The sequence below is a fragment of the Myodes glareolus genome, chromosome 2, assembly GCF_982192425.1.
Source record: "Myodes glareolus chromosome 2, mMyoGla1.1, whole genome shotgun sequence".
NCBI classification, from domain to species: Eukaryota; Metazoa; Chordata; class Mammalia; order Rodentia; family Cricetidae; genus Myodes; species Myodes glareolus.
The window spans coordinates 124,990,072-125,107,498 of NC_142027.1; the positions used below are offsets into that span (position 1 = coordinate 124,990,072).

General features: G+C 42.7%; 1 protein-coding gene and 1 long non-coding RNA gene across 7 annotated transcripts; one reads left to right on the forward strand and one right to left on the reverse strand.

The window, feature by feature from the left end:
• The first annotated feature begins 24,192 nt into the window (after nucleotides 1-24,192).
• Ift81 (intraflagellar transport 81) lies at nucleotides 24,193-97,137 on the forward strand. Of its 3 annotated transcripts, none has more exons than XM_048447358.3 (19): nucleotides 24,193-24,301; nucleotides 27,923-28,090; nucleotides 28,962-29,065; nucleotides 29,942-30,122; nucleotides 32,955-33,044; nucleotides 36,825-36,890; nucleotides 37,198-37,308; nucleotides 39,058-39,142; nucleotides 44,762-44,925; nucleotides 46,157-46,252; nucleotides 48,906-49,052; nucleotides 73,892-74,041; nucleotides 77,990-78,118; nucleotides 79,548-79,637; nucleotides 85,495-85,581; nucleotides 86,678-86,749; nucleotides 87,190-87,275; nucleotides 92,198-92,243; nucleotides 96,430-97,137. In XM_048447358.3, exons 2-19 carry the CDS (start codon nucleotides 27,947-27,949, stop codon nucleotides 96,610-96,612), a joined length of 2,031 nt encoding a protein of 676 aa, XP_048303315.1. In that variant the 5' UTR covers nucleotides 24,193-24,301; nucleotides 27,923-27,946; the 3' UTR covers nucleotides 96,613-97,137. The 3 variants fall into 3 exon arrangements, with proteins under 3 accessions (XP_048303315.1, XP_048303313.1, XP_048303317.1); XM_048447356.3 differs by lacking the exon at nucleotides 24,193-24,301 and adding an exon at nucleotides 24,336-24,571; XM_048447360.3 differs by lacking the exons at nucleotides 24,193-24,301; nucleotides 28,962-29,065 and having other exon boundaries at nucleotides 27,928-28,090.
• A 6,137-nt stretch (nucleotides 97,138-103,274) lies between these two features.
• Nucleotides 103,275-117,068, reverse strand: LOC125408786 (uncharacterized). Of its 4 annotated transcripts, none has more exons than XR_015737311.1 (4): nucleotides 116,396-117,068; nucleotides 114,863-115,248; nucleotides 113,639-113,793; nucleotides 103,275-103,633 (listed from the first exon to the last, which is right to left on the reverse strand). It is a non-coding gene; the product is annotated as an uncharacterized LOC125408786 (long non-coding RNA). The 4 variants fall into 4 exon arrangements; XR_014998319.2 differs by having other exon boundaries at nucleotides 103,275-103,671; XR_014998309.2 differs by lacking the exon at nucleotides 103,275-103,633 and adding an exon at nucleotides 112,959-113,160 and having other exon boundaries at nucleotides 116,396-117,067.
• Between the last annotated feature and the right edge of the window lie 359 nt (nucleotides 117,069-117,427).

A 117,427-nucleotide genomic window follows, 5' to 3' on the forward strand; every position in this document is an offset into this window, starting at 1 on the left:
AAGGTGTTTGCCATCAAGCTTGATGATCTGAGTTCAATCCCCAGGACCCAAATAATAGGAGAGAACTAACTCCATGTACACACACACACACACACACACACACACACACACACACACACACATGCAGGAATGGTCAAGTATACACACACACACATCCCAAAGATGAATGTAACAAAAATTTTAAATAGCAGATATACAAGGTTCCCATGAGGGCAGTAAAGTCTGATGGTTAGAACTAAAGGACTAGCTGCCTGATTTCCATTCCTGAGCTATATAATTGTATATAATCATCCAGGAACTGATGTGTGTGTGTGTGTGTGTGTGTGTGTGTGTATCATATATTATATATATTATACATATAATCAACTCTGTGGCTTTGGACAGTTCTGGTCATATCATTCATTCATTCATTCCTGGGAGCACAAAGAACTAGTGGGTATAGCAATGAATATGTGTTAAGTCCAAAATTGTCCACTCACTAAAGAATGGATCAAGAAAACATGATGCATCCGTATGATGAAAGAGTCATCAGCCATAAAAGGATAAAGAACAGATGTGTGCTGTAACTTGGATGAGCAAACAGAAACAGAAAAAAAGCTACATCTCATAATTCAATTTCCAGATGTGCCCAGAGCAGGCAAATCATTCTATATTTTCTTTACACCACCCACTGAATATCTCCCATGGGTATTCCACGGTCTTTCTTTTTTTGGTGTTCTATATTTTAGCCACCACCCCACCCCATGAATGCTGTTGTCCTAGTTAGGGTTTTATTGCTATGAAGAGACACCATGACCATGGCCAATCTTAAAAAGGAAAACATTTAACTGGGCTGGCTTACAGTTCAGAGGTTCAGTCCATTATCACCTTGGCAGGAAGTACGGTAGTGCACAAGCAGACACGGGAGAAATATCTGAAGGTTCTACATCCGGATCAGTAGGCAGCAGGAATAGCAAGAGACACTGGGTCTGTCTTGAGCATTTGCAACCTCAAAACCCACCCCCAGTGACACACTTCCCCCAGAAGGTCACACCTACCATAGCGCTACTTCCTGGTGGCTAAGCTTTCAAATCTGTGAGCCGACGGGGGCCAATCCTATTCGTGCCCCCAGAGCTGTTGTTCTCAGTAAGATTTCTAATACTTCTCAGTGGTCAGATTTGCTGAATGTATATGTATTCTTTATTTTGCTTGGCTCCTTGGACTCATTCAGCAACATGGTTACTTATTTTATACTTCAGGGAATAATTGCTCTGATTTCTATGACACCCCTGGTCACATGTTATCCCTCTGGGGCTCTTAACATTCCATGACTCTTGCCTCCTCACACATATCAGATTCAGTACTTCTATGTTTCTGTCAGTCAGCACAGGGCAGACTATGCAGCCATTACTTGGCTTCAAATAATGGTTCCTTTCTCGTCTGTGCTACGGACGCATCCAACGCTAATGAAGCAGCCTCATCTTAAACTTTTAAGTGAGAACTCTGGAGTTCTTGAAGCCGCAATTAAACACTGGCCTAGAAACAAAGCACTCACTGCTGCTTGTCAGGCATTGGTCAAAGTAATCACTTGGTCCCGCCCATCCGCTGGGAGCCGTGGAGCTCAGTGCTGCCCTGCGTCACTAAGAAGCCGCAGAACTATTTGTTGAATAGTTTTGATGACTACGGCACTCTGTCTGTCCCTCCATCCGTCTGTCCCTCTCTCCCTTCCTCCCTCCCCATATGTTATTTTAAGAATTACAAAAAACCGTCCGGCGGTGGTGGTGGCGCACGGCTTTAATCCCAGCACTTGGGAGGCAGAGGCAGGAGGATCTCTGTGAGTTCGAGGTCTGCCTGGTCTACAGAGCCATTTCCAGGACAGGCTCCAAAGCTACAGAGAAACCCTGTCTCAAAAAACCAAAATAAATAAATAAATAGATAGATAGATAGATAGATAGATAGATAGATAGATAGATAGATAAAAAGAATTACAAAAAGCCAAGGTCTGGAAAGATGATTCTACAGTTAAGAGCACTTGCTGCTTTTCCAGACAACACAATTTCAGTTCCCAAAAACCATGTTGGGTGGATTACCACTGTCTGTGACTCCAGCTGCAAGAGATCTGACCCTCTTCTGACCTCTGTAGGCACTCGCACGCACATTTGTGTACATACAGACACACGTAAGAATAAACCTTTAATTAAAGAAAATCACCAAAGCTTGGACCTGGGATGTGGCCCGGTGGTAGGGAGCTTACATAGCTTGTGTGAGTCCTTTGTTCTGTTCCCAGCAATGCTTTCTTATTTCTTTTCCAAAAAAGTTATTATTGTTTGTTTGTTTGTTTGTCTGTTTGTTTGTTTGTTTTGATTTTTTTGAGACACTTTTCTCTGTGTAGCCCTGGCTGTACTGGAACTCATTCTGTAGACCAGCCTGACTTCGAACTCACAGAGATGAGTTCCTGCCTCTGCCTCTGCCTCTGGAGTGCTGGGATTAAAGGTGTACATCACCAACCAGTTATAGGAGTTGATCTTAACGGGAGATATTCAGGCAAGGGAAAACTGCAGAAGGGGGAGTTAAGATGTTAGCATTGGAGCCTTCCAGAGAATACGCTAGCTAGAGAGGAACACGGCCATCGGTGATCTGTTTGTGAACTAGAAAGCCAGGTTGTGATGTAAACAGGGGATGTAGAAGTTGAAGGGCGACTTTCTTAGAAAAGTGTGTGTGGTGTGTGGGTGTGTGGGTGTGTGTGGGTGTGGGTGTGTGTGCGCGCGCGCGTGATGTGTAGGTGTCTACTTACAAGTTACTGAAGGCCCAGCTTCTTTAGGGGAAGCTAGGGGTTTTCTCTGAGAAACAGATTGACTGTGACGATAGCAGGAGTCTGCATCTCCCTGCAGCTATGAGTGTTGGAAATGCAGCCCGATTTCCTGAGAACTATTAGACCGGAAACTAAAATCTCCCTGTGCTGAGGCTGCTGTTTCAGTTCCACTCCTCTGGGCTACGTGGTTCTGTCTGTCTGTCTGTCTGTCTCTGTCTCTGTCTCTGTCTCTCTGTCTCTCTCTCTCTCTGTCTCTCGCTCTGTCTCTCTCTCTCTCTCTCTCACACACACACACACACACACACACACACACACATACACACACCCTCTGGGTTTTTATTCAAGTGTAAGTCCAGATCCACTGAATTCCAGGATCCCAGGAGAGTAATTCTGATTGGTTCTGCCACCTCTCCCTGATCCATCATCTATGCCTGTGGGCAGGGCCACAGGACCTTCCCAAAGAGGGAAATAAAAGATAGTTGTGCTGGGCGGCCAGCCCTGGTGGTGCCTTTAATCCCTTTGAGTTCGAGGCCAGCCTGGTCTACAAGAGCTAGTGCCAGGACAAGCTCCAAAACTACAGAGAAACCCTGTCTCAAAAAACAAAAAACAAAAAAAGAAAGAAAGAAAGGAAGAAAGGGAGGGAGGGAAGGAGGGAAGGAGGGAGGGAGGGAGGAAGGAAGGAAGGAAGGAAGGAAGGAAGAAAGAAAGAAAGAAAGAAAGAAAGAAAGAAAGAAAGAAAGACAGACAGACAGACAGGGGTGGGACAAGGTGGGAGTTGTGCTTCTCAGAATAGACCTGAGGCCAGGACATCCCAGGTACCCTCTTGAGTAGAACAGCTCTGTGGCCTGTCTAAGCCACCCTCCAGGGCAGTAAGGCTGCACGCCCACCAGCAGGGACTGGCCCTCAACTGCTTCTGCTTTCCCTCCCCCAACCTCTGCCCCACTTCTCCATTATCTTTCCTGTTGTCCTTCCCCAAGCAAACTACTGATTCTAAAACCCTTGCTGGTGTGTGACTTAAGAGTTTGGGAACCTCAGTGCAGCAACTAGTAAGGCCAACAGGGGGGACCTGAAGCAACCCGAGGACACCAGACCATGAGAAGGGAGGGAGGAGGAGCAGGAGGCACTGCGCTCCCAGAAGCCATAGGAAGAACTCGGCTCCAATGAGCCAGTGGTTATAGACCAAAAGAGCAGGGACAGAGCTTGGTCATTAAGCAGCACTAGCAAAGAGTGGGCAGACAAACTGTGGAACAGTGCAGGACCAAGGGCTGAGCAGGGTGGGAGTGGGAGCTATATGTAGAACCCAAGCACCCAGCATCTGGTGAGAAAGAACTTGCTTCAAGCAGAGTCTGGGAAGGACTGGCCAGCCTGGTGTGGAGGTGGCTGGAGATAGGGACTGTCGTCCTTGAACTCATCAGGTTCGAGGTGTTTAGCTGAAGGAAGTGAGGTGGGATCACCAGAAGCGAACTGGATCAGCTACACGAGACGGGTTTCTTTCTCTTTAGATGCTTGCGTTCGGCATCGTGGAGAAAACAACTGGTCGTGCTTTGCGATAGCTCAGCCAATGACGTCATCACCGATGCCCCCATCTCCCTGAGGAGCGCTGGATTCTTCTTCCTTAGTTCAGGGTCTTTGTTCCTGTCAACACTGACGTGGCTTCGCGTGGATGACGAGAACCTGTCCCTATCCCTCAGCTGTGTCTCTCAGCACAGTTCACTGTGGCTGCTGAAAACAGTGCCAAGCGGTACCTTCTCCTCTTTGTGGCTCCACGGCACCTGGAGAGGAATGTGCCCTCTTGGCCTTCGCTCCTTCTCATCCCCGAATTCAGATGAATTAGAGCCTACTACTCTGACGGCAGAGGCTAGGAGGAAACTCTGAATTTAAACATGCTTTTTCTTAAATAAATAAATACACTTTTCACTGAGCCCCAAGCCCCTCCCACATGCAGCTGTTTTTGAAAATAAAATAAAAACTTGAAGCATTCAGTTGCACAAGCCACATGTGTCTAGTGGATCCCCTTTTAGAGAGTGAAAGAGGTAGAAGGTTCTATGGGGCAGAGCAACCGCCTTCCTTCCGCCTTCCTTCCGCCTTGTCGGGAGGAAGAGGAGAGTGTAGTGATAGGTCAGTGATGAAGGGGAAGGCGGTCCCAGGTCAGGGAAACTAGGGGTCAGGGAGGCAGAGTAGCCTAGGGGAGGGGAAGACACAGGGCTGGGTGGCTGGATGGGAGAGCAGAAGATTTCGTTGTTGCTATGGTGAACGAGGGGAGAGAGCCAACAAGGAGAACAAGAATTCCAGGGTGGTGTTGACAACTGGAGCTCATGAATTTGTTTGGCAACAGTCTGGGTGACTGCACAAGGACAGTGCCACCCAGCCACCCCCTAGTGCTTGCCAACGGGTCAAGCGACCCTTAGGACTTGTAGCCATTGGTACCATCTGGGTGTTACGGGCATCTACGGTGGTTCCTGAAGCTGCGAGCACAGTCCCGGGAGCAGAAGGCTGTCTCTGCTTCTCTTTATACAGCCCTGGCTGTCCTGGAACCCCTGTGTAGACCAGGCTGGTCTCGAACTCACAGAGATCCACCTGCCTCTGCCTCCTGAGTACTGGGATTAAAGGTGTGTGCTGCCATGCCTGCTTTTTCATTTTATTTTGTGTTTGAGACAAGGTCTCAAGTACCTCAGCCTACCCTCAAACTCCCTATGAAACTGGGGATAACCTCAAATTTTTGACGCTCTAAGATCCCACCTCCCAAGCTCTGGAATTCTAGGCATGTGCCGCCACATTAAGCTTGACTTTATTTTTATTGGCACGTGTAGATGTAGGCCAGTGCACGTGTGTGGAGATCACAGGACAGCCTGTGGCAGCTGATTCTTTCCTTCTAGCCTGTGGGTCTGGGGAACAAATGCAGGTCATCAGACTTGGTAGCAAGCCTCTTTACCCACTGAGGATCTTGCCACCTCAAGCCATCTTGCCTTGAAAGTATACAGTTCAGTCACATTAAGTACATACTCTTTGTTATCAACCATTACCAACATCTGTTTTAGTCTATTACTGTTGTAATAGCAAAATACTTGGGATTAGCAATTTATAAAGTCCAAGGTCATGGTGCTGACATCTGCTTGACATCTCCTGAGGGCCTTCGGCTGCATCAAATCATGGTAGAGGGCATCACGTGGTCGAAAAGCAAGTGTACATCTTAGCTCTCTCCCTGACTCTTGTTATCAGCATCTTTCTATGTCTTCAAACTGACCTCGACTCCCAACTCTCCTGTCTCAGTCCAGTAAACGCTGAGATTACAAGTAGGAGCCACCATACCTAACTGTTTTGTGAAGACAAGGTCTCACTCTGTCATCTGCCTTGGCCTCACTATGTAGCCCAGGCTGGCTTTGAACTTGGGACAGTCCTGTCTCAGTTTCCTTAGTGCTGAGGTGACAGGTGTGAGCCAACACACCCAGCTCTGACCTTTAATTCCTTGTGGTATAAATAGTTCCTAGAGGAATTGCGGGACCATATGGTAATTCTATATTTAAGCTTCTGTGGACTGGTGGTGCTGTTTTTTGTTTAATCTACCAGAATATCCACACATGCCTGACAGCACCTCCTTTTTAACCCCAAACTGCACTCTCAGGGAAGGAAACACCCTTGTATTAGTGAGTCATCATTAAAACCGAGCTGAAAAGACATTGGTTTGATTCCAGTTGGGCATTCCACCTCATAGAACATAGGGGAAGACAACATAGAGTTATACTGGATAGATGACAGTTCAAGGTGGGAGGGGAGGGAGAGAATGAAAGAAAGAGGAAAGACGAGGAAGGAGATGTGATGTAAGGAGCCAGCAGCTTCCATCTTCCTGGAATAACCCCAACAGAGATTTGTGCCCAAGCAAGCCTGGCCTAATTGCGACTTCCCACCAAGTCCCATCCCCCATCATTTTTCCTTAGCATAATAATAAATCCTTATTGTGAGACATAGCCTTACTGTCAATTACTTACAATCAAACCACACCAACTCATTCTGTGTAGACAGACGGCACCTTTCTACCAGTGGCTTGACTTTCTTGGGCCTGTGCTGTGGGCCTTCATCAGAGAAGTCTCAAGACCAAAGGGAATGGGCTGGAGCTAGGAGTGAGTTCCCAGACCATGGTACTATAGGAAAAGGCAGGGTCAGCAGACAGGAAGCAAGATGAGAGCCAAGGAGCAAGTCAGGGAGCTAAGCTCAGGATTTTTTCAGTGGGGGGCCAGAGTAAGAAGGGGAGAGAACCCCTTGTTTCTGCCCCATGCTGAAGAGGGGAAGGCGTGGCTGCAGAGCCCAGGATTCAGGCTCTCCTGTCCAACTCATTGCTCTCACTAAAACTTTTCTTCTCACTGTCCATCCTATCAAGTCAAGTCGCTCCCTTGGTGCTTACACTCCCCCTTAACAGTCCCCCACTTAGCATCTACATGCCCCTGCCCCTTGCCTTCCCTTAAGCTCCACCCACCACGTCTCTGGTTAAGTGCAAACTGAATATTGGTACTTGTTCCCCTGAAATGCACATTTCCCATCTCAAATGTCCCTGGGGCTGCCATTCAGGAAAAAGGAGCTCTGATTGCCCGATTCTCATTAAGGGAACTGTGAGCTTGTTAAGAATAAGCACCATGCTTGAAGTACAATGAACCACAACTGTTAACATGATGATGATGATGATGATGATGATGATGATGGGGATGATGATGGTGGTGGGGATGATGGGGATGATGATGGTGGTGGGGATGATGGGGATGATGGGGATGATGAGGAAGATGGGGATGATGATGATGGTGGGGATGATGGGGATGATGATGGGGATGATGATGATGGTGGGGATGATGGGGATGATGATGATGGTGGGGATGATGGAGAAGATGGGGATGATGAAGAAGATGGGGATGATGAAGATGGTGGGGATGATGGAGAAGATGGGGATGATGATGATAGGGAAGATGGGGATGATGGGGATGATGATGATGGTGGGGATGATGGGGATGATGGGGATGATGATGATGGTGGGGATGATAGGGAAGATGGGGATGATGAGGATGATGAGGATGGTGGGGATGATGGGGATGATGGGGATGATGACAGGCTGTAAGTTCTTAGAAGACAAGGATAGTGACCACTCCATATCCAGGTTCAGAGCCACAATATTTAACTGTTTAATTGCTGCAAAGATTATTATTTTTTTCACATTGAATGCCTATGGTTGTTTGAATAAGAATGACCCTTTATAGGCTCATATATTTGAATGCTTAGTCACCAAGGAGTGGAACTCTTTGATAGGATTAGAAGGATTAGGTATGGCCTTGTTGGAGGAAGTGTGCCACTGGAGTGGGTTTTGAGGTTTCAAAAGTCCATGCCAGGTCCAGTCTCACTCACCCATCTCTGATTTTGGATCAGGATGTAGCTCTCAGCTCCTTCTCCAGCACCACACTGCCTGCCACCATCTCTGCCATGATGATCTAAGCCTCTGAAACTCTAAGTGGGCCTCTAATTAAATGCTTGCTTGCTTTCTTAATTTCTTTCTTTCTTTCTTTCTTTCTTTCTTTCTTTCTTTCTTTCTTTCTTTCTTTTTTCAAGACAGGGTTTCAATGTAGCTTTAGAGCCTATCTTGGAACTAGCTATTGTAGAACAGGCTAACCTCGAACTCAGAGATCCACCTGCCTCTGCCTCCCAAGTGCTGAGATTAAAGGCCTGCGCTACCACTTCCTGGAGCTTTCTTTTTTCAGTAGGACTTGACTTGGGCTGGGTGGTGGTGGTGCACGCCTTTAATCCCAGCACTTGGGAGACAGAGGCAGGCAGATCTCTGTGAGTTTGAGACCAGCCTGGTCTACAAGAGCTAGTTCCAGGACAGGCTCCAAAGCTACAGAGAAACCCTGTCTTGAAAAACAAAACAAAACAAAAAAAAAAGAGTTGATTTGGAATTGGAGGTCAGCCTGGTCTACAGAGCTAGTTCCAGGACAGCTAGGGCTGTTACACAGAGAAACCTTGTCTTGAAAAACAAACAAAAAAAGTTGACTTGGTCATACTGTCTCTTCACCACAGCAGCAGTGACAGAGACAACGCCCTGCCTCCCTTTCTAGCTTTATTCTGAAGTCAACGGCCCTTTGTGCCCTTAGCTGTGGCTCACTGGATCAAGAGCTCTAGCCAGGAGAGTCAGACTGTTGGCTAGCTAGTGGCTAGTCACGACTTCTTTATCAAGAATATGAATAAGGGAGTCAGAAGGATGACTCAGTGTTTCAGAGTACTGGCTCCATCTCTGGGTCATTGGGCACCGTGCTGCTCTAGGCAAGTTCCCTTTTGCAAGGACTTGAGTGCCTGTTTTCAATTCTTTGGAGGTTAAAAAAAAATTCTTAAGAGCAGAATTGTAGCACCATAATGTCACCAGCGCACAGCTGGTGTTCTAAAGACCTTCTGGCCATCAAACTTCATTGCAGTTTGTCCAGCAAATACCATTTTGAGTATTTAGGCATTCAAATCATATTAGTTTAAATTATATTTTTCTTCATTTGATTTATTTATATTATTTGATTCTTGGAGACAGGGTTTCTCTGTGTAACAATCCTGGCTGTCCTGGAACTCACTTTGTAGACCAGGCTGGCTTCAAACTCACAGAGGTCCACCTGCCTCTGACTCCCAAGTGCTAGGATTAAAGGCGTGTGCTGCCACCACCTGGCTTATTTATTCATTTTTGAGACAGGATCTCCCCATGTAGCTCTGGCTGTCCTGGAACTTGCTATATAGACCAGGCTGACTTTTCTTCATCTAAAGAGAATTACCACAGTATTCACAGGAGTGCATATGGCATGTGCATGTGTGCTGTGGTGTGCAAGTGAAGGTCAGAGAATAATGTGTGGGTGCCATTTCTCTGCTTCCACCATTGGGGACCTGGGAATTGAACTCAGGTCTTCAGGCTTGCTAGCATATGCCTTTCATCATTGAGCTATCTCAACCAGTTCTTGTATAATATTTTCAAGACAAGTCACCATAATGGTGTGCTTTGGTAGTACAATGTTTGCTCTAAGGTTGAACCCAAGTCTGGCATCTGTGTTTATTGAATGTTAGATCCCAGAAACGTGTTTTAACCTCTCTGAGCTTTGGTTTCTTAGCCTACCTTACAAAAGATCCCAGATAAATAGGCACCCAAAACTCAACAGACCTTAGGGCCTCCCTCCGGCCCATGGGCAGCTACCATGTGAGTACACTGAAAAGAATGTCAGTTGGTCTGGGGGCTTCCCTTTCTCTAAGAAAAGCAACTCCGAGAGATAGGGTTTATTTGGGTTCACAATTCCAAGTCCACTGCAGTAGAGAAAGTCAAGACATCGCGCTCAGGAAGCAGAGTGAGAAGAATGAATGTGCCCAGCTCCCTTTCTTTTTACATGGACTATGAGCCCAGCCCTGGAAATAGGTGCCACCCACAGCGGGAGAGTGTTCCCACGTCAGGGAGCCCAATCAAGAGAATCCCTCCCTCAACCCTCGGGGATGTGCGCAGATACATCTCTTCCAGGTGATTCTAGATTCTGACACATTAACACAGGCGGCAAAGGAGAGAGAGGGAGAGAGAGAGAGAGAGAGAGAGAGAGAGAGAGAGAGAGAGAGAGAGAGAGAGAGAGAGAGATCCCAGCTGTTTGGAAAGCCCTGAGAGCCTGAGAGGCCTATAATGTATAGGTTTCCGGTCCTTTACTCTCTCTTTACTCAGATCGGAGGAGTCAGTATTCCCGAGTCTACCGTCTGTCCAAGGATAGCTCTGTGACCTCAGACGAGCCCCTTCCCCTTTGATGTGTCTGTTGGCCAGCAGCCAGGGACATGACCAGCAGAGGGCAGCAGTGCACCAACATTCTCTATGGAGTCTGTGCTGCTTTTGTCTGACCGGGAAAACTGCTGAAATGCAATACGTCACTCTTTTCGAAGAAGGTTATTTTGCTCTCTGTGCACAGTTAGAACAAGGCCTTCCCACTGTGTACAGGTGAAAATGGTGAGTCTCCAACGCGTAAGAAATGTAACAAGGTTATGTATAAACAGTGGACTAACAGTTGGGGTCACAAGTGTCCTACATTTAGACCGTTGAGAGGTGTGACGGCTGTGTCTGGGCCATTGAACACTGATGACCTCTCACCCGCATTATGTTTCATGAAGGTCTTTCTGAGCCTCGATATGAGAGAATTCTCATCTTAATCCCCCAGTTTACAGTTGAGCAAACTGAGGCCTCTAAAAGTCATTTGGTTTGGCACTTGGCTTAATCTTATAGGTTATTGTAGAATCTCAGGAATAGGAGCCCAGTAACAATGCAGTCTAGGCGATCTGCAGTGTTGCTGTTTTTAAATTTAACTTTGCAGGTGTGCATACCTGTGTAAGTTGGTGTGCACTGTGTCTGTGTACCATGTCTGAGCGTGTGCCTGGGAATCCAGAGAGGATAAGATCCCCTGGAATTGTAGACGGTTGTGAATTGCCTGATGTGGGTGCTTGATATTGAACTTAGGTTGTCTGCAAGAACAGTAAGAACTTTTAACTACTTTCCAGACTGTTTGTTTTTAGTCGTGCATGTGAGTGTGTGTGTGTGAGTGTGTGTGTGAGTGTGTCCATTTATGCATGTGTGAGTACAGATGTCCTCAGAGGCCAGAAGAAGGCGTGGGATCCCCTAGAGCTGGAGTTATAGGCAGCAGCCACCCAGTGTGGGTACTGGGAACTGCTCTCAGGTCCTCTGTAAGAGGAGTAAGCGTATTTTACCCACTGAGTGGTCTCAGCCCCCTCTGCAGTTTTGATGCGGCGATGCGGGATGACTTCTAGTCCACGTTCTCAGTCCTGACTTCAGACAGGAAGGAGAGCTGCTTCTTTGGCTTAGCACCTGCACCAGGGGTTAGCCAACCTTCTAGAGCTGGAATGGCGTTTGATCAACAACGGTCCTCAAAGGCCCATCAGAGGAACCCCGCACCAGGTGCCGCTACCCACCCTCTGCTGCCCACTCGCTCTTGCTGATGGCTGTTTAGCCGGTTTGCATGTCCAATGTCTTCAACAGACGCTTGGGCTGGAGATGATATAATGGGAAAGCACAACTCAAATTAGCTTCAACATAAGGAACATGTAACTTGGATTTAACAAGCAAATTGCAAGATGGTGCAGGCAGACGTTCAGCAATTTTCAAGGGTCTCTAATTTCTTTTTTTAAATATGTATTTGTTCATGTATTTATTTATTATGTATACAATATTCTGTCTGTGTGTATGTCTGCAGGCCAGAAGAGGGCACCAGACCTCATTACAGATGGTTGTGACCCACCATGTGGTTGCCGGGAATTGAACTCAGGACCTTTGGAAGAGCAAGCAATGCTCTTAACCACTAAGCCATCTCTCCAGCCCCCTCTAATTTCTTATTACCGTCCCCTGCCTTCGTCTGAGCGTCCTTCCTTGCCAGGTCCTGGAACACAGGACTGCAAGACCCTGAGAACAGTGACTCTGAGCCACCTTTGGTCTCCATCGAAAAGAAACCGCCCTCCACCCATTTGCTCTCATTTCATTGGCTAGAAGTGAGTCACATGGCCTCACCTAACCCAATCCCAAAGTGGAGCAGTGAGATTGTCATAAAGGCTTAGACCAGGTTACCAATTTGAGACTTGGCTTTGTGGGAAGGTAATTAGCAGTGTCTGTGGTAATCCCCGGTGTAGTTACTCTAGCTCACAGGGAACAATATCCAGCTCTGACACTGTGGTGCCTGCCTTTCGGAGTGAGGAACTGCGAGGGAACCACGTCTGGGTCCTGGTCTGCTATGGCCCAGCCCGGGGTGTTTATACCACTTTACATCCTTTATGCTGTGGCCACTTCTGTCTCCTACTTACGGTGGAAAATATGACAAGGGAGGAAAAAAAGCACAATCCCGATTGCCCACGACCCCGCCCCTCAGACCGCGGCTACCTCCGGTTTTCCTCCCAACCCCGGACTAAAGTCCTAAAGACTGAAGTTCAAGTGCAGTGTCTCCCCAGACTTCCTTTCAGCCCCAGTGCTGCTGTGTGCGGCTCGGGTTCTCTATGTCCCGGGACTTCTCGAACAGTTTCGATGAGCCCATGGAGGTTGAATCCAGGAGGTTCAACTTGGACACCAAAATCTAGTTAAATGGAGGAAGGATAAAGGTTTAAAAAGGGTCTTGCCCAAAAGGAGGGCGGGCAAGCTTCAGTAACACCGCAAGTGGGGCAAACATCTTTTTTTTTTATGGGAGGAGGGGTCATCCAGCACTCAGTCCCCTTTTCTGGTAACAGCACCCAATTGTCCTTGAGAGGAGTCACTGTTAATCCTTTGTCCTTTCTTCTGGTTCCACTCTGTTCACTGAGCCGCAGTGATTTGTTCTCGGAAGGGTGGGCACATGACTAGATCAGGCCAATGAGGCTCAATTCCTGTTGTTAGGACAGTCCTGTTGGATTCGGTTGCTGAGTTTACCTTGCCCTGACGAACAGAGAGGAGGCTTAAAATAGAGCCAAGGGCATGGAGGTGTGGCTCAGTTAGTGGAGCGCCTGCCTAGCGTGCACAAGGCCTGGATTTGTCCCCTAGCATGCAATAAACCCGGTGTGGTGGTACATGCCTGTAATTCAGGCGCTTGGGATGTACAGAAAGGGGTACCGGAAGTTCAAGGTTGTGCTCAGCTACATAGCAAACTCAACACCTGCCCATATGAGGTCCTGCCTTAGAATGAAATAAAGCCAATATGGTAAGAGTAGACGTAAGAGACAGAGAGGAGACCACAACCAAGGGCAACTTTGCAGCTCCTCCACTTATGTTGAAATCCATGGCCTCTTTGGATTTTAAATTACATAAAGTCAATGGCCGTTTATTCTATATGTGTGTGGATTTTTTAAATAGGTGCTTGCTATGTAGCTCATTTGTCACTGAACTCATGAGCCTCTTGCCTCAGCCTGCTGAGTGCTGGGATTATATATGTGCCCTGATGACTAGTCAATTGCCTATCTTTGCATAAGCAAGTTTTAGTGAATTTCTGTCCTGCAGGTCGCAAGGTGCTCCGTAGATAAAAGTGCCTGCTGCACAGTTCCCTTAGCTCCACCCCCCCAAACCCTTAGCTCCACCCCCCAAACCCGCAGCGGGAGGACAGAGCCGACTCCCAAAAGCTAGGCTCTGGCCCCACACACATGTTGTGGCATGCGTGCTCCTGCACACAAACACATCACACACACGGTAATTATAAGTGAGCTAAACATTTCTGCCTCGCGCAACGAAAGCTCGAATCCATTTTGTTGCTAAAAGGAAAGGAGAAAATGTCGGGACTGGCGGGGGGGGGGGGGGGCTTCGCTGTGCCACACTGCCATCCAGTTTGTGATGTCGGTTAATTCAGCTCACCTCTCCCTACGCAAAGCTGTGAAGTAAAGATGATGGTCCCTTTTGGGGGAGGGGTGGGAGACGTGATTGACTTTGTAGCTGACAGTGCTTCATGGAAGCCATGAGAAGTGAGAATGTAAAGGGCTCTTCTGAAATGTCAGGATAATTTTAGCGATCCCAGAAGGGCTTAGACGGGTGGTGAATTGAGAGGTAAACACATATGCTGCGGGAGCTAAATGGCCTCGGAGAGGGATGAGGTGACGATAGGGAGAAGAGAGCTGGAGCTGGGCACGCTAGTGGCACATGCCTGGCACACGCCTTTAACCCCAGTACAGAGGCAGAGGCAGGTGGATCTCTGAGAGTTCAAGGCCAGCCTGGTCTACATAGGGAGTTCCAGGCTAACGAGAGCTACGTAATAGAGAAACCCTGTCTCAAAATCAAAAACAAAGAGGAAGGGAAGGTCCTGGGCTTTCTGATCTACCCTTTCCTTCCCTTTTTGATAGACAGGAAAGGCAAAGGACTATTACTGTAAGAAAATGGCAACAAACTGGAGACGTGGCTCAGTTGAAAGTGTACTTGTATAGCATAGAGGAGACCCTGGGTTCAGTCCCTAGCGCCATACAAACCAGATGTGTGGTGCATGCCTCTAAGCTCATTGCTTGAGAGGTAGAGGCAGGGAGATTAGAAGTGCAAGGCTATTCTCAGCTGCATATGGAGTTTGGTGGCAAGTGGGATGTATGAAGCCCTGTCTAAAAAAGGGTGGGAGGAAGCTGGGCAGACGGCTCAGTCAGGAAATTGCCTGTGATGCATGGATGGGGACCTGCATTCTTATCTTCAGGACCCACGTGAGAGCCTCGCCTGTAACCTCAGTGCTGGTGCAGGGGTGAGCGGAGCAGAGCAGCCTAGACAAATCATTGCGCTCCAGGCTCAGTGTGAGGCATAGCCCAGTTGGTAGAGTGCTTGCCTAGCATATGGGTTCAAGTCTCCGTACCACAAAAACAAAACTTTGAGAGCCAATTAGAATCTACCATACTCTTCAGAAAGGACTTCACAGAAGTTAGCATGGGCTTCTCCATCCCTCTGCCCTCCTGCCCATTTCACCCACTGCGCTGCTGATCTCTTGGTTCTGGGAGCCAAACCCAGGGCTGCCTGCACACACTCTGCTTGCCCTTGCCCCTCCTTCTTATGGTACCTTTTTGATCTCTTTCTCTTACGGGGACTGTAACCACTGAGCAATGCTAAATGACACGCTGGTTGTGTTTCCTCCTGAAATTCTGTTTCTGAGAGTACCGCTGCCTCTAAGTTCACACTAAGGCCAACCTTTGTCCCCCTTGGGGACCAACCATAGTGGCGTCCCTGTGCCAGCTCTTCTGCTGACAGACAGTTGATACCTTTACCTAGTGCCTTATGCAAGCACCCCTAGCAAGGAGGCCAATAGTCTTTGGCGAACATGACTGAGGCCCCAATCACCCTGCCCTCGCACTGCCCACGGCTCCATCCTTCTTGGTTTCCTGTGTTTGAGCACTTGGTCCCCAAGCTGGAACATCTAGGAGGAGGAGCATGACTTGAGGAAGTGTGTCAATGAAGGCAGGCCTTGAGATTTGACAGGCAGGCTCCCCTTCTATCCTCCCTCTTCCTGATTGCAGGTGCAATGTGACCAGCTGCCTTCCCTAAGTGGCTTCTCGCCGGGTATTTTGGTCACGGTGACAAGAAAAAGAAAGAATACAGCGTCCATCCCGTCACCGCTCACTTTCAAGTTTGCTCCTTCCTTAGGGTTTGCTTCTCAGGTGTTGGAAATGTCCAAAGCTCTTCAGGAAGTGAACTCATGGGGGTTTCATCCAAACTCATGACCATCTATTGCCAAGGAGACAGGGTTCCACTCCGCAGCAGTTAGGACCACAGGCTTAGGATAGGGCAAGCCAACTTTTTTCATGACTCTTCAAAAAAAGAGGTAGTTGCTACTGGCATCTAGCAGAGGTCTGAGATACTGCTGAATGTCAGTAGAGATACAGGCCTCTACAACAGACTTCCAGCCCAATGTCTACCACGGCAAGGTTGAAATGTCCTGTGTTAAGCAGAGATACTTGTGGGACCACTCAAAGAGCTGTCTGTAGAACCTGGGGATCAACAGTATATCATTTCTGCTGGCTTTCAACCTCCTGAGCCCACAGTGGCAGAGCCCAAATGACTCCCAACCAGTGTTCTGTGTCATCAGGGATGAAATGAGCACAGTGAAGTGAACAGGTATTAATTGTTGAAACATTAGTCAAGTCTTTCCAGCCCCTGGTGCAATGCCTGCAGCATAAATGAATCCTGGTGTTTGTTGAATGGTACCCACTAATTTATGTGCATTGAGGGAGTCACTGGAGACTCTTAAGAGACAGGCCTGGTCTTCTTGTGCTCTGCGACAAGGACTATGGTTCGTCAAATAAATGACTTCAAAAGATTGGGACCTCTGTTGCCAACCATGGAGCAGGGAGCCAGAAGCAAAGTCATGGGCAGTTTTGGGTGAAAGTCGCGCTCCATTTAGGCAAGAAAAAAAGAAAGAAAGAAAAAAAGAAAGAAAGAAAGAAAGAAAGAAAGAAAGAAAGAAAGAAAGAAAGAAAGCAAGCAAGCAAGCCAGGCTTTGTGCAGCCTCACTGTGGAACAAGAGCTGTTTTCTGGACCCAGAACCTGCTCTGTCCCATGTTTAATTTCTTCCATCTGTCTGGTATCTGACCTCTGCTGCCCTCCAAACCGTTGCCACATATTGTCTGCCTATGTTCCCATATAAGGCGATCTCTCTCTCTCCCTCCCCCTAGTCCTCTCCCTCTCTCCCTCTCTTTCTCAGGGTTGGTTAACAACACAGCTCGCTTCCTCCACCCTGCTCCCCCCCACCCCGCCTTCCCTGGCATCTTGTGCTGCCAGGACGGACGGCTGAGCGGGAAGGGGCAGGGGGCTGCCAAGGAATGCAGCAGGCTTATTTTTACTCAAGCTGCATTCTTCGCCTGCCCTGCAGGCCTCAGCCACTTGGGGATGTCACATGCCGATAAGCTGGGGGGGGGGGTGTGAGTGAGATCTGCAGCTCAGATCTACAACACCCCAGGTGTGAGCCATCGTCATGGAGTTGGGGTGGGGAGGAGGGGGCAGGCAGGGACACCGAGGTCATGGGATTCGCCTGTTCCAATTGCTCTGGCACCAGTTCCCAGAAGTTTGGTCTTTTTGAGAAGCAATGGCAGGCAGGGACTGAGATCTGTCACCACCGAGGCCCCCCTCTGGTACAAACTCAACACCTGCTAGGACATGGGGTGGATTTAGGTATCTGAGTGAACTGAAAAGCCTTGTGACCCTTTGTGACCTCGCTGTCACTTTCCTTCTCTATCAAAATAGTAACATCTGTTGGATACTGTTCCATTGTTCTAGAGAAACACAAGCTACTAGGCAGGGCTTTTAGTCTGTCTTGTTCCCCATCATGGCAGCGGCAGTTGTACTAGTGCCCGGCACACAGGAGGTGGTCGAATATGTGTAGAGCAACTCGGTGAAATAATACTTTTCAGTTTGCATCAGCCACGAAATGATAGCAGATTTGACCATAGCCTATTGCATGCCCACAGGCATCTGAGAGACACTAGTTAAGAGCCAGGTCAAAATATGACAGTGAACGAGGCAGAGAGGACTGGGGGAGGCTCGGTTGTTAGAATGCTTGCCTGTTCAGGATGTGTCCTTTGGGATGGATTCTGCCTTCTGCACAATGTCCTCCAGGCTCATCCACGGTGCAGCGTGTAACAGTGCTACATTTCTGTGTGTGTGTGTGTGTGCGTGTGCGTGCGTGTGTGTGTGTGTGTGTGTGTGTGTGTGTGTACAGATTGTGCAGGTTCATCCATGGTGCAGCACTATTTTATTTCTCTCTCTCTCTCTCTCTCTCTCTCTCTCTCTCTGTGTGTGTGTGTACACAAATGTGTGCAGGTTCATATGTGTGCCCATGGTAATGGAAGCCAGAGGTCAATGTCCAGTGTCTTTCTCAATGACTTTCCACCTTATCATTATTTTTAATATGGTCTCTCACTGAACCTGGTGCTCACTATTCTGACCTAGACTGACTAACCAATGAACTCCAAGTGTCCTCCTGACTTCTGCCTCCTGATGCTCCCTCACGTGCCTGGTATTTTCACATGGATTCTGAGGCTCTAAATCGGGTCCTCACGCCTGTACAACCAGCACTTTACTGACTGAGCCATCCCTCCAGCCCCTAAGTTCTTCGTTTTTTTTTTTTTTTTTTTTTTTAAGGCAGACTCACATTTTACTGCACCCAGACACCATGGTTTCTCTGTCCGTTTGTCAGCTAACCCATCGTTTGGTCCCATCATTCCATCTGTGACTCTATCAAAGGCCTTGACTTGACATCATCACTTCATGGGGCTAAGAAGGTCTCAGGCATGCGTGCTCTTGGCCTTCTCTCACCCGCTCCACCCTCCCTCCAACCTTTTCCTGCATGATTCTGAGCTTTCTGATGGCCCCAAAATGCAGCTCTATTGCTGGCTACCCTTAAATACTCCCCCTGAATTCTATAAATACACCAAACAGTCAGCTCAGGAAAAGAAGATGAGGAGAAAAAAAATCATCCAAAACAAAAATACACTTTTTCTTTCCCATCAATGGCAAAGGGTTTTTGATTCACATTCTCTGCTTTGACTCTGAGGTATGTGCTTGGATTATTTTTCAACCATTAGCTCCACATGGGTAGGAGACTAGACCACGAGGCTGTGTATAGCAACACACACCTGTAATCAACTGCTTGAGAAGAAGATCATGAGTTCAAGGTCAGCCTGGGTTTTGGGGTTCTATCTCCGAAAAGGAGGGGAAGCTTGGCAGGTAAAAGTGCTTGTCACACAGGCCTGATGACCTGGGTTCAGTTCCCAGAACCTACAAAAAGTTGGATGTGGTGGCTCTTATCTGTAGTCCCAGGACTCCTGCTTTGGGATGGGAGGGGGAGACAAGAGAGTTGCCCCAAAGTCCACAGGTCTAATAGCCCGGAGTATGAAAAAATAAGAGACACTGCCTCACAAGGTGGAAGGCAGGAACGGACTTCTCAGTGTTGGTGTCCGACCTCCACATGATGCACATATATGTATAAACATGAAATAATAACAATAAAAGAAAGAGTGAGAGATTGATGCTTAGAGAGCCCCCAGAGCCCCAGGAAGTCCCATAATGTGTTAATGTAGAGACCTTTGACCACCTACCTTAGTAGTCTGTGGCCCTTTCTTCTGTCTATTCTAAGCTGGTGTGAAGCAGTTTAGTGGACTGGTGAATATGGCTTTGGGACCGGATAGATTGGTGTCAGCCATTAGTGACATGATTGTGGGCTCTCCATTAGCTCAGCAGGACTCAATATCCTTCATCATAGAATGGCATGAGGGTGAACGACTGGCCTCGAAAAGCCTCTTTGCTCATCATTTGGTTTCAGAATTCAATCTATAGAGAACCAGTCTGCCTGTCCAGGTTCCCTTCTACAATCCATGGAGGATGAATTACATGGATATGAGAACCTTTACTCTTCGGTTACCTGTTGGGGTCAGCCTGTTGGGAGATCAGGCAGGAGATGAGTGGATGGGAGAAGACGATGGAGCTGGGACCGTCTGCCTACAGACATTGCTGGATTAGCAGCTCCCACTAGTCGCCTTCTGATCCTTAAACTTCCTGCTTTGGACTCGGGGACTCTGCGACACCTTTGTTGCCGGTCCCCTGTTGGGCCACTTAAATCCTGCTCAGACCTTTGTGTACAGTCCTGTGTTGTACTCTCCCCAGTTGCTCAGAGTGAGCTGTCTCTATATTGACTGGATGGCCGACTGACAGAAGTCCGTGACTCGGATCTGCCAGAATTACTTTATTTTGTATCCGCTGAAGTTTCTCTGTTAGGTTGGAAGGCAATGCAATCTCATGGTTGAGTGTCCTCCCGTTGGCACACACTCCGAGGGGTACCAGCTCCCGGAACTTTTCTGGCGTAATGAGGCTTTGGGGCATCACGTGATTGCTCACTCACTCATCACCCCACCCTGCAGCTCTCTTCTCATACAATGGCGCTGCTGCCTCTGTGTGACCGACTCCTTGTAAAGCCCAGGACAAAGAAAATGTCATTGACTGTTGGTGTGGCCTCCATAGAGTATGATCACCTCTTCTTGGGCTCTTCGGCTGGCCTGGGTATCTCAGAACACTTCTTGTGCCTGTTGATCCCTTTGAAGGAGGTGGCATCGTCGTCTGAGTCCTCTCCGCCCCCCCCCCCACCGCCTCCCTCCGCCCCCGCCCCACCGCAAAGACTTCACAGCTTATGCAGCAAATGCAGGTTTGCTTTGGAAGCGCAGCCTGCTGGTGACAATTGGGATTGCTTCTGGAGGAGGGGACATAGACCACATCACACATGTTAATAGCAGGGTCAGTTCTGACCCATTTGTATTTCTTGAGGCTGCTGATAAACAGGAAGCTCTCAGCAAGGGATGACTTGACGATGGCTTGAGCTCCTGGGAGAATGTCGGGCGAGGACTGTGTTTCAATCCGAACGGATAACCAAGGAGTCTATATAAATTGTAATAGAAATTTGGCTACTTTATATAGCCCATTAATCTTATTGGTGATTTTCAGAGTTTGAAAACTGTAGTCCATTTGGAAACACAAAATCCATTACCAGGAAAGCCTGAGAAAAATGTAGTACCAGGCATGCATTTAATTAGGCCTCTGGAATCTCATCCATTTAGCTGAATGTTTCACAGGATATTTATCTTTCTGCCTTTTAAGAAAGCACATCCTGCTACCAAATGTGCCCACAAGATCCAACTGCCAGATCAGAGAGAGCTTGGGGTATCTCCAAACCTCAATTCAGGATTCCATTTAAACCTAATGGCTTTCATCTCGACATAACCTAAATGTCAAGGGGGTTAAATGACAATTAATGGGTAATGAAATGACCCACTTGTGAGCACATTCCGGTGTCTGGGTCATTTTTCCCTATTTTCAAAGGATGAGATAATGTGGGCAGCGTGCAGAGCTACCCCAGATGGGACGGCATCTTGGAAACTGGTGTTCACTGAATGCTCGCTCAGGATCCAGAAATATCTCCTGGTCAGGATGATAGGTCTAAATTTAATACCCCAAACAGAAAATTAGCTTGGATTCCTTGGATTCTGCACAGGAAAGTTTTTGTTTGGAAGTTCTGAACTGAAAAGGGGCTGGGGACGCTGTGTTTGTGGCACCCCTCGGATGGCCGTGAGGACCTCTCCTGGCCCATAGCAGAGCCTGCACTAGAGACAGATGATTTGTTGGGAGGAAGCAAAGGAGCAAGTTCCCATTGATACAGACACTTCACACAACGAATACCCGTTTGTTTCTTTTTGTTTTTAATTATTTCACATTTATTTGTGGATTTATGTGTGTATGTATGCATGTATGAAGGTCATGTGTGTCCATGTGTGAAGGTCAGAGGACAAGTTTCAGGAGTCTGTTTCCCCACTTCTACTCTGAGGATTCTGGGAATCAAGCTCAGCTCATCAGGTGTGGCAGTGCCTTTACTACCAAGTCATCTTGCCCTACCCCCATTTTTTTTTTTAAAGATAATGTTACACCTAGCACAGGCTGACCTCAAACTTACTATGTAGCTAATGATGACTTAAAACTTCTGGTCCTCTTGTCTCTGCCCCCCCGACCCCCGTGCTGAGATAACAGGCATGTACTATCAGGTAAACATGTACCACATGGGTTTTATGCGGTATTGGGGATCAAACCCAGTGCTTTGTGCATGCTAGGCAAGCCCTAGACTAACAGAACCACATTCACAGCTTTTAAGATGTAGCAGTCTTTCTGGCCGCAACTGCCCTGTGTGGCTCCCATTGGCACAGCATGTTTCCCACTGCCAACAGGCCCAGCCCTTCCTTCTGGAGCCACCTCGCCCACTATTACTGCTGCTAGAAGGAAAGAACCGGAAGATTCAAGAATGGTTTGAAGTAGGTGTGGCGCACATACGTAAGGTGGAGGCAAGGCAGAGTCTGAGGCCATCCTGGGCCACACAGTGAGTTCCAGACAGGTCTGGCCTATATACTAAATACCTTGTTTCAAAAAAAAAAAACAAGCACACAGGATGGAGTGTGGCATGGTGGTGCACACATGTAATCCCAGCTACTCAGCATGCCGAAACAGGAAGACTGAAAATTCAAGACTAGCACAGGTGATTTAGCAAAATAAAATATGGCCAAAGAATTTTTTAAAAATTTAGAAAGGAAATTGTCTAGGAGCTGGAGAGATGGCTCAGCAGTTAAGAACACTTGCTGCTCTTCTAGAGAACCCAAGTTTGATTCCCATCACACAATCACACACACACACACACACACACACACATGTTACAACCATCTGTAACTCCACTTCCACGAGTCTGATACCCCTTATGGCCTCCACGGGCACTGCATGCACGTGGTGTACACATGCAGGCAAAAACACCTGTACACATAAACCGAACAAGAAAGTGAGAGTATGCAGCTCGTCTGACAGACTTTGTGCCAGCGAGAGTCTGCTCTGGGACCATTCTGAAACACGAGGCTGGCAGGATATAAGTATTTCACTGCTAGCAGCCCATTCAGAGCAAAGTGAAGAGGAGCCAGAGAGGTGGAGGGAGAAAGTCAAGCTGACAGCGAGTGCTTACATTAAGTCACACCTGAAGATAGTGTTATCCTTGAACTTCACAAGAACACAGTATCTAGTTTGCTTTTCTGTGACTGTGATGAAATACCACAACCAAAAACAAGCTGGAGAGGAAGGGGTTTGCTTGGTTTAGAGATCACAGTCCCTTGTTAGGAAGTAAAGGCAGGAGTTTAAGGCCGAGCTTGAAGCAGGAATCGCAAAGGGATTCTTCTTACTGGCTTGCTCCTTCTGGCCCACATGCCCAGGGATGGCCTTGCCCGCAGTGGGCTAGGCCCTCCTATACACAATAAATAATATAATAAAAATTAAAAGAAAGGGTGATGATGTACCTTCCTAGCATGCACAAGTTTAGCAGAAAGAGGTAGAGGATGAGGAGGAGGAGGAGTGGGAGAAGAGGAGGCAGAGGAAGGGAGGGGGTGACATAAAAGTGACAAGCTTTCAGAACTACTGTCACACAGGGTTAGAATCTATTAAAAATATCAAATACAGTTCAGTTAAAACGTGCCACTGGGAGATTACATGCAAGACTTGATCTGGCGTCTGGGGAGTGGGGTGGGAGGGGCTAGCTAGTTTCAGACAGAATCAGCAATTCTTGCCTGTTGTGAAATTGTTATCAGGAATGTCTTCCTAGGTGAGTCCCACAAAGATTTTATCTTAATGCGTCCCAGAGAGAATCCGGTTTCCCTTCGGTTTATCGACAGGCAGTGTGTCTCCATTCCTGTGGTACCACCAAGCAGCTTTACCAGCTGAGCCGTCTCACCAGATTCTTTTACTGGTCCTTACTATGGCTCTTTCGGGTGGAGGTTTGACAGTATGGCTCCTTCAGCCCTTCCTGTCCCCCAGTAAATGCGGGGCTTGTTATCTGGGCTTCATCATCACCGGAACATTTTGCTACATGTCTCTCAGTCCTGGCCTGTTTGCTGTCTGTCTTACCCACTCACTCCTACGGGGACAGAACTCCGCTGGGTCTTGCTCTCTATTGAATTCTCTAATTGCAGCAGTCAGCAGTATAGGGCATATAAGAAAGGTCTAATTTATCATTTGTTAGTTTTAGGTTGTGGTAAGTTTCTCCAAGAATGTCTGATCAACTAACCCAGTTTTCAGAGTAGGACTCCATTTGTCTGTCAGTCTGTCTGTCTCTCTCTCTCTCCATGCGTCTCTTAGCCCTGCTTCGAAGAAGTGGTCGCCTCAAGTTTGGTAAGTAAATAAATGTATGAAACAGCACACGCAAATAGCACAGGCTAAGTACTTTGTCAAGTGCGAACTGTAGAGGGTTCGCAATGGCGATTATCGCCCAGAGTGAGACTGGCAGCCCGGGACACCCTAGGCTTTCTGTAGTGAGTCAAACTCCAGGCAACAGGTCCAGCGTCCCAGCCCGAGGCCCCGCCCCCGGTGAGCGCCCTAAACCATGGGAAGTGACGTCACCGCATGGCAACCGTTGCCAAGGAGCGGTCTCTAGGAACCCGCTAGCTCCCGGGTGCCTCTCCAGGGGTGGGGAAGTGGTTTCGTGAGGAGAATTTGAGGTAACCCCGCCAACTCGCGGTCGGAAACTCGGCGAACCCCGAGTCTCCTCGAACTGCGCCCGCTCCCGGCCGGTGGCTGCGCCAAGGCCTGGTCGGGGGTCGGCCGCGTGGGGCCTGGCGGGAGTGGGGTCCCTGGAGCCCCTCGGCCCCGGACTCTGTTCCTGGGACTCGCGGGAACCAGTGGGCCTGCGCACGCCGCCCCAACTTGTGCCAGATAAAACGCACGTCCTGGTTTTAATTCTTGCCCCGGCCCCCTGGGTGCTGCTGTGGGTGAGTGCTGGTGAATTAGCGCGGCCAGTTGCGCTGGAAGAGGGATAGTAATTGCTTTTGCTAATTTTAGCGCGCAGCGCCCGCCGGGCACCGACAGCCTACCTGTTAAAGAACATCTTTGTCCTCTGAAAACTGGTGGGCGACCTCGGGTGCGGGAACCCCAACTGATTTCTTTCTTTAAAAAAGTTTTTTTGATTGCTATATATTAGTTATGCATAATGGGTGCCATTATGCTACCTTCATCTTCATACATGCATACAGTGTCTTTAGTTATGCATAATGGGTGCCATTATGCTACCTTCATCTTCATACATGCATACAGTGTCTTTTGATTATACCGCTCCGACTTCCCACTCCCCTGATTCGCTTTCCATTTCCCAACTCATCTCCCTTCGACTTTAATGATCTCCCCTTCTTTTTTGGTGGTCTAATGAGTTTAATTATGGTTTCTTTCAGGAGCATGGGTTACTTATCAGTGGCACACCATTGAAGAAAATATATATCCCTCCCTTAGCAACCATTACCTGCCTGTAAATAGTCATGAGCCCCCAGGACCCCGCTTTTCTTCTCTCTTTTTAGCAACATTTTATTCATTTATTCAGATACTTTTGTGTTTCTGAAAGAGAAAAAAAGACCTACTGATATTTTCAAAATTGTTTTAAGTTAAATATGTGTAGATATGAAGATGTGTATTAGTATATTTTTACAGCTGAAAATTTGAAGCTCTACAGTTTTAAAAAAAGATAATTACTTTTATTTATTTTTGGTTTGTGTTTTGAGACACGGCTTCTCTGTGTGGGTTTCTCAGTGTAGGCCTGGTTGTCCAGAAACTCACTCTGTAGACCAAGCTGGGCTCGAACTCAGAGATCTGCTTGCCTCTGCCTCCTAGCGTGAGATTAAAAGGGCAAACCACACTCCCTGGCTAAGATATTTTTATATAAGCTTAAAAGAAATCTTAAATTTAGAAGCTATACTGGTTATGTCATCCTTTTCTAACATTTTACTATTATATTTACTTATAATTCTATTATTGTGAAATAGTAATATCTTTAGTTTTTTAAATGTTTTCTAAATGTCAACTTCGCCCACCCAGTTAAGGAACCCATTTCATGCCAAGCTCGGTGGTTCTTGATTTTAACCCCAGCATTTAGGAGGTAGTCTTGGTCTACATAGTGGGCCTGGTAGCCCAGGCCACCTAGGCCTACACAGTGAGATCTTTCAAAAGGAAAAAAAAAATTTTTTTTTTTTTTTTAGAGCAAGATGCTCATGGCTTCACTTTATATCTTGAGTGAAATAGTATCTATTTCATAGTTTTAACTAAGGAAGCATTAAGATAACCTTTGCTTCCTTTGTCTCACTCATCTTTTCTAGTTTAATAGGGTCTTAAATAGCCCAGGCTGGCCTCAAACTCCGGCTCCTTCTCTCTCAGCCTCTGCAGTCCTGGGGTTACAGATGTTTAGCATCATATACAGGAGTAGCAGTTCAGCCTTAGGGTGGTTTTGACAAGGTCTCAAGTAGTCTAGGCTGCTTTGACCTCACTGAGTAGCCAAGGATCACCTTGTACTTCTTTTTGTTTTATTTTTTGAGACAGAGTTTCCCAGTAGCTATGGAGCCTGTCCTGGAACTCGTTCTGTAGACTGGACTGGCCTCCAACTCACAGAGATCCACCTGCCTCTGCCTCCTGAGTGCTGGGATTAAAGGTGTGCACCACCACCGCCCGGCCCACCTTGCACTTCTGATTGTCCTGTTTCCATGTGCAGCCACATCCAGGTTTATTCAGTGCTAGGAATTGAATTCAGGGCTTCCTACATTTTAGGCAACCCTCGACCAACTATGGCTACGTCCTCAGCCCAGTACATTTTAGTAAACAATTTGCCATGGTAAAGCCTTTTCAGCAGTTGAATCAGATACATAATTTTTAATTAAGAATTTAAAAAATAATCTAAAATATTTATTTTAGGTGTATGTTTTGCCTGCATGTATGTATGTGCACCACATGAATGCCTGATGCCTGTGATGTTCAGAAGAGGATGTTAGATTCCCTGGAAATGAAGTTAGGGATGGTTGTGAGCATCATGTGGGTGCTGGGAACAAAACCCTAGGTCCTCTACAAGAGCAACCAGTGCTCTTAACTGCTGAGTGCTCTCTACAGTCCCAGAAACTAAGTTTTTTGTTTGTTTGTTTGTTTAAGGTTATGGTCTTTCATAACGACCTTATTTCTTTTTGATTTAGGCTTCTGTGTTTTTTTTATTATTTTATTTGTTTTGCTTTTTTAGCTTGAGGCCTATGAACTAGTTCATTCAGTCTAGTAGAAGTCATTGTTTCCAGCTCAATGTGTATTAAAAATGGAATTAGATTCCTCATGGAAAGTACAGTTTTGCAAAGCAAGAAATAATGTATACCTAAGAAAGTAGAACAACATAAAAAGTAGCCTAAGGAAAGCCGAGTAGACCATATGTTGGGGCGGGGGGCAGACTCTGTTTCTTTGCTGCAGAACTTGAGGGTTTCCTGAGATAACTTGAACCTGGGCTTGGTGAGAGTCACACCTCCAAACAAGGGAAGCAGTCCTGCTAGGCAGAGAAAAGTAGGTGGGAGCAGGGAGCAGAGACTGGGCTGGCTTCAGAGTGAAAGGCCGAGCTAGATCATAAAGGCCGTGACATCTAAGAGGATCGGCCTTTATTCCATAGAAAAGAGAGCTTACAAGTGGGGTGAGAGGTGGCGGCCAGATGCTGGAGACGGTTTAGGAAAAAGGAAACCAGAGCCTGAGTTACCCAGAGTTGAGGTCTCCCAGGCTAACCCAGTAATAGAAATGGGTGGAGAGCGTTTGCTGGAGACCTGGACAGCACCAGAGGTGTCTGGGCTGTTCGCAGTGCGTGGGCCCTGCTTGCATTCTGTGGCTGAGGCTCCGGGTCGCCAGATCTGCTTGCCAAAAGGAACAAGATCTAGATTTTTACCATAAAAATCTGATATTTTAATGTGAGTTACCAATTTAAAACAAAAACTAAAATTCTGCCTGTAATTCTTTCTTTAATCCTGGGTAAAAACTGTGTAGCTGTACTGGAGAGGCTTTAATGTAAGTGGACTGTGTCCAGGTGACTGCTGCCAGAGCTGATGTGTGTACAAAAGCAGTCAATATTAAATGTTAACAGCATATATAGATTCCATAGGAAATTTCATAGTTTTGATTTTTTTCCAACAAACTGACCTTTTCCCCATATCTTATATGTTGTACAGACCTCCCTGTACCCCTCTGCCTACTTCCTATAAACTTAATTCTGATTCTCTCCCAACACTTTCTTTAGCTATCAAGATTGAGGAATCCCCCTCCTCTTTTTTCCCCCCACTTTTTAGTTTTAAGCTATAAAAGACTTAATCATGAGTGACCAAATCAAATTCATCGTGGATAGTCTCAATAAGGAGCCTTTTAAGAAGAACTATAATTTAATCACATTTGATTCTCTGGGACCAATGCAACTATTACAAGTTCTCAATGATGTTCTGGCTGAGATCGACCCCAAGGTAATTTTTCTCTTTATTTCCATTTTTATTAGTTTGTTTGCTTTGTTGTTGTTTTATAACACAGCCATGGTTGTCCTGGAACTCACTTTGTAGACCAGGCTGGCCTCACTGAGATCTGCCTGCCTCTGCCTCCTGAGTTCTGGGATTAAAAAAGTGGCTAAATTTTCTCCTTTGTAATGAAAAGTCTGTTAGGACAGCCTGCCTTTGCCTCTAACTATTGCGGGTCTGCAAAGCCCTCCTCAGGTTGTGTTTACCCTGCTTGTAAAGCACTAGATCTGTAGGTCTTCCTACTAACGCACATTTCAGTTGTCTACTAAAAATATGTTTGTTTGTTTTTTTACATTTTATTTATTTTGTGTCCTTGTGTGTGGGCATGTCCATGCTTATCAAACCCAAGAAAGAGGACAACTTTCAGGCATCAATTCTCTCCTTCTACCATGTAAGTCCCTGTGATCAAATTGGGGTTGCCAGGCTTGGTGGCAGACCCCTTTACCCATTAAGCCATTTCACTGGCCCCTCAATTTTCTATTCAAACCTTATTTAGACATTTCTCTACTTCTAAACACAAATAGCTTTGGTCCTGGAATAGAGATAATACATTCTATAAAAGGTTTTATTGCATTGCAGGTTAGTTCATGTCTTTTATTCACTTTTCTATTGGAGACTTTCTTTGAAGCATGACATTCTAAATGTGAATCCTGATCTGACTTGTGTGCTTCCTCACTTGGAATCTGAGCCCTGCACTTAATCTGCTTTATGAAGAGACCATTGTGCCTGTTAGCTCCATCAGAGCAAGCTTGTCAATGAGTTTAAATATTTTTCTTTGTTAAATATACAACAATGACATTTTTTCAATTTATTTATTTGTTAGCAAGATGTTGATATCAGAGAGGAGATGCCAGAGCAGACAGCCAAGCGAATGTTGAACCTTCTTGGTATCCTTAAATACAAACCTCCAGGAAATGCTACAGACATGTAAGAATCTGCTCATATATCATGTTTTCGTAAAGCCGTGCTTTAAAGCTCAAACCTCCAGATGCTATAGTTGGTCTTTTTAGGTAACCCTGGCTCTCCCTCTTCTGATTGCCTTAGGACATCACAGAATTTGAAAACCGTTTTAATCCTTCGAATGCTGTATTGTCACGTAGAAAGTCTTAAGTGTGTCAGTTCTTCTCCTCTGGCCAAAAAAGTCAGGCAAATACCATTTTGTGATTTATGCCATTCTAGATAAAACAACTCTGGGGCTGGAAAAAGGACTCAGTGGTTAATAATGTTTTCTGCTCCTTCAGAGGACCTGAGTTTAGTGGCTCACAACCATCTACAGCTCCAGCTCTAGGGTATCAAATTCCCTCTTCTGGCCTCTCAGGGCAGACACACACACACACACACACACACACACACACACACACACACACACACCCCTACCTGCACACACAGCATATACTTACACAAATATACACATACATATAAATAAAAATCTTAAGAAATCAAAACAACTTAAATGCTGCCTAGCCAGCATTAAGAATTAAGGTTTTACTTTGGAAACTAGCTCTTGTAGACCAGGCTGGCCTCAAACTCACAGAGATCCACCTGCCTCTACCTCCCAAGTGCTGGGGTTAAAGGCGCGAGCCACCACTGTCCAGCCAATTAATTTTTTTTCAACACAACTTCTTGGCTACTTTAGTAATATATTGAGGATTTAGTTTTCTGACTAATGTAGGACTGACTTTAGCCTTGTATCCATATTTTAAAGTAGTTCTATAAAGCAGTAAGGACCCTGTAAGTTACGCTGTGAATAAAGGCTGTCTTTTCCAGTTACGCTGACTGTATCCGTGGTGTGTTTCTTCTTAGGAGTACCTTTCGTCAGGGTTTGGTGATTGGAAGTAAACCTGTAATTTACCCAGTGCTCCACTGGCTTCTTCAGAGGAGTAATGAACTAAAGAAAAGGGCATATTTAGCTCGTTTTTTAATAAAACTGGAGGTGCCAAGTGAATTTCTACAAGATGAAACTGTGGCCGACACCAATAAGCAGGTAATACAGTGGGCAAAGCTGCTTGGCCTCAGTGTCACTCTCTCTAACTGTCACCAGAGAAAATGGTGTCAGCTGATGGTGACTTTCACACACAAATACTGTTTGGTGATAGGACCAAATGGATAGGAAATGGATGTTCAAGAGCTTTCTGTACAAAGTAGTTCTGGGTAGATGGACTCCTGGGCTGGAGACTGCAGAGCACTGTGCTGATCAGCAAGGTAATTATGCAGTTTGCCATCCAAATGAGAGAGAAGCTGGCTATCATGATAATACACCAGGATAAATGATAGACATTCACTGCCTCCGGTTAGTTGGAACTTGTGAGCCCTGCAGCTGATTCAGGCTTTCAATTCTTTCTGGATGGAGAGAGTGGATATTTGCAGAACATTTTTCTCACCAACATTGGCTTCTGGCCTTGGATCTTTCTTTAAGCTCTTGACTACTGAGGTCTGATTCCTGGGTCCTCTTGTCTCAAAGTACCTGGCTGACCACAGACTGCAGAAACAGAGAAACCAGGCTAGATTTCAAGGAATTTTAGTTTTTTATACTTAGACTGATTTTTGGGATCAGTTTGTTTTGAAGTTTGTCATTCTGTCTATGAGGTCCATGGAGACAGGTGTATCTGTCTTTGTTTTCTTCCAGAATTTAGTATAGTGACTTCTGTATGTTGGTTGCTTAGTATTTGGGCTGAATCAAAACAACCAAATATCTTTATTTTTCATCTATGTATTGTTATAGCTGTCACTAAAAGTAAATATTGGTCTCTTAAAGCCACGGCTGTATGTACATAGGTCCAATGCCATAGTAAGCATTTATGTGATAAAACAGGGATGTGTAAGTGTGGAGTATTTCTCTTCCCTCCTCACTTCCTTCATAAGTGGGTTCATATGTATTGCATAGATCACTAGCAGTGGTTTTAAAAGATTGCATTTTGGATATCTGTTTGATATGTTTTTGGTAATGTCAATAATTCCTTTAGAGAAAGTTTATTAATAGTATCTCTTAATATACTTAGCTAATTAAGAGGATAAAAGACAATAAAGATGTTGTTTTTGAAGCAAGTCTGAGAGGTATGTGTATTTAAAAAGAGCACATTTAGCAAAGAAATTAATAAAAATGATGCCAGGTGGTGGTGGCACACATATTTAATCCTAGTACTCAGGAGCAGAGGCAGATGGATCTCTGCGAGTCTGAGGCCAGCCTGGTCTACAGAGCAAGTTCCGGAACATCCAAGGCTGTTAAACAGAGAAATAGTATTTCAAAAAACCAGTTTGTGATATATATATCACAAACACACACACATACACATGTATATATGTGTTTGTATACATATAGAGGGGGAGGGAGAGAAAGAATGTTGTCTTTCTAAATGAAAAGTTTTAGAATGAATGATTTGTAGATTTATAGAATATGAGCAGTCAAAAATATTAATTTTCTGATGTTATTTTTTAAAAAATAGTGTGTATGACTGTGATGCTAGAGATTGAAACAGGGTCTTTTTTTAAAAAGTAATTATTTTTATTTTATGTGCATTGGTGTTTTACTTGCAAGTATGTCTGTTTGAGGGTGTCAGATCTTGGAGTTACAGACAGTTGTTAGCTGCCATGTGGGTGCTGGGAATTGAACCCGGGTCCTCTGAAAGAGTAGTTAGTAGTGCTCTTAACCACCCAGCCATCTCTCAAACACCTGAACCTAGGGGTCTTATGCATTTAGGTACATGTTCTACCACTGAGCTATACTTTCAGACCATAGACTACTGCTCATTTAAAAATTAGGGTAACAGCTATGGTATTTCTCATTAATCTAACTACTGTTTATTACACACCTGTGAGGATTATGTCCTATAGTAAGCCCTGGGGTTGCGAAGGTATTCATAACAAATGCATTCTAGCCCTCCTAGCTATTGATTGCTGTTTCCTGGAGGGAGGCAGACAAGTAACTACTCTGTTATGACATGATCTCTACTCTGATAGACAAGGGGCCAAAGCAGGCTTCACTGAGAACAGTGGTAGCTAGCTGTGCTCGAACTGTTGGGGGTGAATCTGTTATTCAGGTTAGCAGGGATGGCGTTACAAGTGTTCTCAGATGGAATAGGATAGGTAACCTGCAGGAGGGAGCCAGGGCTGTTCCAGGAACAACATAGCGAGAGTTGAGATCGTGAGGAAGAAAATAGCCAGAAATGAAGCCAGAGAAGTATTTAGTGAGGAGACCATGCAAATCTTGTTTTTTATATGCTGTATGGATTGTAAGAATGTGGAGGATTTTGTTTTTGTTTTTGATTGACAAGGCCTTGATATGTAGCCCATTCTGACCTTACTCCTCTGATCCTTCTGCCCCAGTCTTCAAAAGCCTAGAATTACATTATATAATTGAGACTGCTTTTTGTTTTTTAACGCAGGGTTTCTCTGTATAGCTTTGGATCCTGTCCTAGAATTTGCTCTGTAGACCAGGCTGGCCTCAAACTTACAGATCCACTACCTCCTGAGTGCTAGGATTAAACGTGTGTGCCACCACCACCTGGCAGTAACTGGTTGTTTTTTTTTTTTTCAAGACAGGGTTTCTCTGTAGCTTTGGAACCTGTCCTGGAACTAGCTCTTGTGTAGACCAGGCTGGCCTCGTACTCACAGAGATCAGCCTGCCTCTGCCTCCTGAGTACTGGGATTAAAGGCGTGTGCCACCACCATCCGGCTCCAGTGACTGCTTTTAAGAACATGTATTTAATGTTATTTTTTCTAAGGATTTAAATGATTGCAGCAAGTTAGTGGGCAGCTTGCTGAAGAGAACACAACTGGTTGTAGTCATAGCTGGTAACCTGCTAACTTCCTCTTTCAGTATGAAGAGCTGATGGAAGCTTTTAAAACTCTGCATAAAGAATGTGAGCAGCTCAAAACATCTGGATTTTCTACAGCAGAAATAAGAAGGGTAAAGAAATATCCAATTGGACTTGAATGATACTATATTCAGATGGTTTGATTTTAGTTAATTCAGGCTGAGTTTTAACTGTATGAAAACTAGCGATGGTAAATGGCTGCTTTTGTAGGATCTTTAATATTGGTGTATATATCTGTTGGTGGTGCAGACATATGTATCTATGTGTGTGCATATAGAAGCCAGAGGACATCTGGAATCTTCCTTTGCTTTCTACATTATTTTTTGTGAGAGAATCTCTCACTGAACCTGAAGCTTAGGTTAGTCTGACTGGCCAGCAATAGCTGTCTGTCTCCAACCCCAGCATTGGAATTATAGGCTCATTCAGTCATGCCCAGCTTTTCCTTTGTAGTTCTTTACTGAAAAAATCAGTGAGGGCAATGAGTTCATGTTTCATGTTGGCAACTTGCAGAGATTTAGAAATACTTCATTTTGACTCTTTATTTGGTATATATTCTATATATGATATAGATAATGCAGAAAAGAACAAAGAAGAAAAAGTTGTATTGTGTGTATATGAGATCATGCAATACATTATTACCCGTCTTGCTTTCTTTATGAAGGCTAGAGGACTACCTCAGGTGTCATCATCAGGATGCTGTTCTCCTACTTAGAGACAGGGTTTCTCATTGGCCTGAAGCTCATCAATTAACCAGCCAGGCTCAGAGAACCTCCTGTTTCCACCTCTCTAGTGCTGGGAATACAAGTGTGTGTTACCATGCCCACTTATTGCAGGCACTGGAGAATGGGACTGGACTCGGGTCCTGGCTCTTGTTCGCTAGGCAGGCTTTCCCATCTGAGCCGTTCCCACAGTCTCACTACTTTTTAAGGTTTTTTTTTATGATTTTTAAAATGTGTCCATGTGTGTATCTGTGTGGGAGTATGTGCATGTAAGTGTATGTACCTGCAGAGTCCAGAAAAGGATGTTGGATCTCCCAGAGCTGGAGTTACAGGCATTAAAAGCATCCTAACATGGATGCTGGGAGCCAAACTCAGGCATACATGCTCTTAATCCACTGCACCATCTGTCCAGCCCCTTGCTGCTTTTTAATTATTACTTTGTGAGTGTATTTTCATTGTTATCTTTCTATAAAATGACCAAATTAGTTTTCTATAGTACATATACATTAATCATATTTAGGTTTTGGCTTAATTTTTTTTGCTATTATAAATAATGCCATGATTATCAACATAATTTTTGTATGGCTGTGATAGTTTTTTTGCAATATTTTTTAGATATAGAATTGCTTGTTAAAGCACAGAAATTATTTTAGGGCTTTTAATACATGTTCTCCAGAAAATATTTTTTTACTTTCTGCCCAGGCATTTAGGTACTTTCCTTAAACACTTGCTATTCTGACTTGCATGAGTCTTGTATTTTTAGAATTCCTGAGTTATGAGTGCTATCTTTATATTCTCATTAAATCAGGGACATCAAAGTTTCTTCCTCAGGGAAGCCGTCCCTGACTCCCTAAATAGATCACTTTCCCTAGTTCTTTTCCTGTTATGGCATTCATTGCCCTTATAATTGCCTTAATATCTGTCTTTTTAAATGCATGAAGCCCTAAGAAGGTAAGGGCTATGCCTGTGCATCTTCACCACTGTCCTCCCAGTGCCTGACACGGGGCCTGGCATTTGGCAGGCCCTCAATAGGAGTTTGTTGATTAGAAATGGAAGGTGAGCTGAGCTCTGATTGATAAGAAGGCCTGGTGAGAGAGCCTTTGCTGTGCTCTGGGAATGATGACTCAGAGAGTGCAGAGTCTGATTTTAATTTCATTCATTATTACTAAATATTCTTGAACCTCTTCTCTGTAGTAGATTTAGATAATATGGTTAAAAAAGAAATAGAAAAGAATTCACTCACAATCACGTGCTCTTGAGGTACTTATTGTTGACAATTTCACTTGGAATTGAGCTATATATAAGTATTGTAATTTGCTTCTTTCAAGGAATGTCATTTCATACCTTTTCCATGTCATTAAACACTCTTCTACACCACTTTAATGACTTTCATTTTGTTACACTGTAACAAAATGTAGTTAATCATTGTCAGACATTTAGATTCTTTCAAATTTGAGCTTCATTAGAATCAGTAAGAATCCTTATAGAAAAGTCTGGCTTTTAGTGAACATTTTTATTACATTTATTTATTTGTGTGTGTGTGTGTGTGCGCGCGTGCGCGTGCACCAGTGTACATGTGAAGGGAGGTCAGAGGACAGCTTAGGGGAGTTATTCTCTCCTTCTACCATGTAGGTCCTAGAATTGACCTTAGGTTTTCAGGCCGGCACCAAGTGCCCTTGCCCACTGAGTCATCTTGCAGACCTTAGTGAACATTTTATTAGAATCCCAAGTGCAGTGTCCCTGGCATCTTTATTTTATGACTTCTCACATTATTCTTTAACACAGCACTATCAGTAATGAGATTCATGTCCTGAAATCCTACCAGTTCTGGTTACCATTGTTTAGGTTACCTAGTATTAGTGAATAGGTTTTTGGTTTTTGTTTGTTTGTTTAGGAAGGATGTTAGTTTCTCTGTTTTCATTACCAACTTTTGTAGAGCTGATTTAAGAAAGAAGGCAGTTTAGTTTTTTTTTTTTTTCAGAGAGAAAACTGGTTGACAAACCCATATACAATTTTACTTTTTTGGTTTTTAGAGACAGGGTTTCTCTGTAGCTTTGGAGCGTGCCCTGGAACTAACTCTTGTGGACCAGGCTGCCCTTGAACTCACAGAGATTCACCTGCTTCTGCCTCCCGAGTGCTGGGATTAATGGCACATGCCACCACAGCCTGGCTCAATTTTGCATTTTAAGAACACCAAATGGGTCAGACATGGTGGTGCATGCCTTTAATCCTAGCACTTGGGAGGCAGAAACAGGTAGATATTTTGAGTTTGAGACCAGCCTGGTCTATATAGTGAGTTCCAAGATAGTCAGGCTATCTGGTGAGACCTTGTCTCAAAAATAAAACAAAACAAAAACAAACAAAAGCCCACCATAACTTTAAAACTTTAAAAGTAATTCTGATGGGAAATCAGCAAGATATATTTTTGTTCTTTAAAAAGATATGATGTTGGGATGCCCCGAGCGGCCTGCGAGCCAGGCAGAGGCTGCCGCCAGAGCAGTGCAGGTTCCCCAGGCAAGCGGCAGAGTCAGGCAGCTGGATGTGGTGGACGGCAGAGTAAATGAACATAAGGCTATACATGTAGCTGAATATTTATTACTTAAAGAAGAGGGAGACAGACATGAAGACAGACATAGAGAGAGACAGAGACACGTGAGCACACGCCAAGAGACGGGGAACAGAACAGAGAGAGTTAAGATGGCAACCAGGAGGTCAGAAGTGGCTGGGGAGTGGGCGTGGTTAGCCCTTAAAGGGACTGCAAAGGAATAACATATATGGTTTGTTATTTAACAAAGTAGATGGGATGTCAGCAGCTGTTCATGTATTTAGGCCTACATACATTTCATTATGGAAGATTTTTGAAGAATCATGTAGCCATATTTGGAATCAGAACACAAGTGTGCTGGCTGGCAGCTTTACCTTGCTGTGCTATCACCTGCTTTAGTTGCTTTTCTAGATGAATGTCAAGCTGCCAAAAAAAATTCTCTTGCATACAGAAGCCCGGGGGGGAAATGGAAATGCCCTTAAATCAAAAGAGGATCTTTGTTTCTTGCTGCTGTGGTTGTGATGGGATAGTAGAGCAGGGCTTGTGCAAAACCCACCTCAGTCCTGTAGACTGAGAGTGTTTTTAATGGCCTCTTTACTACTGTTTAGGACATCAGTGCAATGGAAGAAGAAAAAGACCAACTCATGAAGAGAGTTGAACGTTTGAAGAAAAGGGTAAGTCAGGAATTAGCCCCATAGACTTCAGTGAGTCCCAAGGACTGGCAGAGATTTAGGAATGCAAATAAAGATTAAGTCAGGCATGGGCATCCAGGGGAGGACGGACTCAAGTAACACTGGGGGAAAGGGAATCTCCCAGGCAGTAGCCCAAAACTTTGAAGGACCTGGAGTTGAAAGCTTGGCTGTCATCTCGGGGAGTACTGTTTACCAAAAGGAAATGATGAGTGGATGTGGGAGTCACATGACTTGTTAATGCCTTCCTCAAATGTGACAGTAACATGTACTACTTATTCCTTTACTGTAGGTGGAGACTGTTCAGAATCATCAGCGGATGCTTAAAATAGCAAGACAGCTTCGGGTTGAGAAAGAGAGAGAAGAATTTCTTGCACAACAGAAACAGGAACAAAAGAATCAGGTATCCACAGAAAGTTTATACTCAGGATCACAGAAGTAGCTCCTCTTAGTACTTAAATTAATGAACTTTAGAATTTCATATTTCCTCTTGGTAGCAAGATGGACCTACTCTTTTTCTTTAGGACTTTGTGTGTGTGTTGCTGGGAATCAAACCAGGGCCTTGATCATGCTGCATATGTACTATATAACTGAGCTTTATTCCTAGTCAAGACTATTGTTTTTTCTTTTTTCCCATTTGCTTTTCCCTTTTGCAGTATTTGAGGATTGAACATGTCTAGCGCATGCTAGACAAGCACTCTGCAATTGAGCTATATCCCCAGCTTTCTTTTTACTTTTAATTTTAAGGCATGATTTGCTTATTTGCCACTGGAATAAAATGTGCAGGGTCCTGTGATCTCTGAAACCAAAAGAGCATTCTTAGTGCCTTAGATGTAGGGTGCTCTGTAAAGATTCTCTCCCACTAGCAGCTAATCTTACTGCTGCACAGTAGGATAATTCTCTGCTGTAGGAACAGCATGAGTCAACTACAGTCCAAAACACAGTACTTAACCATGTAGTATGGAGCCCCAAATAAGGTGTTGCTGCTGTTGACAATGTCACAAAATACTCTAAATTAAAAATACTTTGAGGCCTCAGAATCACCCACACTGTCATGTTTTTAAACTTCACCTTAAAGAAGAAATTATTTGGCCTGAAAGTTTTACTTTAATTTATTAAAAATCTGCCTTAAACTTTAAAAATATATTTCAAATCAGTGTAATTTCTAAATTGCCAATTTAAACTGGCAGCTGAGCGATTTAGTTCCATGGCACCACAGCAGCTGCCCTGCAGCAGTGAGCTGTGTCCTGAGCCTCCAGTCATTTTCTGCTGCTGACGGGACTGAGAATGTTAACATCGCCTAAGGCCACGGAAACCACGCTACACAGGAAAGGCTCTGCACGTAGCTCTCCAGTGAATAGTTAGTAAGTTAGTTAGTTAGTTAGTTAGTTAGTTAGTTAGTTAGTTAGTTTTGGAAGCAGGGTCTTTTTATATAGTCCTGACTGTCCCGGAACTTGGTTTGTAGACTGGCCTTGAACTCACAGAGATCTTCCTGTCTCCTGAATGCTGAGATTAAAGACAAATGCCACCACACTAGCCACAAAGATTTTTCTTTAATCACTACCTGAAACAGCAACTAAAGAAAAATGTGGAAGCATGTCTTAAATTTTGTATGAGGGACTAGGTAGATGGTTCAGTAGATAAGAGCACCCGATACTCTTGCAGAAGATCTGTGTTTGGTTCCCAGTACCCACATAGGATGCGTACAACTTCTTATAACTAATTCCATGGCCATAATTCCATGGGCTCTTCAGACCTCTGTGGGCACCTACATGCAGTGGCACACATACACTCAGGTACACACACACATACACACACACTTGAGAAAACTAGTTATATTTTTGGTTTAATGTTCCTTTTTTTTTTTTGGTTTTTCGAGACAGGGTTTCTCTGTAGCTTTGGAGCCTGACCTTGGAACTAGTTCTTATAAACCAGGCTGGTCTCAAACTCACAGCAATCTGCCTGCCTCTGCCTCCTGAGTGCTAGGATTAAAGGCATGTGTCACCACTGCCCAGCCAGTTTAATGTACTTATTTTCTTAGTATTTACCTATTTCTTCTATAATGTAAGAATCCTATGTATCCCCATTGCTTGCCTATGTGAGCATTGTTTCACTAGACTGAGCAAGTAATAAATCAAATTGTTGTTTAAAGCTGTTTCACGCGGTGCAGAGATTGCAAAGAGTACAGAACCAGCTGAAAAGTATGCGGCATGCAGCAGCAGATGCAAAGCCTGAAAGTAAGTGAACTTTCTTTCTTTACATGTTTTAATAACTCCCTGTGGCTTTTTTCTTTAACGTTTATTTTATTTTATTTTATTTTTATTTTATGTGCATTGGTGCTTTGCCTGCATGTATGTCTGTGTGAGGCTGTTGATCTTGGAGTTACAGACAGTTGTTAGCTGCCATGTGGGTGCTAGGATTTGAGCCCAGGTCCTCTGGAAGAGCAGTCAGTGCCCTTTACCACTGAGCCATCTCTCCAGCCCGTAAGTGAAGTTATAACATGATGTAGAAGATTAGAAAATAATAATTACACCAGGATATTCCTTAAAGTGATTAGTGGGAATTAATTATCTCACCATTTTGGAGCATCATTTCCTAGCTGATCAGTAGGAATCAATAAAAACATCCATGGGTTTTCTGCCTGCATACAGAAGAGGGCACCAGATCTCATTATAGATGGCTGTGAGTCACCATATGGTTGCTGGGAATTGAACTAAGGACCTCTGGAAGAGCAGCCAGTGCTCTTAACCTCTGAGCCATCTCCCCAGCCCCCATCCATGGGTTTTCAAAAATATTTTGCCTCCGATTTCAGTCAAGGTGTAAAAGTAACATTAGCTATGGAAGTAAATTCTCCCCTGTGTGCTTAGGGTGGGCACTGTGAGAAAGATGCAAGGAAAAGTACAGATCCCTGTCGAGGCTGTAAAGAAAAAAATCAGTTATTGGACTTCAGTCTGAACGTTTTCTGTGGTCTGGTTTGTAGAATTACAGGGTTAATAATGTGGGAGTCCCTGGCTGAGTTCTATATAGCTTTGCACAGATGAATTCTTCTCATAACTCACTTAAACCCATCCCAGGCATTTTGAAAATGTTCTTGCACATCAGCAAGGAGATTATCCAAGCTAAAAAACAATATAAAGTTCTCATTTGTGCTAGAGAAATATTACAATGTAATCATCTAGCTAATGGAGGGATAGTAATCTATGGATAGTACATATACATAGAATGACAGGTGTTGGCAAAAGTCTACAGAAATTGGGACTCTCATATTTGTCTGTGGAAATGTAAAGGATATAACTGCTTTGAAAAACAGTTCAAAACTCATCAAAAATACTAAAATTTGTCACCGTGTGAACTTCTATTTCTGCCTTTCAACATTTATCTGTGAGTCGGCACAGGTGTCACGATGTGAGTATGGAGGTCAGAAGACAACCTGTGGAGTTGCTTTTCTCCTTCCATCACGTGGACTCCAGAGGTGAAACTCAAGTCATCAGACCTGTAGGCAAGCACCTTTGCTTAATGAGCCAGCTCACCAACTACTGAACTACACTCTCTAATCTTAGGCACATACTTAGAGATCTGAAGCATCTGTTCATACAGAAACTTGAACAGACATGCCCATAGTAGCATTATTTGTGAGAAGCAAAAGAGTTGCAGGAACCACATGTTCCTAAACTGATGTATATGACTAACAAAATATGGCATATCCATACATTGGAATATTATTCTGCCACCAAAGGGAATGAAGTACTAATACATGCTTATGACATACATGAGCCTCAAAAACATAGCTGTAAGTAATCAGCCGTAAAAGACCACAATATTGTATAGTACTATTTATAAGAAATATCTAAAATAATAAAATTCATAGATAGAAATCAACTTAGTGGAAGAAACTGTGGTTGGAACAAGTCCAAGTAAGTGCCTGTAAGTGAGTTTAGAGACTTCTTTGGGAGCTGATAATAGTGACCTAACAATTGTTCTGGTGGTGGATACCTGTTTAAATACTGAAACAATTGAATTATACCTATAAATGGTGAACTTTGACAGCCTACAACCATCTGTAACTCTAGCTCCAGGGGATCGGATGTCCTTCTCTGACATCTGTGGGCACTACACACATGTGGTGCACAGACATAGAATGCAAGCAAAACACCCTAACACATAAAATGAACACTTCAAAAAAAAAAAAAGATAGGAGTACAAAACTCCTATTTACAAGACGAGTAACTCATACATTTAGTTTCCGGCTTTCCAAATCACCTCTTGCTCATCTTAGCCTAAATTCCAGTTTAAGCAGTAGGCATACATTTAGGTACTGGTGACCTTTAGTTCCTTGTTTACTAAATTTTACTTTTTCATATGCTAATTTTCAGCAGGAAGATTTTTGTCTTTATGTGGGACGTGTTCTTTATGTGTTTCTATTACAAGAGGAAGATGAATGCTCAAAAGACTCCACTGAATTACATCTATTAAATGATTAATATCAAAAAGTAATTTGTGTGTACAAAAATTTACTAAATACTCTGCCTTAGTAGTTGGGAGGTGTTGTGACATACACTTTTCCTGGGGAGATGCAGTCCACGTCCAGACAGGGAGCCCATGACAGACTAAAACACCAAAGTCCATGAATTTTATTGGGGTTGCTTAAGAGGAATATGAGTGAGGGGTCACTTACAGGAGCAGAAATGACTCAAAGACAGCTGCATCACCACAGCCCACTCCAGCTCACAGAAACTGGGAACCTGCAGGATACTCCACAGCCTGCAGGCAGCGCAACAGATTGGCGAGTGTCCTTTCCCAGTGACCCTGTTCTAAACTTCCTCCAGGAAGCGAGGAGAGCTTCTCCTTCCAGGCAGCTGGTCTGTCTCAGAGTCTTTGCAGCTTGGCCATTAGTCAGGGTTCTCTAGAGCAGTCGTTCTCAACCTTTCTAGTGCTGCAACCCTTTAATACAGTCCTCATGCTGTGGTGACCCCAACTATAACATTATTTTATGGCTCCTTCATAACTACAATTTTGCTACTGTTATGAATTGTAGTGTAAATATATGAAATGCAGGATATCTGATGTGTGACCCCCAGAAGGTGTTGCAACCCACAGGTTGAGAACCACTGCTCTATATAACTTATAGAATGAGTACATGAATGTGTATGTGTGTGTGTGTGTGTGTGTGTATAGAAAGGGGATTTAAATTGGGTGGTGGTGCACACCTTTAATCCCAGCACTTGGGAGGTAGAGACAGGTAGATCTCTGTGAGTTTAAGGCCAGCCTGGTCTACAGAATGAGTTCCAGGACAGGCTCCAAAAGCTATAGAGAAACACTGTCTCGAAAAAAAAAAAATAGGGAATTTATTAGAATGACTTACAGGCTGTGGTCCAGCTGTGAATGGAAAGTCCAAGAATTCAGTAGTCGTTCACAAGGCTGATGTCCCAGCTGGTCATCACTATGTGCTGGAATCCCAAAGAAGTAGGTTCTAATGACAGTGAAAGAATGGGCTTGCTAGTAAGGTGCAAGAAGGCAAAAAGCAAAAACTTCTTCCATGTCCTTATTTAGGCATCCAGCAGGATGTGTGGCCCAGATCAGAGTGGGTTTCTCCAGCTCAAAAGATCTGGAATAACTCCTGATCTTTCTCTTCCCACCCAGGCTAGCCCGTCTTGGCCTCTCCTCTCCCCTCGCCTCTTCCGTCCTCCTCTGTCTCTTTGTTTCTCTGTCCTCTCTCATTCTCTCTTTCCTCCCTTTTAATAAAACTTAATACTCCCCTCTCCCCACCAAAAAAAAAAAAAGATCTGCAATAAAGGCATGTCTTCCTATCTCAACGATCCAGATCAGAAGTGGATCTTCCTACTTCAAATTAGGCTAAAATCCCTCACAGGTGTGGCCTGTATTTTGGATTCTAGTTAATAACAGATGTAGCTGGGTTGACAACCAAGAACAGCCATCACAACTAATCTAAGAGTAACTCTCAGCGACTTTATTGCTTTCTTTGGGAGGGAGGGGCCTAGTAAATCTGATCAGTTTCAGGAATATCCTGAAGCTATTTTGAGTTGTTTATCTTCCTGCTCACTGCAAGGTGCCATGCTTCAAACGGACAGTGTCTAGGAAACTGTTAAGCAGCAGGAGGTGGGCGTAGAGGCTTAAGCTTGAGCAAAAAGAGCGCAATCTTTTCCACAGACAGGAAGGAAAAATCAAGTCAGAAAAAATGGCTGAAAATCTAGATTAAAGTAAAATATTATATATAATGCATATACTTTGTGAGTGGGCAGGAACTGGTGTCTGGGATTTCCTGGCTCACAACTCATGCATGTTGGTCAGACACTGTCTTACTTCTGAGCTCAAGTCCCTGACTGCCCTCAGCCTTTGATGAAGACAGCAGACATGCTGCTTACCCTGAACTTCCTTTGTAGCCTGTGTGTCAGGACCCTTCCCTTTCTCCAAGCACTCATCCAGCTGCTTTTTGTCACTGTAGTGTTAGTGTTTTCAAAACTTTCTAAAATAGAAAAATATTTAAGAGTTTTATATTCAAAAATCATTTTAGGCTTTGATTCCATGCACCTGTTTATAGGAAGTGTGTAACTGCCTGGGGATGAGAAGGCTGGTCCCCACATAGCGGAAGAAGAGGGGATGTGGACTTAGTGAGAAAATGCCTGGGAATGAGTGCCTGAGTGGACTGCTCTTCATTAAACCTTCTCCAGTCCTTCAAAGGGATGGAGTGGGGGCATTAAAAGAATGAATGGGATTCATTGTGGATTCGCATTAATAAAATTTTGCATGTTCTATTTGTACAACAGAACTAAAAATACATAATTTTAAAGCTTTGGGCCATATTTATTATGCAGTCATTATTAAGTCACAGATGACTTAAGCTGGAAACTTATCGTTTTTAAAAGTCAAGCCAGAATTTGTAAATGTGTAATGCAAAGATCAGAAATAAATTATATAAATCTCTCCAGGCTGGGGATTTACAATAAAACCATTATTCACTGAAAATCTGTGTATAGTTGTACATTTGCTAAAGTAAGAAAACTATTAAATCTTAAAAACATTTACTATAAACTAATACTTTGGAAAAATCAAAAGCAACCAAATGTAAGATATTAATGGAAGTGAGCACTTTTTTTCTCTTTTTTGAATCTAAATTTGTTGACCCCTAGCATCTTCTTCATTGGTTTGATGCTGACAGATTATTATGTGTTACTGTTTATGAGATATTAGAAGTAGAGATACCATAAAAGAAAAAAAAGCCAGTCAGTTCTTTAATCCCAGCACTCAGGAGGCAGAGGCAGGCGGATCTCTGTGAGTTCATGACCAGCCTGGTCTACAGAGTGAGTTCCAGGACAGCCAGCACTGTATAGAGACACCAACTCAAAAAACAAACAAATAACAAAAGGAAAGAAAGACTAAAATGTCTGTTATATAGGAGAGGACCTGGGGTAGATTTCATTTGTGTTTGTATTTGCTCACTGGCTTCTTAAATACTTAGAAGGCAAAGAAGGACAGTGGTAGGTCTGACTCTGCAGCTGTTACTTGTGTGTATGTTGTGATTTAAGGAATTAGGTTATGAAATTAAAACGGTCATAATATCACTTACTATAATCCTCTAAATATTCCTCTATGTAAATTGTGATTTGTGGTCATACTAATTAACCTGGAAGAACTTCCGTGGCCTTCTACTGCACTGTGTAAATACTGCAGGGAGAGCTTTAACCCCGCCCCTGTTTCTGCCCACTCATGAAGCAGAGTGCAGACAGCCTAGCACCACACACACTGTTGGACTGTCTTCTTTTTTAGTTTTCCAAGACAGGGACTCTATGTGCACGCTTGGCTGGAGCTTAACTTTCATTTCCTTTTTTTTTTTAAAGGCTTAATGAAGAGGCTAGAGGAGGAGATAAAATTTAATTCATATATGGTCACTGAAAAATTTCCGAAAGAGTTAGAAAGCAAGAAAAAGGAATTACATTTTTTGCAAAAAGTGGTTTCTGAGCCAGCTATGGGCCACTCTGACCTTCTAGAACTTGAGTCTAAAGTAAGTAAAGATCATCTTCTAGTTCCCAGCTCTGTCTGTTTTGTGAAGAATACCTGCACTGCTCCTACTCGTGGCTGTAGAGCTAGCCTGGGCTAAAGGCTGACTCTTTGCTGATGAGTTGTCTCAGTGAAAATTCTAGAATGTGTTGTGCTCCTACTTCAGAATAATCATAATATCAGATTTTAAGTGTAATAGGACAGCTTCCAATTTAAAGCTTTTCTTGTATGCTTGGGCTAGACTTTATTTCAGTGCTCACTGAACCTGTTAACGTATTAGAACATTTTGTTCCCTATAAATAAAACACTGCTCATTTGTATATTTTTAAAGTTATCATGAAAATTGATTGAAAGGTTTTTATTTGCTGGTTCCTTAATTCATTCAATAGCCTCTATAATTAAATATCTAATTCTAACCATATTGCTTTTAATTCACTCAGACAATGTAGATTTCCAAGTCAGATGTGGCTTAAATTTAAGGACCTCTTTGGAGGGATAGATATACTGGAATGTTTTTTATTTCATTTTGTTTTCCTTGTTGAGAAGCTGGTGGTATTCAGTTTTATTATTTTACAAAGGGTTAATGAACAGTATAAATGATATCTATCAAAGGGCCACAGACATTAGAATAGTAAAGTTTTAGATATTCCACGTCAACTTTCTCGACTGGGTTTCTGAATTCCCTTGGTCTGCCTCTGGGGAATGTCTGTCTGGATTTACACTGTGCCTTAGTGATTTGTAAGTCACATTCGAGGTGTGTGGATAACTTCAGGTTTGTAGAAAGCACATTCCACATAATGATGTAAGACTATTTTCTCTAAATACTTCAGGACTGTGTAGGCCTGTCAGATTCAATCTATAGAAGTAATCAAATTGTACAAATATTATTAAAGTTGTTTCTAAAAGCACTCATAAAAGTCCACTCATACAGTAGTTGGAATTCTGATCCTCGTGACTTCAGAAATGGTAAAAACTATAAACTCAAGCTGAGTGTGTCCTGGAGTCACTACTGAGGTCACTAGTTTGCGTAATCATGGGGAGAGTTGTATGCTTGTCTGTTTGATTGGTCGGGTCAGTAGGTTTTTTTCAGAGGATTCTACTGTATAGCAGAAACTGACTTTGAAGTACCTATCCTCCTGCCTCAGCCTCCCGAGTGCTGGAGTTTCAGTTACACACCACCACTCCTGGCTCTCATAGGGAGAGTTTTAACGTGTTTCTCATTTGTGGTCTTTTAGGTCAATGAAATAAACACAGAGATCAATCAGTTGATTGAGAAGAAAATGATGAGAAATGAGCCAATTGAAGGCAAGCTCTCACTGTATAGGCAACAGGTAAGGCCTTTCTCTTGGCTCACTTACTTAAGTCTGTAGTTTATGGGGAAGGCTGTTATCTGAAAGGTGAGGAGGAAGTAAAGAACAAAGGCTTTTCTGTCAGTGCTAATCCCCTGTTATAACAAAGAAGTAGCAGACACTAGGAAGGCTGAGTTTGAAATGTGGGGTGCCTGTTTTTGTGAATGTGGAAGTCTGTCTTCTAAATGGCAAGTTTATGTTAGGAGGTGTAAGTCAAAATACGGCCAAAATATGTGTACACTCTCAGATCAAAGTATTGATTCATTGCCGGGTGGTGGTGGTACATGCTTTTAATCCCAGCAATCTGGGAGACAGAGGCAGGTGAGTCTCTGTGAGTTCAAGGTTAGCCTGATCTGCAGAGTGAGTTCCAGGACAGATGCTAAAGCTCCACAGAGAAACCCTATCTGGCAAAGTCAAAAAATAAGACAAACCAAAAAGAATTTGTTAACTGTAATTTTGCTACCCGTTTTCCAAGAGATATGATTATATGATATACAGGTTCCAACTTTCAAATTCTGCTTCTTGTATGTTGGAATTAATTAATAGCATCAACACAATATTGGATGTAGGAAGATGCGGGGCACTTTGATCTTGAGGGATACTTGCCTTTCTTCACTGTGTGAGATCTGCCTCAGCTTGGACCAAAGTTTCTATTTATATTACCTGCCTACACCACAGTTCCACACAGAGTGCTGCTTCACTCCCTTGTCTGTTAATGTGGATACTTGCATATGAGAAAACGTACCTTCATTGCTTCCCTTTTTCCTTATAGGTTATACTAAGAAAATAGATTTTAAAGGGCTTGCACTAGAGAGGACTCTTCTGTCACATTTGTTTCACTCTATGCTATTTGTGCTATGCCATGATTTGGCTGATAGCTTTCAAAAACATGAACATTGTGATTCAGCTGAGGAAATTCCCCAAGGCTGGGTGTAGAGGTGTTAGTCCACACCTTTAATTCCAGTACCCAGAAGGAAGCAGCTCTCTGTGAATTCAAGGCCAGCCATAGTGAGCTTCAGAATGGCCAGGACTACAGACAGAAACTCTGTCTCAATCAATCAATGGAAGAAAGGAAGGCAGGCAATTTTTCAGAGTTCTAGCTCACATAAATGCTCATTCACCTTTAAGAGCAGATGCTTGGATTATGTAAACTCATACAATTCTGATGATCCTGATGTTTAACTTAAAAATATTATGTTTATAGTGTTTTGTCTTCATGCATGCCTGCCTGCCAGAAGACGGCATCAGATCTCATTACAGATGGTGTGAGCCACCATGTGGTTGCTGGGAATTGAACTCAGGACTTCTGGAAGAACAACCAGTGCTCTTAGCCTCTAAGCCATCTCTGGAGCCCTCTGATATTTAACTTTTGACCTACATCTTATTTATTAAAATGCTAAAGAGATGGCTCTGCATTTAAGAGCAATTGCTACTCTTGTAGAGGACCACAGCCCTGTTCCCAGAACCCAGGTCAGGTAGCTCACAACTGCCTGTGGCTTCAGCTCCAGGAAATTTAAATTCAATGCTTACTGGTCTCCATGGGCATCCACATCTACATGACACTCAAGCACACATGCTCAAACACACACACACACACACACACAAATAAAAATAAATTGTTGGCTGGAGAGATGACTCAGTGGTTAAGGGCACTTGCTGCTCTCATGGAGGACCCCAGTTCAGTTCCCAGCACCCACATGGCAGATGACAACTTCCTGTAATTCCCATTTCGATGCTCTCTTCTGATCTCCATGAGTTCATGAACACACATGGTGCCATGCAAACACTGAGGCAGACACACATATGCATAACAGATACCTTTTTAAAAATCTCTTTTAAATGTACCAAATGTAGTTGATATCTTGGCTTTTCATTTTTTAAATATTGGCATTGACTTTAGTGAGCTAAACTGCCTTGCAGTTCTGAAAATAGTGGGGTTTTTTGGGGGGGGGTTGTTTGATTGGTTGGTTTTGGTTTTTCTATACAGGGTTTCTCTGTAGCTTGAAACCTGTCCTGGAACTCACTCTGTAGACCAGGCTGAGATATGCCTGTCTCTGCTTCCTGAGTACTGGGATTAAAGGCATGTGCTACCATTGCCCGGTTGATAATAGGTTTTCTTATTGTCTTCCTATGACAAACAGTAGATGGAATCTTCTGTGTACTTCCCTAGAAGGTATTTTCATTGCCCTTCAGGGTTACTTAACAAGGCTTGAATATTTTTACTATTGCATATTTGGTTTTTTAGTATTTTTTTCTCCTCGGCATTTTGTCTTTCAAAATGTTTTGAGTTTAACAATACACATTTTGCCCACGGTAAATACTAACTCATGAGAATGGACAGTAGATTGTTGGGTGGTGGTGGCGCACGCCATTAATCCCAGAACTCGGGAGGCAGAGGCAGGTGGATCTCTGGGAGTTCGAGGCCAGCCTGGTCTACAAGAGCTAGTTCCAGGACAGGCTCCAAAGCTGCAGAAAAACCCTGTCTCGAAAAACCAAAAAAAGAAAAAAAAAAGGAACAGCAAAGTTGATACTGAAATTTTATATTGCTAAAAATTCCAAAAAGTAGATAATTTCACAAGATAACAGAAAATCTAATATATTTCTTATTTTATTCTCATATTAAATATTCTATTAGGCATCCATTATTTCTCGTAAAAAAGAGGCCAAGGCCGAGGAACTTCAGGAGACCAAGGAGAAATTAGCCAGCCTAGAGAGGGAAGTGTCAGTAAAAACCAACCAGACCCGGGAATTCGATGGCACTGAGGTTTTGAAGGGAGACGAGGTAAGCTGAGACATCTCATGGATCAATGTTATGATACTGGGGTTTTGTGTGAAGTCACTGACATGTTCAGTTTTCTTAAATTTATGTTGATGAGAAGTTAATCTCATTTTGTAAAACTTACTGAAAGCTGAAATATTAAATATTAATTCTTTTTGAGGTAATGTTGAAACATTCTGGATATAAGATACGAAAGACTGATGTTCTGTGAGATAGTATTCTAGAATTTCACTTGCCTTTTTAAAGTTGTGTATGTGGTGTGTGCATGTGATTGCAGGTACCTGCAGAGACCAGAGGTGTTGGAGTCCCTGGAGCTGAAATTTCAGGTGGTTCTGAACCACCTGATGTAGGTGCTGGGACTTGAACTCAGGTCCTCTGCAAGAGTAATACATGCTCTGAGTCATCTCCCCAATACTTTCACATTTTAGTTAAATGAATTTATATTGGATTTATTTAAGTATTAAATTATAAAGACAAAATAAAACTAGCAGAATCAAATAGATAATAAAATTTCATCTTTGTTGATAAATATATTTCCATAAAGAACTAAGACAATATCACTGAACTACTCTGTCAATGGTATGTGTTTGAGCAGCACTCATCAAAATGATCTCATCTGACATGCTCACAAGTTTTAAAATATTGCATTTTTTTTAAGTTTTTTTAATTTTATTTTATTGATATTTATTGAGCTCTACATTTTTCTCTTTGCTCCCCTCCCTGCCTCTCCCCTCCCCTCTTCAATCCTTCCCCAAGGTCCCCATGCTCCCAATTTACTCAGGAGATCTTGTCTTTTTCCACTTTCTACTTCCCATGTAGATTAGATCTATGTAAGTCTCTCTTAGTGTCCACATTGTTGTCTAAGTTCTCTGGGATTGTGGTTTGTAGGCTGGCTTTCTTTGCTTTATGTTTAAAAACCACCTGAGTGAGTACATGTGATAATTGTCTTTCTGTGTCTGGGTTACCTCACTCAAAATAATGTTTTCTAGCTCCATCCATTTTCCTGCAAAATTCAAGCTGTCATATTTTTCTGCTGTGTAGCACTCCATTGTGTAAATTACCACATTTTTCTTATCCATTCTTTGATTGAGGGGCATTTAGGTTGTTTCCAGGTTCTGGCTATGAAAAGCAAAGCTGCTATGAACATAGTTGAGCACGTGTCCTTGTGGCACGATTGAGCATCCTTTGGATATATACCCAAAAGTGGTATTACTGGGTCTTAAGGAAGGTTGTTTCCTAATTTTCTGAGAAATCACCATACTTACATCCAGAGGGGTTGTACCAGCTTGCATTCCCACCCGCAATGCAGGAGTGTTCCCTTTACCCCATGTTATCCTCTCCAGCATAAGTTGTCATCAGTGTTTTTGATCTTGGCCATTCTTACAGGTGTAAGATGGAATCTCAGAGTTGTTTAGATTTGCATTTCTCTGATGACTAAGGATGTTGAACATTTCCTTAAGTGTCTTTCAGCCATTTTAAATTCCTCTGTTGAGAGTTCTCTGTTTAGGTCTGTATTCCATTTTTTTTGTATTCCTTTTTTTTTTTAATTGGATTATGTGATCTTTTGGTGTCCAATTTCTTGAGTCCTTTGTATATTTTGGACATCAGACCTCAGACCTCTGTCTGATGTGGGGTTAGTGAAGATCTTTTCCCATTCTGTAGGCAAGTTCTAGTCCTTAAAAGTTATTATCACAAACTAATTAGGATAATAAAAAAATGCAAGTTAGTAGTTATTTATCTATAACAATCAAATTTATAGCCATGTTAGATATGTTTTCAAGGTCAAATATATATTTTAGATAGATGGTCTTCAAATTACCTCAGAGACATACAGAATATGACATTTAAGATGTTTTATTAACATTGGCCTTGCCTCGACTGCTGATAGTATGCTGTCCAAATTGAACAAGTATGAGACAAAAGAAGGTGACTGCCGAACTTTGCCAAGACAAGGTAGGATAGTCTTTCAAAATTCCTGCTTCAAATAAAAGTCTGTCCATTATTCTAGGCCTGTAAGCTGAAGATGGATGCCCCAGTGTTGCAAAGGAAACTTAGGTAATTGTCCAGGCAGCTAGATGCTTCTCATTTCTATAGTTTGGGAAGTTGTTTGCTCTGTTCTTCTGTTTACTCAGGTAATATTATATCCTCTTGTGATCCTTGATGAAGTTGGAGACTAGATAGTTATACAGTTTTCCTTGTTACCAAACTCAGAAAAGAAACTCACAAAAGAGATGCAAAGAGCATAAGGTTGATATATGTAAAAGCTTAAGTCATTCATTTAAGAAAATGCTTTAAGGTCTTCTAGAATGATATTTCTAGGTTGGTAATAGAAGTCATGATAGAAAGTGAATTAGGGACAAAACTTGAACTCACCAAGACAGGATAGATAATGGAGTATTTTCTCCAAATTTGCCAAATACAATTGGACTGAACATTGTGAATGTAATTCATATTTAATAATTGTTATTATATATAGTTTTACTCTGTTAAGTTAAAACATTTCCTTTTTATTTAGACAAAAAAGGGAGAAATGTTGTGGGGTATTTGTTCATATTGATACTCAAAGACTGACAATAAAGTTTACTTTGAATTAGAGGGCAGAATTAGTGATTAGCTTCTCTACTGCTTCTCTGATCAATCAGGTTTTTCTCCCATATCTGACTCCCCAAGTTTTATTTAATTATAGAACAATGTAAGTAATGCTTCAGCTACATGCTACATGCTACATGCTACGTAGTGACTGTGCCTAGGAGGGTCAGAAGCTTTGATATCAATTATTTAATGTGCTTTTCCTAGGGATAATAATCTTCATTTTACAGATGGAAACTCCTCAGAAAAGTCAATGAATCCATTCAAGGTTGACAGAAATATAGATTCTACTCTGTACAAATCTTAGCTATGCAGTGCTAACATTTCCCTGAGTGCCATTAAACTAAAGCAGAAATGATAATCTTGTTCTTATAATGAGAACACATGTGTGCAAACATCTAGCACATAGCTCTGCACGAGAAGTTCTCAAAAAGATCAGCCTTGCTTGTGGTTCAGTCGTGGCACTTTTCACAAACACTATACCACCCCTCCCTCCCTCCCTCTCTGTCTATCTCTCTCTGTCTCGCTCTCTCCTTCCTCCTCTTCCCTCCCTTTCTTTCTCTAAGATAGAGACTATGCAGTCCTAGTTGGCCTGGAACTATGTAGCCCAGGCTGACCTCAAACTTTTGGCTAATTCCCTGCCTCAAACTCTGAGTGCTGTATTTAGACATCCCAGGTTTGTGCCACTATTTTTTTTCCTTTTTCTTTTTTTTTTCTTTTAGTTTTTCGAGACAGGATTTCTCTGTGTAGCCCTGACTGTCCTGGAACTCAATCTGTAGACCAGGCTGGCCTCAAACTCAGAGATCTTCCTGCCTCTGCCTCCTGAGTGCTGGGATTAAAGACATGTCCCACCACGTCCAACATGTCATTATTTCTTCACACCTTCTCACCACATGCTCTGACAATTAATTTTTAAAATATGAGTTGGTTTTTCTTTTTGGTGACTGTCATGTGACACCAGATAAGAAACTTCAGTGAAGGCCAGCTATCTTACATAATTTTAAGGAGAACAAACTTCTTCCTTTTGCCCATATGGCCTATCACTCTATCAAAGTTGAAAATAAAATTGGTCTACCAAGATTTGTTCTTTATAAAATTATGCATAATGTTCCCCAATACCTTCTGTTCTTTTAGGTAATTGCCAAATAATTTACTTGATTTGTTCTAGTTTCGATCAAACATTATGCAAAAATTAAGTTGACCATAGCATTTCCAAATCTATCTTTTCCACTTAAAAAATATTCTTAGTCTGCCATAAGATACCCCTGCCCTACATGATATCTCAAAAACAAAGGCTTACAGTTTGCCACTGGGTTCTTAAACCTCATGCTTGCATAGAGAATTCAAAGCATGGTGGTCACAGCAGTTAGATTCGCCTTCACTTAGGAAAAAAAAACACACTACACTAGCAAGCAGCACAGGCCCCTGTAACCAAAACTGATGTGTAATTAACCTTTTTGTTTCTTGCACATCAAAGATGCCATGAAACACATGTTCTGCTTCCAAGAATCATTTTAAATATGCTGTGTCTGACAGCCATCTGGAAGAAGATGCTAAAAGTCAAAGAAATTGGGTTTTGAGGGGTTTTTTTTTTTTTTGGTTGTTGTTGTTTTGAGATACTGTAGCCTATGCTAGCCTAAGAGTCCCATCATTCCTGTTGCCCGGGGCCACCCAACAAGCCCTAAATGGTTCTCAAAGGAAATTTTTAACCAAATGTTGCCTTCTCAAAGTCACTACTTCCCCTTGAGACTAAAAACCACACTGGCAGGTCATATGCAGATGCACTGGAGAAAATCATCTGCAGCAGGGGAACAAGTCACTTGTTTGGCACAGTGAAGGAACACTGCCAGTTTTTCACAGTGTGAACTCAAGAACTTTTCAAAGTCCAAAATGAGATATGGACATGAGCAACCTTTGTTAAGATACAGGAGCTGGGACAAAATGCAATTGCCTGTAAGAGTAAGAAGAGCACAGGTAAGGAGTCAGGACCTAGGTATGGCCATCACTTGAACTGCCAAGTAAGAAAACAGTAGGCTGAGACAAGACTCTCTGGGCTTTATTCATTCCTTTATCTAACATGTCCAGCTTCACCTTCAGTGACTTTTGAGCTAACTTTATGAAATAGGATGAAGAATAATACTTTTGTTGCTTGAGGTTAACCATTGGTAATCAGTATTATTTGTTCCATTCTAACTGCGAGTCTGATACAATAAATGCAACTATTAAAGCATTACTCAAAACTTAAAGAATGACCAAAAGCAATCTACAGATTCAACGCAATGCCCATCAAAATCCCAGCAAAATTCTTCAAAGACCTCGAAAGAATGGTATTCAACTTCATTTGGAAAAGCAAAAAACCCAGGATAGCCAAAACAATCCTGGGCAATAAAAGAACTTCTGGAGGCATCACAATCCTTGACTTCAAATTCTACTACAGAGCTATAGTGGTGCGGGACAATTGTCTGTATTCTGTCAATCATGTTTTAAATAAACACTGATTGGTCAGGCAGGAAGTATAGGTGTGTCAACCAGACAGGAAGTAGAGGTGGGGCGATAAGAACAGGAGTATTCTGGGAAGCAGGAAGCTCCCTCCGCAGTTCTGCCAAGACCACCAAAGAAGCAAGATGTGAGCTGTCCCGCTGAGAAAAGTTCTGAGCCATGTGGCTAACATAGATAAGAGTAATGGGTTAATATAAGCTACAAAAGCTAATAAGTAGCCTGAGCTAAAGAGCCAATAAGTTTTATAACTTATGGAGATCTCTGTGTGATTTTCTTTGGGGCTTGCCGGCTGTGGGGAATTGGGCAGGACATAAACCCCAACAAGCAGGCCTCTTCATGTTACACTAGAGTACTGAAAACAGCCTGGTATTGACATAAGAACAGACAGGAGGACCAATGGAATCGAATAGAAGACCTGGATATCAATCCACACATCTTCGAACACTTAATCTTTGATAAAGAAGCAAAAAATATCCAATGGAGAAAAGAAAGCATATTTAACAAGTGGTGCTGGCATGACTGGATATCAACATGTAGAAGAATGAAAATGGACTCATATCTATCACCATGCACAAAACTCAAGTCCAAATAGATCAAAGAGCTTAACATAAAGCCAGCCACACTGAACCTTATAGAAGAGAAAGTGGGAAGTACACTTGAACGCATTGGCACAGGGAACCACTTCCTAACTAGAACCCCAGCAGCACAGACACTGGGAGAAACAATAAATGGGACCTCCTGAAACTGAAAAGCTTTTGTAAAGCAAAGGACATGGTCAACAATACAAAACGACAGCCTACAGAATGGGAAAAGATCTTCACTAACCCCACATCAGACAGAGGTCTGAGGTCTGATGTCCAAAATATACAAAGGACTCAAGAAATTGGACACCAAAAGATCACATAATCCAATTAAAAAAATGGAATACAGACCTAAACAGAGAACTCTCAACAGAGGAATTTAAAATGGCTGAAAGACACTTAAGGAAATGTTCAACATCCTTAGTCATCAGAGAAATGCAAATCTAAACAACTCTGAGATTCCATCTTACACCTGTAAGAATGGCCAAGATCAAAAACACTGATGACAACTTATGCTGAAGAGGTTGTGGGGAAAAGGGAACACTTCTGCAATGCTGGTGGGAATGCAAGCTGGTACAACCCCTTTGGGTGTCAGTGTGGCAATTTCTCAGAAAATTAGGAAACAACCTTCCTTAAGACCCAGTAATACCACTTTTGGGTATATATCCAAAGGATGCTCAATCGTGCCACAAGGACACGTGCTCAACTATGTTCATAGCAGCTTTGCTTGTCATAGCCAGAACCTGGAAACAACCTAAATGCCCCTCAATCAAAGAATGGATAAGAAAAATGTAGTAATTTACACAATGGAGTGCTACACAGCAGAAAAATATGACAGCTTGAATTTTGCAGGAAAATGCATGGAGCTAGAAAACATTATTTTGAGTGAGGTAACCCAGACACAGAAAGACAATTATCACATGTACTCACTCATAGGTGGTTTTTAAACATAAAGCAAAGAAAGCCAGCCTACAAACCACAATCCCAGAGAACTTAGACAACAATGTGGACACTAAGAGAGACTTACATAGATCTGATCTACATGGGAAGTAGAAAGTGGAAAAAGACAAGATCTCCTGAGTAAATTGGGAGCATGGGGACCTTGGGGAAGGATTGAAGAGGGGAGGGGAGAGGCAGGGAGGGGAGCAAAGAGAAAAATGTAGAGCTCAATAAAAATCAATAAAAAAAGGACTAGAACAAAGTAGAAATATATACAGTGTAACAAAAATAACCTTAAATTTTATCAATATACAAAAATCCATACTTTGATTTGAGGCTAGTAGTTGCTTTTTTTTTTTTTTAGCTTAAAAGTAGATTCAATAGTATACCCTTTTATTCTATTATTTCTGTATCTGTCCCTTTTCTTTTAAGATTGAGATTCCTGAATCTAATTTCCTTTGCTTAGTTTCCTTCTTGACTATGACCAATAACAACTTGAGATCAGCCTGGGCTACATAGTTCCAGGCCATCTGGAACTACATAGTCTCTATCTTAGAGAAAGAAAGGGAAGGAGGAGGGAGGAAGAGGAGGAAGAAGAGAAGAGGGGAGGGGAGGGGAGGGGAGGGGAGAAGAGAGAAGAGGAGAGGAGAGGAGAGGAGAAGAGAGGAAAGAGAGAGAAAACACCCACTATAACTTTTGGGAATGTGGATGTCATGTTCTTAAATTTACTTTCTGTTGTCTGAATGACAATAGCATCTTTAGGGAACCCTGAGAAAACTGAGATAATGGTCAATTCCTGGGAGAGCTAACTGTTGTCCAGTCTTAGTGTGATGGGAAAGTGCAGGGCTTATCTGAAGTCCTGACTGGAGTACCCTATGAGTCTGGACATCTTAAGTAACCATTTGAAGTTGTTCAGAACAGTTTATAGTCCAAAGATAATTTTGGGTGATGTTTGTCAGATTAGTGGTATTACCACAATTCAGGTGAATTAATTTTTTTTTTTTTTGATTTTCGAGACAGGGTTTCTCCGTAGTTTTTGGTGCCTGTCCTGGAACTAGCTCTTGTAGACCAGGCTGGCCTCGAACTCACAGGGATCCACCTGGCTCTGCCTCCCAAGTTCTGGGATTAAAGGTGTGCGCATTGTTACAGGGTCCCATCATCATCTTAGAGACCTCAAAGGTTTATCTGGAATGGTTATGGTTCACTGTAGAAAATGTAAATATTTAAAATCTGTATGCAGCCAATATTCAAGGTATCATTATTGTTAAAGACCACAATTTGTTAAGTATATACTGGGTGCACAAACTTAGTTACTAGTTACCTGCTTCAGACTCAAACCCAAAATCACATACAAGATGTTAAATGAAGCCTATTTCTAGATTAGTTAGTACATTAATATCACAAGAGAATAAATTTTGAGATAATATTATGCTTTAATAAAAGTTTTTTTTGTTTGTTGGTTCTTTTTTTTTTTTTTTTTTTTTTGATGCCTATCCTGGAACCAGCTCTTGAACTCATAGAGATCCACTTAAGAAAAGTTTTAAAGTGCCAAAATAAAAACAAAGAGTTATGAGATTAGTGACAATAGAATGGTCCCTTAATTTTGGCTTTTCTATTTCAGATCAGGTGGCTTTTCTGACATGAGACAGAGATTTGGGAATATTCTTTAACAAGCATGCTTGGGTTTAGAGAAGGAGAGAGCCACATTCCAGCTCCAAAGCCAGCTTTAATTTTTCATTGAATTGGGACTACAAAAAGACCATTTGCCTTATGTGTCTGTAGAGAAAGAACAGCAGAAACAAACAATTGGGAAGATTTATGAAATTTTATCCTTTTGGAAGTGTGCTATACCATTATTTTAATTTATCTCTTTTCTTGGGACATTTTCTCTTGATATTTCAACCTTCTTCTCTGATTTCTCATTTGCCCAGAGTTCTTCAGATTCCTTGGTTGAATGCTTTTCATCTTCCAGAAAGATAAAAACAAAATCCAGCCTCAACCCTAACTCTGAGGAGTTTCTTTTTTTGGCAGGTTATATCTGATCACATGAAAGACCTTTGTTAGTTTTGTAAGTTAGTTTAGATAGAATGGTCATGCTTTTGATGAACTATTGCCTCTCCTAACCAAGAGGTCTTCTTGTTCAAATATAATCTTTATTAATCTTGGTATTATCCATAGATTTTCTTCTCCTGTGGATACAAAAGCAAAATCTCTTCCCCAGTGTAACACATATCCTGGTTTCCATTCTGAGGTCAATGTATCTTTAAAGTATACAGGGTGTTTTCTACTATCCAGTGTTTCTCCACAGCTGTCATTCCTTTCTCATTAGTATTTTAAAATTTAAAGTTAGGGGCTGGAGAGATGGCTCAGTGGTTAAGAGCACTGCCTGCTCTTCCAAAGGTCCTGAGTTCAATTCCCGGCAACCACATGGTGGCTCACAACCATCTGTAATGAGGTCTGGTGCCCTCTTCTGGCCTGCAGGCATTCACACAGAATATTGTATACATAATAAATAAATAAATATAAAAAAAAAAAAATTTAAAGTTAGTAAAGCATTGTGTAGTCTATCTCTGGGGGGTCTTTATTATCTATTTCTGTTTATTAATCATATCTTTTAAAATGCAATTAAATCTTTCTATAACTGCTTGTCCTGAATTGTGCGATACACCTGTAAAATGCTTTATGTTGTAATATGCAAAACTGTTTCATTTCACTAGAAACATCTGCTGGAGCAATGTCAGTCTTTTCTTAAATGGGTATTCCCGTAATGGTCATAACTTTTAATAAACGTGTAGTTGCAGAATCAGTCTTTTCAGAGAACTCAAAGCAGTTGCCCTCTGAAATCCTGAAGATCTATGGTATGGTACACATACTTTGATTTTCCAAACTCCACAAAATGAAACATATCCATTGCCAAATTTTATTTCATTGATTACCCTTTGGATTATTTCCCACAGGTAGTGGAGTTTGGTTATACAAAGAACAAGTAGGACATTTCTTTATAATTTCTTGACATGTTACCAAGTGATAGAAAACTCTTTCTTCAAACCTTTGCCATTGACATGGTGTTTCTTATGAAATTCTGAGGCTTCTAGCATATTTACTACCAATAGCTGATCAATTTCATCATTGCCTTGTGCTAGAGGGCCTGGTAGACCCATATGAGATCTGATATGTGTTATATACAAGGAGTGATTTCTATTTTTGATTATTTCTTGTAATTTAAAAAATAACAAAGTTAATTCTGAATCATCCGGAATAAGTTCAGCAGTTTCAATATATAAAATAACTCTTTCTGCATATTGAGAGAAAGAAACTATATTAAGAGGTTCTGAAAAATCTAATAATACCATGAGAATAGCATATAATTATGACTTTTGAATGAAATCATGAGCCACTTTACTAATTTTTCCTGACTTATAACATGCCTTTACTGATTTATTTGCATCAGTATAGAATGTAGGGGCTCCAGAAATTAGTGTTCCTCATACAATGTGAGGAAGAGTCCAATTAATTCTTTTTATAAACTGAAGTCTCTTGCTTTTGGACTATTTGATGCTAATCTCTCCCAAGAAATTACTGCAAGCTTTTTGCCAATGTTCATTTTCTGCCCATAATGAGGCAATTTCAGCATTAGTAAAATGAACCAAGGTTCTGTTGGGTCTGTTCCTGTTACTTAGCAAAGTCCATTTTCCTTTCAGAATCAATTCAGAAACTTTTTTATATAGGTCTTTAATATTTACTCTATGTCTTAAAAGATATCCATTCTAAGATACTATCTTCTCTCTGCGTAAGAATTCCTGTAGGAGATGTGTACAAGATGGTGTGATGCAAAATTAAAAAATCAGTAAATGCTTCTTTGGGGCTTGTATGATTTTAGTCCTCTTTCCTGATTCTTCAACCCTGTCCCAAGCAGTGAAGGCTGTTGTATGACATAGGGTCAAGGTGTGACCATCAAATACAAACTGTCTTTGCAAATCAGCAGACTGACCTTCACTGAGAACCTTTCCACCATGTTTACCATTGCAACTGCGGGTCAGCTTCCAGTATTGCTGTAGCTAAATCTTTTCTATCTTGGGGAATAATTCTGTTCCCGAGTTGCCCATGAACTTAACATCTGCTTCACACAGAGTGAATGCATATGAAATGACTGCTTCCTTAAGTCTCCTCAAAACTAACAATTTTACAGGATTCTAGTTAACTTCCATATAGCTTCGGAAGTGCCTATGATCTGGTGGTCATTTTTGTATGGTAACCAGATAAATTAAGGTTGGTTTTCTGATAACCTTTGGCCTCTCCTCTTCAGTTTCAACGTGCCATGGTGTGGTAGGTTCTGCTCTAAATTCCTCTGTCTGTGTGAATATTTTTCTTAGTTTCATTGGTAGATTTTTCTAAGACTTGTATCTTATCAGTCAATTTTTTTATTTGGCACAGATATCAAACCACCATTTTAAGGATAAAATATGATTACCAAATTGATTATAATTATAATTCACATTATGTTCATCCTAGCTATGTTGGTTCTTCCTTCATTCATTTTTTAAAATTATAAACCATTCATTGTGGAATCATACAGAATCCTAACTCCCTGCATTGTAACATTCCCTATTCTTTTTTAAAAATTTTTTATGATTTATTTATCTTTATTTTATGTTCATTGGTGTGAAGGTATCAGATCCCCTGGAACTGAATTTTCAGACAGTTGTGAGCTGCCATGTGGGTGCCGGGAATTGAACCCGGGTCCTCTGGAAGGGCAGTCAGTGCTCTTAACCGCTGAGCCATTTCTCCAGCCCAACATTCCCTATTCTTAATGTTGGAAAGATTTTTCTTTTTAAATAAAACCTAATTCCCTCTGTAAGAATTCCAGGTGTCTCACCAGATCTGATGACTTTTCAGTTTGTCCACAGTGGCAACTGTGGTGATGACAGAGCTCTGTGTGATGTGTGTGGCCGCTGTAGTGGGGGTCCTGTGTGTAGGAGTGGTGACTAGGCAGCCAAACTAGCTGCTGGGGCTGCAGTGGGCTGCCACTGTGCTTCATGGGCTGGCCATGCTAAGGGCACCTACAGCTGCTTGCATGGGGGCCGGGGCTGAGGGGTGTAGAGGTGACAGCAGCAATAGAAGCCTGAGCAGCTGTTGTAGCAGCCGAGCTGTTGCTGCAGCAGCAGCAGCCCAGGGAGTGGGTCCAGAGAAAGCCTGCTACCCGAGAGGGAGTGAGCCACCTGAAGAGCCGACGCAGGGGGACCTGCAGGAGAAACCTGTGTGGCAGAAAGTGAGAGCATGGGCTGCCTAAGTGATAGAGCTGGCTGCGACTACAAAGCTGGTGGCGAGTGGCTACTGCATGACCTCGTCCCCCAAGTTGGATGCCAGATGAAGCATGTACTTATTTTGCTCTATTATTAATAAAACTCAGGAGTTTGATATTGGGGTAAAAACCTGATTGATCAGAGAAGCAGCACAGAAGAAACCAATGATCTCCTCTCTGTCTCATTCCATGATCCTAAAGGGCCTACAAATCTTTCTAAGCCTCTCCCAGCTATTTCCTGTGTCTCTAGATGTTTCCTGGGTCCTCCAAAACCTCTATGGCTAATCCTGTTCTGCTAGTTGCTAATCACCCTCTGATTCAAAATAAACTGTATTGGCAGCCTCGGAATATCAGTGCAAACAAATATCCTGCAACAGGGTGCCATTACATATAGCGTGTGGAGTAATCATTGTGTGCAGGAGCTTTTTTTTTTTTTAAATATTTATTCATTTATTATGCGTTCAATATCTGCCTACATGTGTGCCTGCAGGCCAGAGAGGGCACCAGATCTCATTACAGATGGTTGTGAGCCACCATATGGTTGCTAGGAATTGAACTCAAGACCTTTGGAAGAGCAGGCAATGCTCTTAACCACTGAGCCATCTCTCCAGCCCCGTGCAGGAGCTTTTACATGTGAGAGGAACATACAGTGTGTAGGGGAGGGCTAAGAACATGGGCTCTGGGATTCAATCCTTTGAGCATCACTCATCAACTGAATGGCTTTGGGCAAATGTCTGCTTCTTTTCCCACTCAGCTATAGACTGTGGCTGTGCAGAGTGTGTGGAATGAGAGCAGTAGCCAGCAGTACTTGATATCCAAGGACGAGATGTGTCTCCACAGTGACTGAGGACTGTTTGCGTTAGTCCCTGTGGAGTTCTCAGAACACCAGTGACTGTAGGAGAAGCTCCAGGGTGTTGGTTCCTGATACTTTAATGTTTTTGTTATCACTTAAGTGGGGAATTGGAAAGCTAGAACTATACTTTACAGCTTAAATTTGAAACCAGTGTTTCTCAGACTGGAACTATTAGAAATAAATAGGAAATATTTTCTACTTCTAAATAACCTAGATTCAGAATCAAGTACGGTAGTGCAGGTAAGAATTATTTTAGTAACTGTTCACTGAGCAGTTACCATGGACTCAGTCTTCAAAAACATAGTTTTGGCATGGTTGTCCAGTGGTAGGAATATACTTTGTGATGGTAATCTTGTTAATGTAATCAGAGTATGAGACATGTATTTCAGTGAAGCACCAATGAGCTTATCTGTGATGGTACTGTACCCATTTAAAACTTTTTTATGTGTATGAGTGTTTGTCAACATGTGTGTCATGCATCATATGTACACCTGGTGTCTATGGATTTCAGAGGAAGGAGTTGGAGCCCCTGGAGTTACAAAGGCATGTTAGCCACCATGTGGGTGCTGGAAATCGAATCCAGGTTCTCTGGAAGAATGACCAGTGCTCTTAACTCCAGAACTGAGACATCTCTCCAGCCCCCTGATTAGATTCTTGTGGCATGAAAATTGGACTATTTACTATTGGACTGTTTCCCATCCCCAACCCAACCCTTCCAGGGAGAAACAATTGACAATATATGATTAAACTATTTTAGGTCTATCTCTAGAGACAAATAATGTTGCTCTGTGAGTCAGAGAAATTTGAGTTGCATTGTACCTTGTTTATTGTGCATTTTGCTTCTGAAAACAAGTCTTAGGTCTTTCCATGTTAGTAGAAAAGAGAAAGCAAAGAATATCCCAGATCACCTATGTGTAGATTCTAAAAATAATAACTCCATGTGTTTTTCACACATTCTAATGTAGTTTTGTTTATTCAACAATGGAAATAGTTTTATCTATTTAGTTCTTTGAATTTAAAACTTCTTTTTGGTGTTAGCTTTTTGGTATTTTTCAAATGTTTATAATTTAGGTTATATTCACAGTTTTTGCTGTTACTTTTAAGGGTTTTGAGTGATTCATGGTTCTCGTGTGTGCAGCCGTTCATCAAGCTCAGACGTCTCGTTAGTGCATTTCACACCAGAGTCTGAGGGGTGTCTCAGCAGACAGCTGGGGCGTGTCCCCATCCCTCTTCTGCCTTCAGCTACCCCAGTTCTGGTTTTATCTGAATGATATATTGGGACTTCAAGTAATAGTTTGTTTGAGAATAAAATTTTACTGTTAAAAAAAGGTTTGAAAATCATTAAATAGATGGGACTTTGACCCTCCCTTCTTTCCTTTACTATATCTAATGGTCTCACTATGCAGCCTGGAACTCAGTATGTAGACCACAGTGGTCTCAAACTCATAGAGATCTGCCAGGTCAAAGTTGTTTGTTTTTTTTTTGTCATCAGGATATTAATATTTTAGAAATGTCTTGGCACTATTTTGCAAGCTTCAGTTGAGAAAATTAGTCATATGTAACTCTTCACCCTAACCTGGACTGTTTATTTTCTCACAGTTTTATGTACCTGATCAAAAACTGAAATTTGCTATTTAATCTGGTAACCTGTAGTCAATTCTTTTGTATGCTTTTTGCCATTTCTTAGTCAACAACCTAAGCTTGTACACTGTGTTCCCAGGGCTCATTCAAATTTATGTGTGTCTTCTGGGTCTGAATTTTTTCATAGCAACAAATGAACCTCTGGTTACAGTTCCCTTGGTCCATGGGTTGAGAGGTCACCCTGGTTTGCAGCCCACTGCACTTTTTCCCCTCAGCATCACAGGAAGCTTAGCAACTTGGAAAATGTGCTTAGTCAAATACTATTCTAAGTGGCTTTAAACACAGCCAAGCATTTCATTCTGCAGCTACCACCAGAAATCCTAGCGCTAAATAGGGAAGATTATGAAATCTTCTTTAACGACTTCAAAGAGAAGCAGCATGGAGATAAGGGAATCCTGGCAAGATTTGCTGCAGCTGTCAGTTCCCGGGGAATCAGGAACCAAAATTTGACACTTGTAGTTGACTCATCCACCATTCCAAGTGAGCCTAGGCAAACCTGAGGTATTTTTAGAACCTTTCAAATCACATTGTGCTCTTTATCATAGCAGGGCTGCGGGGCCTCAAATTTCCCAAGAAATAGAACAAAACAGGACCAAATAAATTTGGCTCATCTTACTGTAATAGCAATAGTATTTGATGCATGCAACTGTAAATATAAAACTTTCCATCTCTTTTCCTGGGGCAGTAAGACCACTGGGACAGCAGCTGAAACATTCATAGAACAGTGACAGCTGTGAGCTGGTCTGATTCTTAGACTCGCAGGCACTTGTGAGGGTGTTGTCAGCCCTCTTTCAAATAGATGCTGGGCCAGCATTTCCCTTAAGGCTGATTGCTACCAGCGCATACCACACTGTTCAGTATAGTCTGCAAAGACGGCACAGTTAACTAGCTACTACCATATGCACAGAATTGTGTTGTTCATGCTCTGCTGCCGAAACTTCCTAATTTAAAGTTAAAAATGTAATATGAACAGGTTGGGAAAGGTTGGGATAGAATTTGTGTATGTGTTTATGTCACGCTAGTTATGCTGGGTATTGTGAACAGACGGCCATTTTAGCAGAAAACAAAGGTTGCTTTGAAACATTTTCTTTTTGCTTAGACCAGGTAGCAGTTTTGAGAGCAAACTTCAGAGCCTGTGAGTCATCTGCAGAAGAAGATAGCCTGAATTCAGACAAAATGGCAGATACTGACCAGTGAGGGAGGGATGCTGCCTCTGGACATAGCCATGCTACTTGTAGATGGTGGCATCTTATCTCCTAACTCCTTAGCTCCCTCAAGTCCATGTCTATAGAGTTTTTTATTTAAGTATCAATTGACAAGGAAATTGACAAAGATATGATTTAATTGATACATGGAAAATAGCATTGGTGTTGGATTTGAGAACAAAGAGTACTTATTCTGGTCTAGTTGTTCTAAGAAGAAACTTGAGAGTTTGGTGAAATTATTAACTTCTCTTTTAAAATATGCATAGCTCTCCATAGTCTTGAACAGCAGAAATTACTTACTGTGCGGTTGTCTTGTAAAGCCCTTCCAGCTAATTACTTAGGAAATAACTTTCATGCTAGATCTTGAAGCAGAAAGTTTGCAGCAGAGACAGAGTCTGTTTTCCTGTGAGTGTGCACCATAAGGTTGAGAGTCCAGTAACACCCCTGTCATTGCCAATAAGCTTGAAAGATGCCAGGGAAATAGGCTAGCACAGACTATGATCATTGCTGTAAAAGGCTAGAAACACAATGAGTAGAAAAAGGAGAAAGAACATTTGTCAAGTTCCATTTTAATCAGAAAGGAGCTGAGTCTGTAATAATGTTCCTAAAGACAGAGCTAGCACTCATGAATCCATTACCCACACTCACTGCATGCAGAGAGATTAGAGCTCCCAATAATAGAGTGTTTACTGAGCACCTCTGGCCCAAACCATAAAGCATTATTTCTACTGACCTAAGCATGGGGAATGAGGGCTGATCTTTCAGAAATGACAGTTTTGGATTCCATATGTATATTGGTACACAGGATGTCTGCTAGCTGCTCTAATACACTTTTCATCCCAGTGGCAAGCTTTGTATTTTACTTTAATGGTGGCACATTTGTTTGAATGACCTATTATAATGCATAAAAGGAAGCTTTTATCTTAACTTGCAAAGATTTATTGATTATATCCTATGATCTTTTTTCTCCCTTTAAAATGATTGCTTGTTTTTTCAAACTCCTGTTGACTGGTGAAATGGCTTATCAGTTAAGAGCATTTCCTACTCTTTCAGAGGACCAGAGTTCAGTTCCCAGAATCCACATCAGGCAACCCACAACCACCCACAACTCCAGCTTCAGGGAATCAGATGCTCTCTTTTGGCCTCTAGGCACCAACTTATACCACCAGCAGTAATAACAACGACAATAATAATAAAACAATAATGTAGATGTTTTGGAAAGAGCCTGGAGCTGTAGAACTGGCTCTAAGTTTATGCACACTGCTGCTCCTGCAGAAGACCCAGCTTCAGTCCCAGCACCCACATAGTGGTTCACAACCATCCATAACCCAGCTCCTGGGGATCTGCTGCCTTCTTCTGACCTCCTCAGACACCAGGAACACCTTTAAGATTATTTTTGTGGCTGGGAGGATGACTGAATCAGTAGTGCTTGTTGTGCAAAATAAGTGTCTGAGTCAGTGTGATATAATCACACACATGCACAAGTTCACACACATGAACACACACAATAAAACACTTATGTTTTAAAATTGTTTCTTTTAAAGTCATTCTTTTAAATTTAAATGTACATTTTTATTTATTTACATGTATATATATTTGTGTGCTGCGGTGCACTATTGGAGGTCAGGGATAGCAAGAGGGAGTTGGTTCTCTCCATTCACTCTTCGGGTCCCCCATGTTTGAATGTAAGAATGCCCAGCAAACATATGGAAGTCAGAAGATAACTTTTGGGACTTGGTTCTCTCCTCCTGCCTCATTCTTGCATAAGGGTCTCTTGTCTCTGTGCTACATACACTGGTGTAGCTTAGGGTCTTTCCTCTGATTCTTCTGTCTCTGCCTCCTGTCGCTTTACAAGAACGCTAGGATTACAGATGTCCACAGGTACATCTGGCTTTCTACATGGGTTCTAGGGACTGAACTTAGATCATCAGGCTTGCATAGCAAGGACTTTCACCTGCTAAGCTATCTTCCCACCTGCTTAAAATTATTCTTGTAAATATCTAGTTCAAAATGATTTTCTAAAATTATTTTACATATCCTCTTAATTTTTTAATTTTTAAAGATTTATTTATTTTATTAATTGTATAAGTGTCTTGCCCACATATATGTATGTGTAGCACACGTATATGCCTGGTGCCGTCAGAAGTCAGAAGAGAGCCACAGATCCCCTAGAACCTGCCTGTAGATGGTTGTGAGCACCATGTGACTGCAGGAACCAGGTCTCTGCAAGACCAGCCAGTGCTCTTCCTTCCTGAGCCAGCTCTCCAGCCCCTCCATGAAATGTTTTTTTTAAAAAAACTTTTACAAGGAAAGAATGTTTAGGGGCTTTTTTGGAGGGTTTTTTGTTCTTGTTGTTCTTGTTTTTTTGAGGCAGGGTCTCTATGTAGTCCTAGTTGTCCTGGAAATCACTATGTAGACCGGACTGGCTTCAGATTCGGAGATTTGCCTGCCTCTGCCTCACTAGTGCTGGGGTTAAAGGCATAGGCTACCTCACCTGGCCAAGGTTTTATATTTCAAACATAAGCTAAGAATAAAATTTTCAACTAATTTTTAAAATTAAAATGCTTTATTTCCTGAGTGTAGTGGCACACACCTTTGATCCCAGCACTTAGAAGGCAGAGGCAGGCAGATCTATAAGTTTAAGGTCAGCCTTGTCCTACATAGTGAGTTTTAGGACCACTAGAGCTATATAGTAAGACCCTGTCTCAAAACCCAACAAAACAGTAACAAAAAGAGTCATTTATTTACAATAATCAACATAAAAACCATCAGTCCTGGGGGCTGGTGAGATGGCTCAGTGGTTAAGAGCACTGACTGTTCCTCCAGAGGACCCGGGTTCAATTCCCAGCACCCACATGGCAGCTCACAACTGTCTGTAGCTCCAGATTCAAGAGAATCTGACATCATTATACCAATGCGCATGAAATAAAGTTAAATAAAGCTTTAAAAAAAAATCAGTCCTTTCATTTAGGATCAAGGTGTTCGTGTTTAAACGATAAAATTGCACTGCTGATATTTTAACCTATGTTTGATGATAGAGAAATAGATGAGTCATATAACTTTCATTACCACCTCCCTTTCCTCTAAAGTTCATATACTTACTTACCTCTTTGGATAGTCTGAGACTTGTAAAATTCAGTTACATTTTGAAATGTGTCTGCAATTACTTTAATGAGACCACCTTTGAAGCAATTTTTTTTAAGTGCTCACAGACACAGAAAGGCGGTGATAGCAACAACCTCAGCCCACCCTCACCTACTTTCCAGCCCAGAAGTGAGAGGATCATCACCTAGCAAGGAAAGGGCCGAGTAGCTCAGAGTAACCAACAGACCTGAGAGAGGAAGGCAGACCCAAGTACACTGTATGCAGGGACTGGAGTTTGGGCCACAGATCTTAGTTTCCTAGCCAGCCATTTTCATAGAAGAATGCATTAATGACTTCCTTCATGGCCAAGTTGGAGATGAGGTTTTCCTGGGTCAGAGTGCCCCAGGACACAGATTCAAAATGGTCCACACCTTCCGTTTCTCCTCAGTGTCCTTTGACATCATAGATGATGCCACTGGGTGTGCTACAGGCTTGTTTCCTCCTTGTCCACCCGAGAGAAGAACTCATCTGTCTGCCATCTATTTGCTGTATTTGGCCTCAGTGTAGGTCTGCTAGGCCTGAATGTGGCTGTCGTTCTTGCCTCCCTCATGGTTCCCAGGATACATTAGTTCTCTGTCTGGCTCAGCAACAGTGAGCCTGGTGAGATGGAAGTGCAGCTCACTGTCTTGGGAGCTGTGCTGCTCCTCAGGACTGTTCTGGTGCTGCTGTTGATGCAAAGAGGCTAGGGATGCCATCTGCATGAGCCACTGCTCCTTGTCTGAGGTGTAGGTTCACTGCAGATTGGCCATGGCCTCATCTTCACTCTGCATCTCCGGCCAGCACTTCCCCAGGAAGAAGTGCGGCTTCACAGACTGCCAGTTGTGCTCCAGGGCATGCTAGCTGTCCCCGTATGCTTATGGTGGCTACTGAATCTTCAGGTAGTACAGGGCCCAGTTAGTATAGTACACCATCACTGGTGTGTTGCTGGTAATGCTCCAGCCAAAGTAGGCCAATGCCTCCAGGTACTTTCAGGGCCCAGCATTGGCACCTCCATCTTTTTCCTCCTGGCCCAGTTCCCACAGCCTGTAGAAACAATTCATACAGTGAGCAAACACCTTACGGTAATGTTGAGGTGTGTTTAGTGGTTAAAGTTATAAGAAAGATGGAATACAGGAAATCATATAGTTCCTTTAAACTTTAAATCATATAGTTCTTTAAACTAAGAAACTATCCAAACGAAACATTCTTGCTCACCCCTGTCTGTCACTAGTTCCTCCTAAATTACTTACAGAGGCGGATTATGGGAAGCAGAGTGCACCAGGCTTGGGTTCTCACTTGCAGCTGCCAGTTTAAAAGTTTCTGACTATAAATATAAAACAAGATATGTTGGAGCTGGAGAATTGACTCTGTGGTTACGGCCTCTATTCTTCTAGGGGATGTGGGTTCGATTCCCAGCACACATTTAGCAGCCATAATTTCAGTTCCAGGGGATCAGTCCCTCTTGTGGCCCCCAGGCAGTACACATACATATGTGCAAACAAACTACTCATGCAAATAAAATTTAAAATTTTCTTTTTGTTTGAGACAGGGTTTCTCTGTGTAGCCTTGGCTGTCCTGGAACTCACTCTATAGACCAGTCTGGCCTCAAACTCACAGAGATCCTCCTGCCTCTGTCTTCTATGTACTGGGATTAAAGACATGTGCTACAACCACCTGGCACAAATAAAATTTAAAAAGAATTTTTAGCTCTTCAATTCTATCCATCATTATGGAAGTGATCTCGCTCCCATAAATACTCCCAGCCCCTCAGTTATGACCCACTGGTCCAACTCTGTATAATTTCCCTGTCCACTCGCCTCCCTTGGTCTCTGGATCCTCCTGCCCTGCCACTTGGCTGCTGAGTCATCCTCATTGGCCGCAGGTCTGCTGTCACTCCTCTGCACCAGAAAAGGGAGGCGAGTTCTGACTCTGACCCGGCAGAGTTCACAGAGAATGCGCTGGCTTTTCTTGAGTTTTAGAGTTTGTGCCATACCACACTGCTGATTTTCATTTCTAGTGTGGTAAGTATCAATAGATAGCATCTACATAAAACCTCAGATCTTTGATAATCTTAAAAGGTCTGCTGGGCATGCTGTGCACTTCTGTAATCTCAGATCTTAGGAGAGCAAAACAAGAGGAAGATAAATTCAAGACCAGCCTGGGCCAAATAAAAAAAGGCTACATAAAGGGTATTTGAGAGTAGATAGTTTGAGAATCTCTGCTACAGATGCACAGTAACACAGCAGGCAATGACAAAGGGAAGCAAGGGCAAGCCAAGTTCTGGAAGATCCCTGCAGGAGCTCAAGAAATGATAAAAGGCCAAGCTTCCTAATAAAGAAGTATAGGGTTCAAAGGATGCTTGCATCACTTTTTAGATCAACTGTGAAAGCATTTAAGAGCAGTTTGGCAGAATATCAGAAACGTGTGTTCCTTTTGATCATTTCTGGAAAAATATCCTACAGAAATTATGAAGTGTATATTAAGGCTAGCATGTGATACAAAGTTGTAATCCCAGCACTGAGAAGACAGGAAGATCTGGCATTGGAGGCCAGCCTATGTCACATAGCAAGATCTTTGTTCCCAAAGAAATAAAGTGTTTGAAGAATCAATGTATTTGTATTGTTTTATCTGATACTTAAAGGACCAGAAATAACCTAAAGTCCAAGTGGTAATTTCAATGCACTGAAAACATGAGTGATGTGTTTCTCTCGCCTTAATGAGTCAGAGCCAATAGATGCCTCGATGGCCACCTATTGCGTCTTTGTGTGGAGCTGTGACTCATGTGACCCTGACTATATACCTTCCCCTAGGTAGAATGTATAGTGAATCCCAAATAATAAGCAGTTCTTGTAGAGTATGGTGAGCAATATGTGGGATTGTTCTCCCAGCAGAGCATTTCTAGCTTTTAACTTTTAAAAATAGTCGTGCAGCACAGATAGAGGAGGGAAGCTGGCCTAGATGTTACACGGGAGAGCAGATGAGCAGGGCTGATTTCATTTTGGGCGCCTTGCCCAGGACACTTTTAATAGACTGTATAGTTAGTTACTCTAGGGATTCTGAGTCGGTGGTTATATCAGGCTTACACATTTATGCTTTAAAAGGAAAATTAGTAAGTTATTAGACTCTAGGTACTTTGCTATGGCTCAGATTTTTTGAGCAGCTTTTGTAACCCAGCCATTGAAAATCTGCAGTGTGGGGGCTAGATTTCTGAGTAGCAAGACAAACTTAATTATAGAGTAATATTTGGAGAGCCAGCCATTGTGGTGCATGCTTGTAATCCTAGCCTGGGAAGAATCAGTTCAAGGCCAGCCTGGCTATAAGAGACCTGAGACTGTCATCTCCCCGCTTCCCTATATATAATTAACCCACTGGTGTCACGTGTCTTTGGTACAAGAACTCTGGATGCCAAGACCAAGTGTCATGTTCAGGTTCAGTCTAGCCTGGACTACCTAGGGAGACCCTATCTCAAAAATCCTTGAAGAAGAGAAGGAAAGGTATTCTGAACTTCCTTCATCTACATCTCATTTTCTGAAACTGGGTGGCAAGTTCATGGGGTGATGTAACAGAGTTGGGAGTCACAAAAAAAATTGACAGCAGTAAAAATGTTTTTGAACATGCAATAACCAAAATTAATTCAAAATCAAATATGCACAGACATAATGAATTTGCAGTATTCTGGCAGTGCTAACCCATGTTGTATGCAGGACCTCTCTACAACTTTGTTTGGAACACAAACAAACACACCGCATTGCACACACCGGCACACCATGACTCACCTTCGACACCATTGGTCTATTAGAAATTGTAATGGTTTTACTGTCCATACAAAACTTTCTGCTGTTATAGAAACATACTGGTCTGATTATAGAAAACAAAGACTTCATATTTTCCTACCATCATTTCTCAGTGTGTAAGTATCAAATTAGTTTATCCTTGGACTGGATTGTGTTACAGTGTTGGATCTTAAAAATGGCTGTGTGACTTACAGTCTTGAATTTCATTGAAAAATATTGTTAAATTAACTTTAGCCTAGGATTAAGAGAAATTTTTCAACCATTCTGTGATGGCCATAAACATACTGCTGATATTTTGTCCTGTGTGTTTATGTGAAGCAGTATTTTTAACATTACTGAGTATAACATCAAAATATTGTGGAAAGATGGATCAGTGGGAAGAGCACTAGCTGTTCTTCCAGAGGACATGAGTCCAACTCCCATGCTGGTCACAACCGTCTATACTCTAGTTCCAGGTGATCCAGCGCCGTCTTCTGGCCTTCACCAGCAGCAAGCACACACAGTACACAGACATACATGCAAGCAACACATCCATACACATAAAATTTTTAAAAATCAAATATTTAAGTGTTCCACACACCTTTAATTACAGCACCAAGGAGGCAGCCTGGTCTACAAGGCAAGTTCCAGGCGAGCCAGGGCTACACAGAGAAACCCTACCTCAAAATCCAGAAACAAAGCAAAACCAAAAGAAGCACTATGATTTCTCTACAGTTGCTAATGAACTGTCTCCTGTTGGGTAATACAGGAGCTTGTGTTATATGGAAGCGGTTTACAGCAGACAGTCCTTAAGATAAAATCTTTCATTATTGTATATTTAATAAAATGCTACTTAGAGTAGAAAAAAATATAGTTAAAAAATAAGAAATGAACTGCGCAGTTGTAGTGCACACCTCTTATCCCAGCAGTCAGGAGGCAGAGGCAGGGGGATCTCTGTGAGATTGAGGCCAGCCTGGTCTCCAGAGCAAGTTCCAGAACAGGCTCCAAAGCCACGGAGAGACCGTGTCTTGAAAAACAAAAACAAACAAAGCAAAAATTAAACAAAAAAAGTTACTTGAAAAGAAAAGAAGAAATGGTATGTCATGGGAGTGTTATAAATGTTCCTTTTCCTTTTCAGTAGTTTCTCGACTTCTTAAATTTTAGGATGTGTCCCTATCCTGTGTCTGAGGTGTTTCCTAAGGAAATAGCCGCAGTTCACTCCTCTGGAGACAGTAGTCATTGTTGCCGACCCTGGTTTTCTTTCTTTTTTGTTTTCATTTTGTTTTGGTTTGGTTTCTGTTGTTGTTATTTTATTTGTTTTTGTTTTTTTTGGGACAGGATTTCTCTAGTTTTGAAGCCTGTCCTGAAACTGGCTCTGTAGTCGAGGCTGGCCTTGAACTCACAGAGATTCACCTGCCCCTGCCTCCCGAGTGCTGGGATTAAAGCCCGGCAACCCTGATTTTTCCGTATTGAGCCCAGCAAACTGAGTGCACTTCTAGCAGAACACAGTCATTTGTAAAACTCTGTTATAAGACCAGTCCAGAGCTACTCATGGCTTCTTCCTTCTTCTGTAGGCCTTTGTACTGTTAGGGGGTTAATTTCTGTTTTGCTTGCTTGGTTGGTTTTGTTTTTTCTTATTTGTAAAGGGAAATACTTTTTTGTTTTGGTTGGTTTGGTTTGGTTTTTTTCGAGACAGGGTTTCTCTGTAGCTTTGGAGCCTGTCCTGGAACTAGCTCTTGTAGATCAAGCTGTCCTCGAACTCACAGAGATCCACCTGCCTCTGCCTTCCAAGTGCTGGGATTAAAGGCATGCGCCACCACCATCCAGAAAAGACTTTCATATAGGGATTCAGAATATTTGAGTTAAAAAATGAATATGTTTATATATGTATATAGTTTAATTAAACAGTTAATTTGATGCTGGAGAGATGGCTCAGTGATTAAGAGTACTTGTTGCTCTTACAGAGGAACCAGGTTCATAGCTGGGCATGGTGGCACATGACTGACTAGCCTGGTCTATATAACAAGTTCTAGAACTGCCAGGGCTGCATAGAGAACCAGGTTCAATTCAGAGCACCAGTGTGGTGGCTCACAACAACCATCAGTAACTCCAGTTCTGAGGAGTCTATCACACTCTCCTGACTTCTCTGTCTCCTGCGTGCATGGACTACATATACGTGCACATTAAATGCATAAATATTAAGCAATTAGTCTTTACTGGTTTTCTAAGAAAACTAGGATACTGTGTATTTGTGATGCGTAGACCGTCAAGCAGAGAAGAAAAGCTTTCTAATAAAATAAGTTCATTTATAATACTTGGGTACTTTTTTTTTTGCAGTTCAAGAGATATGTCAGTAAACTTCGAAGCAAGAGTACAGTTTTCAAAAAGAAGCATCAGATAATAGCTGAATTTAAGGCTGAGTTCGGTCTCTTGCAGAGGACAGAAGAACTTCTTAAGCAACGTCAGGAAACCATTCAACATCAACTGGTAATACAGCTTTATCTTGGCTGCTAAAATACAAATGTCAGGAGGTTTGTAGCTTGTAACTTTATGCTGAGGTCATTGTTTTTACTGGAAAAATCATACAATTATTAATTTTCTTTGACTAATTACAGAGTGTCATGTAAGCTGATTCATTTAGTTTTTAATGCAGCAGAAAGCACTGCCTTTTAAAAATATGTGTGCTCACTTGGGGGTTATTAATAGAAGTTGGAAGTCCAAGTTTGTTTTTCTTTTGGTTAGCTAGTTAATATGAGTAAAATTATCATTCCAAGTGAGTGACTGTAAAACATTATTTACCATGGCCTACACATGCATTTCCAAGGAGCTTTGGGAAGAAATACCCAGGGAAGGCACTATGTGGAGGTAGACTGCAGCCTTGTTCCGTATGCTTGTGCTATGGCTGGCAGGTAAGAGTTGAAGCTTTGCTGTGGAGCTTCTCTGAATGCCAGGTCCCTGCAGTTCTCTTGGTGTGACATTTCCCCTCCTTTTCGCCATGGGGAAGCTATTTCATCAGGATGCTGCTCTGAACTAGCAGTGCTGGTAGAGGTCAAGGGCATTTGCCACTGACATTACAAACTTTTCAGTTCCTTGATGAATAATCCGCTTTCCGAGAACCTGGAACTGAAGATTTACCATGACCCAAATGTGGGTCCTAACAACACCAGTTTCAAAATTGGCAGTAATAATTGCATTATTGTTCAGATTATTTCCTAATTTCCACTTGATTCCCTTGCCTTGACTTAAAATCAAACTTCTGGGGATTTTTCAGGTTCTAATTCTACTGTGGCTATACCAGTTATCAGTGCCTCTCTTCTCTTTTACCTGGACTCCCCTTGCAGCTGTGTTAGACTTAGTCACTGTAGCACAAATTCTAATTGGTCTTACTAATAAAAACTTGGAGTCAGATTGTAATGCCCAAATGAGCACGGCATAGCCGCCATTGGCCAGAGCTGTCAGAGACTCAAGTGGCCCCAGGAACTGGGTGCCAACTGTAATTGTTTGCTCAATTTGGGAAATAACCAGGCCAGCTTAAAGATAAACAATTATATTTTTAATTGTTATAAGGGGAAACTCATGCCACAGGAATGGGACGTCCGAGTTCCTCTGTGTCCCGCAGGAATCACCCAGAGAGAGTGAGCACCTGGTCTGTCCCAGTTTTTCTTCCTGGGTTCCAGGTAGCCACACCTTAACTAGGTTCCACTTCTTAAAGGTGATTGGTTAACAGAGCTTCCCCCATCATCAGATATCAGAATAAATGCTAAAAGATCATAGAAGTAAAGGAGCCAACCACTAGAGCGACCTTTTACCTCTTCTGAATCCTCAGACCAAAGTGGGTGAGGTCCATGGATCCTCAGACTGGATGCACTGAGATCCTATCTGCTCCTGCCTTATATTCCTCCCTCTGCCCAGCCATATCCCTTCCCTTCCTGTCTCTACTTCCCTAGTACTGGGATTAAAGGTGCGTGACTCCCAAATACTGGGATTAAAGGTGTGAGCCACCCCTGCCTAGCTCTGTTTCTCTTTTAGACTGGATCAATTTCACGTAGCCCAGGGTGGCCTTGAACTCACAAAGATTCATCTGCCTCTGACTCCTGAGTGCTAGGATTAAAGGTGTGGCCAGTACTGTCTGGCCTCTATGGCTAACTAGTGGCTATCTCCACATTCTGATCTCCAGGCAAGCTTTATTTGTTAGAGCACAAACAAAATATCACCAAAGTCACCATTCCCCATGGTCCTTTTTTATTGATAAACATTTGTTTGTTTATTGTGTGTGTTCGTATGTGTTTTCATTTATCACTGCACATGTGGAGGTCAGAGGACAACTAGGAGTCTGTTCTCTCCTTCCACCACATGGGTCTCAGGGATCAGTCTTGCTGGACTTTGCAGCAAGGGTCCTTACCCCTGAGCCATCTCATTGGTCCCATTTTTTTTTATTGATTGTATTTCACTTTTTCTTTTTTTTCATTCCATATTACTGTTTCTCATAGTGATTCATCACTTTGGATCGTTTTATTGTTTTATGTTTGACTACCTTTTATTCTTTCAGATTTTTTTTGTTTTTGTTTTTGTTTTTGTTTTTGAGGCAAGGTTTCTCTGTGGCTTTGGTGCCTGTCCCAGAACTAGCTCTTGTAGACCAGGCTGGCCTCGAACTCCTAGAGATCTGCCTGCCTCTGCCTCCCGAGTGCTGGGATTAAAGGAGTGCACCACCACTGCCCGGCCTTTATTTGTATTTTTATGTGTATAAATCTTTAGCGTGCATATATGTATGTGTACAACATGTGTATCTGTTGTCCACAGAGGTCAGAAGAGGGCATCAGATCCCTTGGAACTAGAGTTACAAATGGCTGTGAGCGGCATTGTGGTTGCTGGCAACCAAACCTGGATCCTCTATAAAAGAGCAGCAAGTGCTTTTGACTGCTGAGTCATTTTTCCAGGCCTGTTTTGCTACCTTTCTTTATTTATCTGTAATTTTTATTGGATGTCAGGGTTCACATGTGATTATATTTTCATGCCCCTGACTATATTTTTATTTTTCTTTGAAGTGGGGTCTTCTGTGTAGGCTAGGCTGTCCTAAAACTCACCACATAGTCTGAGCTGGCCTTGAGCTCCTGATCCTCCTGCATCAGTCTTCTGAGTTGAAATTACAGTCTTGTGCCACCATCCTTGGCTTCCAATAGGTTTTAAAACTTTCCATGCCACAGAACCCTGTCACTAGATCACAAGTACCTTTGATTTTGAATCCTTTTCTTACTCAACCTTTTAGCAGCATTTAGCATAGCTGGCCATTTCTTCTTCCCTGTAATGTTTTCTACAGGAACTAGGAAGATGGCTCAGCCAGTAAAGTGCTTGCCGTGTAAGCATGAGGACCTTAGTTAGCACCCGTGTAAAAGTCAAGTGCACCACTGCAAGCCTGTAACCCTGACTCCAGGGAGACGGAGACAAGACATTGCTGTGGCTTACTGGCGAGTCAGTCTAGCCAGATCACTGAGCTCCAGGTTCAGTGAAGAACACTGTCTCAAAAAAATGGGGTGGAAAACAATTGAGAAAGACACCTGGGGTCAACCTCTGGCCTCCACACAAATGCAGCCTCACACACATGCGTGCACAACACATTTTTCCACTTGTCTTCCAGGATGTTACACTCTGGTGCTTTCTTCCAAACTAACGCTGCTACTCAATTGTTGGGGTCCCACTTTCATACGTCCTCATAGCTTTGCACGGACGTCATACAAAGTTTCCAGATCTAGGGGCTGGAGAGCTGGCTCAGAGGTTAAGAGCACTGGCTGTTCTTCCTAGAGGACCTGAGTTCAATTCCCAGCAACCACATGGTGGCTCAAAACCATCTGTAATGAGATCTGGTGCCCTCTTCTGGAATGCAGGCAGAACAGTGTGTACATAATAAATAAATAAATAAATAAATCTTGAGAAAAAAGTTTCCAGATCTATTCTCACCTTGAATATATTCTACTTACTTGTCTTTGTATTACGTATTTATTTCCACTATTGCTTTTTTGAGGGAAGAGTCCCTGTCCTTTTTTGTTCACTATTCTACACTGGTGCCCAGAACTGTGCTCAAAAAAGCTAATATATAAGAAATATCAGAGGAGTGAATGAATACAACTTGTCAGTTATGAGTGCATGTATCACCAAAAATTTACTGAGTATATCATGCGTTTTAGGTTCTATGTTAAGAATTATTTGAGAATCTGAAATTAAATATACTTTCTATGCTTCTGAAGATAACATGGCAACTCTGAACACAGGTTTATAGTGTATGAAGACGAGCTCCCGGATGAAGTAATAACTGAAGTGAGTGCAGGTTGTCTGTTGGGAGTTTAAACAAATTTATTAATTACAACTTTTCAACAGAAATAGAAAGTATTTCTTATAGGAAAAATATGTCAACACTCATGGACTTTTTGTTTCTTACAGCATACTATTGAAGAGAAGAAGGGTGTGTCTGGGTACAGTTACACCCAGGAAGAGCTAGAAAGGGTGTCGGCCCTCAAGAGTGAGGTTGACGAGATGAAAGGCCGGACCCTGGATGACATGTCTGAAATGGTAATGATACCTTCTGTCTTGTTTATTTTATTAACTTATATGGTTAGAAGGCAGGTTTTTATGTTTAATTTTCAGTTAAACATTTAAATATTAATCTCTATTCATTGTTTACTTTATATTCTTTTGCCACGTACTTGCATGACTCTAGGGGTTGACCTAACTGAGGCAGCGAGGGAATGAAAGTAGGACAGACACACAGGCACATATACAGAAGAGCTGGGGTCAGGTGGTCTGAGCGCATGGATAGGGAAGCTGCAGCCCCACACCAAGCGTAGTGTTTATTCCATACCATTGCACCAGCAGGCAGGTTGAGTCAGTCTGCATAGGAGCAGTGTCTGTAGGGCTTCAGGCTGTACACAGCTATGGGGAGAAAGCTATGGTGGGCCTGGTCTGCTCTCACTGTCAACTTTCGCACTCAGACCAGAGGAAGGCTGTGCCGCTCCCTTGGGGCTCAGGCTCATGTCAACAACACGCATTCACTCACACTCGCTTTCTTCCTTCATTCTTTCATCTGTTTTTCTTAAAAATCTATCTCTTGAATTTTTCCATTGCAATATGATTGTTCAACTAAAACAGTGTATACTTTGAATCTTAATATGACATTAAAGAAGTGTTTATAGTAAAAGTAAGTACTAGAATTATTTCATCTTTGTGATGTCCTGATGTTCCTCCAAATGCACTGGGACTCTCTCAGAAGGCATCATAACTTTGAAATCTTTCCTTACTTGTTGATAAATAGTTGCTGCCACAAACCTAAAGACTACCTGAGTGTTAGCCTAGAACTTTCTGGATTTTGTCCAAATCTAGTTCCTAAAAAGGGTTAGTGTTTAGTATAGAGGAGGCCTTCAGGACCCCTATTCTGTCAGGCCATTCAGGTTAAGTATATTGAAAATCCCCCATGCATATTCGTGTGTAGCTCCTGTGACCTGAGTTGCGCATGCTTTAACAGACTATATCTTATAGTAGACAAGTAACTGCATTGTCGCGTCATGCATTCGGTGTTAACTTGCAAACATTTCCTCGTCATGGTTTACAATCATGATAATTGACATTTGAACCAATAAATGGCATTTCACCTTTCTAAGAAATTAACATCCACTGGCTAAGTGTAGTGATACATAGCTTTAGTCCCAGCACTTGGGAGGCAGAGGCAGGTGGATCTCTGTGGGTTTGAGCCCAGCCTGGTCTACATAGTGAGTTTTAGGACAGCCAGAACTACATCAATCCCTGCAAAACAAAAACAAAAACAAACAAACAAAAAAGACAAGAAAGTAGAAATTAATATTTGATAAATCCCCTTTCTATTGTTTGGCAATGAAGTAATTTACAGGTTTTTTTAAAAATCTTTATTTAACTGCAATAGTATTTTTATGTATGTAGCATTTTTTTTCATTTTTGTAGATGTCATTTTTTTTTTCTTAAATGACAGGTAAAAAAACTGAATTCTCTGGTATCAGAAAAGAAGTCAGCTCTGGCCCCAGTCATAAAAGAACTCCGGCAGTTGCGTCAGAAATGTCAGGTAAGTTTGACTTTGAGATAGCTTTAGCTCTGTCTTGCCCAGATGAACTAGGTGGGCTCTAAGTGTTCCACTTGGGAGGAAATGGAAAGAAAATTATTGACTGTGTTGCTATGGCATAAGCCAGTGGCTGTGTGGCCCACAAAGGCTTTACTGAATTTATGCTACCTACTGTGTCATAATTCAGTGAGGGTTTAGGTGGAGAGAAGGAATTTAAATGGGAATACAAAAATGCATCCAGATGAAAATTTTCTTTTAAATCATTTGCATTTATTAGAGCCCATCCTCTGTGCCTGGGCACCACTAAGTCAGCTGTAGAGGGAAAGCCGACTGCTCTGGCAGGCATGGTGGGCAGACTGCAGCAGGACAGGTACCAGTGCAGCTACTCGGAAGCCAGTTCTAAGCCCTGATTTAAAGATGAACTGTCAGTGCCTTCCACAGCAGGATCCAGTGGCCTCTACCATTTGGCATTAGCAGCTGCTACTTCCTCATTCTCTGTAGTAATTGTGTTTGAGTGCAAGCCATCTTGCCTGTGCTTGGGGATGGAACTAGAAAACCAGTTTCACGTGAACACCATCTGTCAGAATCAGCCCCAGAGCAGAAAATCACATAGACTTTGGAATCAGTTAGACATAATTTCCTTTTTATAGAAAATGCCATACAGTCTGAGACAGGTTTAGTAATGTAACGGCTCCAGATAGACAAATGGAATACAAAAGTAGGGGTCTGACTCTAAACTGGAAATTTTCTCTCTCTCTCTCTCTCTCTCTTTCTCTCTCTCTCTCTCTCTCTCTCTCAGACATGGTCTTTCTCTTCTATTATCAGCTATTATGTATCCCTGTATTACGTATCCCTGGTTATCCTGGAACTCTATGTAAACCAGGCTGGCCCCAAATTCACAAAAGTCCTCAAGCCTTTGCCTCCCAAGTGCTGGGCTTAAAGGCATGTGCTACCATGTCTGGCCTAAGTTGTCTTTATTTCAATGTCTTATTACACTGAAACATTGTATTACACTGCTACCATCACAGAGGAGATGAAGTGGTATAGTACCAGCCTGTAAAGAAATTGAAGCAAGATAAAAGAAAACACATCTAAAGAGCCAGTAATATATTAGATATATGTATCATGGAGCCGGTCGAGGGACTCTAAGAAAGTTTGAACCAGAGAAGTTATAGCAGCATTGGGGACTTATGGGTAGTGATGATCTTTGATATTAACAATATTTATTAAGTACTAACTACGTACTTTGTACTCTGACATTTTTCATTTGGGCCTTACAACAACCCAAAGAGACAGGGACTTCCTTCATGGGAGGGGAGGGAAGGAAGGAAGGGAGGCAGGCAGGCGCAGAGACTGGGGACTTGTCTAAATTGTGTCATGGAAACGGAGAGCAGGAGTCTGTATTACAGTATACTAGTAATGTAATGTGACCTCCCACCTGAACCTTTTTGAGATCTTTCTATATTTCTGCCACCTGTGAACATTTTCACCACCATTTCTTTTTTCCACCTCTGGTCTCCCTCTTTTTGTGGGAGGCTAGTTATGCCTTGTAGCCTCAACTTCTACACCATTAACTTCCCTGTTTTCCTTAATTTTATTTGCATGTTTTACATGGCTAGAGGTGGAATCCAGGACTTTCCACATGCTAGACAAGCATTCTTTGATCTCCTGTTGAGATGCCCTAGCCTTCCAAAAGTTGTTTTGTTTTATTTTTTAAAACTTTTATGGTGTTGCCAATGGAATTCAGCATTACATACGTGCTAGGCAAAGCATTGTATCTGTGAGCCATGTCTCCTCTCCTATAAACCATTGTTTAAATTCAAATTTTTGTTGTTTGGGAAAGGATCTGACTATTGCCCAGAACTCTTAAGCTAAGAGAATCCCTCAATTTTTTAAGCCATACCTTTTTATTTTATTTGTTTTAATTTGTTTTAAGTCAAGATCTTACTATGTAGTCCTCACTGGCCTGGAACTCACTCTGTAGAGCAGGCTGACCTGGAACTCAGAGAGATCTGCCTGCCTCAGTCCCCACGTGCTAGAATTAGAAGTGTGTGTCATCATGCCTTAAAAGACCAAGAGTAATTTAAAATATTATATCTTTTTTCAGCTGAGGAGTTAGTAAGGTTAAACTTGGCTTTTGTAATGTCAGATCTGAACCACAAATACCGAAGTTATCACTGCTTGACTCCATCTACTGTGAGAGGTTTTAAAGGATCAGTTGATCAGGGTGTTCACTGCAGAGAGTCGCTGGTCTGGTTTGAGGCCACTGGTTTCTACTACCATATTGATGCTGAATCCTCGCTAGGGCTCTCCCTGGATATCCTGTTGCTGCCCTGTGTTGTGGAGATCCTGCTGCTTTGGGTCTGCAGGGTCATCTCTGCTGTTGCTGCTGGTCAAGGGTTCAGCTCCCTCACCATCTCAGCCCACTCCCTTCCTCTCTCTTCAGATTTACCTCTGTCCATAGGACCTGAACCACTCTGACTCTTTCTCTCTCCCATGAACCACTGCACCATACCTCTGCTCACACCAATGGGGTTCATTTGGCTGGTATTGCAAGGTACCAGGTGGGCCCGTGCTGTCCCCCTGGAGCACAAAGTGGACAGTCCCAGACCTGTGCAAAGTTCTGCTTGTTGAACTCAGGTTGCCCTGGTGGTGTGCTGGGCCACGCTTCTTCATCACAAAGAGATCACCATAGTGTCCAGCCGCCCAGCACCTGTGGCTCCTGGTTGATGCGTTTGGTTATACCCCATTTTTAAATTGACTTATTTGTTTTCTTGATGCTCAGTTTTTTTGGGGGGGGGGGCGGTTCTTTGTATAGTCTAGATAACAAAGCCTCTGTCAGATGTAGAATTGATTTAAAAAAAAAGCTCTTCCCATTCTGGAGGCTGCCTCATTCCTCAAATGGTAGTGTGCTTTGCTGTACATAGGCTTTCAACTTCACGAGGTCCCATTTATTAATCATTGCTCTTAAATGTCCCCACTTCCTCTTCTGTCAGATTCAGGATATCAGGTCTTACGATGAGGTCCTTGATCTATCTGGAATTTCATGTAGGGTAGTAAAGATGGGTCTGTTTTTATTCTTTTATATGTAATTATCATTTGGTGAATTTGCTGTTTTTTTCCAGTATGTATTTCTTTTTTAATAAAAAAGTCAAAAGTCTGTAAAATAAAAATATTGTATACTTTTTAACTTTAATGGACTACCCTCGAGTATTTAGGGAATTTTACAATTAACTATTGCACTTAGAATGCATTCTAAAATTAAATACTACAACTATTTAAAATCAAGAGTATCATCAATTCAAGATTTGCAACTTACAATTTATCTAAATTTTTTATAATCATTTGTAGCTAGAACAGCATCTTGAGATAATTATATAGCTGTGTAATTAAATGGAATAATTACATGTAATTACTAACATATTAGTTTAAAGTATACAATGTGATAGTTTAGTCTTCTTGAAATACTTTTTCTTATAAAAGTAAAACACACCTTCCTTCCAAGCAGCCACCCTCCCTGAAAGTCATTCATTCGTTCATTCCTTTGTTTGTTTGTATGGGGCACAGAGAAGCCAGAAGAGAGCAATAGATGCACTGGAACTGGAGATAAAAGAGGTTATGCGTCTCGTAACATGGGTACTGGCAACTAAACTCAAGTCCTCTGCTTGTGAGCCTAGCTTTCAACTGCTGACCCATCTCTCCAACCTTCAAATTCCTTTTTTTTTGGGGGGGGGGGTTCATTTTATTTTATTATGTGTATGTATGTGCACACCACTGTCTGTCTCTCTGTTGTTCTGTGAAACAAAGTATGGCTGTGTGACTCACTCTCCTCCCCTTCTGTCAGCCTCCCAAAAGCTGGACCGCAGTCATGTGCCACCGTGCTCTGTGGATTGTTTGTCTCTTAAATTCTGGCGGCAGGGAGTGGTTATTCAGTTTTCTGGCCTAATGTGTTAGAACTGTGATAAGCTAGAAGCTAGTTTTGAGCTACTATCTCAGCTTGCAAGTTCTTAGACCATGTAAGTGGAGAAATCTAGACCCATTGTCAGCCTGAGTTTAAGAACCCATGGCAGCTAAGCTGTGTCTTAATTGGTTTAGATTTCAGATTCACAGGTCAAAAAAAAAAAAAAAAGAAAAGAGAAGAGAAGAAAAGCTATCACTAGCCGGTCATTGTGACACAGGCCTTTAATCTCAGCACTCAGAAGGCAGAGGCGGACAGATCTCTGTGAGTTTGAGACCAGACTAGTCTACATAGTCAGTTTTAAGTTCCAGACCAGCCATGTTTGTGTGTTTGATTTCGCTTTGTTTTTGAAGAAGGCTCTGTCATCAACTGTAGCAAGTTCATCTTAGTGAGAAGCTGTCTAAGTGCACACAGCTACTGCCCTTTTCCTACTTACAGGACATATGATTGTTATAGCCATTTATTTTGGTGTGGGGGGGTATGTATGTGTGTACATACATGTGCATTGAAGTCAGAGGACAACTTGTGGGAGTCAGTTTTTTGCCCACTGCATGAGTCCCAGGGATTGTCAACAAGTGCTGTTACTCACTGAACCATCTCACTGGCCTCCTGTTAGCTCATTTTAATACATAAAGCCATATACTCTCTCAGTCTTTATACCATTCGAGTTACCCCAAGCCATAGAGGGTCTGCACAACAGAGATAGCCCATACAACACTCCTCTTCCATGGTACTGCTCGATTCCAAGAGTGCTACTATGTAGAACCAAGGTCATTTCCAGGCTGATTTTACCCTTACTCTTTAACCACGGTCTACTATGGGGTCCTCAGTTCCAACTCCTCACCCTCATGTTCCCAGTGATTTCTTCTACCCTGTGGACGTCACTACCCTGCTGCTGTCCGGACTTATTTCCCCAGGAGGGCCACTGCCCATCTCTTGTTTCTGGTCCTGGTGATTCTGATTCCTTGGCAATTCAGTTCAGCTCTGGATTTTAAGAGACATTTGCTCTTCCTTAACAAGCATTTGCAAATACTTAGCATACCTGTATATTTGCACAGGTTTTTAGATTATCTCCTTCAAAATATGTGACTAAACTTTGAAGCTCTTAGAGGAGCCTGAATTCACTCTGACTCTGCCTTTATAGAAGCATAGTCCTGGCAAGGGCCTGGCCCTTCTGAGTGTTCTCTAAGCATTGTGTGGAGGTAACAGTCAGTACCTCTTTCAGGATATTGTTGTAAGATTTAATTGTTCATGTGCCCTGGTAGAATTTGCAAAGTTCTTATCAGACGCCCACATTCATCGTCATTCTTCTCTCTGGATATTCTCAGATACACTGATAATGGACTACTCTTACATTCCTGAATTTTTCATCTCCTGTACTTCCCAATCCTTTACATACGATGTTCCATTTTTTGTTGTTGTTGTTGTTGTTTAAAGAAAAAAAAAAGCATGTTCTTTCCCTTGCTTCCCTTTCCCTAACATTCTTACTAATCCCTCGTTCTCAGTTTAGATATCAGTTTCTCCAGGAAGTCAGCCCCACTGATCCCCAGGCCTGGATTAGGTCTGAGAGTCCTGCGTGCTGCTGTGCAGGTCGCACCCGTTCCCTGGAGCTCTCACAGCCTGTGCACTCTGAGCATTACTTAGGGGAATGCTGTTTTGTTCACTGTTGTAGCCCCAGCTCCTAAGCAAGAGCCTGGCGCACAGATGAGTACATGGTAGCTATTATTCTTATCAGCACCTCCATCTGTCATAATTCTCAAATGTCCAATTGTTGTATAAATAACTCATAAGTATGCCAAGAAGCTTAGACTCAAGTTACAAGACTGACAAGGCCATGCATTGTTTCAGAGCCACATTTTATGCATTTGTTTTTCACTTAATCATTTGCCCTTTTCAAACTAGGAACTAACCCAGGAGTGTGACGAAAAGAAAGCCCAGTACGATAGCTGTGCAGCAGGCCTTGAAAGCAATCGGTCCAAATTAGAACAGGTAAGAATGGAGTTTTTATTTCAGCAGTTTAGCCGAAGCTACCTGTGTGTGCACATTCTCACTCAGTGTCGTGAGTTCTTACATCTTTATCATCATCTCCTAGCCTGCCTCCAAGGCATCAAAGGCCTTTATTTCTTTGAACTTTATATTTATCCACTGAATTTTTCCATCTGTACCACTACCACTGAAGCTTAAGGTCCATATTCTCTTGCCCAGACTCTGTAGTAGCCATCTATCCGATGCTCTTGTCTTCCGACATGTAATCTCCTAGACCAGACAAAGAAGCTAGTTTCAGATACAGGCCACCCTCATTGGCCCACTACACTCGAGTGAAACCTAACCTCCAAATTCTGTTGTGTGGGGCTCCTCCTGCCTTGTCAAGGTCATACCCGTGTCCTGCAGTTCTCCTTGTCCAGCACTCCAGACTGGCCAAGCTCAGTTCCACCTCCAGGCTTTTGTATGTACTCTTCTCTCTGCCCAGGACACTCCGTGTCTTCTCTCCCCTTTTATTTTTATCACATAGAGCTCCACCTGAAGGTCACTGCCTCATAGACTTTCCTGATCTCTCTCCCTAGTATTTCCCATTCTCCTCATCAGCCTGGCCTGCTAACTGAGCCATCTACCCACATAACGCCTGTACCCATCACAAATAGTCTTCATTCCTGTTTTCCTCAGTGCTGTGTCCCTAGCTCCTACCAGAGTCTAGTCATGTAGAACTTGATGAGTGAGTAGCTGCGCCTGCAGGTTAGAAAGTGCCAGGAGTCACCTGGCGGCCAGCGGTACTACACTGTTACTGTAGACAAGCTTGTGCTGGGGAGGTTCTGATGACCACTCTTCTGTTGTGCATTTAAAGCCAACTTCTCTTTTATTCTTTCAATATTTTTTTAAAATAATTTATTTAACTTTATTTTATGTGCACTGGTGTGAAGATATCAGATCCCCTGGAACTGGAGTTACAGACAGTTGTGAGCTGCCATGTGGGTGCTGGGATTTGAACCTGGGTCTTCTGGAAGAACAACCAGTGCTCTTAACTGCTGAGCCATCTTGCCAGCCCCCTCTTTCAATAATTTGTTGCCCACTTAACATTATATTGTAGGAAGTACGAGGACTGCGTGAAGAATGTCTTCAGGAGGAGAGTAAATACCATTATACAAACTGTGTGATTAAGGTGAGACAAAGAGTATGCAGCAGAGGCACTACTGAAAATGTTTAAAATGGTTATTTTGTGTTCATTTGGTTTTGGTTTTTGTTTTTCAAGATGGGGGTCTCTTACTGTAGCCTTGGCTGTCCTAAAACTCACTACGTAGACCATGTTGGCCTCGAACTCAAAGAGATCTGCCTGCCTCTTCTTTCTGAGACCTGACTAAAAATTATTTCATTGATTGATGGATGGATTGATTGTGTGTATGTGTGTGCCCACGAACACCCTGTGCCCTGGTGTGTCTGCGGAGGTCAGAGAGCAGCTTACAGGATTCAGTTCTCTCCTTCCACAGTGTCAGTCCTGGGGATGGAGCTCAGGTTGTTAGACTTTACCTGCTGAGCCATTTTGTTGGCCCCTTCTGAGGCCCCCAGCAGTAAGGATTTCCTGAAGCCTGTCTTTGTGTTTAGAACCTGGAAGTTCAGCTTCGCCGAGCAACTGATGAGATGAAGGCTTACGTCTCTTCTGATCAACAAGAAAAAAGGAAAGCAATCAGGCAAGTTATTTTATTTTTGAATTGATTTACTCAGTGTTTTCACCTGTAGGTTTAAAAATAAGATAGAAGCTTAGAGCATTTGAGCTATTACTGAAACTTAGTGATTCTAGCCCTCCTAATGGGGTACAGTTGTATATCTTGCTTTCTTTTCATCATGTAATAAATATATATATTTATATGAAATATAAAATTTACACTTTTGCCACCTTTAAGCATGCAGTTAGTGGCACTGATTACATTTACAATGCTGACTCATTACCATTATCTGGTTCCAAACCCTTTCACCTTCCATTAACCATTAACCCCACTCCCACCTCCAAGAATATGTGTACTTCTGTATTAGCTCTCTGTAAGCATGAACGCTTTAATGTTGTCTCCATAAGCACACATGGCTGGGACTCTGGTCATCTGCCTGCTAATTGTACAGTGTGACGTCTGCCTTTTAGCTAGAAACCATGTGACTGCAGCATTGCCAGCCTTTGAAATGGGAAGGGTGTACAAATACTGCTTAGTCTTAAATGGCGACTTTCTGTAGTCTCAACTTGTGGCATACTGTACTGAATCAACTCTTGCCTTAAAATGCATTTATAGCTAAATTGCAAGTTGTAATAAAATGCAGTAATGGAAGTGTTTTCTTTTTTCTTTCTTTCTTTCTTTCTTTCTTTCTTTCTTTTCTTTATCTTCTTTTCTTTTCTTTTTTGGAGACAGGGTTTCTCTGTAGAGTTTGAGCCTCTCCTAGAACTAGCTCTTGTAAACCAGGCTGGCCTTGAACTCATAGAGATTCGCTTGTCTCTGCCTCTGAGTGCTGGGATTAAAGGGGTACACCACCAATCACCTGGCTCAGAAGTTTTCTTATTACTTTCAAGTAAGAACACAAAAGGGTAGGGGTCACATTTGTGGCTGCAGTTGAGATTTTGAGTGTCTGTGCATTGGTGTTCCCAGGAGGAGCCTAGGAAGTAGCCTGCTGCAGTGTCCATGTGGTACACCGGAAGGCACGGCCGGCTGGAGCTCCTCTAGGAATAGAGTGGCTTTAATGCACGCTCTCCACACTAAACTATAAAAGTTCTTATTCAGATTCTTTCAAAGAATGTAAACTTTGCTCTCATAGTCTATATTGTCAGTGGTAAGAAATGAGAATAGTTTATTTGTTCTTGAAAAATAGACATTTTAGAAATTTAATTTACTTCTTCAACGTTATCAGTCTAAAAAGGAAGAAGGAAGTAATTGCTTCTGAACTGTTAAATGTCCAGTCGTTTTCTGACAGGATGTAATTCATCACTAAAAAATCCAGTATGGGTCCAGCGAGGTAGTGTAGTGGGTAAGGGTGCTTACTGCCAGCCCTGACAACTGGGGTTCAATCCCCAGAACCCACATAGCGGAAGGAGAGGACCAAGTCCCATAAGTTGTTCTCTGACCTCCACGCGTGTGCTGTGACACAGGTGTTTGAATGTGCATTCACATACAAAGTAAGTAAATATAAGATAGTTTTTATTTAACACAAAGTCCGTATGGCTGAGGATCTGAAGAGAATCCCAGCACCCACACAGAGCAGATGTGATGCACATGCCTAGAACCCCAGCACTGGGGCTCAGACAGGCACTTCCCATGGGGCTCACTGGCCAGTCAGTCTATCCAGAAAATAAGCTCTAGGCTCAATGAGAGAGACTGCTTTAAACATGAGGAAGAGAGGCAAGGGAGGAAGCTAACTGAAATCAACCTCTGGCTTCTCTACGGCCCACATGGGTGAGTGCACCTGCATGCATACACATAACAGAATCATAATAAACTTTCGTAATCCTCAAGTTATTTTGTGGAAAAGAATTGTGCTATAACTATAACTTTACATTTGAATATTGTAAAAAGAGGTCAACAAAATGACTCAGAGGGTACAGGTGCTTGCCACCACACCTAATAACCTGAATAAGACCCCTGGGATCCACACTGTGGAAGATGAGGACACACTCATGCAAGATGTTCTCTGATGCAAGTGTGCATATGCAAGTGCACACACATACATAATTGTAATTAAAATAATTCTGAAGATTTTATGAAAAAATAGTGTTGGTTACATTCTAAACTCATGGATACGTGCTTACAAATATTATTACAGAGACAAAAACTTATTATCATTCCATTTTCAATATTGGTTCCTTTTTAATTAGCCCAAAGATTTAGGAACTAGCCCGCACTTGTTGCCGTTGTTGTTGTCTCAGCCCCACCTCCAGTCGCCTTCTCAGCAAAGCACCAGGTACAAACCCAGAGCCTTGTGCATGCCAGGTTGCGGCTAGCATACTTCTATAATAAGCCTGTTGGTTTCCTGAGAAATTGTTATGTAAATGAGAATGCTAAAACATTGTGGACAAGTCTCAGACCTACGATACTAGTGAATTCCTTAAAGCCATCTGAGCTATGACCATACTCTCCCTCCATCCCGCTCTCCCCACAGACAGGGTTTTTCTGTATAGTCCTGGCTGTCCTGGAACTCACTCTGCAGACCAGGCTGGCCTCACACTCAGAGATCCGCCTGCCTCTGCCTCCCAAGTGCTGGGATAAAGATGTGCCCACACCTGACTCCATACATTCTTCTTGTGTTGCGATGTCATTTACCTCATCCTAGCGTCATTTGGAGATCGTGGAAAGCAAGCAGTTTGTCATGAATATGGACAAAATGAAGGCTCATGAGGTCGTTGGCCATTTTCACCCTTGTTCCTGTGTGCAAATACCCACTGTGCTTCTCTCCAGGGACCATGGGTGCTTTCTCTGCCGCTCCCCTGTCCTAGCCACTCTTGTTTCCTCGTACTACAGAGGTGTGATCTTTCTCTGCTGATGCTGCCAGATACTTCTTTTGTGGTTTATATCTTTGGTTCTTCATCTTTTCTTGCTTTATTCTTATAACAGTATAATCTAAGTTTGCACAGAGAAACAAAGACAATGTTTGCATTTAAATATATGATCTAGCCAGGTATGGTGTTGCACGCCTTTAATTCCTGCGCTTGGGATTCAGAGGCAGGTGGATCTCTGTAAGTTCAAGACCAGGGCTGTTACACAGAAAATCCCTGTCTTGAAACACCCCTCCCTGCAAGTAAGCAAACAAACAATTATAAGATCTAGAGTCTCCTCCCATTCCTTATTTAATTTGGGTTTCTATTGCTGTGATAAAAATCCGTTGGCCAAAATCAGTTTGGGGAGGAAAAGGTTTATATCAGCTTATCAATATTTGGAACAGGACAGGAACTCAAGTAAGACAGGAACCAGGAGGCAGGAGCTGAAGCAGAAAGCATGGAGGATGCTGCTCACTGGCTTGTTTGTCATGGCTGGCGCAGCCTGCCTTCTTTAGAACCCAAGATCACTGCCCAGGAGTAGCATGACCCACAGTGATCAGGGCTCTTTTACATTGATTACTGATTAAGAAAATGCATTAGAGGCTTACCTCCAGCCTCATCTTATGGAGGCATTTTCTCAATTGGGAATCCCTTTTCCTACGTGACTCTAGCTTGTGTAAAGTCGGCATAAACTAGTCTGGACACTTGCCATCCGTTCCTTAACCTTTACCCTCAGTCTTTTGACCTTAACATGTCACCTACTTTAAATCTTGCTTTTAAAAAAAGCAAGCAGCATTAAATATATTTTACATAGCATTAAAATATATTTGTACTTTGATTTTTTAAATACTTTTTTTTAACTTTAAAATGAGTTTTTTAGCTTATAAAAATATTTGTAAAACCAAAAAGTAATCATTTTGGAGTAGCATACACAGATATTGAATGCTTTCAAGATGAACTTGATGATACACACCTGTAACCTTGGCACTTGGAAGACTGAGATTAGAGGATTATGGGTTAGGACTGGCCTGAGATACCTGAGTTTGAGGCCAGCCTGAGAAAAATGGTGGAACCTCATTAAGGGTGTATGTATGTGAGTCATTCCTTTAATCCTAGTACTTGAGAGGCAGAGGCAGGCAGATCTCTGTGAACTTAAGGCCAACCTGGTGAATTCAAGACCACCCAGATATTTAGTCAGACTCTGGCGGGGCGGGGGTGGTAAAGAGGATGGAAAGGGGGGGAAGGGGGAGAGAGGGAGGAAGGGAAGGAAGGGAGGGAGGGACGGAGGGATGGAGGGACGGAGAGTGGGTAGTGGCACCCCTGCAATCACCAGCACTTGAGAGGTAAAGGCCAGGTGGTCAGGAATTCAAGACTGGCTTTAGTTATACACTTAAGTTTGAGGCCATACTGGGCTACATGAGATTGTTTAAAAAAATGCAAATATGTCTCCATGTGTATATGTTAGCAAATGCATAAGAAATGTATGTACACATAAATGTGTATATAAATTATCTTCATTTAGAATTTTTTCCTCTTCATTATGTGTAGACTCGTCGCATTCTTTGTCACAGCTCTGCAACTATTCCTTTGAACAGACAGATTGTAATCCCTTCAACATTTCCCTATCTACAGGCCTCCAGCCTATCAGTCTTCAGGATTTCATGCACTGGTGAACCAATAATATTTGCTTGGTTTCCTAAGTGGTGGGAGTTCCTCTGAAGGGTGACTTCCTGGAAACACAGTTGCAGAATCACACACTGTTAGCATGTGTTTAAAGTGTGCCCATCTCTCTGCAGACTCTAAAAAGCAATGAGTAATTTAAGCACATGGGTTGCCATTGTTTTAAGGGTAGATTAACCAAAAATAGTACTTAACATCTTAATTCTCTTAACTTAATTTCCCATGTAATGCTCTGCCCTCCCCTTTTTAAATTACTGTTCACTGGAAGAAATGACTGAACACGAGGAAGAACAAAGTATCTAATGAGTTTCATTCTGATTCTGCTGAAACTGTAAATGTATATAGCTTTGCTAATTTATAGTTTAGTGGTGTGTTTAAATCAATTCAAGTTGAAGTTAAATTTTTGTGTTGACTCCCTAGGGAACAGTATACCAAAAATATTACCGAACAAGAAAACCTTGGTAAGGTAAGAATTATTTTTTAATGTTTCTAATTCAGACTATTGCACAGTTCTGACATTGTCATTCTTTTGGAAGGCTATAGTTTTGGGGTGCTAATTCCTTCTTAAGAATTTAAAGGGGTAGGCCAGGCATGGTAGCTCACTCCTGTAATCCCAGCATTCAGGAGGCAGAGGCAGGTGAATCTCATGAGTTTGAGGCCAGCCTGGTCTACAGAGTGAGTTCCAGGACAGGCTCCAAAGTTACACAGAGAAACCCTGTCTTGGAAAAGAAAAAGAAAGAAAGAAAGGAAGGAAGGAAGGAAGGAAGGAAGGAAGAGAGAGAGAGAAATAAATTAATATATTTGAATTAGTTTATATAAACATCCATTTGTAAAATGCATTAACAATAGATTGTTTAGATTTTTAGAAATTAGTATGATTGGCAATAGACTTTAATCTAAAGATTCCATGTTATATTAATATGAACTATTCCCCTGTTTCTCTTGTTTAGAAAAGTCCTGGGGGGCTGAAGAGATGGCTCAGTGGTTAAGAGCACTGGCTGCTCTTCCAGAGGACTTGGGTCCAATTCCCAGCAACCACACGGTGGCTCACAACTGTCTATAACTCCAGTTTCAGGGATTTCAAAGTCCCCTTCTTGACTTTGCGAACACCAGGCATACATTGGTGCAGACATACATGCAGAGAAAACACCTATCACTCACACACACACACACACACACACACACACACACACACACTTTTAATTAAGAAAAGTATCTGGATGGATGTTAATGTGTACAGAAATGTTTATGAAACCTTAAATTCCTTTACAAGCTTAATTTCTAAATCATTTACAGATTATTCTTCAGCTGAGGGAAGCTCAGTGGTAATACATATGCTAATCATGTACAAAAGCCTGGTTTCAAAAAGAAAAAAAGAAAAAAAAAAAAAGAAAAAAAAAAGCCTGGTTTCAATCTACAACACCATGAAGAAATTCTTGCTCCTTCCAGTGTAATTTTTTACTTAAGCAAGATCTTGGGGAAAATTATAGACACAATGGGATATAAAGTATTTTTAAGCAGAATGAACCAGACTAACCCATAACACAATTATCCTCACTCTTCATTTCCAGAGAGGATCTAAACAGCCAAGGCAACCCCGAGTAAGCTAGTGTTTCCAAGTGTGTGTTGTGTACACACACGCAGAGGCCAGAGACCCATAAGTGCCCTCTTCTAGTCCCTTGAGTTGGGGGTCACACTGAACTGTGAGATCTGAGGTTCTCCCTCATCAAGGCCCTGGGATCCTCCTGTTCAGTCCCCTTCCCAGTGTTACAGGTGTAGGTGATGGGATCTTCCTGTTCAGTCCCCTTCCCAGTGTTACAGGTGTAGGTGATGGGATCCTCCTGTTCAGTCCCCTTCCCAGTGTTACAGGTGTAGGTGCTGGGATCCTCCTGTTCAGTCCCCTTCCCAGTGTTACAGGTGTAGGTGATGGGATCCTCCTGTTCAGTCCTCTTCCCAGTGTTACAGGTGTAGGTGCTGGGATCCTCCTGTTCAGTCCCCTTCCCAGTGTTACAGGTGTAGGTGCTGGGATCCTCCTGTTCAGTCCCCTTCCCAGTGTTACAGGTGTAGGTGATGGGATCCTCCTGTTCAGTCCTCTTCCCAGTGTTACAGGTGTAGGTGCTGGGATCCTCCTGTTCAGTCCCCTTCCCAGTGTTACAGGTGTAGGTGATGGGATCCCAGCCTGGATCCTCAGGCTCGAGCAGCAGGCATCTTACCACTGAGCCATCTCCTCTACCCATAGTCTCTCCTTTAAATAATTTTTATAGGTTGTTAGCATTTCTGGTAAGAAAATTGTTTCAGTAATATAAGAAAAATTGTAATTTAGGTTTACTATATCTGAAAAAGTCATGCTCAGAACTCTTAAAATTCATAACATTCTTTAATGGTTTTCCCAGATACTTTTAATTTGTGAACATAAACATGTTTGTGGTGAGATTCATCACTCACAACATAAATTTTCTCATGCTAATCCTGTGCTTTCTGTATTGTATAAAAATGTTACATTAGAGTTGTGTCTGAAAATTCTCCTGTGTGTTCTCTCACTGTTTTCTATTGTATTTACTTTTAGTATCCATAACTGGGGTGGGCAGTATTTAATCAGTGGTGTAAATCTCGCCTTCATCCTGGTTCATCCTCTTATTTGGGCAAGCATCGGCCACCGGCATTCCCATTTGTCCTGACGGTGGATGAGCTGTGTCCTAAAAGAGGAAAGCTGTGTGTTCCTGTGCGGTGGCTGCTGTGTCTCGCTTGCCTCTCCCTCCTGGTGATGTTCTCCCACCGTCGTCTGCCGGTGTTTCTGTCATACTCTTCCATATATGTGCACTGCCAGCTCCACCTTCTTTCTCCTTGTCTCTTCACTCTGGCTACTCTTTTTAATCAGCCTCCTTGGTTTCCAAACCGATGTTTACTTTTGCAATTAGTTGAAAACAGTTTTTACTTCTCTCTATAATTATAGTCAGTAAGTAAAACAGCGTTAGCAGGTGAAACTTTCTAGACTGTTAGTAACAAAATAATTGTAGGGGCTGCAGAGATGGCTCAGTGGTGAAGAGCGCTATCTACCCTTCCACAGACCCTGATTCAGTCCCCAGCACCCACATGGCAGCTCACATGTATCTGTAACTCCAGTTCCAGGGGTTCAGTGCCCTCTTCTGGCCTCCATGGGGACCAGACAAGCACCTGGTGGCACAGACACATACAGTCAAAACACTCATACACAGAAGTAAAAATAAAATAAATGGGTTTTGGTTTTTTGTTTGTTTTTCGAGACAGGGTTTCTCTTTGTAGTCCTGGCTGTCCTCACTTTGTAGACCACTCTGGTGTTGAACTCATAGAGATCCACCTGCTTCTGGTCTTATTTATAAAAAATATTTCTCATAAAAATTTTGGCTTATTAAATAGTAAACACCTTTTTAAAAAGAAATCACCGACTGCCTGGCGGTGGTGGCGCACACCTTTTATCCCAGCACTTGGGAGGCAGAGGCAGGTGGATCTGTGAGTTTGAGGCCATCCTGGTCTACAGAACTAGTTCCAGGACAGGTTTGACAGCTACAGAGAAACCTTGTCTTGAAAAAAAAAAAAAAAAATCACTGATGTCTCTGAAGAAGATATACAAAAGTGGTTTGATAATTTGAATTTACATAGAATGTACGTTATTTCAGGGTAGAATATAGCATCTACTGATGATAACATGCTCAGCACAGCCTAGGTCATCCAGTGTTCCCGTCTGTTAGCACATGAAGGAAGAAGGCGTGAGGCACACATTCGCATTGCTCCCTGTCGTTCACTGCAGCTGAGCATTGAGAAGGCTAAGGTCCAGGGACCTAAGTGCCTTGCTAATAATGGGACAATGGGACAAAGCCGCAGCTGAACCTCCGGTCCCTTGATTTCAAGTCCTCTACATTCTGTGCTTAGACCAGACTGTTCCCTGATTCCTTTGTTTTTTCTCCTCCCTTCTCTTGCCCTCCATTCCCTTCTGTTACCCTCCCCACTTTCCTTCCCCTCTCTTCCTTTTGTTTTTCTCATAATTTTTTTGTTTCTTACACTTGATCTTAGCCAAAAGGCTGAGAAGCAATATTTGTTTGTAAATGTGTGTGTCTGTTGCCTGCACGTATGTAAGTGTTCCACATGTATGCATCAGAGTCCCTGAACTGGCGTTCCAGCACCGTGTAGGTCCTGAGAATCAAACCTGAGCCTTCCGCAAGAATAGCAAGTGTTCTTAACCCCTGAGACATCTCTACAGCTCCTTTTTCTGATTTTTTTAACATCAGGTTATTTTACATATATGTTAATTTTAATTAACTTTTAAAATATTCTTAATGTACATGTTTTAGAGAACATAGTTGCCTCTTTATCACTCATGAAATATACAAAACATATCATACTCCTCTGCCTCGTGATGACAGAAGTAAATCTCTTTCTTTTGGGGTTTTTTTTTTCTTTCTTGTTTTGGTTTTTAGGACAGGATTTCTCTGTAACTGTGAAGCCTGCCCTGGAACTAGCTCTGTAGACCAGGCTGGCCTCAAACTCACAAGATCCACCTGCCTCTGCCTCCCAAGTGCTGGGATTAAAGTCATGCGCCACCACCACCACCAGGCGACAGAAGTAAATCTCATTAACTAATACTTTATTGTTATTTTTTCTGTTTTTAATGATAGAAACTCCGGGAAAAACAAAAAGCTGTACGAGAAAGTCATGGTCCAAACATGAAGCAGGCAAAGATGTGGCGTGATCTCGAACAACTAATGGAATGTAAAAAGCAGTGCTTCCTAAAGCAACAAAGCCAAGCTTCCATCGGTCAGGTAATTCAGGAGGGCGGAGAGGACCGGCTAGTGCTCTGAACCTGTGCAGGCTGTGCATTAGCCGGTGCCGCTGGCTGCGAGTGCATCACCAGCAAAGCTTGCTTCCTCCCTGGAAGGATTCGCTCATCCTTTTGCTTTCAGACTCCTTTCTCCTAAAGTCTTGGAAAATGAAGAGAAGGCGGATCAGGTTAGAAGTCTTTTTAACATGAAGAAGAGGCTTGCGTTGTTTGTTTAGTTTAGACGTCAAGTGATGTCCTGAGTTTTATGAGAAAGGGACTCTGCTTGCTATCTCTAATGTAAACACGTGTCCATTAAGACCCATGTCGTTTTTAAAGCCGTAATAACTGGGGGATTAATGTTTTTCTTGGTCTTTTTTTCTGACGCTAGAGGACTCTTTGAGGAACTAGAATCTCTTGTTTTGAAGAAATATTTGTCTGAAGTCAGCAATCCCTGTGGTTTCACTTCAGTTTCTTTCTCCTCTGTTAATGCAAACCAGTTTAATATTTTGAAAAGCGTTTGTTCTCTTCATGCGATTTAAAAGCAAATAAAGCTTGGTACATGTAATGGCTGTTGATCTTAAATAATAGAGCTGTGTCAATCTTTTCTTTTCAAAGTGTTTTCTAATATTCACTTCTCATCTCACAGAATGTCTCCCCAGACATCGAATGGAGAACTAATAATACCATCATATGCTTGCCCTGAGGACTGTTATTATAAATATTAAAACTGTCCTAAAACGTAGATGCTCTGTGGGCGAAAAAAGTTAATACAGGATTCCTAGTGAAATTCAGGAACCCAAAGTGCATCCAACCTCTGCTTTATTTGAGCTAGGTACATAAGGGTTTCTTTGGTTTTCCTTAAAGAGAGATGTTAAACTTGTATGTTCTTTCACTTCATTTTGGTTTCAATCTGTTTTCAAAATTCTTGCCTTTAGATTTGGAAACTTGATTTAAATTGCCAGTCTGTCCTTTGTAGGCTAGTTCTTTTTTATTTTTTTAATTTTTTTTCGAGACAGGGTTTCTCTGTAGCTTTGGACCCTGGCCTAGAACCAGCTCTTGTAAACCAGGCTGGCCTCCAACTCACAGAAATCCACTTGCCTCTGTCTCCTGAGTGCTGGGATTAAGCGTGTGCCACCACCACCACCTGGTCAGGCTAGTTCTTTTTAACTGCCCTTTAAAAAAAGGAATGAACGTCTGTGTTGTGTAAACTATACAGACATGCATCTCTTTATCACGTCTGATCTGCTCTTAATATTGGAAGCCTATTAGTGATCAGAATCGCAGAGTCAGCCTCTATTCCACACACAGATACACACTCGAATGCATTCACACACCGGTGTGCACATGGGCACACTCATACACACACTCACAAAGAAGAGAAAGGGAGGAAGGAGAAGATGAGCATTCCAGTTCATGGTTGAGTCTGGTCCTCTGTTTATTCACCGTCTGCTGGGCAACTGTCAGCTACCAGCACTCTCATGTCTTTCTCTGGAAGATGAGAAGCTAGAAGAGGCAAGACTATGCATTGGTGTGTGGAAAGAAACCCTTCTTAATTCAGTAATAATTTTTGGACACTGAAGTATATTATGTTCATGCCAGATTAGTTGTAGGCTTGGTGTGTTTTCAGTAGTATATAATGCTTCATTAGCCAGAATGTTAATTCTGCAACAAATATTTGAAACACTAGGTGACGTTTACAGATACCACATTTATTCCCCCAGAGATAATCTCACAAGATTATAAACCTAGAGGCTACTGTGTTCTAGTCCTACACTACTTCTGGGTCTCCTTTTAAATTTTGGGGTTGTGAATGACAGCCTGCAGGCCTGCTCCCCTGGGTTCTGATTGATTATCACCTGCCATCTTTGCTCCGCACAGAACAAGTGTGCAGATTACACACAAAGGCAGCTCCGAGACTGTTTTATTAATTGAAGCAGAGCATCGTTATTACTTCAAGAAAAGCAAATTGGAAAAAAAAAAACCTCTAAAAGAACAAGTTATTTATAGCTTTTATGTAACGTTGGACACTTAGTAATGTGACTTAATGGGTCTCATGCAGACTCCCTTCCGTTCGTCCGTGGTTTGATTGGAACATTAACAAGCCTTAGCTAACCCTGACAGGTTTTGACAGCTGGCACTTAGTAAAGAAGAGGTTGCTCCATTTTTTCCTCCAAGGTTAATATTCTAACTGGCTAATTGATGAGAGTACTTAATCATTTTAGAAAATAGTGTGTCTTTCACGTGATGGCCCAAATAAAGGAGAAAAATGTAGCCTGTGAGTCTTCCTCTGCAGTCAGATTTCCTTCTCTGGGGCTGCTGTTGCCAGCTGTTGTGAGGACTGACTGTCAACCGCAGCTCCCTCTCGCTTGCTCACTGTTGGTTAAGGAAATAATCCCGGAAAGGTTACCCTTTACAAGAATCTAGAAGTAAGACGTACTTCCTGTTAGAATTGGCTGGATTCAAGGTCACATTTTCCAGAACTGGGGAGCAGCTGGAGGGCCTTAGAATAGTTGGACGTGAAGAGAAGCCAGACCAGAACCTGTTGCCCCACTAGCTTTCCCCTAGGCTGATGCTTCCTGCCATGTTGCTCTAACTCAGCAGGCAGCAGCTCTAAAGAAGTCACTGAATCACATTTGCCTTTATTTGATGCTTGTTGTTCTGCCGGATTCTTAGCATGCATGACATTTATACATCTTTGAGAAAATTTTAAGCTCTCTGTACTTTCCAAATGTATTTCTCAAGTTTTTAATGCTAAAATGATACCAAGCATTTTTTAAAATAATTTGAGTAAAATAAGAGGCTCTATATGCACTCCAACTAAAAATGTGTAAATTGGCAGAATTCTTTGGATTTGAATTTGGAAAAAAAATGCATCATGAGTAATGCAGGCAAAGCTGTCTTTTCAAAGGCAAAGTTTGTATTGAAAAATAACTGTGGAGGTGTGTGTCTCAGACAACCCTCATCTTACACAGGTCTTGCCCAGTGTGCGCCTGAGAGTGTGAACAAAAGGCTGGTTTCCGCAAAGAGTTCTAGGCACTTACATCATGCCTCCTGCTTGGCAGGAAGGAGTTTGCCTCCGGGAGCAGGTATAATGGGCCTTGCGGATTAGCCTGTCCTGAGCTTGCTTGCCCACAGCTTGGCCGTGTTGTGGTGAGGTAGGTCTGGAGTATATGTAACTGCACCGTCCTCCAGACAGCCTACAGCAGCTAGAAAAGGGAAAGATCGGCACCTTTGTCACAGGCGTAATTACCTTCCTCCCTTTGCCTAAATGAGGGGGTCTAATTAGAGCTGTTTGCTGTGGTAGCCAGGCATGAGGTGAGTGTCTTGTCTGGGGAGGGCAGAGAAGGATCATTAGAGATGATCTGTGTGTTTTGATGTCTGACTTTGTAGTCTTTAAAAAAAAAAAAACAGGTTTGTTGTGTAAGAATATGGTTTATTCTTACCCAGGCCTGGCGAAAGAAATAAAAAAATAAAACTAAGAGTCCAAATAAGTAGTTTTTGAGAGGCCTGAACAAGCATGTGCTTTCTGCTCCCATGCTCCCTCTTTTGGCAAACTGGAAGTACTTTCTTGGTCACTGATGATTTCACAATTTCCGTCACTGAGCTGGTTCCTGTTACGGAAGTTCACTGGTCAGAGCATAGGGAGAAATGGAAGGGTTCTGTTTCCCACTGCAGCTGAGGACGGGACGGCTGGTCTCTGTGAGGAGCTACTTAGGCTGCACTTGGGAGCTAGCATAGACATCAGCGGAGTCCAGGCTCTGGTCCTTGAGAGGAGCCCAGGAATGGCTGGCATCGGCTTCTGCTAGGCCCTCTGAGGGAGCCCTGTCAGCCAGTGCCTAGTCGGTTTGCTCTGCCCTTGCAGCCACAATGCCACTCACTCCTCACGGGGAAACCTGCTCGCTCCTTAAAGAGCTCAGGCACATGGACTTTTTTAAAACACGAATTAAACAAATGAGCAGATTTTATCTCCCAGAGCCTGCAGACATGCTGATAAAGAAGACAGTACTTGAACCATTACGAGTGCCGGGGATATGCCCTGCAGAGTCTAGAAGCTTCTGTGCGGGAAACAAAGTGATTCTCAGTGAGGTAGGACAGTCTTCCATGTTTATAGATGGGGAAGCTGGAGCACAGGGACTTCCTCAGTATGACTGACCAGGTAATAAGTGGCAGAGCCGGCGTCTAAAACCTGTGCTCCAAACTGCTGCCTCAACGTGTAGCCCATTCTATACACAGTATTTATTTGTAAAGAAGCTGGTGTCTGTTTCTGAACTATCATGTGCGTTAAATTCTGCTTAGTGATGCTTATAAAGTTAGAGAACCTTTTTAAAGAATGGATTTGGGGACTGAAGAGATGGCTCCGTGGTTAGCAGCATCAGCTGTTCCTGCAGAGGACGTGGGTTCAGTTCCCAGCACCCATGTGATGACTCACAATTGTCTGTAGCTGAAGTTCCAGGGCATCTGATATCTCTTCTGGCCTCCTCACACATCACACACATGGGGCACAGACACACATGCAGGCAAAACACCCATATGTATAAAATAATTTAAAATAAAAACTGGGTTTGCTCACTTATTTGAAGAACAGATTTTATTTACGTAATGCTTGAATTGAGCTATGTCAATTAGACAAGGACTTATTCTAAAAACTGATGTCAGTGAACTCACGAAGGCAGTAGCTGATGACTCAGACAGAGTGAGGCTCGGCAGGGTACTGTGTAAGTCTGTCTCTACTGGAGTGGTAAGGTTGTCATAGTTGGGCAAGGCCAGTTTTTTATTTATGAAAATACTGAAGTGAAACAAAAACTTAAATACAAAAAAACATAGCAAGCAAGACTATAAAATATGCTTTAATTTATTAAATCCAAAACTATTTCGGCTGTGTTATAAACATCTCTTGATTTTTTTCTATAAAATTGCTAAGACTTCTTTCTAAACTAGAGGAATTTGTAAGATACTTTACTAACTGGAGAATGAAATTTTATTCTTTGGTTTATATGCAAGTATTATCTTCTGTGTATGACTCTGAACTAAGTTATGAAATATAAGATCTACAATGAACTGAGTTTTGTTCTAAAACCCTTATAGCCAGACAGGCAAGGTAGCTTAGCAGGCAAAGGTGCTTGCCACCAAGCCTGACAATGTGAGCTGACCCTTGAAACCCATATGGAAATGAAAATTGTCCTCCGACCACACATATACACAATAAACAGAATTTCCAAAAGTCACAGACTCAAATATTACATAGAAAAGTAATGTTATATGTGCACTTCTTTTGAAATGGGTTGAAAAATGTTTTAAAGAGAGGTGAGACCTGTCCAGATTTGCAAGGATGAGTTAAGATTTATGGACATGAGAAAAAATGGAAGATATAAAAATATATAAGGGGCTGGAGAATTGTTCAACAGTTAAGAGCATTGGCTGTTCTTGCAGAGGACCTGGGTTGGTTTCCTGGCACCCACATGGTGGTTCACAACTGCCTGGAATTCCAGCTCTATGGGAACTGATTTCTTCTTTCTCATCTACTGGAATACTGCATATACACAACCCACATACCAACAAGCAGGAATGCACACACACACACACACACACACACACACACACACAAACACACACACACACACAAATTAGATAATTAAGTATAAATGTCACTTAAGGATATAGCATGTTCAGGAAATGAGAAGAGGGCTCCATGAGTGGCCCGGCTGCCACTCCCATGATAGGGAGAGGAGGGGGCACCAGTATGTGCCCAGCTCCTCTGCTCTGAGCATCGGCCCCTGCTGACCCACAGGTCTGCTGTCTGGTGCTTTACTTAGCTTTGGTCAACTCTCCTCCAAGAAATTATAAATGAAAAATTCATAAGCTTTAAATAACTTTTATCACAGCATATGACATATTTTGTTACTATATTAAGTTAAAATTTACCATATGTATGATATATAGAAAAAATACAGTATACAGTATAAAGGATTATTTGGCACTCCTTGGCTTCACGTATCCACTGGAGACCCTCAGCTTGACTATGAAAAGACGTGAAAAGAAAAGGTGTGACTGCTGGCTTAAAATACATTAAGCAACAGTAAGCATCCAGACCTAATTACCAGGTGTTCAATTGCTGGTGCTGTGGAAGGCCAGCCAAAGCGGTGATCTGGAGTATTCTTCACTACCCGCCCCCACTCTGGGGGTTCTTTCTCGCTTTTCCTAAATCTATGCTCATTCTGAAAAACAAAAAACAAAAAACTGGGATCTGGATCTGGACCTGGCGCAGTGGCTCATGCCTGCCGTCCTGGGTCTTGAGAGACAAGAGGGTCCCCAGCTCAAGAGTTCAATACCACCCTGGGAGCGAGGAGGAGGATAGTGAAGAGAAAAGAAGAAGAAACAAAACCAGGGACGTAGGAGAGACCAGAAGATGAAAGAGACGTGGAGGAGGCTTCAACCGAGAGGCGGGAATTGAGTTGGGCCTGGAGGAAGAAAGAGAGTGGCAGGGAGGACAGCTGGAGCTAATGTACTGCGGTGCCCACTGCCCCGGTGAGCCAAAGGAGCAGGAGAAGCATGGCGTCTAGACACCAGAGTGAGCCAGCGATAGCAGGGGTTGTAGTGCTTGCCTAGCCAATAGCAGAACTACCCCCAGATTGTCTCTAAGTTTTGGTATTTCAAGACATCAAAGTTTATTATGGAGAGCAGAACTCTATTGGACTTCCAGACGCTTGTTTTATGACTCAGTTTATTTCCTCTATGTCGTGTGGAGGGCGCTACAGTCCTATGGGGGTTAAAGATCAATTTAGAATTCAAAGGGAAGAAAGACCTTTTGGGTGAGTGACCTAGGCCAACTCAATGAAGAACAACGCTCGTGCTTCGGCCTCTCCTGGAAGCACGCGTAGAATCTGGCTTGGAGAGGAGCAGGGACTCCATGGGGAACATGAAGCCTCCAGAAGAGAATGCCCTGGGGTACAAGCCAGCACCACTGGGCATGAGGGAGGGGCTGCTGGGGTAAGCAGCAGCTGTCGGCCTCTTGGTTCTCACTGTCCAGCTTCCTTGTGACTGCTGATGGAACGAGAGGGTCACTGTGTAGAGAAGAGCACGTGATCATCTCTGGGCTTAACTGAAGGTGGGGAGGAGCAACAGACAGTCGGCCAATTAATTTGTTTGTTATTTTTTGGTTTTTTTGAAACCAAAATATAAACTCACAGAGATTCACCTGCCTCTGCCTCCCAAGTGCTGGGATTAAAGGCATGCGCCACCACCGCCCGGCTAACTTGTTTATTATATTGGGGGATAGTTTTACACCCAGACAAAGATCCAGCCTTCAGGGAGGTATCATCTACACTTTTTAAAAAATCGTATGTAACAGTTTTGGGTTTGTGAAAAAAAAGATTTGATAATGCTAAAGAATTTAGCTGAGGAACAATATCTTAAAGGGATATTTTTGTTGGGAGAGATTTTTATAAGTTTATATGATTTCCTGTGTTTAAAAAAAAATCAAAGCTGGTGTTTCACAGTGCTTGGTTTCTTTCCCTTGAGAGCCAGGAGAATTTTCATTGGAACAATTGCCCAGTTGTCAGGGAGAGCCTCAGCCATCAAGAAGACCACTTGCCAGGAACTTGGCCATGTCAAACAAATGTTCAGCTTTTATTCTGACACTTCTTGCAGAATTTGATTGAAACTATATATGTCCAGATAACACTCAGCAAAGTGCCCTTCTTACATTTGTTTCAAGATATATTTGGAAACACAAGAGATGACCTTGGGCCCAGCTGCTTTTCCAATTTAGGACTTCTCCCTGGGTCTACTGAACGATACTCCCCAACACTGCAAAGTCACCGAATGGAAAAACATTTTAGTTACTCTGTGCCGTAAGTCCCAGGATGGAGGACATTTTCCCCCCAGCAATATGTTCTGCCTTTAAAAGAGGGTTATATTTAGTCATAAACTCTATATTAGCTTCCTAACCATCTACTTCAAAATACAGTCAGGAGCACATTTGCTTTTCATCGGAGCACCTTTTTGTAATCTAAATTGAGCTGTCCTTGGTTTTTAAAATATTTTAGCTTCTAAGAAATGAAAAACAGCCAGCCTTAACCCTTTGCCTTTGCTTTTTGGCATTCAAATTTTGGTTCACTGCAGCTTGATGTAAGGTCCAATAGAAGACTTTGGAGGCACCAATGTCCCCTTCTAAGGCTAGTGCCACCTGTCCCAGATGACAGGAGAAGCCCTACTGGTCCGGCCTCCAGCCTGAGTGCCTGTTGGCATCCAGCTGTACCTGCAGTCAGCCCGTGGAGGTGGATGGTTTGAACTATGGTGACATCCTTTCAGAGGCTATTTTGTGTATTTTGAAGGCATTTTTAGTTTGTTATCATGGCCTTTTACATTCTTTTCAGATTTATTTATTTTTTATTTTATGTGCTTTAGTGTTTATCTACATGTATGTCTGTGTACCACATTTGTGTCTGGTACCTACAGTGGTCAGATGAGATTGCTGGGTCCCCTGGTACTGGGGATTGTAAACCTACATGTGGGTGCTGGAACTGCACCCAGGTCCTCTCCAAGAGCAGTGAGTGCTCTTAGCCACGGAGCCATCTCTCCATCCCCATCATATTAGTGCATGATGTAGACAGCCTTCTTGATAAGGTGTATTTACTTTTAAGCAAATAAGAATTATAGTTTGATTATTGTTTTATCCTACTTAGTATATCACCAGGGATAGTATTATCTTCTATTTCATACAATTTCCTAATGTGTTACAAGCAACCAGAGCATTTACAGAGATGGTTATGTTGTCAGCAACAGTCTCCAGCACACACAGTACATTAATTTCCACTCAGATGCTGTGCACACCCATAGCACACGTGGAAATAAAGACACCATATTGTAATACTTTAAGGATAGCTTGTGCTCAAGAATTCCTTGCTGTTTGCTTTGGAATCAAGCTTTACGTCAATTGTTAGCCACAAGGTAAATGATCTCGACCGGATATAAAGTCAACACAGAACTCATACCTACAATACTGTTAAAGATGACGCTTCCCGTCTGATGACGGACTCATCCAAAGAGTTTAATTATTACAGATGGTTACACCAGCGTTACTTTGTAATTTCCTGACTCAAAAGCTGAAAACATTTCTTTAATCCTTTACTTCTTTATAAAAATAGGCTGTGCATGGAGACTGCTCTGTGTACATTTCCATGATTGTATTGATATTGAACCAGGGCAGTTGCTAAAGTCACGACGCTGACCCGATTAAGCAAATAGAGCTCATGGTGCGCGAGCTGATTGATTTGTACGGGGGGAGGGGGGGAAGGCAATAAAGTTTGCTTTTCCTAGTTCGAGAGACTCCTCCAGTTGCGTAACTTTGGAACTGTGATTTTAGTGATATGGAAAAGAAAATAAAGAGATAGTCTACAAAATGTCCCAGACCTGGAGTGCTTAAAGGAAATTTTTCATAAAGAGAATACCCCAGAGGAAGAGTAGATTTTATTTGAAGTGAGTCATCAGGAAAGATAGAACAAACTAACCACTCCAGTCAAGCGGGGGCAGTGGCGCACGCCTTTAATCCCAGCACTCAGGAGGCAGAGGCAGGAGGACCTCTGTGAGTTTGAGGCCAGCCTGGTCTACAAGAGCTAGTTCCAGGACAGGCTCTAAAGCTACAGAAAAACCCTGTCTCAAAAAACCAGGGGAAAAAAAGAGGAAAATTTAAAAGGAGCATCTTGTCTCAAAACAATAAATAAATAGGTAAATGGGGTCAAGTTGCCACTCAGAAACCGACACCAATTTGTATTTCCGTCAGCTGAGTAAACGGTGCCTCGTTTGTTGTTGGCGAGGTGTGTGAATGATGCAGTGTCTGTGTAGATGTCATAGGTTTAAAGAATTTATAATTAGCCAGGTGTGATATTGTATGCCTTTAAGCCCAGCTCTCAAGAGCTAGTGCCAGCCTGGTCTACATAGCAAGTTCCAGGCCAGCCAGGGCTAAACAGTGCAACCCTGTCTCAAAAAAACCCAAATAAAAAGATATCTATAATCTCACTCACAGACTGTCATTTTCTGCAGCTTTGCTCCCAGTGTTCTTTCTAGAAAACTTATATATAATAAACAATGAAAATAGGTAGAAGTATTGTTTTTCTAAATAATGTATTCTTCATAACAAAGCTAAGAGGCTGAGCGTGTAGCTGCCAGTGGTAGCATGTGCTTAGCATGTGTGAAGCCCTAAACTTGATCCCGAGCACCAAAGGGAGAAAAAGGATTACAACAGAGCTACTTGGTGAGTTCTTTTAATCAGGGTGAATATAAATATTCAGTGGACTCTGCTCCTTCTGCCAAGCTTTTGAGATCAGCTACTGGAAAAAGCATTAACATTCTTTCCTGACACCTTCCTTCACTCCCAGGTCTCAAGCTGGAGGAGATTTCCTAGGAACCAGTAGGACCCTCGAGGGGGTGGAGCTGGGTGGGGCCTGTGGGTCGGGGATGATAGAGGACTCATCACATATTCCTATCAGGTGACTATCATACACGGTCATTACTGTAATATGCACACACAGATGCTCAGAGCAGTGGATGAGCGAGCTAGGACTGAGTCGCGCGATTTTGGTGTCACCCAGGAACAATCAACAAGTGAAAACGAGGTCAGCCATCCCAAGTCCTGTTCCGTGTGCTGACTGCATGATTGTCTGACCTCCTCTTGGATTATAAGCACAGAAAAAGCAGAACTGAGTCCTTGGGCCTACTAGGCAGATGAGCCACTTTGGTCAGTAAATATTGGTAAAAAGAAAAGGAACAGCTTTCTTGAGCAAATCTTTCTGTGACCAAAGAGTCACTGACAGAATTAAATCAGGGAGCATGATCCTTACTGGTGGGTGAGGCCGGGAGCCCTGTCCTGGCAAACTGAGTTATCCTGGCACAGCTGCATGCGGCTCCTGCGCCGGTCCCAGTCGGTGAGAACTCACTGTGGATTCCCTAACAAGCAGTGAGCTTGAAGCCAGCCTGGTCTACAGAGCGAGTTCCAGGACAACCAGGGCTACACAGAGAAACCCTGTCTCAAAAAAAAAAAAAAATCTCTAAGTTTTTTAGTTTTGTTTTTTGTTAGGTGGGTGGGCGCTGTCATGTAGCCTCGAACCCACTATGACTTTGAGCAGCTCCTCTTGCCTCTACTCCCCAAGTGCTTACGTTTCAGACATGCTTCACCATGCCTGGTTTCTGTGGTGTTGGGATGCAACCCCAGGGCTTCATGCATGCTAGGTAAGCACTCTGTCAACTGAGCTACATCCCCAACCCAGTTAACCCCTAGTATTTATAGGGAGTTTGCATCCTACATGGAAACACCTATCTATATGTACCCGCTTCCATAGAGAGAGGCAGCCAGTGATCTTACCACAAAATTTACCAAAAAAAAAAAAAAATTGAAGAGACTGTGACTGTCGTGGTAAAAGTTGATAGAGCAGTGGTCCTCAGCCTAATGCTTCCTAATGCTGCGACCCTTTAATACAGTACATCTTGAGGTGACCCCAACCATAAAATTATCTCATTGCTACTTGATAACTATAATTTTGCTACTGTTATGAATTATAATGTAAATACCTGTGTTTTCTGATGATCTTAGGTGACCCCTGTGAAAGGGTCGTTTGATCCCCTCCCCCAAATGATGGAGGAGGGTTATCTGTCTATTGTGTTATTTTCATTGGTCAATAAAGAGACTGCCTTGGGCCCTTGATAGGACAGAAAATTAGGTAGGCGGAGTAAACAGAACAAAATGCTGGGAAGAGGGCTATGAGCCAGAAGCCATGGAGTCTGCCACCAGGTCAGACATGCTGAATCTTTCCCGGTAAGCCACACCTCATGGTGTGATACAGATTATTAGAAATGGGTTAATATCAAGATATGAGAGTTAGTTAGTAACTAACTCTCTAGAGATAATGGGCCAGGCAGTGCTTAAATGAATACAATTTGTATGTTGTTATTTCTGGGACTAAGCTAGCCGTGCGGGAGCCGGGTGAGGCGAAAAGCAGGCCTGCCCGCAGCTCCTTTCTACAGATGGCGCCCACGTGGATAACTGCATCCACAGAAAGCCTGAGAAAGTTTGGGAAAGAATGGACTAAAGCATGTTTTCTTGATGGCAGCAATTTCTCGGGTCTGCTCTGCTTGCTAGAGGCAAGCAAGGCTTTCATCTAAGAGAGGCTTCCTGACTCAGCTTTAGCTGCAAAACTTTGTGGCTCTTTTAAGAGGTCCTGCCACGAAACACTTAAACGTTGATGAAAAGCTGAACGCACGCTTTTCGGTTTTCAGCCATAGCAGGGAAAAAGCTGTGCTGCTTTAAAATGCCGGCTTTCTGGGCCGTCCTGCCAGGGCAAACTCTGACTCTTTCAGGCCAGCAGTCTGACTGAGAATGGTCTGTGAGCAGAATGCTGCAGCTTGCTTGCTGACAAGGACCTTGAAACGCCATAGAATTGTGGCAGTGAACACAGCTCTGGCTGGTACCTCTACCATGAGTCTGGAAAGCTAAGAAATGAACTGGGTCTAGCCATCAAAGCCACGGTTTTAGACTCATATGGTCAGAAAAAGAGATATACAGTAAAAAAAGAGTCAAAGAGGAAGGAAAACCTCTAAATAGTTTACTATGACTTAAAAATATATATAGGCTAAAGGTTAAATTTCTTAGGGTAAAAAAAGGAAGAAAGAGAGTAGTTGGGTGTGGTGGTATACACCTTTAATCCCAACACAAGGGAGGCAGAGGTAGACTGACCTCTGTGACCTCAAGGTGTGGTAGTACACACCTTTAATCCAGTGCCTGGGAGGCAGAGACAGACAGATCTCTGTGAATTCAAGGTGTGGTAGCATATACCTTTGAGCCCAGCACTTGGGAGGCGGAGACAAGTGGATCTCTGTGAGTTCAAGGACAGCCTGGTCTACAGAGTTATTCCAGGACAAAGATATATACAGAGAACCTGTCTCAAAAAGCCAAAAGTTAAAAGAAAAAATAAAAGAAATAGAGGTTAAAATAAAGCTGCATAAAGATGGAAAATACACAGAGAATCTTGATACTGTATACTATTATGCTCTCTTTGAATTGTTTGAATGCTGAGGAAGGAGCAACAGTCGCCAAAAGACATTTGCTTATAAATGCTGCAGAATTAATCCAAGATAGATATTTTGAAAATACCTTGACTTCAGAATTTGGGTCTAAGAATATGATGCTTTGGAAAGGAGGTCCTTCTTTTGTTTTCACAGAGGATGAGACCCTGTGGATTGCTTCTATCCCAATATGGTATGATAGACCACGCCCTCCTGAAAGGTTTCTGTGAACACCCTCAAAAAATTTCTTCACTCAACTGCCGACTGAGATGAACCTGGCAGACAGGTTATACCATGAAAGACCTGATTAACTGCGCCCCTATACAGCAGGAAGAAGTTTGGAGAGAAATAACTACGTCCATATTCCCAAATATTGTTTATAAATGTTCTTTTACATTAAAGGGGGATATGATATAGTTATGAATAATTTCATTGGTATGGATTTTAAGGTCAATTTTGTTATATGTATATATATTTCTGATCTTGACTGATGTATTGTGATTGTGTAGTTCATTTTAAAAATGTAATGTATAATTAGAAAATATAGGTTGTTAATGGATAATATCGATAATAGTCAAGCTTGTAGTAATGTTAGTCTGATTTTCTAGAAGTGCACAGATATATTTCAGATAGACATTCATATCTTTCAAAGACTACAGAACATGGCATTTAATGTTTTAATAACTTAGGACTTTTCATGACAATGAGACACGTCTGCTCCTGGCAGCACCAATCTACTTCAAGAGGAAGATGGGCATCGAAGAGGCTCCTTATGGAGTTGGTTAGTCATTTGGGCAAGAAACTGCTCTTGCCTGGACTGTTGTATAAACTGGACACAGAGAACCTGCAGAGAGAGGACTGCTGAACTTGCCTAAAGGTGAGATGATATTTCGGAGTTCCTGATTCATGAAAGAGTCTGCGAGACATTCTGCAGGACACAGCAGATAGTGACTGAATTGCCTTTGAAATTTCCTGCTTCATGAAAATGTCTCTGGATATTATGGGCCTGAAGGCTGAAGATGGGTGCCCCAACGATACAGAGGAACTTTGGGTGACTGTCCAGGCAGCGAGATGTCTCTGTCATTTCTAGAGTTTTGGAAGTTGCTTACTTCTTGTTTACTTAGGTAATATATCCTTCTGGAGTCTTTGATGGAGTTAAAGAATGAATAGTCGTAGTTATAGTTTTCCATTATTATGATAAAGATTTAGTTATAAATATTGTGACTGTAATTCTTGCTTGATAACTGTTTTGTTATGTGTAATTTTACTATGTTAAAATGAAAGCCTTTCTTTTTTGTTTAAACAGAAAAAGGGGAAATGATGGAGGAGGGTTATCTGTCTATTGTGTTATTTTCATTGGTCAATAAAGAGACTGCCTTGGGCCCTTGATAGGACAGAAAATTAGGTAGGCGGAGTAAACAGAACAAAATGCTGGGAAGAGGGCTATGAGCCAGAAGCCATGGAGTCTGCCACCAGGTCAGACATGCTGAATCTTTCCCGGTAAGCCACACCTCATGGTGTGATACAGATTATTAGAAATGGGTTAATATCAAGATATGAGAGTTAGTTAGTAACTAACTCTCTAGAGATAATGGGCCAGGCAGTGCTTAAATGAATACAATTTGTATGTTGTTATTTCTGGGACTAAGCTAGCCGTGCGGGAGCCGGGTGAGGCAAAAAGCAGGCCTGCCCGCAGCCCCTTTCTACACCCAAAGGGGTCTCGAACCACAGGATGAACAGTGCTGCAACAATGTGGCCTGTGAACTTTGAACTCGGAAGTCACCAACTCTTAGCATCAAAGAATATATAAATCTGGGGCTGGAGAGACGGCTCGATGGTTAAGAGTCCATATTTCTCTGCAGAGGAAACAAGTTTGGCTCCCAGCACCTACATCAGGTAGTTCACAACGTTCTGTAACTCCCGCACTCTTCTGGCCTCTGGCAGGCACCTGCACACATGTGCACATGCTGATTTAAGAACATACACATAGCTAAAAATAAAATATCTTAAAAATACGTGTAAATCTAACACTAGAACACCCATGAGGCTTAGGAAGAAGTTTACAGACCACGAATGTTACTGTGTCTTTAAGACACTCGGCAGTGCATAGATGGTTATTGTTCAAAGGCAGGGATGGCAACTCAGAAGTCACATGGTATGTTGTGTGACAGTGAGTGGCTGTTCCCAGAGCTCACCTTCTGCCCCGAGTCTCATGAGTACCTGTCCTTTTAAGTTTCTCTTGAATCAAGTACTTTGGGAAAATGGTTACATTTTGGAGTCAGTGTGACAAAAAATTATTTTGAATCTCTGCAAGATTTTGTGTGCTACTCAAGATGGATTCTGTGACTTCTTAGGTTTATTGAAAGAAGAAATAGTTCAAGGGGCAGGAGAGGGGGCTCAGCAGTTAAGAGCACTGACTGCTCTTCCAGAGGCTCTGGGTTCAGTTCCCAGCACCCACACGGCAGCTCACAACTGTCTGTAACTTTAGTTCAGATCTCCTTCATTAGGGGATCTGATATCCTCACACAGACATACAGGCAGGCAAACACTAATGTACATAAAATAAAAAGCAATAAATTGTAAAAAATAAAATAAAAATAACAGTTCAGTTAATATGCCTGAAGTACAGTAAGAGAGAAGATATCTTACCTAGTTGTGAATCCCCCCAGATTCAAATTTACTTAAAGAGAATTTTTTTATGGGAACATTATGTCGACCTGAGTATAGTGGTACTGCTGTAATGCCAGAACCTGGGAGGCTGAGACAGGAGGATCACATCAGCTTCTAGGCCTGCCTGGGCTATGGAAGGTCAGCCAGATTACATAGGGAGACCTTGTCAAAAATTATCTTGATGTGGGAGCTGGAGACATAGCTCTTGAGGAGGATCTGAGTTGGGTTCCCAGTACCCACATCGGGTGGCTCAGGGCTGCTGGAGCTCCAGTCCCAGGGCGTCCTATGACCTTTGACCTCCTGGGGCACCTACACACACAGTACACATAACCTTATGCAAGTACAGGCACACATAAATATTCTGCTTTAAATCTTCATGTAAATGAAAACATTTCTCATTCCTCTTTAGTGCAATACCATGAAAAATACCAGGCTGGCACACGAACTTTTCCTTTTTACCCATTTGTAACCCCAGAATTGCATAATCAGGAGGAACCAGGAAGTAGAAAGAATCACAAAATTAAACCAAGTGGCCTATTTCCATAACTCCATCACAAGTAAAAAAAAAAAATTATTTAAAAAGATAAACACATCAGCAGGGTCATCACACTTAAGAATTCTTTCCACGGCAGTCATAAGGACAATAAAGTGAACTCAGGCTTTTAGCTCGGTGCTGTATTTTAAATCTTGTTAAAATGTGGCAGAAACGAAATATCCCAGGCTGGCCTCAAACTCTGACCCCCAAGTGCTGAGCTAATGAGCCTGAGCTCCAGGCGGCATCTTCCCCCATCTCTCGGTGGTGTCCCCGTCAGCGGTGTCTCCCATGAGCCTGTTGCCGCACGTGAACCCTGCAGACTCCATCCTGCAGGAGCGAAAGCGCTGAGATGGGTCCAGCAGTCCTTGCCTACTCTCCTTCCCTGCTGGCACCTACCCTGCCTGTTTCTGTCTTCCTGATGTTGATCGCAGGCACCTTGCAACTGGCATCCTCTGTCTTTCCTGGCTGGTTTCCTTCTCACAACACACTCTGGTTCATCCGCGTTCCTGAGGCTTTCTGTGTCTGTTCTATCTGTAAACTCCAGCCGTTAGGCCTAGTGCTCCGAAAGTAAACGCTCTGAAGATTGTATCTATCGTAGTGCCTCAGCGTGTAATTAAGTTATGAAAAAACAAATCAAAAGGCACATATGGGTCTCTAAAATGCCCCGAAATCAAGAGAGATTTATAAAGTGATTAAGCAGTGTAGAACGTCCTCATCTCGAAAAACAGCTCTGGGGCCTGAAAGCCCTTTGGCGGGCCCCTGCAGTAGAAGTTTTTAGCTGCATTCTGCCCGGGGCTTGACCTACCCAACTATTCTGGAAGCTTCTCACACCACGGCTCTGACACTGGGTGGCATCTCTTCTGCAGTCATTCTTCTGAGTGCTTCAGCTGAGGTAGCTTTATTCCTGTCTGTGGAGAGCACGCCTCCCTTTCTGTCACGGCAACAGCTTCATACCCCATCCTTCAACAAGAGGGAAAAGTACCAGCCTGATAGTAACTGGGGTTTAAAAGAAACAGACCCCGTTCTGTTCTGGGCCTCTAAGCGTGTGATCCGACAGTGCTCCTTCCCCCAGCCCCCCACTTATTTATTTATCGTAAGGGATGGGCCTGTGTATTATGGCACTTCCGTGGGGGCCAGAGGACAATTTCAGTTCTAGCGGGTGGTCTCCGGGGGTCGTGCACAAGTTCAGCCGCAAGCACTCACACCTGCTGAGCCATCTAGCTGGCCCCCAATCTGTTGAGTGTTGTGCAACCATTACTACATTTATTTCTAGAATATTCCACCACCCTGAAGAGAAACCCCGCGACCGGCAGCTTCTCCCAGTACCCCTCCCCCATGTTGAACAACCACTGACTTACTTTCTGTCTGCACATTTAAATGATAGGTTTGTGTGATGTGAGTGTTAGTACAGGTGTGCACATACCGCAGTGTGTGATGTGATGTGAGTACAGGTGTGCACATGCCGCAGTGTGTGCTCGGAGGTCGGGGGTAGCTCTGTAGAGTCCCTTTTTTCCTTTCACCTGTGTGGGGTCGGGCATTCAAACTCAGGTCTTCAAGCTTCTTAACCACTTTTTACTTTATTTTATTCTTTATTAATTTAATTTATTTATATAATAATATATAATATGTAATATTATGTATAATATGTAATACATAATATCTTATATATTACATTATATATTATTTATTTTTATTTTATTCTTTAAGACTGGCCTTCAACTCACCAAGAACCTCCTGCCAGTGCCTCCTGAGTGTTGGGATTAAAGGCCTGCACCACCATGCCTGGCCCTTTAGCTACTTTGAAGTTATGGTTCAGGGAAGAACATTGGTTTTGTTTTGCAGGCCAGACCTTGTTTCCTCTTGTAAAAACTGTGTATCCATTTAAATAACCAATCTCTGCCTTCCCCTCACCATCTCGCTGGGTTCTCTCTCTCTCTCTCTCCCCCTCCCCCCACCCTCCCAGCCCCCCCCCCCTCTCTCCCCCCCACCCCACCCCTCTCTCGTTAGTGTGGTTGTTTTAGGTACTTACCGGAAGTGGGATCTCAGCCTTTGTTTGCCCTTTTCTGAATGGTTTATTTCATTTAGCAGGTTGCCCTCCAGGCGTGGCATTTGAGTCCTATGGTAACTCTTATGTTCAGTTTCTCAGAGCCACCCTCTCGCCAGTGAAGCACTGTATAAAGATTGCGATTTCTCCCACTGCTGCCAGCAGGCCTTGTGTTTTGTTTGTGGGGGGCTGAAGTTTTGACTTGGGTTTCTAGTTTAGTTTTTTTCAAACAAAGTCTCGTTTTATGCAAGTTACCTTTGAACTGACCTTGGATGTTGGATTTTCCTGCCTCTACCTTAGGATCACAGGCTTGGGACACCAACCCAGGCTGCCAACACTTGCTGGTTTATTTTTCTTGCCCCAGCTAGAACCTGCAGAACAATGTCAAATAGAAGTTTTGAACTTGGATGTCTTTGTTCATCTTTCACTTTTAGCTAAGGTGTGTATTTGGAGTGTCTGGTAGACATCCTTGAGTGTCTCTCTCCGAAAAGGATGTGCTGTATTTTTTTCTGCATCTTTTGAGATTGAGTCTTGGTATCATTTATTCTGTTATTGGGTGTGTGCGTTTATGGAATATGTGTGTGTGATCATATATATATTTACACATATGTTACATACATCAGTTACTGATTCCACCTCTGCCCAGTCCAGCTCTGCCCACTCTGAGCCCTTGAGGGTGGCACCTGGCAGAACGCTACACATCCACGTGTGCACAGCAGCCCCCAGGGGTAACCGGTACATCTGTAGATACTTATGACTCAAAGTGTCTTTTGAAATCAAGTCCATTCCATTCTCTTGCTTTTACAGGAAACAAAGGGGCATCCTTTCGTGAGAGTCCGAAATGAGTGTCCCTGAAGCCTGTCTCTGAGAAAGGTCAGCAGACTGGCGGCCCTGAGCTGAGCTGTTCCGTGTGCGCGGCTGTGGGTGCTGGTTGCTCCGGTAGCAGAGGCTCAGCAGCTATTCAGTCTTAGGCAGTGCAGTCCTTGGCAATGACTCTGGGGAGTCTATTAGCATTGCTCCTGAAGTTAGAGTTTACGATCTCTCAAAAGAATGGTAGAGGAAGAAAAACCAGGAGAGCCGAGAGAAGCTAGAAAGGGAGGTGCATTGACACTGGTGGGGAGCTCTTGGGTTTGTGTCTATGTGTAGAGCACACATACCCTGACCCGATGACAGTGGTTTAGTGCCATCCCTTCTCCCCTGACTACCTTCCAAACACACACACACACGCACACGCACATGCACATGCACGCATGTACACACACACACACACACACACACACACAGCAATATAGATCCTTCCCAAGACTGGAAAACCTTTCTACTGGGACATCAGTTGCCTGCCTTGTAATGACAGGTTTAATGATTTTATGTCTCTGTGTTCCACTGAGACCACTTACCCAGAGGCCACACCCCACTGACCTGTACAACCAAAGCCCAGAACTGGGCCTGAGACCCGGGCCCTGTGGGTCTGCTTCGGTTCAGTCTGACTTGCTGCGTGCCTTTGGCTGTACTACTCACCCTTTCCACTACTCGGGGCTCCAGATTATAAAAGAGGACTGATGGTTCCCGTCTCCTAGCAATGTAGGGAGAACAAAGTAAATTAGGATCCAAGAGACAGGGGGCTCCAGTGTTTTCCTCTTGCTTTGGTTGAGATGGTGAAGATTTTATGGGCTCTCTCGTGCAAGTCCTTAGGAGACATTTAGTCAGCGAGCAGACTGAGACAAGGTGAGCCTGCTTCCAGAGAAGGCCTGCAGGTCTCCCTCCCATGGCTCCTTCCAGAGAGGCCGGGGAGAATCCGCAGTGACTGCTGGCTGGCAGCCTGCAGTGGAGGTGGAGCTGATGAGGTGACTTGCTTTGCTAACCTCTGGTTTCCCTTTCCAGTCTGATCTCTTTCTGGGTCACTAGTTGGATGGGTCACAAGTTATGGGAGAAAATACAGCATCCCAGCTGCTGAAGATAATCTATTGACCAACCTGACCTGGCAGCCGGTGAGAGGACAGCTGTGAGGGTGGGACAGGAAGAGAGAGCATAGCCTTTTTCTTACTATAGGGGCCAGACCCTGGGGGTCCACCTGCTATAAGGTGCGGGAGATGGAGGGCAAGTTTTGCCTTCCTGGTCTGGTCCTGGAGTGTCATGTGCTGAAGAACAAACCGTGGGTTTCTTGACTTCATCAGAGGGCCACTGGTTCTACTTTTTGTTTATTTGTTTGTTTATAATTAAATTTTATTTTTTTATCTTAATTTATTTTTTTAAAAAAACTGTCTTTTCTCATTTTACATGCCAAATCCACTTCCCTATCCCTCCCCTCCTCCTGCTCCCTCCACCTCCCCACTCAGACCCCCCATCTGGTTCTACTTTTAACATTGTATTGTCTCCTGACATTGTATTTGTCTCCTGATGTTGCCACACAAATAACACCAAACTTGATTGTTTAAGACATTGTCTTAAGGGGGGGGGCGCATACCTTTAATCCCAGCACTCGGGAGTCAGAGGCAGACGGATCTCTGTGAGTTCGAAGCCAGCCTGGTCTACAAGAGCTAGTTTCAGAAC

Bases quoted from the DNA above. Each gene is read 5' to 3' on its own strand.
- Ift81 (XM_048447358.3), top strand. From the start codon at position 27,947: ATGAGTGACCAAATCAAATTCATCGTGGATAGTCTCAATAAGGAGCCT. The intron at 28,091-28,961 runs GTAATTTTTCTC...TTTATTTGTTAG, and splicing joins TGGCTGAGATCGACCCCAAG to CAAGATGTTGATATCAGAGA. The intron at 79,638-85,494 runs GTAAGTTTGACT...TTTTCAAACTAG, and splicing joins AGTTGCGTCAGAAATGTCAG to GAACTAACCCAGGAGTGTGA.